The 138,885-nt window shown below is 41.1% G+C and overlaps 1 protein-coding gene across 4 annotated transcripts; it reads right to left on the reverse strand.

Annotated features, from left to right (window-relative positions):
- Nucleotides 1–14,361: 14,361 nt before the first annotated feature.
- Nucleotides 14,362–113,494, reverse strand: ARNT2 (aryl hydrocarbon receptor nuclear translocator 2). 4 transcript variants are annotated; one of them, XM_051628067.1, is made up of 20 exons: nucleotides 113,387–113,494; nucleotides 90,355–90,466; nucleotides 85,039–85,086; nucleotides 81,934–81,978; nucleotides 79,200–79,413; nucleotides 76,768–76,981; nucleotides 58,747–58,849; nucleotides 56,671–56,736; nucleotides 56,128–56,213; nucleotides 46,666–46,742; nucleotides 44,845–44,979; nucleotides 43,968–44,042; nucleotides 39,775–39,926; nucleotides 32,719–32,791; nucleotides 32,438–32,561; nucleotides 28,320–28,419; nucleotides 26,086–26,224; nucleotides 23,895–24,060; nucleotides 21,382–21,518; nucleotides 14,362–19,037 (listed from the first exon to the last, which is right to left on the reverse strand). In XM_051628067.1, the coding sequence occupies exons 1-20, from the start codon at nucleotides 113,415–113,417 to the stop codon at nucleotides 18,939–18,941; spliced, it is 2,196 nt and encodes a 731-aa protein (XP_051484027.1). In that variant the 5' UTR covers nucleotides 113,418–113,494; the 3' UTR covers nucleotides 14,362–18,938. The 4 variants fall into 4 exon arrangements, with proteins under 4 accessions (XP_051484027.1, XP_051484029.1, XP_051484028.1 ...); XM_051628069.1 differs by lacking the exon at nucleotides 113,387–113,494 and adding an exon at nucleotides 106,720–106,744; XM_051628068.1 differs by lacking the exon at nucleotides 113,387–113,494 and adding an exon at nucleotides 95,743–95,887.
- Nucleotides 113,495–138,885: the final 25,391 nt, after the last annotated feature.

The following is a 138,885-nucleotide window of genomic DNA, read 5'->3' on the forward strand; positions in this document are numbered from 1 at the left end:
CTGAGTTGAGAATGGGTTAATACAATCTGTTGAGTAAGAAATAGAGCTGCTTTATTTGACAAGTGTCTGATGTTGACCATGTGCCTGTTGACTGCCAAGGGCTAGTGCTTCAGGCTAGCACTTGATTCCAGGTGTTACTGCACATCATGCAGTGCTGAGGGTCCTGGCAAACATCAGCACCATCAAGCTTGCTTTGTGCATGGTCCCAACATACCCTGTGTGGTTTCCTGCCCTATTCACTGGGTCAATGAGCACACCTTTCCAAGTGTTCTTTTCTCCCACCACTGGTTTTATGGCATTATATTTAGGGAGGGTAACTGGCTAAATAATGCAGTGAGATAAGCCTCTCTAGAGCTGAGGTAACTGTACTGACTCTGACTTTCAGGTTAATTACACCAATGCTCAACCAAGAGCAATAGCTCCTCTCATGCCAACTGCATGATGTACAAATAATAACTCTGGATGTTTTCTTTCTCCTCCACTGAGGAACTATGTGTAGAACATTCTGGACACCAAGTACTACAAGATGTGTCACAAACAAACAAAAATGGCCACAAGATGAATCCAGGACTCATTGATGTCAGTGGAAGTTTTTCTGTTTGTTCCACCACGACTGGTGGTTCTCCTGTCCCCAGTCCACATGCAAGATAGGACAGAGTGTGCCTTTTTGAGTGGCGTGACTTCTCCTTCAAGGTGGTTAACTGCTGTTTATTCTCAAAACCAGAGCATCTCTTAGTTGTCAATGCATGCTGCTCTCTGTGTGTGCTTAGTTTTGAGACTGGCAGCCCTTTTCTTTTTTTTTGTTATAATTAGGCTCTAATCTTTAGCAAATTAGCTAGATTGCAGATAGCCACTTTTATTAGCCAAAGATCTAACTAACATATTGTACTTAAAGCTTTCTGGCCAAAACTAAAACTAAAAATAAAAATGATCCAGACTCCCCACTGCTTCACACCAGGCTCCCTCAGACCAACAGCATTTACTAACACACGAGCTTTGGGGGCTATTGCCAGCTTTGCCCTACAGCCACTGCAGTGCAAGGGCATGTAGCTGACTGAACTGGAAACCACTGCCAGAACAGCCCATTTTGATGTGTAAACCAGAGGAAAGGTCAGCATGCTGCAGAGCAGACAGGCACTGACACCAGTGACGTGTGTGGGAGCTGGAAAAAACAACTTCTGTGGGTGAATATGATGACAAGGCAGTCTGGTGCTTGGCTGCTCTGGCAGGTCTCCTCCTTCACCCTCTACACTGCTCTGGGCTCCCCATTAAGGACACCCATTCCTACGAGCAAAGAGCAGCTCTGGCAGGAGAGTAGGGGTTGTCAACCTCTGTTTTTTGTTTTTACGCTTTTTTAAAAGTAGCTGTTTCATGGAAAGAAAGGAAAGAAATAAACAAAGAAAGAATCCTCAACTCAAACCCTAAAACACTGTTTTGAAGCTTTGAGAAAAATGCTGTTTTCTTCCCACCCCCCCAGGAAATGACTCAGTACTCAGTAGAGAAACATCAAAAAAATAAATATATCAGCTTAATATAAAAAATAATTAAAAAAACCCCAAATCCACACCATGAGGTCTGCAGCTGGCTTGGCTTATGAGTGTCCTATCAGTGGTCTTCCCTTGTCTTGCCTCTTCTCCTTTAGCCTCCTACCCCACAGCTGTGTCTGCTCCACTCCCTCTCCTTCCAACTGCTACTTCTTCAAACAAATCAGTGCTATTAAAAAGTCACAAAAAGGCCAAGCTCCAGCTCCTTCCCCTCATCTCCTGGTGTCAGAAGCTCCTGCAGAGCTGCCTCTTGGAGCTCGCCTCCTCTTTCCTCAGCCATGGCCCCTGGGATCAGAGCCATGGTCATCCTGGTCCTGCAGAAATTCAGGACAGAGCCAGGGCTGCTTTCAGCAGACCTGCAGGAAACAGGATCTTCTCCCCTCTTTGCCCTGAGGCCATGATTTGGTTGTTTCAGCAGCAGGCTCTCTTAAGTTACTACTTTCTGGTTGTACTCTGAGGATATATCCTTTAAACCCCTTGACCTTCCATGTCCTGACCAAGAATGCAAATATTTGCTGTGATCACTACCCACCCAACGTTTTCAGCCTTGGCCATCCATCAGCCACCACACAAGCCCAGGATGGATCACGATGCTTGGACACTGTGCCATGGCTGGCCATGCAGGGAGACTTCGGAGTTACTCCTTTAGCCACCCCGGCTCAGCACAGGGCCCTGGGAAAAGGGCTGCATCACGCTTGAGAGAGAGCTTTGGGAATGGGCTGGAGCCTGGTCAAGCTTAGCAACTCCCCCAGCAGCTGTAGCTGCACACCAGGGCAGAGCATGGTCAGGGGTAAGGAGCTCTTAGCAAAGCATGAGTGTGCATCTGGAGTGGATCGCAGGCCTGACTTCATTTCCTTCCTCCTGGCTCCCTTGCTGGCTCTGCCTGGCCACTTCGCTCAGGTCAGGCTGTTATCCAGTTAGTACCTAGTTTCCTCAGGGCAGAGACACAGATAGCACCGGCTTTCCAAGGGGTGGGATAGCTAGTAATCACTCCAAGGAGCCTTTACAGGCTCCTCACTCTCAGGAGCCACCAGGTCTCCCCAGCGTCATCTGGAGAAAGTGCAGAGCTGATGAAGCAGCAAACTGGCACTTCCCTGTTATACCTCCCTGAACTGGAGACCACAACCAGTGAAACAGAGAAGATGATTTCCATTCTCTTGGCCCATGAGGCTCTCTTAAAAGCTGGAGACAGGAAACATAATCTGTTAAGGACTGATCAGTATTGGTGCTGCAGCAGCTCTGGAGGCTCCCACTGACATCCTGCTCCTGTTATTCTGGGCACAGTCACCAGATTGAAAACAGTCCTGGCCACAAAGACTTTGCAATTGAACCCACCTACGTGAATAAATAGGAACTGTCCCCTGAGGGACTTGGCTCTTCCCATTTAGCCAGGGCCAACAAGGCTCACTGTACCTGTGCAGTCTGCCCAGCCACGTCCAACATACCCATCCCTGCCCACCTGGAAAGAGAGCAGCAAAGCTGGAGGAAAATCAGCCACTTTCAGCCCTCCTTTCCCTTCCCAATAATTCCTAATTTTATTTATGGTTTTGGTGCTTAACCTCACCTTCTTTAGTAATTCCCACAGACAACAAAGCTAGACAGACACCAGAGCAGGGTGAGAGAGAAGAAGGACCTTACCTCATGGTCACATGGGGCAGGTCCACAGCACAGCCCAGGGCTGAAGCCAGGTCATCTGAAACTCAGACCTGTGCTCAGTCAGCTGAGCAACACCACTTCTGTTTTACCAGCCTGCAAGTTTTTACTTATGTATTTAGGAAATGGTTCACTTGATTTTTCAGTAAATACCTGTTGCTGATAGCGATGGAATTGCAGAGTTATTTGACTGTAGCTGTGCTCCTGGCAGCTTCTTGAATAAAGGCTTAAAAAAATGCCTCATTAAAACCAGGCATCTGCTCTGGTGACTCTCCTGGTAAGATACAAGGCAAATAAAGGAGTTTTTATTTAGATTCTACCAGATCTTCCCCCTCTTAATCACATCTTGCATGCCTCTTAAAACCTTTACCAGGGTACACAAGACAGTGTTTGTTTTCCAGGACAGGTTTAGCTGCATTTCAGCTGTCCATATAAAACAACACCTTAAGTCGCTAATTCATTTGTGATTTGTGACAAAAATGTCAAAAAACTAGATATGCAGAAAAGCTTTGTCAGATTCCATAGATACCATCAATAACCAGTCCCACTTTTATTTCATTTCAATTCATTTGCTTGGCTTGGATGACACCAGGCTTGTGTTTGTTGTACTTTGGAGGGACACGGAGGAAGAAAATAATAGAGGAGATAAAATAACCATTTATGGAACATTCCTGAATTAGGTCTTTTTGTGTGTTTAAATGAAAGGAAAATTGTTTTGTTGAAGTCATTTTCTGGGGTTTTCAAGCTGGAATAAGAAGCTCCCAAACCCTGCAGGCCTATCTATCTGTGAATGTACTGCTTCTTCTTGTGGAATGAGAGAGACTGAGTTAATTGCCAGGAAGTGGAAACTGTGCTATAATATCTTGGCCAAAGTGTATATGATGAAGAGCTGCTTGCTCGGCTGGACTTGCAGTGCTAATAACATACATGTGTTACCACGTGCTATTTAGAAGTCACCTGTAACTGGAGGACCTGCATGGTGTTGGTGTAGATCAATCATTAATCAAAATCTGGCAGCTGAGCCCAGGATGGTGCAGTGAGGGGAGTGAGCTAGGGCAGGCAGGGGAGTGTGCAGAGGTCCTCCCCATGCCAAGTGCTGCCTGTGCTGATCCACCCCTGGAGGCAGCATTAGCATGAACCAGATCCAGAGCACACAGAGACTTGTGGCTGCCTGGACCTGGCATCCTTCTCTGGTCTGAACCAAGACACCAGAGCAGAAATATCTGACCTCAGGATCAGCCAAGCACGTGCACTAAGTGGCATTAAGTGCTTATCAGCCTCTCGTTACTGAAGATGATTCTCCAATGTCTGCACACACTTGCAAAACCCGGAACTGCCTGGGTTTGTTCCTCCCAGAAGGTATATGTGCAGTCAGCACTATTTAACCATTCCCAGGAAGAGATGAGCTTTCCTGACAGGAAATCAGTGTTTCATCCCCACCCAGAAAAATCAGCAGGACTGGATGAAATCCACAGCCTGAAGTCTGTATGTGAGCCCAGGGGCATGGCTAGTGAGCCTGGCCTGTATAAGCCCTTTTGGTCCAAATGAAGCATTCATGAAAAAAGACTTAAGCTTCAGAATTTCTGTACTTTCAGTGTGAAACAGGAAGCCCAGCCTAGTTTAGCTCCCCCCAGCCTCTTTCTTTCCCTTTGGCTTCCTGCCATTGTCTGGCAGAGGTGGGGTGGCTGCAGGAGCCCAGGAAAAAGGGAAAACTTTCTCTTCCTGCCCAACATACCGATTATTTGTAGCCCTTTCAGGTATTTTCCAGCCCATATATGTTTTGCTTGGATATCTATACACAGACACATGTATGCACTTACATATGCACACACCCCTACTTTAGATGTGTATTCCTGCACCCACACACACTCATATGGTGACCTTGACCCTTCAGGAAGCGTGTCAGACTCATTTCTGTCAACGAACACACAACTCCCACCTCTTTTCCTGCAAAATGACAATGCAGAAGGGTAGAATGGACACGTCATGGGAGCCTAGCCTGGTGCTGTGCTACAGACTGACACCACAACATGAAAGCAGGGGGCAAGGGGCGGCCAAACTGGGCTTGTCTTTGACAGTCATATAACACAGCTCATCACAGCTCAGCTTCTAATTGCTGTCTCCATCCAGGAAGGACCTGAAACACCTTTTTGCAACAGCAGGCCCTCAGGCCAGGCTCTCAGCCCATCAGGGCTTTGCTTAGTGCACCAGAGCCCTGGGTGCCCTGAAGCAGCTTTCAACATCCTGCCTCCCCTCTGGGCAAATCCTGGAAGCAATCCAGATACTGGAAGCTGCTTAATTTTGTGTCAGCAGTACTGGTCCCCTGTGCTGCCTGCGCGTACCGTGTTTTAGTGTCTCAAACACACGCCCTTCCTGGACTCCTCTATTGCTTGGGAGACCCTGGGTCCAGCAGTAGGTTCCTGTAACTGTAGAATTTCAGCTGCTTAGGTTGGCTCTTCTTCCCTTTCCTGTTCCTGGGACAGGCCAAGGCATCTGGCTTTCATTAGTTTTCAGTGCCCTACTCTAGGAAGCAAATTTTAGTTTGAGAAGGGCCTTTTGCTTTTCACATCTTCCTTTGAAGAAACTACTGTTTAACACAAAAAAATATCTTCTCATCCAATGTCATCAGTGGTAATGTTGAAAGGCTGCTTTCAGCCTGTTGGAAACTGGCCTCGGGGAGACCTCAACACCTGCTAATGTCCTGCCTTGGGCTGAGGCCTCAAGAAAAACCCTCCAGCGTAGTCCCTGTCAGCAAAATTAGGAGCCAGTCCATGGCCTCAGACAGCTTACAAGGCAGCTGGGTGCTCCTCCAGCCTCATGGTAACAGAGAGCAGAGAGGCCTCACGTGAGAAGCCCAGGTCTGACAGACCCCCCAGCAGTGTCACACAGCTGCCAACAGCCACCTGGTTGGGACGCGGCTGGTGAAGCACATGGCATCTCCTGGTGGAGCCAGCACTGCTTCCAGCCCACCTGACACACTGTGCAGGGCTTCCTGCCCTGGTAAAGCACATCTTGATTTGTGGTGTAACACACAGCAAAGGGCCCAAACCTGCCCTCCTGAGTGAACTGAACGACTCAACCAACCTCCTAAGGCCAAGGAAGAGGTTTCATCCACTGCATCGCTAATGCTGGGGCCCAGCACAGCCCCAGTGAAATCCAGAGACAAATCCAGACCAGAAGGGCCTGGAGATGAGAAAGGGGAAGGCAAGGAAGATGAGAAAAATCATGAAAGAAATTATCCCAGTAGAAAATCCAGGTAAGAAATAAACCATGAAATCTCCCTACCCACGATTTGCTCTGTGAGAAGTATCTGCTCTCAGCCTTGCCAACATGGACATTTTCTTTAGCATCCAACTCTCAAACTTCCTTGCTGCCCACACTAGGCATTGCTGCTGAATTAACGCTCCATCCATTTCTGAACCATCTTTCATTTCCTTCACTGGGACAGAGATTGCCTTTTTATTTTTACTCTCCACTGCCTAACATGATAGCATGAGTGGAGTTTGCAGGCTCCAGCACAATCTCACTGAACAAAGAAAATAATACATTATCAATAATCAGAGCTATAACCCAAACTGAGCTGTCCCATTGTGCCTTTTTGCAGTGCTTGGTTCATTACTTACTGCTGTCTTTCAGACTCCAGACCAAGAAGACTTCTGTGGACCTTGAAGGCAGTGTGGGATAAGCTTGCTGCCAGTGACACAGAAGGTGAAGGTTCCTCTTTCACGTTGTCTCCCTGCAGTCAGGAGCACAGGAACAGTGTGATGGATCTCCAGCCCTGCACAGGTAGAGCTCCCTGGGGAACCCAGCTCGGGATGTAACTGCTGGAGAGGAACAGAGAAAATCCCACTGACAAATGCTGCAGAAACAACACGATACCTGCCTAAGAGCAAAGCTGAGAGCTGAAATGTGCTGTCACATTCTGCTCCTGTGGATAAAGCTTTCCACTGCTCCAGAGCAGGGTACAGAGTTGTGAGAGCAGGGAAATGCTGTCACTTGGCAACGGCATTAACACCAGCACCTGACCCAAACCATTCAGAAAGGAAAAATATCACTATTTTTTGCTGCAGCTGTGCCCACATGCTGGAGCAAACAGAGGTGATTTGAGTCCTGAAATGTCTGTGCCACTTACGCAGCTGAGATGGGCCCCTGACAGTGAGCTATGAAACAGGTACCACAGTGACTTTTCTTTTATGACATACATGAGTCCCACTGAAGACTGAAAAATTCTATCAGAGAGGAATCAGCTCAAGCTGGGGCACTTTACTTACACAAAACTACTGCTTTTGATCCTCTTGGAGTAGGAATCAACAGCAACCCATCCTCTGTAAAAAACAGCAAATATTCATTGTATCAGCTGTCACTACAACTGCGTTCAGGAGAATGGGTCACATTGGTGTTAAATACATCACTTGTTCTTCTGTACCCTGCAATGTACAGGCAGAAAAGGGCGATTTTATAAAAGAATAAAGATCTCTTGTTAGGTGCTTGAATGGGCAAAGTTTTGTCTTCCCATAATGCAGGCAAAATGAGAAAAACTAGAATACTGAACATTGAAAGTGCTCAGACCTCATTGCTATTCAGGAGTTTCTGGACTCATTAATTGGTAATTTTGATTCTTGCAGCAATGTCTTTTCAAGCAGGAGAGAGGCTGTTGTTCAGTGGCTGAGGAAACCTCTTAAGGTAAAAAGAAGAAGTGCCTTCCCCATCTGCCCCATCAGCATCAGCCCATCTGTCCCTGAAACTAGCTCTCAAACAAGAAGCCAGGTTGGAAAGTAGGGTCTGGGGGAAGAGTCTCACTGTTCAAGGGGAAATGAGCTTGATCATGTTATAGCCTCAGATACTGAAATTATATGGAATTATTTTTTGTTTTCCTTATTTCCCTTTTTTTTGTTTGTTTGTTTGTGAAAATAGAATTTTAGAGGGATTTAGGATTTGTACTTACAAATAAAACAGACTATAACTTTCTTAATGGAAGCAGTTCAGTTTTACATGGCTGTTTACACAGCTGGTCAGATACCATTAAAACATATTTTCTCAGAAGGCAGCGTGGTCTGGTGGAATGAGCACGGGCCTAGGAGTCAAGAACTCCCACGTTGTAATTTTGGCTCACCAGTGATTTGCCTTGGTGCACGGGCAGAGTCATTTCACTCCTGTGTATGTTAGTGTCCCAAAAAGACACCTTCTCATCAACAGCTTGATCCATGTGTTAATCCTGGGTGAGGACTAGGTCCTGATGTGGTATCCAGGGTTGAAAACATGCAAAGGAAGACAGGAGAGGGTTGTGTTGGCTCTAACTTTCTTCTGTCTTGGCCTCCTGTGCTTTTGGGTTAGCCAGTCTCTGAATCAGAAATGATGCATCTGACGTGGCCCTGTGCAAGGCTTTCTGCTCCACATTGAGATCATCCATAGGCAGGCTGCAGGAGTTTGTCACTTTTCCTAGCAGTAAAGGAACACAGGCCTTCTTGGCAAGCAGGGCTTAGCAGATGGTTAGTGAAACGAAGAAGTGACCAAGCAGCAGTGCTCACTTTCAGCCCAGGAAAATGAAGGATTAAAAAGCATCAATTTGCAAAAAGCTTATGAACATACCAAATCTTCCATCTGAACAGGAGCTTGCATAGTGATGGGACTGTAAGCACCATGAAATGACTGGCTCTAGCTCAGCTAAAAAATCAAATAAAACCTAAACTGATATTGAACTGTGACACCAGTTGAAATTGCAGCCTTCCTTCTTAAGATTCCTTTGATTCAGGATACTTTTGCCATAGCATCCAAATTACTGAGCAGACTTCACATTTAACCTACAGACTCCATGCACACCAATCCACATCACTTCTGGGTGATGAAGGAAATAATCCTACAGGAAGATACTGTAGCTGTTAGCTGAACTGTGATCTTACCCATTAAATATCCCTGCTGTTTGCTTCCCCCACTGCCGTTACGTCTGGTAACTGCCACGTTTGTGGTTCATTCTGCTGTTAATAAGGGTTTTATTTGATGGAATATTGGAGATCATCCAGTAAAAAACGTTCCAAATCAGGCAATAGCTATTCTGTTGCTTCACTCTGGTTCCCTTCTTTGCTCTCTGTTTCTCTGGGCCTGTAATAAAAAGGAAAATTGCTTACAAAACTCAGGACTGGCCTTGCTGGTAGACTCTATCTCTGGGGTTTTGTCAGCTGCTTGAGGGGATTTTTGTCAACAACTTGAGTCATTTTAGAGAACTGGTCTGCTCTTTGTAAAGTGACTTTCTGCACAGGAGACTGGGTGTGGGAACAGCCAGGAGCCATAACATCTGATGGGCTGTGTGGTACAAAGCACTTTCTCAGGGCTTCTGGATATGGGGAAAGGATGTGTCAAGGCGTGAAGGAGACAGAGGAGGAGGTGGCCACAGCCTGAGAAAGTCTTGTGGCTGTGTATCTTCAGTTCTGTGGCTGCTCTGACATGCTGAGGAGGCCAGCCAGATTTCTTAACTGACTCAGGGTCAGTGACCACAAGAGGGTCTTGGTGCCTTCTCTGACTCTGTGCTTGTGCTAAGGGCTGGAGCTGAATCTGAGGAACCTGGAGGTACAGGTTCCCACAGACTCACCTCTTCCACCTCCTGGGGCAGTGGGGCTCTTCCCAGTTTGGCGCCTGATCAACCAAGGCTCTGCCCAGCCACGGATGGAGACAGCAGGACTCCCGGGCAGCCTGTTCACTGCACAAGTTCTCTGAGCAGAGTTTTTCCAGATGTCCAAACTGACCCTCCAGAGCTGCAGGCTGTGGCTGCAAAGGCCCACCATGACCTGTGGCTCACGAGTCAGACCTTCTCCTCTGTTACTGCTGAGGTAACACAGCATTTAGTGCATGTTTTCTCCATGAGAAACAACTGGGAAAAAAAGCCTTTTTTTTTTTTTCAAGAGAGAGACTGTTCTCTTCTGGATGGCAGACTTTAACAAGTTTGAGCCTTCAGGGTATCTTTAACCCAATTTTAGAACCTCCTGGAAGTAGGAGTTATTAATGGACTTGTTGCTAGTAGCTCAGTTCCAGTGTTTTAAATGGCTGTGAAACATACTCTTGATGGGAGAACAAGCAGAAAAACAAGAGAAAACCAGGGATCTGTTATCTGATATTCCCACCTCTGATAATAAAACTCTCTTTTCAGTGCTGAAGTGTTGGTTGGCTTTAAAACGGTCTTGTAAAATTGCCTTGACACCTTATTAACATCAGTACAAAATCCACTCACTCAACCTTTACTGACACAGTGGTACAAGGGATAAAATGGGAATTTTACAAACCTGTCAAAGGAAATCTGTTGCCTGAGCTCCACGTGGGTGCACAGTCTGTGATGAAGTGTCATATGTACCTACAGTCATCTATAAATATCAAATATTACCATTTACTGAATTAAGGCTTTTGCCTTTTAGTAGCCTTCTTTATATAACTGACACTTGTTTGAGTGGGTTTGCTTCAGTATTTCATTACCAGATAATGTATCCAGGTCAGCCTTGGTAGGTTAGTGCAGAACCCCACTCCCTCAGCAGGCTCTGAAAATTTAGGTCAATTCACATAACTTTGATGAAGCTTTAGAAGAAAAATGATTAAAGTGACAACTTCTATTGACTCCCTGCTGAGGTTTCTGACCTTAAATCATGGAGGTCACAAAAAATATGTTAAGAATCCAAATAGCCTCCAATTCAGAACCCCTTCAGATTAAGCATCTCTATGCAGTGGGGGCATCAGTATCACTTAATCACACCACTTGATCAGTTTCTCAATAATTAAAACTTTTCACAGACATCTCACAAATGTCAGTATATACTTTTTTTTTCCTCAACCCCACTACATTTTTTTTTTTTCAAAGACATCGGAAAAGATAAGCACTTCAAGATAACAAAGCATCAGTTCTGTAAATTCTTCATGAAACTCTAACTGTCTAGGTTCACAGCTGCACAGAATAAAATCAAGACATTTTTCAGTTAAAGGGTCTGACATTTTTCCACGCCACATCAGGGCAGATCCAAGAATTCAGTGTTTCTCTATGGGTACAATGACAAATGACCCCTTCCTACACCAGGGAATAAATCATCAGGCAAGAACTTTTCCTGACTACACAAGACAACCACGATGACACACATGCTTGGTATTAAAGGAAGAGGCCATGATTAGTTGGTGCTGTGTCAAACCAATGTCCAAACCCAGACTTTCTTTTACTATAGCATAATTTGTTCCATTCTGAAGAGCCTTGCAGGAGATCTGGGGGCTTCAGAAGTCACATACCAGAAAGCACTGGGAGACAGGGAGTACTGTGAGTCCATCAGTGTAAGCTGGTGCCAAAGGGACACTGCAAGGAGGGTCAGGAGTGTTTTTTTCTGTCTCTCTGCAGAAAGGACGGTGCATGCAAATTCATGCTTCCCACAGCAGACTATGCCAGGGCAAACAGACTGCATCTTTCCCTCATACCACCACCAGATTACCTCAAGCAGCCCTGAATTTTCACACCCAGTACTCTGCTCTCTTGGTGGCCAGAGAAGGAGGAGCAGGTCAGAGGAAGGATGTGACAAAAAAAGTAATATACTTCTTCCATCACCAGCCTTCTGCTGTGTTGCCTCCCCATGTCTTTTGTTCAGAATAACATGAACGAGGAACAAAGTCATGACGTTTGTTTGACAAAGTGTGATTTACATGAAGGAAGGAATCCCACAGCATTTACACCTCCTCTGTGAGTCATGTTTTGGTATCCCTTCACATACATTTGGCCCAGGACACACTGAAATTGCATGCAACGAGGGAAATCAAAGGAGAGGAGGGCTGCTATTGAGATAAATCCCACAGTACACATTCCTTCACTGAGTGGAAAGTTTTACTATCCAGTCTTTGCCTCTTGCTACACGCACTGAAGAGAAGATAGTAACCAGGGCTGGGCAGCGTCTGAGGGGAGGCCCTCTGAACCATCCAAAACATGTTTAGGATGACAGGGTGCACCAAAGTAGTTCAACCTTGCACTGCTTCTATACTCAAGTCATGTTTTGAAAAGCATTTGAAGTATTTAAAACCTCACGTTTTTAGCTAAGAGAAGGAACTTGCTATTGCTAAGAAGCAGCAGCAGACCAAAGCCTTGGGTGTTTTAGTCTTCTCTAACAGGTGCCTGCACTGGGGCTGCCTTCTGTTCCTCAGAGTTGTGTCTGTGTATTTGTAATTACAGTAATGTATGTACTGCTGGTATATAGTTGTCTGCAAAGCCATGGTAATTGCACTTCAGCATTGCTGCATCTTCCATGTGTGAGCCTTGGGTTGACATTTTTTTCAGCTGGGTCCCAAATGGCACATTTTGTATATTAGTATTTAGTGCCAGTCTATAATTAGACGATAATTTTTTCCAGAGCTAATGAAAAGATGCCCTAGCAACCTCTGGATCTGATCCCAAATCCATTAATACAGTTCAAGTGATTCCATTTTATTATACGTGGGCCAGACCAAGAAGTTTGAAGGAAGATGCTGCCAAGTATTTCCAACCAGGAATATGCTGAAACTTGGTGAAAAAGGATGGAAGAATTCATCCAGTATCTGTTCCTCTAACATCCAACTTGGAGAGAAACTGGGAAAATTAAATGAGTAATACTTCCTGAACTATGATGGTGTATTGATGGAAATGTGGTTAAGAATTACCACCCATGGAAAAATTAAGAAAAATATATTTCTATCATCCTAATGAAGACTTAAAATTGTTGCTATTAGTCATTAGTGCCAGCTTACAGAGCCAAAGATGTAGGGATAGAGTGAGGGTCAATTGCTTTTCTTTCCTGTGCACCAGCCTTTGTGTGTGAATTTCTACCATGCTGAGCTGCAGCAACATTTTATCACCAAACATTTGACTCCATCTCACATCCAAACCCAGGCTCCAGGCAGAAAAATAAATACTTCCCAGCACTTCCCCACCCAGTTGTCACCCTGGTGTCCAGAAGTACACTTGGCTTAGCACAAGAGAACACAAGTTAATGATGATCAATTTAAAAGGAGTGCTTGGAGGGATCTTAAAACAGCCCAACCACACCATACGCTGTTTGGTGTGGGTGCACCACCCACTGTGTGTGCATCTTCCTGTTTGGATAATGTTCTTCAAAAGCAACAGGCCTATTAAAATGCACCAAAAGCCCACCAAGCAGCTGCCATGATGAAGGTACACTGCATTTCCAAATGGGGCTCATGGTCTGGGGCATATCCATTCACCAAAGATTTTCACAAGCATGTAGGGAAATGCCAAAATAACATCACTTTGTTAAAACCTCCAGTTTTCACAGCAAAACAGCACAAATGGAACCTTTTCACTCACCAACCGTTCTCTTTGGGATGAGCAGAGTGTGAGAGAGCAGGTGGGGCTGATGGCTGTATCTGATAAAGCACATGCCAGGGCTCTGCTGTGACCACGGGTTTCCCACCGGAACCCCATCAAAGCCCACGTCTGCTCTCCACAGGCAAAGCCCTGAGAGGGGAGCATGAGCCCTGAAAACACCTACCCTGCACCAGGAATGCGTGTCCTACACCGTGACATCTTCATCTCCTGCTGTTGTCCAGTCATCAGCTTTTTGGGTTTATTAGCAAGGTAAATCCTGCTCACAAACTGTCAAGCTGACAAAGAACTACAGTAGAAATACAATAGAAGAACCACAGTGAAAGGCAAATACACTTTACATAAGAAAGTCTGAAAAGGTCACCAGAATGTTTGTGGCAAGGATACAAGGATTTTTTAACTTTGAACAAAGAGACCAAAAGGTGGAAGAAGGAAACCCCTGTGTTACCATCCTAGGGAATGAATAAAAACTGCCACAGACTATGAATTAATTCCAAATCAATTGTGCTCTAATGAGACCCTCTATGATACAGATACCAATTCTCATACCTCAGTGCCACCAGCAGAACAAGGCTCTTAATACATGTTTTTCTGGAACTTCTATTAAAAGCTGAGATCTCAAACTATCATTCCTTCCCCAGTCCCTCTGGACAGCCTTTAGACAAGACAGATAAAAGGAGAACTTCCCATCCACGACCACACAGCATAGGAGGAACTTTCAAAGGCAAATATCAATGCTTAATCTTCTGATTTTTGGCACAAATCTTATAATTCAGGCTTGTTTCCTACCTGGCAATTCCCAACAGCATATCTTGCTTATTTACAAAAAGACAGGAATTAACAACAGCTCATGACATTTTTATTTTAATGAAATTTAAAAAGGCAGTTATTAGTTATACATACACACAACTGATTCTGTACTTGTTAGTCATAAATATAGAACATTCAGAAGTACAAAATACACTTTATCCACAGCACAATTTCACATCAATCTGAAGAGTTTAAACAGATAAGTAACCAAGTGCCTAACAATGACAGAAACCCATTTTTGGAGTTGTTTAATTTTCCTTTTTTATTTTTTTAAGACCATTACTCTACACAAAGTAATCAGTGCCCACAGCCATCAGCTTCATGAAATGCACTCCGGTTTGGAGTAGGAAAAGACTGACCTTTTAAAGACAATTAGATGCCATCACCTTTTCTTTGCTCCATTAACAAAAACAAGCCCACATCCTCCTTCACTCACAGCCAACAACTGTGAAAAATGGGACTCTGGCAAAAATTACCTGAAGCCAAACTTGAGCACTGCCAGGAAAAGTGAAAATATCTGAACTAGAAATTAGTCCACTCGATACCTTGCAAACAAAGAGCAACAGCAGTATGACACTAATAAGGCATTAATGACAAAATGGCTGTATTATTCTCGAAAAAAGAGTACACCTATGTATAAAAATATATGTCATAGCAATTGGGTAAATCCAACACTATTTAACACTGTGCCAAAAGTAATTAAGAGTTAAAAAGGCAGCACTGCAAGAAGTATTTACAGTTTCATACTGTACTTCAAAAGAAAAAAAACCCAAAGAGCCAACAAAGCTACAAATGGAACTATCTGGTTAAAGCATCACTGTAGATACTGCCAGTAGCACTTTTAACACGGGATGTGATGGAGTCCCTCTTGTTAAACTTGTCTGCATAAATGATGTAAATACTTTAGTGTCTAAAATCTCAGTCTACGTGACCGCTCATTGAAATAACTCACCCAGACCATTACTATTTGGCATTTCTTGCTCCATCAGTTTAAAAACCAAAAGATTCAATTTCAAGAAACACGGTGTTCGCAGCACAGTTTGATCAGAAATCACAGCTTTACTTCCAGCTTAAAAACCACAACAGAAATAAAAACCCACCACCTGTGAAATAGTGGAAACTGGCAGCCAAAGGGCCAGCAAAGCTACACCAAGGGCACCTAATAAAAACGTTAGCATTCCAAATGCACTTGATAACTTCAGCTATAGAATAAGTAAGTTGCCTTTAGTAACGAAACACGTGACAAAAAGATACAGCACAGCCAATGCTACGCAGCTTTGTTTGGCCACAAGACCTGGGAGGAGGTTGTTTAAGAGGAGAAGCCACTGACAGGACGGCAGCAGAGGGCCAGGGCAGAGCAGGGTGCCCAGCAGCAGCAGCAGCAGCAAACGCTGAACGTGCTCGTTGGCTTGGTCAGAAGCACAAAGTTGCCAGACTTCAGGCTCATGAAGTGCTCCCTCCTCACTGGTTTGGGAACTGAGACCCAACGCCTCCCGCTTGGGCATGGGGAAGTGCCACAGAGATGGGATGGCTGGGAATGGGAAGGGAGGTAAGGAAGGGTGGAAATGCCAAGAAAGCAAAGGCTCGGGGTGGCAGAACAGAAACAGCAGATGACAATGGCTCACAGGGAAACCCCAAACCTGGCACTATCCAGACTGCCCCTGAAGACAGAGTAGTTACCTCCTTTCACAACCAGAAAGGCAGGAGTGGTCTACAAAGGGAGCAGCAGTCCATGCTCTGATGCCTCAGACATATTGGCTTAAAAAACATAATACCCTATTTCAAAAAGGAACAACAAAAAAAGAGAGATGTGCTTGAAATTCTGCTAACAGTGCTCTTCTAACGGCACAGCCAAATTCTGTACACAAGAAGCCTCCTACAGTAGTATAAAAACCATGACACGCTGAGGAAGTTGCCATCACTGAGATTAGGAGAAAGAAAATTACTTTGAGGAATTTACTTTTTGATTGAATTTGGGAACAGAGGTTAATTATAAATTTACTTTGAGCAGTTTGTTGGGTAAAATAAAACAGAGGAACAGCATTTTTTTTTCTCTTTACAGATAAACATTTTAAAAAACATTTTAGAAGAACTGATGTTTATCATGTCAAGGAGAGATGTAAACTAAACTGCTCATCTACTGCTCTCTCTGGTGTGGTCAGCCCCTTTGAAAGCACATCCCACTGTGCAGACATCAACCACCTCCCTCCAGCCAGCGCAGAATTCAGGCACCTTTCACAGACATCAATGAATTTCACTCTGGGACAGCAGAGCTTTGCTTATCTAATTCAATGAGCAGCCACTCAGCTGAGCAGCCCGAGTGGAAAGGGAGAAGGCTCCAAGAGAATAAACACCCATGTATTTAAAAGAACAGTGTGTAAGCACATGGCTTGCTCACCTAAGAAGGTATTTTCCCAATCCCTGGGAAAAGATAGAAGAGATATGAGGTTGTTTTTTTTGTTCTTAGTGTGATTTTGCTGAGGCAAGTACAGACCAGGCTACCTGAGGCCTTTCCTGCACTGCATCTAGAGATATAAAAAAAAAAACAACCCTAAAAAGAGAGTCCCTAGCCCCACTTGCATGCAGGGTAAGAGATTGGTCCCAGATTTAGTGAGAGAAACAGTAGGAAGGACTCTTCCTGGATACTGAAAACTACATGCTGTTCTCAAAAAAGGCCAGGAAAGCAAAGTCAGATGGGAACATCACCATGTGGGTAAGTCTTAAAGCTGGGTCCCCAGGCGGTGTTGGCTGCAGACCAGCTGCATGAGACCTGTGTGGCCAGAGCAGAATGCAAGACAGGGGCCTGCCTGCTAGTCTAGACATTATCCTGACAAGACGGACTGCGGTGATGTGCACAGTGCACCCCATCAGAGGCACCCCAGCATTCCAGAAGAGCTACAAGAAGGGAGACCTTGGGTCTAAGAACTGTTGCAGACACTGAGATCTTCTAGATGGGGGCTATGCCCTGGGGTTGCTGTTTCAAGCTCCATGATGGCCCCTGAACACACAAAGGCTGAAGGAAGCTGCCCCCTTCCTCCTCTGCAAAGGTTGGCCACCACCATCCAGCCTGAAAGGTTATGAGCAACCTGCATGAAGAACTCGGGGTCCTTGTCCCTTGAGAGTGATTCTTTCCCCTCCCATCCCCGAAGAAATCATCCAGATAAAAACACAGACCTGCCAACCAAACCTCTGTAACTCTTCATGCATATGAAATCCTGAATCAAAAACATCCTACCGCTTTTCTGATGAAGACATATGGTAGGTGACTTGCCCAGGAGCAAGGTGATTAACTTACCTCTCTGGAAAAGCATATAGCATTCAGATTAGGCAAGAGTCCTCAACATACTTGGTAAGCTGAAAATCCCATATTTAACAGAATAGGGTTAATGGGGTTTAACAGAAGTGATTGCTTGGGAATCCAAGCAGAAATTCAAGTTATCACTGTGTACGCAGTGGACAACAGTCCAATTGATATCTAATACCAACTCTCTCTAAAAAAATTATGCACTACAAAACCATCTCACTGCTTGCAGCAAATGAGCTTGAACGATTTCCTAGTACTAGGCCACCACCTTGCACTGTTAAAATGTGAGGTTTCACAGTATAAAAAAGTACTTCACAGAAAGAAAACGTAGCTTATATAGAAAATGCAACCTTGATGTGTTTACAGTCATTTCTTTACGAGGCAATATTTTTGGGAAAGCAAGAACGATAGAAATTAAAGCAGCCAGTGAGAAATGTATAGAGTTATAGGCCTCAGTTCAGTGCAAAAACATACAAGTAGCTTATGTGAGCAAATGTTTGTTCTGGATAGAGAACAACCTGAATTAAAAGTAAGAACACCTATGTGAAGTGATGAAGACTCCCACGGTATCTAAATCCTTCACATATATTGTCAACCTTTCCAGTACACTCCAGAATGGACCCTCTGTAAAAGCAAAAGAAACCAGTACCTCAGGAAATCACTTCATACAGCACAAGATATACATAAAGTACCAAAATGTACACACATTCAAGTTTAAGTTAGAAAAGGCGGAGCTGAATCTTCTGGTGAGAGAGGCCTACATTATGTTGCTTATTCTCACATTTAAAGTGACCTAAAACCTACAAGAATCAAAGAAAACAGAATATTGTGTCTGTTTCCAGAAACTTAAGCTTAAAGCAAGGCATCGAAATTGAGTGGTAGACACTGTAACAAGACACTGCCTTACCTTTTTTCTGTTAGTCTTTGTTACTTTGTTATCTATTGAAAAATTACCATTCAAAGGAAATATTAGGCATCATTCACATTCAAATATGTAAGACTCAGAGATTATTATTTGTTTTTAATCAAGAAAAGTTTTTCATCTCTGAGGTAGATGACAATAAAACAAAAAACAGAAGAAAATAAATGGAGCTGTCAATGAACACTCACAAGTGCTGGGGCTCCTCTGTTGGCACTGAAGCAGCCCAAGGAGGAGAGAGCAAGCCCTACACCACTACCTGGAACATGAGAAATGTGTCTTCTGGTTTAGTAGCTTCTACAGAAATGCAACACAGAAAAAGCAGAGCCAAAATTACACTGAAATGGCCTTGGAGAACAACTTCCATTCCTGCTTCACAGGCTACTCAGAAAACGGTGGAAACATGCCCAGGTCAGCAAAATCTTCAATGTTGTAATTGCCAGTACCCTGCGTCGGATCCCCAGGCATGGGCAGCATGTCCTGCATGATAAGGAAAAATCAAAGTCAAGTGTCACTTGCTAACAAGTTATCCAGACACAAACTGTTTCCTGCTCATCTTTTCAGTGTAAAGCCAGAAAAGGGTTAGATAAAGAAGGTGAAAACCAGACCTGTGCTGGGGGTTTACATGCCGCTTGTGTTTTGCTGGAATGTTTCTGAAGGGGAGCTGGGACTCTAAGAGGGCAGAAGTTTTGGATTGCTCCTCTGCATAAGGCACATACGAGTTGTCCCATACTGGGTTTTTTACATGGGAAGTAGTTCACACCCCACACACTCCTGCACACAACAGAAAGGAGCTCCTGCTGTAAAAGCATGGGTTTGGGGAGGGTCTCACTGCCTCATCAGCACTCTAAGCAAAGGTATTACTGTTCTTTAACCCCTGAGGAACACTAAAGCCTGGACATCCACCCCAGCTAACAAGATGCCCAAGGCATGTACAAAGGCAGAGGAAACAGCAGGAACTTCTCAGAAAAAATGGGATTTCGTGGTAATTGCTCCCACGTGTCTTGAGCCACATGAGGTCCCTGTGGGAGGCTTCAAAAAATACTCAGCACTTCTCAGCTGGACACCAAAGCCACAGGGAAAAGATATCCCTTACTGAATAAAACAGAGTTTGCACTTGCTTTTCCTATGAGTCCCTGCAATAATAAGCTCTTATTGCAAAGCCAAGTCTTGCCAAGAATGGCTCATTATCCTTACAATAAAACAAAGCCTAAAGAGCAAATAAGAAAGCTCACAGCATCTGTTCTGTGAAGGAATAACTACTGTGAGTTGCTGTGTGCTGAGAAGTTACCCCAAAATCTTTCTGAGATCTCTGTAGCAGCCCTGTTGATGGTGGTGAAAGAAGCTGTGAACACAGCTGGCAATTTCTCAGCTTCCAGAGTCAGCTTCAGTTTCTGACCAAAACTCACACGTGTTTTGTTTTCCCACATTCCTCTCCAGCCAAGAGGAAGTTGTAGCTGCCCCCACCTGTTTACATTTCCATCTCTGAAGGCAATTCTGGTGCTGGGGTCTACTGAGGCAAGGTGCCCTCAGGTACAGACCTGGCAGGGTAGCTCCCACCTCTCAAGTCTGCCTCTCTCCTCATGTCCAGCTAACCCAGGACTGGCTTCAGGAACAAACAGTCTGAGCAGCTTCTTGGAGGCCTTTGAAATGAGCTCATCCAAGCTTCTCATCACATCCAGCTATTATCCTAATTCTCTCCAAAGGCACAGTCACCTCCAAGAGCTCTCTAGGTGAGCCCAGTTCCCCTTGGGCCTCCTCCTTCCCAGTAATTTCACTAGACGGTTGGTGGGACACAGCACTTGCCTGAGACACCAGCAAGATGCTGCTTGGAGCCCCAGGTCCCTCTGGGCCATCAAACCACACTCCCATTGGCTCCACCAGCATGACCCTGAATATGCTTTTGGGCAAAGCATGTGCAAAGTGATTAACCTCTGCTAACAGAGCGAGATGCAACAGGTAAATCATGCCTGGGCCGTGGAGTAAGAGCATGCAGACAGGTTGTTATTCCAGATGCTATTTGCTCCTGTGTGAAGCAACCATTTGTTCCCACAAGAACAGGAATATTTTCAGGCTAAAGTCTCTTCTGCAGTGCTCCTGTGAGCAACTGAGCACGAGCCTGGTCTTGCAGGTGAATGTACTTTCTGAAAGATAATGAGATGCCCACTTCTACACCTTGCTTGAACTGTCCCTTTGCATCTGAGTTGCAAACTGTCTTCTTGATCCAATTTACAACCAAATTTATAAGAAAAAACTATTTCTACAAGAAAATAGAGCTTATTAGTTAACTTATAAAGTCCCACTCCAACTGTAGTGAAGGCCCAAAATTCTGTTTAATATTACAAAACTAGGTAGTTGAAGAGGACTGTTTACCAGCTACCTGTTACCTGACTGGGTTTAACCTTAAAAAATCATTGGCCTCTATATTTCTATGCAGTATCAGACTCCTTTCCTGCTTAACTATTGAAGAGAGTTACACTGATGTCTAATTGGACTTAACTGGGATTTTAGAGGCAGAGGAAGAGAAAAACACTCCATTTGGGTTTATTTCATGGCTTCCCTGAAAACACAGAAGCCTTAAGTACACGGTGCAAAAAGCAGGGAAAATGGTATTTTAAATTAACAAAGATGCTCCTCTTTGGCAGGAAACAAAACCATCTCAGCTGCAGCTAATGCCAACTAATAGCAGTGCAAACCTATGGCAGCACACAGCAAGAGGGACTTGCTCCAAGCCCTGCATCACTCTGGTCATCAAGGACATGGATTTCCAACTCTGCTGTGAGAAGCTGTCAGAGGGACTTTGGGCTCAGTGAACTCTCCTCACCTGGAACACCTCGGTCTGACTGGGCTGTGGGTGTGAATGCTGGTCACTGCTTTGCTGGTTGTGGTGTTGGCTCTGCCACTGGGACCAGACTTCAGAAGGTCTCCCCTGGAACTGGCTGCTGCTCTGGCCACCTTCAGCTAGATGGGGGAGAAAGGGCAGAAGTCAGAGAGCAGCTCCTTGAAAACACCTGCCTGCTTTTGAGGCTTCATCCCTCCACCCCCGCATGTGCAAATGACTCTTAGAAAGAAGACCCTGGTGACACCCAGACCCTGGGGGCTGGAAGCCAAAGGGAGGTTCAGCCCTGAGTGCAGGGTGGGGGCCCAGCCCAGAGCAAAGCTGGTTGCTGCAGCTGCACAGACAGGGCAGGTGAAATGCTCACAGCAAAACACACAGTGACACCACAGCCAGGCACTGCGAGACAGTTTTCAAGCATCGCCCACCCTTTAATTCCTTACCACTAATAAGAAATATTTGCCATTTCACTTGAAAACCAAATCGCATCATCTGAATGCTCTTTCTCTTTAAAAGACTAATTCTTGCAGAGCAGTGGGTGCACAGTTACCTACTCACCTAAGAAGCACACTTTCTGATTTTGTAAGTAGATATAGAACCAGTAAGATCAACAGACAACAAGCAGCTTTGCTGTATTAAATGCAGTGTTGTTTGCTAGACTATCTCCTTCTCCAATATTACAGCTGAAAAGTTATTTATTTAACTTGCAGCTTATAGCAAAATTATTATCTTGTTCATAAAGTGATGGTTTCTTAGAAGTCTGAGGCCATTTAAATTCCACAGAGAGTAATGTGAACAGCAAGGTTTTGGGGTAAATACACTTTAAATGGTAATTCAGGGAGATAGATTTCTTCTAAATAGTCTACCAGAAAAACACATTATGCCATACAAATTTATTTGGTCACCTATTACACACAGACTTTCCATGAGTGCAGTCACAAGTCACACTTAAGCTGGACTAATTATATCCTGTATTTCTAATAACTGGTCCCAGATGTAAACAATCTGAAAATAATTGAAGGAAAATTATTCAAAAAGTCTCCTTCTAAGAATGAGAATTTAAAAAACCTTGCCACCAGGCTTATGCTTTTCCTCCAAGCATTTTTCTTCTTTTTTTCCCCTTTTTTCTTTCTAACTACTCCCAGTGTTTTTGCCTGTTCTCCCCTCACTGCAGAGAACCAAGCTGGGTAGATCTGGTTCTCCCCAGGTATCAGCACCTTCTGCCAAGGGTGCCCAATTTCCTGTGCCAAGCTTCCACACACGTGTTATGTCAGGTCTCCAATAACCAGAGTGGGTCATGTCAAATCAGTCACTACTCATAGTCACAGCTTCAAAACACCAGCCAAGCCATGCAAAACAGATAAAGTGCAGATTTTACAGGACAGTAAACAGGCTGCAGTGACTTATTTCCATCACATCTAAAGTAGATAATTACAGCTCTTCCCTTTCTGACATTACCACAACCCATAATTCAGCTGACTCAGAAGTCCTGCAGCCATTTTATGGGCCAAAACAAAATTCATCTAAGTTATCCTTTAAAAGAAAGCTGCAAGTTTGTTTGTTTGGTTTTTTTTCTCAGAACAATACATTGGCATTCACCCCGTGAGGCAAATGATGCCTCTTTTCAGCAACATGGTTAGTGCCAGCCAGAGGTTCAAGACATTCATTCTCCCCTGTGAAGGCTGTTATTAATAGTATCCAAGCTGATGCAGGTCAGAAAATGTTTCTCATTAGGTGAAAGGGCTCTTGCCAAGTAGCTTAGGCCTGATATGTAAGGCTGTCTCATAAACAAATGTACAAAGCCTAGTGAAAATGGAAACAGAAGCATGAATAAGCTCTGTGGGAAGAGCTCTGTTTGAATGCATTTTTCTGAGCAAGGCAGCATAGGTCTGTGCTCCATGAGGCTGATCCACAACAGATCTGGGGGGTCACCCACTGGGTCATGGTCTGAAAGCCAGTAAATTAGCAGGTAGTAGGAAAAGAAAACAATTTCAAAACCTGGCACCTGCTCTGATGAGGTTAGTAGCAGTGTGGGTAGAAAAATACCTGTCTCCAGCCAAACTCCAACAAGCCATCTCTGGGCAAGAGGACACAGCCATGTAGTCAGGGAAGTTGAAAAGAATGTAAATTTGTGCTATTTAAGTGTTCTCCTGAGAAACAAAAAGAAACTGAACTTGCTAACCACAATTTGAGAAGTTATGTACTGGTGGTGTAACAACTTTTGCATCTTTCACTGCACTATTTACTGAACAAAAAAGAAGTTCCCTCGTATTGCAAAACACCACAATATTCTCAAGTGTGTTGGATGTGGAGAAGATGCAGCACGGAGGGATCAGGAAATTTCTGTTCATTGTCCTCAACAGGAGAAAGGAAAACCCTTTCATCACCCCAGCTTCCCAACTGACCCATCAAGAGAACACACTGGAGGATTTTTAATGAAGTTAATGCCAGAGAGTTTTAATTTTTATGTGCATCCCAGTGTTGTGTCATTTCAAACTCACCAAACCCTGCACTTCGGTTTGCTAGGCTGGAGTAGGCATTCCCACTTGGAGAAGAGGTGGCTGGGCTGGAAAGGGGACTGTAGGATGATGGATCAGCTGGGTAGGTATGACTTGTTCCAATCCCAAAGGGAGATGACTGAGCCTTGCCAGACTGAGACGGAATTTGCTGAGGAATAAGGTGTAGAAGAAAGGAAGGAGTTTTATTGTAGAGGAACAGCACAGAAGACTCACTTTTTAACCAACGTAAAGACTAAAAATAATCTCTGCAGATGTGAACAGGCACGCTATTCCTGTCTCAGCTGTACTTCATTTCTGTCAAATCCAACTTATTGCTGCATAAGGAGCAGAAAAGACCACACAGCTCTGCTGTTGATGAACTCACATGTACTCCATATTGGAACTGTTTGGAAAAACATTATTTTATTCACCTCTATTACTGGAATTAATCTCTAGCTGAACAGGTATTAAGAATTAACTTTAATTTGCCAGTTATTGTTTTTATTTGCAGTGGCACAGTAAAATCAGAGTTATCTGAATGTCTTGTCTGTGCAGTTCTCACACGATCAGAGTCTCCAGTGCCTGGGGGTAAATGGCCAAAGAAGTTTCAAAGCTAATGAGCTGCTTTCTCTTCCTGCCTAAGAATTACAGGCAGCAGTTACTTTGCCTTGTAAAAGGCTTGGGAGGGAGTGGGAGCGTGAATCATCAGCCTTGGGAGGAAGGAAGAAACAGTCTGACTGCTTTAACTGGGCAGGTGAGGCAATTGAGGGGTATTAAAAACCACCTTGCTGTTAATGTCATCTACATAATGGCTTTGTCATAGGATCTTCAATAATGTTACACAAATGATTAAACACTGCAAGACTGCTTTGAGATCTGTACAACAGGTACACTGAGAGGAAGGCAGGTGCAGTGTCTCACCCAAAGTCACAGGCTACAGACAGAATCCACTTATAAACCACTTCCTGCGTTATGAACAAATCCAGCAGTTTCAAATCCTCAAATAGAAATTAAAGGTGATTACATCTCTGGATGCTCCTAAATGTTCACTGTTATTGCCAATCAGTGCACTCCAGTGAAGCTATTCTCTTGGACAAATGCAGGAGGGCTGTGGGAGTAAAACAGACCCCAACAGGCACATAACAAGAAGAATATGCCATTAGGTCTTCTGCTCCATTCCAAGATAAGAAATCCTACATTTCTAAAGGCTTACACAATGATAGCTGAGAGCATGATGTGCCACTCATGCAAGGCTTAGCTCTGTTTTACTTCATGATGGATGAATGAATATCAATTTTCTTACACCCACATCTGAACTCTGTTGACTTGGATAGAATTTGGACAATAAGAAGGATCAGTCATTTCGGGGTTTTCTTTTGTAATTTTTAGCATCTTCCATATAATTTACCAAAAAAAGCTAATGTTATGACCAGACTTCACTGAACAGGTGTGACAAAATAACTGTGGCACACTGAGGGGTGGGAAGCATCAGTGATTAATGCAGAAACAATTCAGCTACTGAAAAATTCTTTAGTGCCTGTGCCAACATGCCATTCTAGCCTACTGAACAATAGAAAGTCAAGAGTGATTAAGAGCAGCATTAATTATAGATCAAACATTATTCTTTCATTTTATTTGTCTTTAACAGAGTTGCAAACCATTTTTTTAATTGTACAGAACAAGAGGTGATTTCTGGGCTACCACTGTGAAGCACAGGGCATCTGATGGAGGGATGTGCTGCTTCCTCCAGCACACGGTGTGAGCTACACTGAGCAGTGCTAATGGAGAGGTAAGGGGCTAAGGAGCCCCTGCCCTGAACTCCTGCCTGGATTTTTATGTGCCCTTTTCTGACAACTCTGCTGAGTGTGGGTAACACTGCTGGGTGCAAGCTCTTGGTCCAAGAAAGATTTAATGCACAGGCTCAGTACTAAAGCATAACAGTGGTCCTCTTCCACTTCATTCAGTGTAAGTAAAAAAGTAAGTGCAGGACTGAAAACTTCCACTGGGATTTATGTCAGTGCAGCAGCTGCCACTGTTGTGCACACTATTACAAACTACCTGCCAAGGAACAGACGTGGAGGAACTGATTTCTCTCCAACCACAAATGGGGTTTACTGATTGTTTACTTCTTTTTAAAAGCACAGAGATTGCAAATTTTTCCTGACCATGAAAATAAATCACCTTTAATCCATACCTGTCCTGGAAACGGTGGGCGATTTCCTGTCCAGGCAACCTGACTCTGGTTTAGCTGGCGAGATATCTGTGTCAGATTCTGGCCTGTTGATGAAGAAGACTGGATGTCGTTCACACCAGGGACGTGTACCACAGATGAACTGAAGGAACAGAAAGAGTGGCTCATTTGTAGGATTCAATCTCAATGCTCAGGAATTATTCCAGATATGCAATTTCTGATAACGAGATTAAAAATAAGCGTGATCTGCCTTAATAAAAACTGACCTAAAACCATCACAAAACTAGGAAACATATTGGCATTCTAAAATGTCAGTTCAAACAGAGAGGGCAAAATTATTTTGAATTAGACTCCTATATTCTCTTTAAAAGGAGTTGCAAGAATAAAATCAGTCTAACACAGGGTGCATAAATGCTTCGCTCCATAAGAGTTTATTACGTAATACATTACAAAACCTGCTTGCAGAGAGTACTCAAGCAGGTACTTAATACATTTTTTTCTTAAAGTCAACAGTATTTAAACATTTGCTTAAATGCCATCCTAAATGAAGATGCTAAAGAAGCTGATACTTATGAGTACTTTCTTTCTTTCCTCCCTGGGAAATGACAGTGTTTGTTACATATGAAAAATTTGAGCTTTTAATTCCAGTTTTCACCAACTGAGGCTAAAAAAGAGCACAGAGTTATATACCCAGGCAAAAGAATAATCAAGACAAAAACTCAAGCTAATGTACTAGCTTTGGAATCAAAGAAAAAAAAAAAAGGTATTTCCAAAGGAACTTGTTTATAAGTTACCTGTTTCCTAACTTCTGAATTTCACTACTGAGAATTTTCCCAGGAATTCCTAATTAAAAGGAAAATTTTAAGCAGGACTGCTCCACTCTTTGCTTTTATTCTTACAGAAATCGTGAACGCCTAGATCTGTACAACCACACATTGCCAACATGCTTTTATATGTATTTATATATTAAAAATATTTATAATTTTGCATGTCATATATAAATGACTATAAATGAAGACACAACATAAAAAAATGCTTTTGTGCCCCGATGGAAAAAGCCTGCTCTTTTCTCCAGTCCCTTCCCTATTGTCTACTTTCACACGCATTTTACAAAGAAAGAAGAGAACAGATTGGGAAAAGAAGTAAACAAGGCTGAGCACAGAGGAAGCAGGAATCTGAATCCTCTGAGAAGACTGACAAAATCCCTCCCAGAGTGGTAAGCAAAACGTGGCAGGCATTTGAATTTGGGAGTTGTTGTTCTGTCTTTCATAAGTTGCCTGAAAGCAAAGTGTGTGTTTAGAAATTCTTTGTAGAGTTTGTTTTTTATTACTTTTATTTATTTATAATTTTTACTACCAGAGCCTCCAAAGAGGGAAACATGAATCAGAAAGTCCATGAAAATCTGGCTGAGCTCAGAAGGACACAACAGCTGCTGGGGAGGGGCAGCCCTACTGCCAACACCTTCCCAGCCCATTATCTAAGGGGCTTGGGCTGCATCTAGAATAAATACTTTGAAACCAGGAGTCTACAAAATGGGCCTAAAGGCTGCCCAGGCTCAGTGACCAAATGTACCAGCCTGAAGAGCATTCCAGGACAACAGTTAATAGAGGATGGGATGCTGGCAGATTTTCATTACTTGACGTAACAGAACAGCAGCAGGAAAAAAGCTATAGTTAAACATCAGGAATTAACAAAACCCATGCCAAACTCCAAGATGGCAAGTCAACCATCCAGTAATATACCATATCCAATTAAAAGACATGTTAATTTACTGTCATATCTCCTGCAAGTTATTATTTGTTTTAATTTGACAGAACACTCACAGAGGGATTTCATTTCTCCCTACTGAGATTATCAGCCACTATAACTTCTAGAACATGGATGAAGGATCCCTCTGTTCCCTTTAATAAGGTGTCCACTGATGCCCTTTAAGCAGTCTGTAGAAGTACTGACAGCTCTAAATGCAAAACAAATCTTTGCACCTTCCTAGCTTGGCTAAATACTCCTCAGATCTCTGAGCCTGCCCCATCACCTCTAAGAGATTCAACTCATCTCAGTTTGTAAGCCCAGCTCATGGTCTAAGGCATCATGGAGGACTAAAGTGCAGGTAAAGCAAAGTTTATTCATTTAAATAAAGCCCTTGCACCTTAGACCAGTTTTGTTTCCACTAGATCAGAGATGAAACAGCCCCCATGGTCAGACAGAAGCTGGTAAGTTCAGGATCTCGACTACAATACCTGAAAGTCTTTCCTGAATGTCCGGGCTGAAATGGGCTTCCCTGTGAGTAAAGTTGCTGGTTTCCTGCTGTGGATGCTGAGGCCATCATTTTTTTATCTGCTACAAATGAAAAACAAATCACAGAGAGAAGTTGAGGGGATTAGAAAACGAAGGCAAAATTACTTAATGGAAATCACAACATATGTATACACAGCAAGGACTGGTCTTCCCCTCTTAAAGCTTTACGGAAAAGCCCTGTGGAACATTTGAAGAACAACACAAAAGGGCTATGTGACAATTCAGTCTGAAACTAGAGGCACAGCTGGTTTGTGTCTAGTTCATACACTCTTCCCAGGATGTACTTCCTCCACGCTATTGTTTGCACAGAACTATCACTGCTACGTGTCCTTGGCCATGCAGCCCACACCTCCCTGGGCCTGCTGGAAGCTGCTCCCAACCATGCAGACAGGAGGGGGAACAGGAAACAGGGAGCACCTCTAGTCAAGGTGGGCAGTGATGGGTGCCAGCTATGGACTGGGCAGAGGAGCAAAGGTTTTCTGGATGACAGAGTCTGCCCAGGGGAATGGAGGAAAGCCACGTGGAACAAGCCTGGTCTGATGCATGTGATCCTCTGTGGCCTACCTGGGGATGGCCTTGGGTAAGGGTATGTTTCTGGCTCCAGAAGCTGCCCTTCAAGGTTGCTGCTGTTACTGCAGCCTCTTTGCACTGAGGAAGCAGCCCACTGGGTTAAACATCCCAAGGAATGGTGTAAAACTGCCCCTGTCCTAACCAGCTGACAGCCTGCTTCCCTCCAGGGCAGCCCGAGAGGAGTACCCAACTGTCCCCAGCAGCTTGGTGGCACACCTGCAGATCTCAGGGGGACCACCTGCAAACCTGGGTGATCCTGCAGCCTCACCTGTGTTTCAACCTGACAGGTGGCTGGAGGCACTTTGCTTCCAAGCATCTGCAAGATATACACACCTGAGCTGTGGCAAGGCAGGACACCAGTCTATTGTGAAATTTGCTGTCCTGTATGTGGATTGAGGGACCCATGAAACCAGATGCAAGCATCCCAGTAGGGTGTAAGACAGACTAGCTTAGTGAACAACATGCACATGGAGATGCCATTAACTTTTATAGTCTTCTCTTACAGTGGCAACTGGAGACCAATCTCTAATTGAATGAAATTAGATTGGTTGAACAATGCCATTTGGTCCCTTAGTTTACTTTTCTGGCACTGGATTATTCTAAAAGAAACTTCACTACTACTCTTCACTACCCTACACAAAGAAAATTCACTACACTCTTCTTAAAATAATGTAAAGGTCTGCTCCACCACCCTTTACTCACTTTTCCCATCCTCCCTTCCCACTTCCAAGTGCAAAACACCCCACAACTCACTGATGACTTTACAACCATCTGTTGCTATACACCTCTTTCAGATTCCCACTCATTTCACAAGCTCCTCTCCTAGACACATGGCCCACTCAATTCCCAGGTAACACAAGTATTTTAGTTTTTCCTGGTTTCCAGTGACCTTGTGAGCAGGACTCACCAGAGGCCTCCAACACATACTAGCTCCTCTCTGCCACGTAAGTTCTTGTTATCTTGTGTTCCTAACAAGAATCTAAGCTCACTGTCCCAAAGGAAAAAGTCACCTCAAATTTCCTTCCAGGAGCCTCAGAGGAGCACGTATGCCACTGAGACAAGCTGTCATTGCTTTTCCTCTGTCATGTAGGAATTTGTAGATATTCTTCTGTGCCCAATCCAGACACCAAGTCTGGATTGTAAATCTATATTCTCATATAAAAAACACCAAGGAGAAACAGAGACAGGGTCTAAAGGAGGTTGTATATGTTGTAGGAAGAATTGAGAAAGGGTTGGGATTTCTCTGAGAAGAACAACAGATGAATTTGCCTTTTTTTCCCTGTAGTTTCATTCTTGCACGAGATCTCTGATTTTCTAAGGCCACTCTTTACAGGGATACAAAGCTCTCAGGGTTGGAAGAGACTGAGCCAAAATCCTGCAGGTACTTTAGATACTAGAGAACAACTCACCAGTGAAACTGAGTGTCCTAAATGAACTGGAATTCCTCAAGTGGAGCAGAGTTGCCATGGCAGCTATGGGATCTGTGCTGCAGGATGAGGCCAAGGCAAAGGAAACTGCTAAACTAATCACAAGCAGCTAAATTGGTTTCACATTTCTTTCCTGAGTTACATCAAATGCTCTTCAGCCTCTGAATCTGCCCCACAGCTCTCCCAGCTGTTCCCACTCGGGACTTCAAGCACTACTTCTCTCTTCTCACCTTTGGTACAGCACTGAAAACTTATTTTGTTTTGGTGATTTAACTGCACCCTTTAGACCTGTTTCTGCTGCCCATCACTGCCCTTCTCCCAGCAGGGCCAGTGCTCCTGCCTGTAGAATGAAGACCTCTGTAAGAACCGCATCATTCTGTGCTTCAAGGCACTTGCATGACTGTGTGAAGCCAGGCTTCCTCTCCCCACTTTTGGTTTCTAATTGTGTGGCCACTGCAACGATTATGGCAACAATTTCCGTGTGTCAAACCTCTATTTTTACTGAATGTAGCAGAGAATGAGATCGGGTATCAACGTAATGCAAATGTCTTGGAGGCAGCCTGCAGGTTTGTCAATATTGGTTTTGGATGGCATTTCTCATCTCAAGCTGTGAACCACCTCTTTTTATCATTCAGAGGAGATCTTGATCACAGCTCTCATGAGAAATTCAGACAGGGTGAGTGTCCCAAAAAAAGCACAGCCTGTAAATTGATGAGAATGAAGAGAGAAATGGCATTTCCAAGAACATAACCTCCCAGCTACCTCACAGCTTGCTAGACCCTTAACCCCAACCCCTACCCACAAACAGTTGAGAGCTGCCTGAAAAAGAGCCAATAAGGCAGCCAAAAAGCAAGATGTTCTTGCTTGGAAAAACATATTTCCGTGTTTAGGGTTGGAGTTTTGCTACTCTCCACTCTCATCCCTTTTATGGCCTCCGCTGTTGACTTCACTGTTAGAGAAGACAGACAAGGAAGAACAGGAGTAAGAGAGAACTCTCAGCAACAGGAGGACAGGGTCCGTCCTGCAGTTACAGTGCTCTCTCCATTTGAAAAGACCAAGCCAGACATGAAAAGAATGCAGAGATGTCACCTCTCAGCACCCCTGGAGTCAAAGCCTGTGGGTTGTTTCCCTCGTGCACTGTGTGACACTTACACGTTGATTTATTTATAACAATTGTAAAAACTTACCTTTTTCAGTGAGGACAGTTAAAAAAAATAAACAACTACTGAATTCGTCCACGAGTAGTGGAATTAATGACCCTGGCTTCCTGCAGGTGTATTTTGGATGATCCCTTCAGCTGTCAGTCTTCTCAATGACTTCTGCCTGTTAGGGCAACAGGCAGCATAGACTGAGGCTGGTTGGAATCAACTACACATGCCTGACTGGCAAGTTGGCTGCTACCCCTTGGAACAGGGCTGGGAAGCCCTTCAGTGAGGGCACTCAGTAAAGGGCTCTGTCCTCACAGAAATTTTCACAAAATATAGAAGAAAATACTATTTCTGAGACTCTTACCACTCTGACAAGAACTTGGCAACAAGTTCAAAAGTTGTGAGAAAAAGAACAAGGACTCAGTGACAGGTAACATGGCTGGAGATGTCTCAGCTGACCAGAAAACAAGTGTATTATTACACTTCAAGACAGCACGTGCCTCTGGAAGCATCAATGCAGAGGCTGCTGATTTGATAAAAGACTGCTGGCCTATTTTAAGACTATGTGGTAACTTTCTTAATCCATGTCTCTGTAGAAAGATTAACTCATATCCACTGTTTAAGGAAGAAAATACATATTCAGAAAGAGCAAGCTCTGTGAAATGAAAAAAGAATCAAAAATAGGTGGGTCTGGTGACACGAAAGCTGTCCTTCCCTCCTTGAATTTAATCCTCATCACATTTAGGGGAAATACAGACTAAAAGCAAATTCTGGGAAATGTTCTGAAGACTGATGTTGCTTGGAAATTTCCCTGCCACACTGTAGTTCCTCTTCATTCTCTTGAAGCTGTGCTCCACATGGTGTAACCAAGTTAACACAGTATTAAAAATTAAAACATCAGAGACATTCACTTACAAGCAGTTATTCCAGCAAACATCTCAGCAAATCTAGGATCTCTCTCTTGGGAGAAAATAGCATCAGGCTTTTCCACAGACTTTCCACCCTCATGAACATTAGCTGGTATACTTGGAACAGGCACCTGTTGAGATACATAGAGGAAGGTAACTCACTCTGTCATAGCTGATGAAAAGCCATTCAGGGACAGTCATGATGTATTTTTAATTTTGCTGAAATCTACCACTGCTTTACGTGTTAAAAGGTCAGAGGCACAAAAATAAACATTTGCGAAACTTCACCTGAGATAAGTCATAGGAGGACAGCCCATCTCTCTGATGTACTTCAAGTTCTGCTTGCTGCTGCTGAAGTTGTCTGCAAAGGAAACAAAATTACAGTGATACAAAACCCAATTACAATACAAAATGGAACAACGATAGTCTCCTCTTTCAAACTCCAAGTGAAATATCTCTCAGGTGACTCTGTAAATCCTTTCCTGTGAAGATAGCCCTGTTTTTAAAGCTTTCTCATTAAGAAAGCTTGCACCACAGGAATGTAACAGGGCACAGAAAGAGTTTTGGTGTAATAGCACAGCAAGGTCAGTAGGTAAGAAATGGAGGATGGAACTCAACCTCCTTATAAAAGAGTTAAGAATTCACTATTAAGACCCCAAGAATGTCTTCCTCTTGTTAATGATGAACCTACCACTCCCCTTCACTGATCCTACTGAAGTAAACAGGAAACCTCCAGTAATATTAACACACAATTATGCCGGGCAATAAGAAAAAGTCATCAAAAAATCTGTCTGAAACACATCCAAATGGAGCAACCTGTTGAGCTAGAAAGAACTGCATATAAATTTTGCTTTGCAATAAAACCTGATCTCCTCAGGATCCAAGTACAGATTCTATTAAATTTCTGAAAGCTTTTAAGGCAGTGAATGTCCAGAAATAAACTGCTTCTGATACTATATGAAATCAAGGTATTACATAAAATCACTTTGTGTTGACGAATGCTACAAAAAACATGTCTCCTTTTTATGCTAATCAGAACTGAACAAAAAATATCTGCTGTTTAAATGAGATAAAAATCACTGGAAGTAATATCCTTAATCCAATTACATGAATTCAGGAAGAAATAAATGTGCAGAAACAACGGAAAAGTAATGAAAGGGAACTGCCAGCCAGAGCCAATAAACTTTAGGGGCTGTATGTCACCATGAGGAACTTTAGTGTTGAAAACTCTGCAGATCCTTGCAATGCCTTTGATTTGTGCCTAGTGTCAGGAGCTGTTACTTAACTACCACAATTAGCCAGTATCAACAGATGACATCACTGAAAGTCGTAAGAATTAACTGACAAGTGACCTGTAGGATGGCAGGCAAGTGGTAGTTAAGTCCCACACATTCACATTCTACATGTGCAAATACTGTTACTTATAAACACGTACAGATCCTTTATATAGTTGTAATATATCTAGCACAGTGACCTTTGAATCTATTCCTTCACTTGTTTTTTTAATTTTTAAAGGACACAAATGCAAAGCTCCTAATTTAACAACAAAAATCAGAGACAGTTCATTTAATTGTTACTATTGGAAATTTTGAAGTCACTGTAACAAAACAACTACAGAGAAATCCACTGTGCAGTACAGTTTCTCAGAAATAAAACCCAGTCCTTTTGAAATGAAAGGCTAAAGTGCTATTGATGCACTAGGACTATTATTCTATTATTCTATTATTCTACTATTACAATGTGAAGTTTCTTACTTGGACTTACACCATCCCCACACTGGGTCATCAGGAACCTCACTTGTCTGAGGTTTGTGTGACACAGGTTTGTGTGGCTGTTTGCAGCCAAACCCAGCTTTGTCCCAGCCTCAAGCTGGGATGGCAGAGCAGGAGAGCCACAGGATCTTGCCAGCACAGCCCTGGTTTAAGCTGTACCCAGGCTGTGAACAGCACAGCCACAGCACCACCTTCACAACTTTGTGATGAAAGCAGCTTGCAGCCAACAGGCCAGCTGATATGAAGGCACAACAACTTGAGATTTCCCTGTAAACAGGAAAGGCTCTGCCACAGCCCTTGTCTGAAGAAGCATCACTGCCATGGAGAAGGCACAGTCCCTTGCTCTGGCACAGGTCAACACCACAAAGGGCACTGACCCAGTCTCAGTGGTGAAGCTGGGGGCTGGCTGCCATTGCACTGTCTCAAGGAAGACTGCCTGTGTAATGACAAAAAACACCCCGAGAAATTACCAAAATGTTTTGCACCTTCCATTACCAGTTGCTTTCTGTCACTTAGTCACAGTTAGCAAGATTACTTCTGGCCTGAGGATGCACAGCCAGCACGCTGACTCTGGGAGGCTCCTGGCTCAGTGAGCAAAGAAGAGAGAATCAATAACGTGACAGGCAGTAATAGATGAGATTTTACAAAATAGCAAGATCAGGGATTTGAAACTCTGAAAAACTAGGATATATTTTTGGCCGCAGGACGGAATTTTAGATTTTTATCCAAATCTTCTTCTAAATTATGAGCTAGATACATTCAAAAGTCAAAGGACTGAGAGACAAACTTGCAAAGTCAAACGACAAATTAGGCACAAACTGATGGAATGTGAGGGACCATTCAAACAAGCTACTGAAGTGACAGATTTTTCTATCCCTTCATGTTTTTCCATGAGACACTTTGGTCAGACACCAGTTACTGGGCTCCATGGCAAACTGGACAAAAATCTGTGATCTGCAACAAACAGAAGCTCAGAGTAGATGGCCAAAAATATTCTGCTAGCCTTACGGTGTATGAACACATTAATATACAAAATCACTTTTGTGCTATGATTAACATGCAAAAAAAATAAAATAATTCATCCTCCAGGTCATTAGAGCACCACAGCTTTTCCACATTATTTTAGCCAACAGAAAATTCCTAAAAATTACCTCTGGTACGCAGAGAAATTCTTTGTTCACAAGCATAAAATGCATACTTTTCCAACAGAACTATGGGAGGTAATTTAATTATGGCAAATCTATGGGGAAGTTTTTCTAAATACCACCCTGTGGACAATAAACACCCATTAAATCCTGTTGTTAAAGTGAAAGCTAATTACACTGTTTCATTTGTTTTTATTACCAACAACTTGGCGCGTGGGTCAATAAACAGCACATTAGGTCTCTTCTGTTCTGTATAAAGTATGTTTTCTTGATTCAGCCATATACATACAAATGAGCCAAACAAAACAGGAGACTTGCTAGTTATTTGTTTTCAGGCACATCTAACTTAGTGCTCCTTTGCCCTTCTCTACCTTTCATCCCTAATCGTTAAGCTGCAGTACAATATAAATACCACATTGTGTTAGCAGCACTGAACCTCCCAAACCCATGTCCTGTGAAAAGCTAATACTTCAAGTGCACCTTCACTGAGCTCAGTGCAAGCTCTGCTGCACTTTAGATTGAAACCTAAAGCCAGGTTAGCATCTTCTGCTGTAAGTAACATAAATAGTATAAACAGTTCAAACGATGCTTGAAACCTGAAAGAAACTGGGGCAGTTGAGCAGGGAGAATTGAGCACTGCTGAGGTGGTTGCTTCAGACCTTGCCATCTAACCAGCCCTTTCGACTGAATCGACATGCAGGTCCCTTCAGTTACCTCATTGCTTGATTGTGCTCGATTGTTTTTGTCAAGATGATACAGAACAAGAGCTGAAATCTACCCCTGCAACTTTTGGGCAAAACTCAAACTGCCTTCAGATTTTGTAACCAAAACCCAAGCTATCCTTGGTTTCAATTTCAGTTTCACAGCTTCAAAGAGTAAAGGTGAAAGCCCTTGGCTTGAACAAGGATTGGTTCAGCAAATAGTTACTTCAATAGTTACTTGATAGTTGCTTCAAATTTACTTCAGTAAGTGTAGTTGGAGGAAACCAGCAGATTCTGTGAAAGTTCCTATAATATTGTAGAGGATTTCAGCCAAATTAGTCTCTCTCTATGAATACTGAGGTCACCTGTTCCTTTTCCAGGCATCAGAGTAACCAAAAAAGGATTTGAACTTTAAAATTAGCAGTCTCTTTGGTGACAGAAAAACAATACTACTGTATTCCTCCCAAGCTATTTTTATGTAACACAGGCTCACGTGCCTCCTCTGTCTGGTTTGGACAAAAAGGGACTAATAGAAGCCTTGGGGCTGCTGTTGTAAAATCCTCTTTCAAAACTCTCAAAATCTCTCTCTTTCAGCCTACGGTTTCCAAGTCATCCCTGCGAAAGGGTCTGTCTTACACTGGTCTTGAGAAATCAGAGAGATCCTGAGAAACTGAGTCTTCAGCACCACCACCATCGACCAGAATTTTACCAGGATAGCTGATCTCTTTAGTATTTTGACCCAAGAGAATCCAAAACAGAAAGTATGTCTCCCACAAGCAACAGGCTGATTCATCTGACAGGCTGCTTCCAGCAGTGACCTGTGCCAGCGCACTCCGAGACAAGAATCCTGAGACTCAGGACAACTGTAGGATTCATAAATTCACACAGTGCAACATAAGACTTTGGTGTTTACATGAATGAAACACCAAAATTTCCACTGAGGTAAGAAAAATATCTTTCTTCTATGTATATAAAGACTTTTATATAGATTTATCTATCACCAAGACAGATTATTTTATTCAAACGCTGCTCTATGCATGTGTTAAATAAACACTGATCACAATAATGATTTCTTTCTGGAAACCAAACAGTTCCAACTGCACAGGCAGATGTGGTCAAACAAGGGACTCTTCCTTTCAGCCAAACCCAGCATAAATGCTGAACGTTAAATGCTTCGATTCTCCAGGAAGTTTCTCTTGGACGACCATACCCAAGTGAAACAGAGAAGTTTTCTTTTCTTTTTTTGCAAGGAACTAAGTGAACATTTGAACCTAATGTTTCACTGTCCTGCACCAAAAGCAAGTTTGGAAAGTTAAGTGTTTGAAGATCCAAAGGAGTATCTTTAAAAAAGAAAAAAAAACCAACAAGAAACAAACCAACACAAAGATTAAAAAAAATAATCAATTAATCCTTTCACAACTGGAACCACCACTGCCCTCTACAGTCTCTTGGGTAAACACTGTTCACTGACCAACATGAGAGCTATTCTGTTGACAGACACACAGATGTACATACTGTGGCTTTAAACTATCCTACCTTAAAAACTGATTTAAACCTAGAACTTTTGGTTACTTTGTCGTTATCATCTCATGATAGTTTTTTTAACTGTCTCACAGCTCTATTTTATGGAGCTGGCTAAGTTATCCCAGCAACAAATAAAAATTTGTCTCTGTGCAGAACTGCCTACAACTGTGCAGTGGAAGGGACCTTTCTTGGTGTCCATGTGAAGCATTTTTCTGGACCCAGAGCATCTGATTCTTTGACACAAAGTTGGCCACACTCACTGGGGTCAGTACAGAGCATCTAGCCCCAGCAGGAGATGAGGGAGGAGGTGGAAATCAACATTCATCATGATGTACAACTCCCCAAGGCATCTAGAAAATTGGAAATCAGAACACGACCCCAAATGTGAAAAAAAAATAATAATTAAAAAAAAAAATCCAGCAATTGGCAGGAAGGGCAGCACATTACAGTAAGTCCTCTTTGGAAATCTCTCTGAGAAGTGGGAGGGAACAGGGGCAAAAACAGAAAACAGTTTGGATAATGCACTCTTTCTGCTATTCAAAAGCAGACGTATAATGGGTTGTATCTTGCCACAAGACTACAGCATTTTCTACATGACAGGAAAGAGGGAACATCCTCTGTCAAAGTAGCAGCAGGCAGCTTCCATATTAGGTCAACATTTCTGGTTGTTATTCAAACCTAGCAAGAGCCAGAAGCTGGCACAGTCCTAGTCACCACAGTAAGTGCTGGGATGCCAAGCTGAACAGTATAGTGAATGCTCAGAGAAAAACATTCCCAGAGTCAACACAACGTAAGTCTACAGCCCCTCTTTTTGATCTGTAGACTCCTGGGAACAAAGCACAATTAAGCCAGCCTGGAACCCATCTCAGAAGTTGCTTTTTTATTTTGCAGGCCTGTTTTTGCATACACAGATTATTTGGAAAAGAAATACGGGACAGCAGAAATGTGGAAATATCTCTTGTGATGCACAGTGCAGACAGGAGATATTTAGCTGTCTGATTTCAAGACACATTTGCTTGTTTTCAATTAGCTTAACTATTCAGTCGTTTAAGCCTAATTTTTGGGGGTATGCAAAAGAAACCAAGCAAAACAATTGTGATGCTGGGTTTCAAAGCAAGTGAAAGCACAGCCCTAGTCCACGTATGTGCCATGTCCAAAGGAGCAAGTCAAGGAACACCATGAGACACTGACCAGCTTTCTAAGTTCAAATGCCAAAGCCCCAGGGATTTGGTTTTGCAAGTGGAGCTCTCAGTATGAATCTCCACTACTGGACTGTTCATTCAGCATTCCCATGATACAGTCTTAACAGGCTGAGGTCTTAAAAACAATCATTTCCTCCTAGCTAAAAACTTGGCAAAAAATCTTTTGGTCAGACCAGAGGCAGATTTTGTGTTAGAAATAGATTAAGTTTATATTGGAAAGCAAAAATACGTATTAAAAAACCCCACACTATAAAGCAATGTCATTACCAAGGCCAGATTAACTTCTGCAGTTACTGGCTCGAAACTCAGGAGGCTCCAAAAGCATCTCTGCTCAATTGCACAGTGATGAACCTTCACTCCTAGGATGACCTCCTCCTAAGAGGTCCCACGGCAGATTTTTGAAAGTATTAATTCAAAGACAGGATTATTTAATTTCCTTTTTAAGAGAAGGGGTTGGATCTGTCCCCATACCTGGGAATATTCCACCAGATCTTAACTCAGGAACCCTTCCCACTTGTGCCTACCAAATTTTGCCAGCTTTCATAGGCCGTAAGAGCAGACAAGCTCAAGAAGAAGATGCCCAGGACTACAGAAGAGTATGATCACAATGAACACAGACACGTAATTCTCTCTTTGGCTCAGGAATCAGGCCAACCTTCATTCAATATCAGGCCAGCTGGTCTGCTGCTAGAAACTCTGTGCTAGTTTAAGGCAGCTCTGGACTGAGATCAATGGGCTTGTCTAATGACATAACAGATAAGTGACGTTTCTCCCCCAGCACAGCCAGACCCTGGAAGCATCACAGGATAATGACACAGAGAAACAGCTACACTGGAAGATCTCAACAATGCAGAAAAACCCTATTTCGGACTCTTACTGTTGTAGAGAAACAAATGCAGCTAGAAACACGCTACCAAAAACATGGAATGTGCTTTACAGCAAGAAGCAATGCTTGAATTCTTTCAAAATAACGTAAGTGAGCAACTAGAAAGGCACATACTTGACATTAGTGTTGGTGCAGATGATGTATTCAATCTCATCAGAGTAAGGATTCTGAAATGTGAAGCTGCTGGTTCTGATCAGCATCCACTCCCGGTTTTTGGTACGAAAACGATACATCACAGACAGGACCTGACCTTTCAGTTTCACAACCTGCAAAACCATTTGGAAAAGTTAATAAAAGGAGATAGGTACCTGCTGTGCAAATGAATAGAAAGCAGCAGTAATTGGTGTATTTTAATCTTGAATTAGCAAAAGCTATGGACATTTGAAGAGAATAAGCAAAATCTGATTCACGTTTGCAGCTATTTCCTTCAGAATGCATCCCTGAATGCTTGGTTGTATATAAGAGTTCAGATTCAGGACAACTAACAGGTTGTGCTGTTATCCCAACAGGGAAGCCTGAAGAAGGTTTTAATGTGGAAAGCTTATTGAGAGATTGGCAGAAATCAACCTGAGGACCTTTCACATGATCTTTTAAACCACAAACCAAACTCTGCTGCTAAAATAGAAGCCCAGAAGAAAAAGAAAAACATCTTTAGATTGGCTATCTACTTTTTTGCTTGAATACGTAGTGACACAATTCATAATGTGGTACACCAAATCACACAGCAGCATCAAAAATGGAGGATAATACTTAGAAAATATGGCTTTTTTTTTTTTTTTTTAGAAACCATATGTGGTTGCTTCGGTTTGTTTTTTTCCCCAGACCATAGACGATGGCAAAGTGCTAACAAGAAACACTTGCTTCTGGTTTTCAAGATGAGAGCCAGCATTTGCATGGAGAGAATACCATGAAACCCCTGTCCATTTTAATAGTATTAACGAAAATGGAGAGGAAATCCTTGGCTTGGACAGCCTATTTGTTTATGACTAAGAATTCAGATGCCTGGAAATGCTCAGGTCAGATTCAGTCTTCAGTAGCTGAAGTTTTGCTGAAGTCAACAGTTGGGCACTCAGTGAGAAGGAAGAAGCAGCCAGCTGAAGGAGCAGGCTCATGAGACCTCTACACTGGCACTGTTACTGCCCTTAGTGTCATCTAATGGTCTTGGCTTAAGGCAGAAGAAAACTTACACGGCTTCAAGTCATTCAGCTGGCACTTACTTGGGCTATCTATGTTTATTTTTTATTGCTTTTCCACTAAGCGATCTCAGAGGTGACTCAGGGAAGGCCTACTGCAAATAAATGCCACATCTCTGTGGATTCTTATTCCTCATCCACTGGAATGTATTTTCTATTAGCTCTCTGCAGCCTGTACTCCCTAGAAGTAGAAAACCCAGTATTTACCCTCTGTCTTTATTGACAAGCAATTGAGTAAGGAAAAACGTTCCAATCCTGTTTTTGCCAAAGGTCTGTGTTTTCAATTGATTAATTGGATGCAGGATTACACTGAAAGAATGCAAATAGAAGCCAAAAAGCTAAAGCAATGTCCAGAAAAGTTCAAAATAATACTGAGGTAAATGCCTTTTGTTTTTTTTTTCTAAAATGCTTTTGTAGTTTGAGTTTAGGGAGCAACAATCTTTTATCAGCAATTTTCTACTCTCACACCCAGGGTAAAACACACAGAGCTTGTGTAAAAGTGTCCAATCTGTACAGCATCCTACTGGATATCAAAAAGCTGTATTCTGGATCCTTTGATACTAAGCTCTATTTGTTGATCTTGGCCTTGAGACTATCTTACTCTGGCCTGATCTTCCCACCCTGATGAATGAATTTATCTTCCCAAGGAAGTAAAAGCTTTGTGGTGGATGCTGGCAATTGACCAAAAACTGCAAAACCCTCCCTCCCTCCTCTGTTATGTGCCAACCTGGTTCTGATGCTGTCAGCAAACTAGAAATGTCAAGTTTTCAGAGGGTTGTAGGAAAAAAAAGAAGAGTTTATAGGAAATCACAGTTAACATTTTTAATGAAAAGACTTCTAAGGCCAATCTAACAATAATAAAACAAACTGCAGTGATCTGTTGTCCTGAAGTCTGAATTAAGCAACCACTAATTCTGTAATAATATATAAAGCATAGAGAGCTCTGGTGGGAATATCCTGAACTGTCTTAAAACAGTGCACGCAAACAAGATAGCACAAAAAAATCTTCAAATTTTAACCTTGACTTTCCTACATTCTTTGGTAATAAAAACCACCTGGTGCATAGCCTGTTTACTTCAGTCTTGTACTGCATGATTGCAGTAACAGCCCCAGTCCCCCTGCTACTGTACTGAACAAAAATATACTGAAAAAGGGGTTGCATACTAAAGAAACAGCACAATATCTTCATGGATTGGACACAGGTCAAGTGAACAGGAGCTTTCACTTCTAGTCTGCATTTTTTTCCTGCTTTATGTCAGACCTTAAGCAAATCATGTAGGTCCCTCATCCAGTGAATCATTTATGGACATGCCTAACAGTGAGTTGTGACAGTGAAGTCCCCAGCAACTGAGTTCAGGGACACACCAGCAGGTCCCATGGCCTGATCTCACTTCTCAGTGAACACAGTGAGGACCAAGTCATTAACTTCAACGTTATTTAGTCAGTCTTTCAGAGCCCCAGGCAATCACTTCAGCAAGGGATGTTTGCCATGTTTTTATCCAACAGCTCTCTGTCAATGTCTCTTGGATAAATTAGTGGAATCAATCACTTGGGCATTAGTGAAAACCAGTATGTGTGTTCTCACCATTCTTCTTGTGCCACTGATGTGATCAGGCACAAGTTCAGGGAACTGAACCAGCCAAAAGTTAGTTCCATGCAAAACCCATTAGTCCCTTAGGTAACCATTTGGCAAGTCCAGCAGTGCTAGCAGCAGTATAGTAGGAAGGGTGGGGAGGAGGCCAGGGAGGAGAGAAGAGGGGTAGCAGGACCTGACTGCTGGTGACAGGTACCCATCAGGTAGCTGCAGCATCACCCTCCCAATCAGGGTAGGGCAGAGATGACTGGGTGTGGTGACGTCTTTCAAGCATTTAACTCTCACAGGCCTCTGCCTGTGAATCAACATCTTGAATTTAAATGGTCTGTGGCTGCTTTTTGAACTCAGTCCGTTCAAGGGATGTGAAGAGGATGCAGAGAGTTCACAGAGTCTTCTTGCTAGCTCAGCAGTGGGTTAGTAGCCTCCGTCTGAGGGAGGGGTGGTGGGAAATAGTTCAGGAGTCTTGATATCTCCCACTATCTCTAACACTTCTGTAGAAACCATAACCTCAGCTTCACAATCTATTCTACAGATACAGAACAGCATTTAGTTGTTATCCCCAGAGAGGTTTTTCAAGCTCTGGTTTTGCATGCCATGCCTGAAAAAATAGTTGGCTATACAAAGTTATTTTAGAAGTCACTTCATATCCATGCTTTACAGCTGAAAACATATTTCAGCAAACAACGCAAGAAGGTTGAGCTACAGACTGCTGTCAGAAAATCTGGAACCACTTAGATCATATAGAACGCAGCCATCTATTAAACATCCCACACCACACTTCCTAGTGCAGCAGGGAAGGCACTGAAAAGACCAGGAACCAGCAGGCTTGATAAAAACACTCCTACTGTATTGTATGTCCCAGACCAATCTGAAACAATAAGCTCTACAACAGAAAAAGTGCCTTTGATATAGCTGATGCAAATGTGGTCCTCTGTAAAAACTAACCCAGATCAGTAACTCTTTCCATATGTTTTATTTGTTACTTCTGTCTTCATTTCAAGTCCTAATAGGGAGAAGAGCCAAATACTCCATTGATGTAAAGTAGTGTAACTCCATTAAGGCATGAAGCACATCACCTGTGCTAGCAGAGAATGTAGATAATAAACAATCCAGCATTACAGTAGGGTGTAACTACTTTCAAATCAACAGTCCATTTTGGAAAGTAAATACTCTTGGTTACCACTTAACACAGTGGGATGTATACAGGCATCTCCAAAGCAGCTCTAACAGTGCAGTGAACACTCATTTAGTTTTTTTGTAAAAAGAAAATAATATGTATAACTAAGCAACTTATTTCTAAAAACACAGCAAACAAATGCTGTAGTTTAAACCACCATTTATGGAGCTTAACTGATTAGTAACTCATCAACAAATTGTTTTATGTCTTTCCAGACCTTATCCTTGCATACCAGCATATAAAACCTTGAAAATAAAAATACAAGCTACTTCTCTGGAAAACAAAACAAAACCAAAGAAAACTAATAAATAAATGGCAGAAGAAAAGGAGCAGGACACAGTACCTGTTGGAAACTCTCCCTCAAATGGCTTTGATCTTCAGGATGGCAGAATTCTAAAATATCTTTCCCCAGAAGATCCTAGAATAAAACATAGAGCTGTCTAAAACACCCAGATCACAAAGCAAATCCACGTGCAGATCTGCAAGTAATCCTGCACTCACTAGATCTACCAGCCTGAATGGGACTAACTGGGGATGAATCATAATACAAATGGTTTGTTGGCATCATGTTCCACCTATGTATTTACAAAGAAATTCTAAGTGTGTTTGTTTTTTTTAATACCTGTGAAACGGTGTCTTGAAGAGACTGACAGCTCATTTTATAGCACTCAATTTTGTAAAAACAGTTACTATAAACCCACCTAAAATCAAAATAAATGGGAAAATGTAATGAGCAAGAAATTATTTTGGCCTGTAAACTGCCAATTTTGAGAGTTATCTAAGGGAGGACTGTGGTAGTCAGGAGTTCATTTACTATTGTATCATTTCTGTGACCAGCTATTCAGGGAAGCAGATGGAAGCTTAAGTGAAAATAGATGCCATAAGTGATGCTTGCTTACTGTTCTACAGGCTGACATAAGTAAAGATCTATAGGACTAAATTTCTCTCCAAGCACTGTCAGCTTTCTATCATAGAAGTATCTTTAGTGGAAAGCTGTGCAAGGTTTAAAACATCTTGCTGTGACAAGTCTAATTGGATCTCAAAGACATTAAAAGATATCTCACATAAAAAAGGGGAAAACTAGAAATTTTACAGACGTTTAGACACTAAAAAAAACTGCACTTAGTGTGTGACATGAATTATTACCTACAAATATTTCATGTTCTGCTGCACTTGTTTTTCTAATGTGCTCTAATCAGTCTCTGCAGCTTCTCACTGACCTGGGGCTGGTAGCCAATGACACTGATGCACCTTGGGTCGACAAAGGTGATGACTCCATCAGAATTGTGCCTAGACAAGAACTCAGTTGGGACCGACATGCCATTCATGTCCATGCAAACTGGAGAGCTGGTTACCTAGGACCAAAGTTCACAGCATTTAGCCCACAGAACAGTCACCTCGAGTCAAAGTTGATCATGCAGCTAAAGAATAAAATCTGTTGGCAGACTGTTAACTACTGAAGGAAGTCATAAATAAAACAGCAGGAATAAATGACACAGAACAGCCTTTAGTCTGGTTTGCAGTGCAAATATCTCGTCCCATGGCACGTATTTAGGCTTCACAGCACAGCAAGAAAGCAAGTACACCAGAAGTTCCCAACATGGAATGTAAGGATGCATGTATGGCTGGATTCATCCCACTCTTTGGGACCACATTAAAGTTTGGCATCTTGGTTCCTGCCCGTGTGACCCAAGAATGAGAAATTTCCAAAGGACAATTTAATCCACCCTCTTTCGGAAGGGCAGGTCAGTCCTGCTGTCACGACACAGATCAGCCAGTTAACTGTATGCAAGATTTTAAGTTGCTGTTAGAGAGCAGAGTTTACAGTTTGTGCACCTTGACTCCTGTGTGATCAAACCTATCCCCAGAGCCTCCTCTTGCCCTCTCTGACATACCCTGCTGGCTCTTCTAACTTAACAGATGTTTTGACACTCCATGTCACTAATGTGATTTTCTCAGTAATCATCTTTCTTTGGCAGCTGTAATGTATGAATCCTTTCTCTCTCTCCATCAGTGGAATATATTATCCCTTGATTATAAAAGCATGAATAACCTAAAAAACATCATGCAATATTACTTTTGTAGCTCTGCCATCACAATGGAGACACATTCTGCAGAAGTGCCAACACTTGCAGCACTGGGCAGACTGCTCACCTCAAGTAAGATGGGTTTGGCTCCTGTGCTCTGATGGAAGGGTCATTCTACCTCATAAGAAGGAGCAATGTCATCCTAGCAGATGGCAATGAGTGCAGGCCAACAGGAGATCCTGCAGGAGCCTCAAACATGTTCACCCATGGCAGAATTCCCAGACAGGGAACATAAAAATTAGCCTCCCTGCTGTGGTGAAGTAGATTCACTGTGACTGGTCTAGCTCCTGCTCAGAATCCTTGTCAGCCATGGACAAAGGAAGAAAATGTACATCAATTGCAACTGTCTGGACAAAAAGGAAGTAGAATTTTATTCTCACACCTCCCTTGGCTGAGATCACATCTGACTGCACACTGCAATGCACTGAGAATAAAGCTGGTCTTTGTGAAGTGCCTCCTGACTGCCTTGTCTTTACAGTGTCCAGCATAAGTCCTGCAATCAGTTTTTCAAGTAGTTGACTGGCTAGAACAAAAGAAAGAATAGCAGGGAACACTGCACTGCCTTTGGGAGCCACTTTAACCTACCACCTGCAACACCCATACTCCCACGTTTCTCACAATCTACAACATCCCAGCCCTATGCAGGGAGCATATCTGCTGCTGCTGCTGCTGGATTAAATACACTTAAGCACCAAAATCACATTTTATTTTGCTCTGTTGACATGTTCTAAACAACTCCTGCTCATGGCAAGGCAGTTAGACCTCGATGATCTTTAAGGTCCCTTCCAACCCAAACCATTCTATGATTCTATAAATCACTGGCTGCAGGCAAACATCAAGGCACTTAGTAATTTGGAGGTATGTTAGAAATTACAGTTTAGTTCAAGAACTTTGTGCAAATCCCTTACAACTAAAGCACAATAATGATTATGTTTTCAGAAGTAGTTGCATTACCTGCAGCCTTCCTATTGCCACGAGGCAATACTTGCTACCTTGTCCCACATCAGCATCTTCCTCTGGTATAGTCATTCCTGGAGTAAAAGAGAGCAAATACTGTTATAATTAGGAAATCTGGATGAACAGAGGTGCCACTGGCCTGGTTGTTTACTATTCTAGATGCTCTAAATCATACAAAATAACCTTATTGTCTTTTCCAGAATTCAGGCATTATCTTTGGCTTCAGAAGATGATATTTTTCAGTCGTGCTGGATCCTATATACCTCACATGCATATGCAGTACCCAGGGCAGCAATTTTGGCTGCCAAGGACAAAGAAGATACAAAAAAATCCATTATACACTGAGCTGAACTTACATTTCCATGAGTAGTGCTCTGCAGCACGTTACTAGAACCATGTGGTCACTGAATGTGGTCAGTGAATGCACACAATGTTAAAGTTTTCTTGGTGAATAATACATTATAACAAGCCTTAAAAACAAGGCACCACTTAGATTCCTCATTAACTCCGCGCTTGTATTGAACAGCTGGTTTTATTTTTTTCTGTAATTTTCTACAAATCTGGGTCATTACGTTGAAAGACTGAAAAAACCTGGATGCTTTGCTAACAGTGATTGTTTCAGTTGAGTAAGAGTAACTATTCTAAACACAGGAATCATTTCAAAACATCCCTGCCTACAGTTTTCCATTGCAGTGTTTCACAAACAGGAATATTCAGATCTGCTCTGTTTACTTGCTAGCTGGCTAAGCCTTTAGTGAAGGCTATTTCCCAACTCCAGTTTTGAGATAGCCATTCCCTATGAAGCACTTGAAAAAACAGATTCCAAGAGTGACACTGCTGACTTATTTTAAGTGATCTGTAAACTCTTTCACAACGCTTTTCAAGGAATTCAGTCACAACAGGCAGAGAATACTTTAAGAGGCATTTAAAAGCATTAATGACATTAATCACAAAGCAGCCACCAATTATGAAACAACTCTAGGAAGTAACTTTTTTCCCAAAAATTATAATTCCCAAGGTAAGGCAATTTTTGGACTGTGGAAAAGATGACAGAACACAACCTTCTTAAATGACGACTCTGAAAAATGACTATGAATCCTGCTGAATGAACTGAAGTAGTCTCTAAAGGAAGTGATTTTGTATCAAAATAATTGAATCTCATCTGACAACCAGTTTCTGAATAGCACCCTACAGGTATTTTTCAGTTCCCATTGACTGAGCTATGTAAGAAAATAAAATATATGAAGTATGAAAGAAAAGCCCCTGTATTTTTTGATAATATGTTCAAACTGTATTTGCATCCCCCAACTGATAACTAGATTTTATCAGGGGATCTCAAGAACTTCACACAGGAGGAGCATAATTGCTCCTTCTAACAAGTGGGATATTGAGGTGCAGCATAAATTTCAGTGTCACACGCTAGAAGAGCTGGGCAAAACCTTCTTGGCTGCTACACAGTGATCTTGCCATCAAGGATACAAACCTGGCCCTAAAAACTCCTTAGCTTCTGAACCTACATGACATGCCTCTCCAAATGCCAAGATACTCCTTTGAAATGATTCCTTAGAAGCTGTATGGGAAGATCAGGGTGGCAGTATGTGACCTTAGGAATACATTTTCAGAAATCAGTCATTAAATATGTAAGTTAAAAAACACTGGGTGAAATAAATACACGTTATTTTGCCATTAAACATTATTTTGTGGTTCTGATAAAGGTCCCTCTGTGGGTTACTACAGACTCAAACTTTCACCCAAGATCCTTCACCTGATTTAGAACATCCTTGAAATGAAGAGAACCTGAATTTATCCCCTCTACGGGACTGTTCTGCACTGCTTGCAGTTGTTTATCCTTTAAGCAGTTGAAGTTCAAAGCATTGTTTTGATATTTCACGCCCCACTATTCCTGTCTCTTTTCTGCTCCACACTAGGCAAACAAACCACAAACAAGATCCCAAACACAAAGAAGTCTGAGACACCAGCATGCCACAAAGAGCAGAAACCGCTGACATGAAACTACAGTTACAAGATTCATATTACATCAGTGTTTTTTTTTCCTTCCTTGCTGTGTTTACACAGTTATTTCTTCAACATAAAACTCAGTAATTAGCTAATGACAGCTCCAATAGGCAAAGGAACCAAATCTGGCTGCCTCCTGAGAAGAGAAAATTACCCTGAGAAAGCAGCAGCAAACACACCTACCAAAAATTATGTCCACTTAAGAAAAAACTTTGGCAGGCACATGGTTGCTTGACTACATGTGGGGTGCAGGGAAGGTCGAGGTCCTCAAACTAAACCTAGACTCCTCCACAAAACCAATGTGAATTTTAAATAGATAGAAAACGGTTAACTGAAAAAAAATGTGTGCAGTTGGCAGGGGATGAGAAGTGGAATCCAGGAGTTTTACCTGACAAAATGGTGACACACACAAAAAGAAGCACAGGAAGAAAGAAAGCACCAGAGCAACTGAGGAGTTGACCAAACACTTATTCTGGAAGATGGCAGCAAGGACTGTATCCCTTCAGGAGATGGATGAGGAGTTTCTCACTACTCACTCTTCAACTCCAGACCTGAACTCCGAAACCTACAAGTTCAACTGTCAGCTGGAAGAACAAACATTTTAGAAGCTGGTACCAGAAGGAATCACAGCTATGTTCAGGCAGCTTGGTACAGGCAGTCTGATTTCAAAGATGGTGAGTGATTCTAGGTCCTACCACCTTCAGAAGATGCTCTTGGTGGATGCCTGACATTTCTGAGAATTAGGCCACTTAATCACAGGGGCCTAAGTGCTGTTTTAAGGAAATAATTCCAGGCATTCTAGTTGAATAACCTTAACCAAAAGATCCCTTTAAAATGGAGTTTTCTATTGGAAACAGACAAATGTAAAGTATTGTCACTTGACTTCAAAATGTTTTCAATCATTTCCCCAGTGGCTCAGCATCTTGCAAGGACAGCAAAGGTACCCAGCTGGATGGCTTCCACTTTGCAGCATCTTTTTTCTGCAGCTTTCAACAACACTTTCCTTTCTGGGGACTTGGTTCCTGCTTGCTACTGCCCAAATAAACTCAAAGCAACATAAACAATCTCCAAAATTAAACCTAGCTAAGAAAAAAATGCTTCTGTTGTCACACTTTTAGCAAGCGAGGCTGCTGCTCTAATTCTCACCTTTTTCTTTTTTTTCAAGATAGATTACATTTGGTTTGTAGAACACACTGGAAAATGTATTAGTTGGTTTATGCCACAAGACATCCTATGAATAAAAAGCAACCTGCTTGGAATTGATAAATACATGATCCAATGAATCACTAACCCTTCCCCAAAAGTGCTGATAGTTGGAAGGATTCAACTGCTAGTGTGCTTATACATCATAGAATCATAGAACCATTAAGGTCGGAAGGGACCTTAAAGATCATCAAGTTCCATCCCCCCTGCCATGAGCAGGGAACTCTACCACTAGATCAGCTTGCACAAAATCTCATCCAACCTGGCCTTAAAAACCTCCAGGTTTTTTTGATGGGGCAGCAACAACTTCCCTGGGCAACCCATTCCAGTTCCTCACCACCCTTATAGTGAAGAATTTCTTCCTAATATCTAACCTAAATCTCCTGTCTCTCAGTTTAAAACCATTACCCTTTGGGTGTCAACCACACCACACAGCTTGGTATCATCAGCAAACTTGCTGAGGATACACTCAATCCCACTGCCGAGGATACACTCAATCCCACTGCCGAGGATACACTCAATCCCACTGCCCATGTCTCCAACAAAGATGTTAAACAGCACTGGTCCCAGTACTGACCCCTGAGGGGCACCACTTGTCACCTGCCTCCATTTGGACATTGAGCCATTGACCACAACTCTCTGGGTTGCATATGAGGATGCATTTGTAGAGGAGATTTACTTTTGCTTTAGCATCCACCTGTTGCACATATTAGAGTACAAAAAGGTAATACTGGTGTGTCCAGCTCTTGACATAATGTAATATTGCTCCTTAAAGTCCTTTGGTACCATCAGTATCTCCAGAAAGAAGCTGTAAAAAGTCTCGAGGAAAGCAGCCATGAAACTGATCTTTAGGGAGCATCAACAAAATAAACATACATTAATTACTCACATTCTTTACGTGTAACCCTGTGAAAGGCTTTATTTCTCAACACCAAATATATACTCCTCTTGAATAATAAATACAGTGCTAGGCTTGCTCAAGTTAATATCAACAATTTGCAAAGCTAAGGCTCCAACTGAGCATCACAAATAGAATACTGTGCTGTCACAGGTTGTATTTAATATCCAAGCGTCCTTTATGCCAGCAGTTTCCCACAGGGTAATGGCATGTGTTTGTGTGGACAAAAGGAACTTTTTAGTTTTCCCAATGAGCTTCCAGTTGACTCTAACAACAGAACAGCTTCATTTTCTGCCTTCCTTCTTGATCCTTCTGCCTCATATTTTCTGCGAGACACAGAACAGTGTTAGTGAATTCATACTTTTACTTCACTACACTCAAAAATAAATTATAAGTCTTTAGAAGGGCATAATTCAAGTTCCCAGTGGTCACTAGCAATGCCCTGTTAATGCCTTTCTCCATCAGAGCCATTACTGGTAGTTCCACACCTGTGCATGAAAATGTACTGTGAGACTTTATCTCCCATACACAACAATGGAAAAAGGCTCTCACAAAAACCCACTGTGGATGTTTATAGCATACCAAGGAAAAATCTTGTGAAAAACCCCAAGAAAAACTAAAGTATTTTCTTTTTGGTTTTGTTTTCTTAACAAAAACAAAACAAAACAAACACACACACACACAAAAAAAAAAAACCACCCAACCTTAAAAGTGACAGCACTGCAAAGAATATTCAAGGAGCTATTTTGTTTTGTATTGGAGGAGGGAGTACTTTGCACAAATTCTGTCCAAAACTTTAAAATAACCTAACAGCTTTGGCATGCTGTGGTTAAGACATTACCGTAAGTCTTGACTTGGAAGACTAAAATGTTTCTTTTTTAAGATAAAAAACGAAGGAGAAAAAAATAGATTTCAACACTATTTGAATTCGACATTATTCTGGGACTTTTTATTTGAAGTTTTTTTAAATAAGTATTTATCTAAGCCTCTTCTTCACTATGTGTTTTTCTGCAGGTCCTGGCTTTGATTTACAGAGAATTAAGAACACTCGGACAGACTTAATTAATTGTTATAGCATGAAAAAAAAACAACAAAACTATCAGGAAAATACCATATAGACCACATAAGATTTATTTCCTTCCAGGAATGAGATGCTCAGAGGGGTAAAAAAAAAAAAAAAAAAAGAAAAGCAAACACTTGCTGAAGTTGAAAACGAAATGATCAGCAGGTCAGCATTTCTGTTTTGTAAGTGGTTAAGAACTTGAAGCATTGTCTAGGCTGAGGTTCACAGGCTGCTTCACCAAGAACAGAGGGACAAAGGCTGGAATTGGTGCTCAGCCAATTTCAAACAAGGGGTCTTTTTAACTCATCAAAAATGATCCAAAATAGCCCTGTCATTATTTAATCTAACACACTTCACATGAGAAGTGAAAAACATAACTGCTTGGAATGTTTATCTGGAATATCTGACTCCTATTCTCTAACTTGCACACAAAGTTTATCCTAATGCAAGGAGTTCACTTTAACCTGATGTATAATTTCTGGGGATACAAGCATGTCTGTAGCACTCGGTGGGGTTGGCACATGAGCTCAGCTTTACCTTTCTCTTGCAGGCACAATGGAGGAAAATGAATGGACCGTTAACAAACCCAGCCTGGATGGACCTGCTCCTCAGAGCAGCTCTGTCTCCTCTCCACAGCTCACTCACCCAGAGACAAACACATTGTATTAAGGGAAATTCCAAACAGCTCCTTTTCCAGGAGAGCACGGAGAGCCCAGGCTGCAGCATTCTTGGGTCTGCCTGGTTCGGAAACACAGGAGAGGCAGGTGCTGCCCACGGATGCTTCACACTCCAAGCTCAGTTCTGTGCTGAAAACGAGCCATGATGTTCCCTGTGCTTTCTCTCCAGTTTCTCAGTGAAGAAGGGGCTACAGGCAGTTTGTCAATACATGCACCTTGCTGCTCCATTAAGACAAAAAACCTGACACTTTAGGCTAGATGTACAAAAGTGTTTTCATGCTGACCACAGAACTGACCCACAACAGAATTTGCTTTCTACTTTAGATCTCTAGACAAAACCCTCAGTCCTTAAAATATGCCACCATACTGATGTCACTTGTCATTTTTTTCAACTAAATTACTTAAGAGATTTAGCATAGACTACTGACAGCAGCACTGTTGTCAAACCTGATAGTCTATCACACTAATAATGGCCACAGAGGAGTTGTCTTGATCTTCCTCTACCAATACCTACCGTGTGGGCCTAAAAAAAATGGATGCACTGGCCACAGACAATGCAACACGATCCAGAAAGAGATTACCAGGTGCTAAACAATTAGATTAAGTATAGATTAAGTGCATTTGCTAAATACGGGTTATTTTGTTTATGAATTTATATTTTATACATTGTCTATTAGTCATATAATGCATGTGCCATGTTGCATGCTCTGAAAGAAAAGGATAAGGAGTTTGTATTAGAGCATCCACCTGGCAACTGAAAAACACAGGAAAATTATCCTTTCCATTGCTGAATTTTTAAACAGCTGCAATTTACCACAATCCCATTTATTCCTAAGAATCCAGGGAGGATGCAACAGCCAGGAGCTTGCTACTCTCTAACTGATTTGAAAAAATGTAATTAGATCACAAAGTAGAAAAGCCTGAGCAAATTCAATTACTGCTGCAGTTATTTCATCTGCTTTGCAGATTATGGTTTAATTACCATTGGAAATGAGAACCAATGCAGTGATGTTGCCACTTATTTACCCAAATGTACTGAGGACCAATTCAGCCCATGGATATTCCCATTCAACTCCAAAAGCCAACGGATACAACACATAGTGGGCAAGACTGGAAGGGCAAATAAATACTCATGAAAGAGGTCCCAGTTCAGTGCTATAGGCCCTGAAAAAGATACTCAGGCAAGACTATTATGAGTAACAATTTGGATGGTAACGTGAAATACCACTGAAATTCCACATAAGGCTGTCAAAACCAAAAAAACATCCCTTAGGGATTGTGCTAGTTTGGAAGCATTGGCATTGTGGAGGAGCACTGGGATATCATGAGGGAGCACCGTGTGATTTTGAGGAGTGGAGTAATAGAAATGGGATGAAATTCAACATTACTAAACACATAAGCATGTACTTCGGGACTAATAACTGCCATAAATTACAGCAACAGAAACGAGATGAAACTATGTATTACTAATTGAAAGATCACACAATTCAAAGCTGTATTTGCTATGAACTGGAAGATCTTGAGTTGACAGCTGAGAAAGAGGCAGCCTGGTGCACACGTCAGATGGTTCAAGATGCCAGCAGGATGCCCCACACAAAAGAAGTGCACTGTATCATATACTGCCAGTCAAGATTGAAAAGATCATTATCATTATACATCATTGCAATCTCATCTGGAAGAACTGTGCCTAGTGCCAGTGACCCCCATTTTGAAAAGATAGTGAAAACATGACCAAGTGCAGAGAAAACACAGAAGGGTAAAGAAAAGAAATCACTGTGAGAATGGAGATGAGAAGTGGGCTGACGTAACTGCGCCAAGTCAAGGCTGATTTGGGTGGTGAGACACTGCAACAGGTTGCCCAGGGAAGCTGTGGATGCCCCATCCCTGAAGAGTTCAAGGACAGGTCAGATGGGGCTTGGAGCAACGTGGTCTAGTGGAAGGTGTCCCTGCTCATGCAGGAGGGCTAAAACAGTATGATCTTTAAAGTGCCTTCCAACTCAAACCACTCTATGATTCTACGACATGATCCCCTGGAAATGCACCAGAACACTGGAGAGAGACAGGAACACAAGGCAGGAAAACTCCTGATGGTCTTCAGTGAAATACAGTCCAAGAATACACTGGCATGAACTTCCCATAAACTAATGAGTTTTGGAAACTGGAGAGATTGTTGAAGATGAAAAAGCAATAAGGATTAGAAAGAGCAGAAGATGGGGAACATGTGTCACTAATGTACACTGGAATTTTCAGTGTGATACCTGGCAACTGGGCACTCAAATTCAGAAGATCCTTTTCATCCCATGCTCCTGGACTGCAGCACCTGCTCCCCTGCAGAAATGGTGGCTGGAAGTCATACAGTGTTGACATTGTAACCTAGTGCTGACATCAGCTCATGTGTTTGCAGCTCTGCATTAGCAACGTGCACCCCTACAGGGTTAGGTCTCTAAACATCCCGTAACATGCAGCTGAGCAAGGAGCTAAGAGAAACCTCATTTGACCTGCCTCTTCCTAAAGAGACATCCCATATATCAAGGCTGAATTAAATTCTGTTTGGAATTACGGATAGGAAAATTGATCTCTATGGAAGAAAAAAACCCAACAAAGTCTTTAATTTTAATGGTGCCATTTAAACACACTGTGTCTCACTCCTTTGAGACAAAAATGAAACTGAAGTATTTTGACTCCTACAACACACTGAAGTATATTAAATCCTATCACCAGCAAGAGCTGAAGTTTTCCTCCTCTTCTAAAACTGCAATTCAGTGGGGAATCAAACAGAAGTTTATGTCCACATGCTGTTATCTGCACAGCACTGCATAGACTCAGTGCAAACCCCTTCTTAGCATTCATAATCCCTGGAGAAATGTAATTTATGCTTGTGGAATACAACTGCAAAAGGGCAGGACAACTCATGGTTTGATTCATGCCAGCAGGCACTGTCATTTTGCAAACAGCCTCTTCAACTACTGCAAAAGCCAAGGTCAGTTAACCCAGGTCCTGATGATGTCTGGATGAGCTCCACTGTCTCCAAGTTTTTCAAAGGTAAATATTCCCATATGTAATACTGAGTTACAGCAGGTACATGTTTTTGTCTGCAGTTCAAAGCAGTATGCCAAGACTTGTTTCCCAGAAAAAACAGCCTCAAAACAGAACTTATCAAAACCACTGAAAGTTCTCCACCAGCACCACCACTGCGGATCCCCATGCCTCTAGATGGAAATTACACATTTTCATCCATAGGTGCTTGCAACTCAGTACTTAAATACAAAAGCACTAGTTGGGTGTTTATTCTAGAGGTACAAATGCTCTGTGTTTACCTTCTAAAAATCAGGCCATTTTATGTTGGTTTATCAGCTGCTGTAATCCCACGTTACTGACAGCTCCTGCAGCTCTCTTGCCAACGGAACTGAGAAGGGCTTCACGTGGAAAAACAGAGAGTCCCTGACTGAGCAACAACAGCTGATATCTTGATATCTAAAACTTCTCAAGATGCGACTGAATGGGTTATCCCCCTGAAATTCAGCCTGGTTTTATACCAGCAAACGGGATCCCAAGCCAGGTTTCAACTGTCTTGCAGATAGTTCCATGAGGTAAGTACACACCTGCTGGTGGCCAAGCCTTGATATAGCCAGTGCAATGGACAACAGCATACTGGGCTTCACCTTCTTTTACTGGGCCAAGGCCATTCCTAAATGGAAAGGAAACACAAAAATATCACATTGACTGACATGCAGAATAGCTATATGGTTTTCAACTACTAGTAGTGATTTACTGACATTTGCAAGTTAGAAACAACCAACTGCCAACCCAGAGTTCCGTACAATGTCAACTTCATAACAAATCTATTCAAGCTTTACTTGTTTTCCACAATACTTCTTGGAGAAAGGAATTGAAGCTCATAACAGAGGTGGAGGCGGTTAAGATCAAGAAGTTGAGTGACTTGCACAAGGCTTGCAAAAAGGTCCCGTGATTCTGCCACAGTTAATTTTAGTGCAGAGTTTTCCTCTCCCAAGACCCAGTGCTGTTTTACACTGTGTACTAATGTAGGTATTTGTCCAGGTCATGCTCCTTGATTGAGCATTAGCCCAGTGGAAAATGAGAGTGCTTATGGAAACTAACTGTTGTGGTAAATTAAGTATTAGTACCTGAATCTTTTTCTCATGGTGGTTATTCTGTTCAGGGGTAAATGATCCAGAGGAGCATTTCCACACCTAAAAGTAAATTAATATTTGAAAGGCTTCAACAAGGAATAGAAATACGCAAGATGAAAAAGCATTCTACAATCTTTATTAGTATGCACCAGTAGACAATAATGGATATTTACTTCTGACAGAGAGTCGTAGATTCGTGTCTTCTTAGAACTTGCTGCTTCCCCCACAGGCTGAGCTTTTTGAGGGTGCTACAAATACTTATTTTGTTTTATAAAGAAAAACTAGAAGAGGCTACAAGAAGGGTCCCTCCTGTCCCCCACAAATCTAAAGGCTATTTGAAATAGATATTCCAAAGGCAACTAAAGAATAGATACACTTCAAAATACTACAAAACAAGGGTGAAAATTAGAGAAGAATGTAAGTCAGGTCCCCAAATATCCATACAAAATGATCTCAGTGTTCCAGTAGCTTCCCTGGCATTTTGACTGTCATACACCAGCTACAATGTTTGTAGATCTTAATCTAATGTTTGCAGGAACAGACTATTTACACTGTCAAGTACCTTTATTTAACACTTGCCCATGTACATTTTGTGATATTTCTAACTATGCCTAACTGTATAATTTTAACAATCTGTTTGAAGCTAAGTAAATAGTTTGAAGGGTAAAATCAGTTCATTTTGAACAGAAAAAAGAACAATAACAATGAAAGAAGTAATCACAAGGAAAGTTCACAGTAATTGAGGCTCATTCTGCCCAAAAGTTTTTAATAATTATTATTTTTTCATATTTTTTTTTTCATACTAGTCACTGCCAAGGAAAAGGAATGAACAATTAAAGTAAGATTTAAAATTGAAAAAACAATAGGGCTACTGGCACACATAAAACAACTCTCATGCACTGGAGTTCACAGAATTAGGGTGCCTGAAAGTAATTGCAAACTGAAATGTTGTTTTATAAGCTAGGGAACAATAGTAAACTGGATATCAGGCCTGGTTTTCTTTCCACAGAAAAAGTCTTCCTCACATGACCACTATGAGAAGCTTGGAGGAAGAGAAAGCAAAGTTCCAAGTGTATCTCTGACAGGCTGTATTTCTTTTCCCCCAGTGAACAGGGGAAAAAGGAGCTACAGCTTTCAAGTCTAATTTTGCAGGTATGAAGCATAAAAACCTCCTACAAAGGTGCCCAAGAGCCATATATTCAGCTTCCTTACATGACTGGAAGAATTCCACCACATAACCAAACTACAGGGATCTGTTTTGATGTGTCAAATATTTTGCTTTGCATGTTTCATTCCATAACAAATGTTGCATCACCTCTTTTCAACACACATATTGGATATAGGCTGCAGATGCAATTATGTACTTTCCCCTGATAACCACACAGAAAGAAATTTATTGCAATAGCAACACGCACTTTCTCCCATTAGCACTACAACAGAAGTGCCCACAAGTCCCAGTTAGAAGCCCTGAGCAGGCAGATGTGTTTAAAGAAGCTCAAGCAATGCAGGAGAAGATGGGAAATTGCAAAATAAAAACCCTCTAACAATTACTCATTTATCGAGCATCAACCAGCTGACATTTGGTTAATTCATACCAGGCTTAGGTTAATTCCTACATAGCTGGCAAGTTTGCAACTGAATTCTTGTTTGTCTTCAAGATTCTTTTAACATTATTGGTTTGCTGAAAAAATACACAGAGTTGGGCTTTCATTACACTTGCAAAAGCTTTGTTCCTCAAGTATTGATTTGAATAATTTGACTAGAAGAGACAATGGCTTACATTCCAAGGGTGAAGCTGTCATGAAGTTCTCTGGGGAAAGCATCCTACACCCCACACTGATAAAATAACTGCCACACACAAATGGGGTGCAGCTTTGTCATTAATCATAAGAGAAGACAGATTTCAGATTTACTTCAGTTCCAAAAGCAAGCATTCTGGAAATACTTAATGGAAACGTGTCACTACAGCTTTGTTTTTTAAGCGAGGTCAAATTAGTGCAACAAACTGTCTGAAGTCTACTCTGAGAGGGGTCTGGAACCATCACAGGAATACAAGGTAAATGCATATACCTCATCCTGCAAATGAAGGAACGCCTTGATCCCATGCACATTCTCATTGAGGACTGCTGACCCTCTTTCTTTACTGTTCCAGTCTTCAAGTCGAGGATTCGTCCTAGAAAAGCCAAGGAGAGCAAGTGTTGTTCAGTACATTAAATTAATTCCATTTACTACAAACTAAGATAACAGTAAGCCATTAGCCCAGTTAGGGGAAAAAATGCCAACAAAAAAATCCTGATCCTGGTCTCACACTGGTTATGTGCTGGCTTAACTCATAATTTCAGCAAGGCTGACTCTGAGTCACAACAGTAATGGCTCTTTACTTGGTTGGCCCAAGACCAACTTCCAAGGCAGGGTCAAGAGTCTGGAGGCAGAGAAGACAGTAACAGCAAACATAACTTTTTGACTTGATCTGCTTGCTCCACTCTTTACCAGAAGAGCAGAAGAAGCAACATGCATCACTTCCCTGACAGCTGTCCCTCCTTCCCTGTGCTCTCGTGTCTATCCAGAACACTTTCACCATAACACCACATCACACATTCAAGGCTGCTCAGACAGCAACACATAAGAGCAAGCTTTTCTCCTTGGTGATGAGATACAGGGATGTCACAGCAGCACTTGTGCTGAGGCTCTTTCAGAGCTGATCAACACCTGACATGTCAATATATTTTTAAAGGTAATTTTCAGCCAGATCAGTGAGATAATCTGACTCAGCCACAGTGACATGAGTCTATGTAAGGTCCATGGCTGGAACCTGCTGATCAGCATAAGCTGACTACAAACCTCAGAATCTCACCTCACAGACACAGCATTGAAAAGGGATGACAGCAACCAAGTCACCCTCATAAGGGAGATGTTCCACTCCCTTAATCATCTTTGTGACTCTGCGCTGGACTCTTTCAAGTTCCTCCTGAACTAAGGGGCCCAGAACTGGATAAAATATCCCAGATGAGGCCTCACCAGGGCTAAGTAGAGGGGGAGAAGAACCTCTCTCAACCTATTCACCACACCACTTCTAAGACACTCCAGGATTGTGAATGGTTGGCTGAGCAGCCCTTACAGCAAATACCTGGGTAGTTAAAATCCCCCATGAGAGCCAGGGCCTGTAATTGCAAGGCTGCTTTCAGCTGCCTGTAGAAAGCCTCATCAACTTCCTCATCCTGATCAGGAGGCCTGTAACAGACACCCACAACAGTATCACCCATGCCAGCCTGCCCCTTAATTTGGACCCACAAACTCTCAGCTTGCTCCTCATTTGCCCCTTCCTCCATCTACTTACCTCCATACATGAATGGGAGTAAAATAACTACAAAACCATTTAAAGATAATTATTTTAGTTATGGAACTAGGAAGTAGCATTCTAGTCCTAAGGTATGGTAGATAACTACTTCTGGGGGAAAGCCATCTGTGATGACAGAAGGTCAGACTGTGTCATTTGGTGTATCTCCAAGGTATATTTCAGATGGTTAATAAGTTAGGAAGCTTGGGAGTAATTCCTGCAGATGACACAATTCAGAGCACTGGGCTATATATGATTATAGATGTATGCTTCAGGTGTGAGCTGGGGAAAATCATACCACCACATTTCCCGGCTCAGCTACACTAACCTATGACATAGGATGGATCTGAGGTTCAAACATACTTCCCTTCCCTGCATCAGAGAGTCTGTCTCTCTACCTCATTTTCTAAACCCAAAGCCACAGTCCATTTCCCCAACCCCTCAAGTAATCACACAATCTAGAGGAATAAAATACCATTAGGCAGGAAGCAAACTAACTCACAAACAAAGGCAAGACATAATGAAGCAAATAAAGCCTGAATATACATGCAGGACCCAATAGCTGTCCAGATGAAAATGCAAGCCAAATAAAACCATTAAAAGCATTTATTTCTTCTGACACAATAACTCTGTCATACACATGAACAAAAGAAGAGTTTCTGTGCACTTTTGTTTTTCCATTCCAACACAAATTCTTGGAGTGACACCAATAATCAAAAAGCAGTGACAGTAAACATAACTCAAACAGCTAACGGAAATGTTTCTGCTTTTATCATCCAAGAGCATCTGTAAAGCAAAGTGTACTTCACAATTACATGGTCACTAAGCCTAAAATTGCTGACACATGTTCCTTTGGCATGTCTGGAACACCCAACAACAAAAGTAATCGCTTTTAAATTTAGCTTTTTGTTTGGCAATGTTTTAGAAATACATACCAGATAAGAAATAGTAGTCTTAATCTTGCCCTGACTTACAAAACCACTGCAGGGGGTTTGTGGAGTTATGAGTCAGAGGAATGTTTGGTACACAGATATTACAACAAAGCTCTCCCAGCAGCTTGTTTCAATCGTCCATCGTGCGTGTGTTAACCTTGTAGAGCTCTAACAATACAGTGGAGGTTTTGATAAACAGCAAGCACTTTGTGTCTCATATATTATTAGAAGCTTGTGATTAAATGATATTCAAAAGAGGAAGAATGATAGTTGAACAGACTAAGGACAAAGCTTTCAATACAGCTCAGGCAAGCCCGTCAGTGTAATCTCTGGAATAAGAGGGATCTCCTAAGACATGGCATATCAGGGCTCATAGCTGTGTTGGAGCTTTAAAGTTAATATTGGTGGTGCCAGGAGAGTAGAACTTATCTGGGAGAGTCCACTGGGAAACAACCCACTGTGAGATCCGTATGCAACTGATGTGGGCATGCAGCACAAGCAGAAGCCAGCTTTGGAGAAAGGAATGGTGTAATACCCCAAAGTGCTTGCACCCCTGTCTGCCCGCAGCACAGCACACACACCACCAAGAGCTTTCTGTTTGCAGAGCTCTCCTGTTTAATGATGGCCATCTGGGTACAGCATCACCCCTTTTAATTTTCATGCTAACTGCTCAAAAAGTCATCAATTCTAGACATAGACTTAGCATTTAGCTTTGACCAGATAATCCTAAAGAAGTGCAGAGAGATGGAAAACAGCAAAGTCAGGACAAGGGGAAGTTGTACCACAGCATCTGCCATGACCTGCTACTGCTGCAACAACCTGCAACTGCAACAGTTGTTGTATCTACCAGTATCTACTGCCTGTTCTCAAGACAAAACTCACAGCCGTTTCTCCCCAGACTTCTCGCCACTCCTCACCAGACTCTTGAGCAGGGAACAGACCCACATCACCACACTTCTGCCAGCATAGAACTGCAAAATCATCTTCTATCTCCTTTATAATATCATCTACACTCGTTGCAGCTGCTCATGTGATGGACCTTGGCAGGTCACACATTTCAGAAAAGCAAACTGGTATAAATTGCAACCTGGAGTCTCACAGACAGCTCAGCTCAAGGAGGTTGGCTCTGTCACAGAACCATGAAACACATCTCTGTGCATTCCTGCAACTCTTACACTGGTGCTGCCACCTTGGTGAGAAATGCTCATTTAGGTTTCTCCACGGGCAATACACACAAAGTGCATTTGACGTAAAAGCTGGCAGTTATATTCTTATTAATAAATATTCTAGAATGCTTCAACAACTTCTGCGAGCTGAACAGGGCAAATGTACATTTTCTTCTTTTTTTTTTTTTTAACTCTTCTTCTAGTTTTTTCAGTTTTAACAACCCAGTGCCATTGCCAGCTGGATCCTTTATGGGCTTCCCCATAAACTGGTAATTGCATGTAGTTCATTTTCATGTTAAACTTTTCCCCTCTCCAGCTCCAGACATAACCCTCAAATACAGCAAGTGTGGGACGTGTCTCCATCACAGCCCTACTAGGAGTGACACTGCTGCTTTATTACCATTGACAGCAGCTGCACAACTCACCAGAAACCAGAGTTTACTCTGTTGCAAAACAGAAAGCAAATAAATGAGCACAATGCTTATTAAAGCCAGCACATAAATCTCTCTGGTTCGTCTGGGTATAATTGACGATTTGTTAAAATCTACCCACTACAGCCCCCATTCAGAAGGTGGCACTGCTTGAATCTGGAATAAACCAGTTGTCCTCTGAGCAGGAATCCACCACACAACCAAGGAACCTGATTGTCAGCTGTCATTACAGGAAAGGGGTCTCAAGGGAACCACAGAGGTGAGGACAATGTGCATGAAATGAATTATTTGGGTAAAATTGGAGAAACCATATAAAGCTCTTCCCACTAAAGAGATTAGTTGGTAACCTATTCAAGTACTGAGGATACATGCCTGAAACATTCCCTTTGTGTTATGCTGCAGAGTGTTTTCAAAGATGCTCTAAAAACATCACCATCATCAAGGGGATAACTGTTCATATTGGCACTGATACGACCCTTGTGTGTGCAAATAGTGAACAGATTATTCATGAACCTTCCCCTTTTGGATCTGCAATAACTACTGTGAATGTTCCAATATCTTTTCTGAGCTTGCAATGTTTGAGATGAACCTAAGCCAAGGACTGGCCTGGGCCTACTGAAGTTCATGGGGTTTCAAATCTGAAAGTTTGGCTCAAATCCATCTTTGCACAATAGCACCAGCCTGTTAGAAAACTTGTTCCTCCATGTTTAAGCACTGCATGCTAAGGTTTATAGCCTGGTAATCAAACACAGTCTGTTCTTTGTTCCTTTTTTTGGTTTGTTGAGGGTTTTTTTTTTTTCCTTTTTTCTTTTTGGTGGATTCAAAACTCTGGAAGGTTCAACATCTAATTCTACCACACATGCTCTCTCTGCTGGATTTCAAGTTCCTAAGAATCCTACAGTTTGTAATTAGAAAGAAGGGTTGTTGTGTGAGGAGGGCATTATTCTACAAAAATTTCAGTGCAAGTTGAAATGGCTGGCTCCAAAAACAATGACACAAATATTCACATCCAGTTTGCAGCATGGAAATACCCCTCTTTTGCAACAAAAGACCTGTTTACAAAGATCTGAATAAATTTGTTTTGGTCTGAGGCACACAAAAATACTGTTTTTAAAGCACATGTTACAATTTTACACTTCCCTCTAACTCATCAGTAGAGGGATTGCTGTCTTGCATAGAATCTTGGACCTGATATGGAAACAGTCTGAATTAAAAATATGGAGTCTCATCTAAACCTCAGTACCTTCAGCAACCCAGCAAGCTTTGTGCTGTAGTTGATACTGTCTTGTTGTACAAAGAACCAGCTAGATATTCCATAATTATTCTCAGCCACCAGATTGTCTACATATTTCTTTTCAGGCAAAACAAAATAAAGGATACGTTTGGTTTGGACAAGATAACAAAAGATTACTGTGTGCTCATCAAAAATACTCCACAGGCTACTCAAGGAAGACAAACAGGACACAGGAATACTGCACCTAAAAAACCCTTATGAAAACCAAAAACATCTTTATCTTGCTATTGAAACGGAAAAAGCAAGATATACCCTCTCAGTGTTTTCTGGTGTTTACTGTTGACACAAAGGTGATGTTCATAAAAGCACAGACGTCTCTATCATCAACATTACACAGAGTCCACAGTCTGTCTGAAAGCCCAGGACCCTGCCCTGTAAATCACAAGGTATCTGCTGTAGGGTTGGTGAGACTGGGAGCCATAGCACAGAAACAAGCTGCTTGGTCATACAAGTATCCTCCAGGAACAGATCACCCCTTCAGTATCACACCACCAAAGACAGGGACTAGGAGAAGTCAACACACCCAACAATAATCCTAATAAAACTGAACCCACAAAAAATGCATCTAGGCAAACATATGAGCAATAAGAACAGCCTTGACACTCAAAACAGAAGCGGCCTTAAGACTAACTTCAAATTACAAACTAAGGGCAGAACCACACAACTGACACCAGTTACACCACGTACCCAGAACTAACCCTGACTTTACAGCACACCCCTCACTCATACCAGAGGTTACAGAGCAGCTCTCCCAGGTAGCACCCACTCACCTGTTGTCTATTTTAACACTACATCATATTCACCAAATATATGTTTCTTTAAGTTAATGGTCTGTTAAATCTACAGCAAAAAAGACACCAACTCTCGATAGTATTTAAAACAGACTGAGAGGCCACAAAGAATGCACAGGTCTAGAAACTAGGAGCCTGACGAGGTTGCTTTCACAAAACAAATCTGCTAACTCATGATGCTTAATTCATTCACCAAAACTCCCTGCTCATTCACAAGATCATGATCCTATCAAACTTTTCAAGGAGCAGGTCAGTAAGACTTTGTGGGAGGCAGCACTGGGGGTGGGAACAAGGTCTCCCCATGCATGCTTCCCACCTTTGCTTCCCAGCTGCCCTGACCATACAGAGGGGATGTCCACACAGGAGGCTGCAACCTGCCAGCAAGCCAACATTTATATCCCTGTCCTCTGCTGTACAGCACCTTGTGCCTTGGCCCAACATCTCCAGAAGAACAAAGCCACGGGGATGGTGATACACCAGTATCACTTGACAACTGGAAAATCAGCCAGTTTCACACAGCCTGGAACAAAATCAGGGACCACACAAGACTTCCCAGCTGCTATTACACTGCACAGAAATCAACCAAGAAGCTCGCAGGATGGCAAGGCTAAAATGCAGTTGTTCTTGCTCCAAAGCTGTCAGTGCCTTCCACCCAAATGTTAGGATCCTGCTTTAGCTCTCACAGGCTGGGCCTTCACTGCTCTCATCTGGTTTATCCTGCTGGAGGAAGCAGCATCGTACCCTCACTCCATTGCACAGACCAGTACAGTACAAAGCATCCCTAACACCATGGTAAACAAATGTATCAGTATACAAAACTAATAGCTGGCTGTAAGCATGTACTTGTTGTTGGCAGAGTTTTAAAAGCAACTTTTTAAAAGCAACCTTTTAGAGGAGATCCACAATCCACAACTTTACTCCTGTTTTAAAGATTAGGACACGGAAGCTCAAAGGAACAATTTCTCTTGCTTGCAGTCAGCCAGCAGAGGAGGTGCAGCTATTATCAGGGCCCAAGCTCATGCAAGCAGTATGAGTTCTCAAGACAGTGTAGCTGTAGATGAAAATTCTCAATAACATAATCCACAGCAATTCTCAGAAAGTCAATAAAAATCTCATGACAACCAAATGCTTATCATGGAACAATCAGCTTAAATGAGAAATAAACATGATTATGCTTCCAAAAGAAGACTGCAGGCTGGGCAGCAGATTTATCTTTCTCTATATCCTGTAATAATCTATTGATACATAAATGTAGAACCTAAAATGAAGTAGTCCAAATAAGGAGAAGAAATTTCACTTGACTTGAATGCACCACTTCCACAATGTTACTTAGAACCAGGACATGCTCTCTATTGCTCATTTTTCCCTCTGCACTCATGAAAAAATTCCTGAACTACCTATCCCGTAACGATGGATAATATTCCACTTATAAATATAAACCATCAAAGCTCATTCTCCTCGTTGGCCTAGCTTCTCAGGGGGACTATTTGAACCTCTCTAAATATGTTAAGGTTTACATCATCTAATTGCAAAAGGCGTTGTATAAGCATTAGGAGTCAAGTTATGACATTCTTACAATAGAATGAAGAGTTGATCCAATCAAAAGCAAAGTTAAAAAAAAATTAAAAGAAGTAATGCAATTGAAATGCAGCTATTTTTAAATATCTGTCTGTCCCTTACTTACCAACTGGAGACACTGACCCGCAAAGGGGGAATTGAAAAGCCTTCTCACCCCCTCTTGTTTTTCAATAAGAACCCCCTCATGTTACACAGCTGTTTGCTTAATACAACTTGTTCTTATAAAAGCTTATGAGGCCAAAAGGTCTCTGCTGTGCCTCCCTTCACGTTTGACTAACCAGTCTGCATCATGCAGTTCTCCACAGTGTTGGGCAAATATGCATCATTTTAATTAAATTAGAAAGGAAACTGTGGGCTTTGGAGCCTTGCTGTTGAGTTAATTTTAAGGGACTATCTGAAGGATCGGTTACAGATCACATGGAAGTTTCTCCCCTGACGGACATCGAAACACTGGACAAAAAACTCCCAAGCAAATAATTCAAAGCATGTGTTGAAATAACATTAAAAACAAAACAAAAAATGTAAGGACTAACTGTATTCTAAACTCTCAGTGATGGTTATTTTATGTATGGGAAATATTCAGCATGCTAAATAACACAGCTTGTAGAAGGACGTACAGATGTGTAAGTTCTCTCTAGACATAAATACAACAGCATCTTTTTCCCTCTTTAGTTTCCTATCTGTAAAGTGGGACAATGAGCCTCTCTTTTTCCATCCATGCACTGCCCATTTAAACTTTAGCAGCAGCAGCAGATTTATCTTGCCATAGATTCACTTAAGTCTCAACACAGCTACATTCTGATCTCTGCAGGTACTTTCAGGCTCACTCACTAAGCAAATAAATACCACCAAGTTGATGGTTCCATGAGCTGGGCAGTTTGGGGCAGCACTTCTGCTGAAATGATCAGATGTATTTGAAGGAAAGCCTGAGCTGGAGAAAATGAGCACACTAAGGCCTGATAGTGACCCAAGATACAAGGAGTTCCTCAAAAGCCAGAGCAGACTTTCTACAACTACAAAAAACAGAAAACCCCAGAAACAGTTACTCCAAAGCACCATCAGCAGAGACTCCCATGACAGTCCAGCTATCCAAAATAACTCTATAAAATGTAATTTATTCTTTTACCATTCACATCTGCATAATAAATCAATACCTAAAGGTTGCAAGTAGCTTTTCAATTAACCTATTTGTTTCACTTGAATGCTCCACAGGAAGCTTTACTAAAAAACACTTCTGCCAAAACAACTTCAGCTCCTGACATTCTGTATTACTTGCACTTCATTGTCAAACTCAACTAATCGGGATATATGCTTTATTACTAAATAGTAGTATCATCTGCTTCTGAAATTTGGCCGCAGCCTGTCCCACACGAGCCAGTGACATGCCATGGAACAGTCCATTAGAGGAAATAAATGATAGCTGTTAGATGATTTTGTGAGATGTTTTGCTGGGGACAGAATTAAATTTAAACACAAGAGGAGTGAGAGAGAAGAGAGAAAACAGAAAGCCCAAGGATGCTGTCTGGTTGTTTTTATAGGCTACTCCTTTAGTTCATTTAAAATAAGGTGTGTGGGGCAAGTCATCATCATAGGTTTTAATTCTCTTTTTGAAGACTCAAGACACAAATGACATGCAAAAGTCTCCATACCATGAAAACAGAAGAATGCCTCATGGTATAGGTTCAGACCTCAGGCACTACAACAAAACAGATCAAACCACATAAAATGGACAGTGGGCCCTGTTTTTCACTCTGGTTTTGTGCTGCTCTATGGGAGGCATTTCCCACCATACAGCTCTGTCCAGGACTCCAGCCAGGAGCAAGTGGGTGCCATGTTCCCAGCAAGCTGGTGGGAAGCCAGGGAAAGGACAAAGACCATGGAAGTCCTGCCTCTGCTGTCTCAGTCTTATAAAATAGGAGAGCTTCTGCTAAGGAGAGAGAGAGATGATAGCAGCGAGGGATAGCTAAGTCAGCCATTCCCCTTGGAAGCAAACAGACACTCAGTGTGGATTCCTGCCACTGCAAGGTACCACTCCTCCCTCTGCTTCCCTAGTCTGTTGCCCAACTCATCATGTAATACTAAAATATTTCAGTGCATTGTATTAACTTCATTGAGACAACATCTAAATTAGGCTAAAACAAAAGCCACTTCTCTTACAGGGAAGATGCTACGGCTAATACTGCACCCTCCCAGCACCTGTGGAGCTTCCATTGAAGCAGTGAAGCATCAGAGATTTACAGAGGGCTGCATACAGGGCCAGTGCCAAAAGGTTCTGAGACACATTCAGAATGCTTTAGTGGCAATGTGTTAACCAAAAGAGTTGGTTAAGTACTTGTGAAACTACTAATTTTTTTTAAAGAGTGGTGAAATCCCTAACTCCATGTATTTCATCATGTTTTACAAAATAGAGCAGGTTGAATAAATATTGAACCTTAAAAAACTCACCACCCTTGAAACCCAGCAACTGAAAATGATCCAGCCAAACATCTGTGATAACAGACCTAAGTACAAGGCAGTTTCCAAGTGAGAAACTCACGGTGAAGTCTGAAAAGAAATAACAACCACAGAACCCACTTGCATATGCATGCCCTAACACCTGAAAACCCACCCTAAAACCATTCCCTAATGCTAATCAGGTGTAATAAGTCTGACTCAGAGTACTAGGCTAAAGCTGCTTCCTTATTTTGATAAAAACATTTATTGACCTTATTAAACCACCATTATAATTACCAAAGTAATTTTAAAAAATACAACTTATTATCACTAGTTTTCCTTGCAAAACTATCCAGCCAGAGTGTCTCAGCAGCAGGGAGCCCACGGGACCACCATGTGTAGGAGCTGCTTAATGAACTGTTTCATGCATTGCTGGATTCTCCCAATATTTGGGATTTTTTTCCCCTCAGAAACAGCCCTAGGGACCAAAGCAAAACAAAATTCCCTTCGAATATGTTAAGAGACATTATATGTATCATACATTTAAAATAAGATCATCTGAAAGTACCTATTTTTCGAGAACAGACTGAGTTTCTTATTTCTGTGGTATTGTCTAGTGTGTCCAAGAGCAGGAATGGCCCTCTATGACCCTGGAGTTCTCTTTCTCACATAAACAACACAAAAAGCCAAATTCCACCTTCTACATTACTCTTGTAAGATCATGGGATCACAGTCCCTGGTCACACAGCCACAAATGAATGAAGGATTTGTTTAATTTACTTCAACTGAAAAACAGGGCAATCCAATTGCAAAGGAAACATGAAATTTAATGCACAGAATATTTAAAACTTCAGAGCCCAGCACACTCTCAGACTGGGATGACTCTCACTCACTCACACGTTTTTAGATTGTTCCAGAGTTGGCAAACTGTGCTTGATCAAGCCAAACAATGACAGAATGGAACCTGAAGACACAGAGGATTTGGTCATCACTTCTAAGCACACACTAGTGGGACAGCCAAGAGGCAGATGCCACCCATGCACAGCTTCCTTCTTTCCTGCTCCTGAGCACCTACTGCAGTAATTAATTTCCTTGCAATCAGAATGGACATGAGGCAGAACATTCATTTCATCCATCCTACATGTACAAACTCCACCAGCTAAACAGACTGAAGTTGGAACCCCACAAATTCCTATTCTTGGCACTGTCCAAGTTCACAGGCCATCTCTGGATGGCAATGTGACCTTCTTGCTATAAGAACAAACAGTTCACAAAAATAGGAGTACATTTTTTCTCTGGAACAACGGCGTGGCAATGGGCTGGTGTGGATGGAAAGTCTTACATCTGAAACACCCTCTTCACTCTCCACAATGCCGGTGGGACCACATAACTCTGCTGAAAAATAGGTATCACATGGTGATTTGGTAGTTGTCAGCAACGAGCCAAATATCTCCCAAGATTTCACACTTAAAAGAGAAAAAGATGCCTTGCCAATATTTCCTGCTTCTACAGTAAAACCAAACTTAAACCTGAAATACTCTATTCACAATAATCACTCATGTATATTCCTTGCATGGCAGGATGTTTCAAGAATTTATATCCCGAAAAAGACGGGAAAACCTCAGTGCTAGAGCTTCTGTTTTCAAAAATCTCCCTCTCCTTCCATTGCAGGTGCAATAATCCTGGCACAGCTGCCTCCAGCCTCAACCCTCCTAAGTGGGGGGGGGGGGGTGGGGGTGGAAAAATCTCATCAAGTATTAAGAGTCAAGTTTCAGACAGTCCTGTGGAGATGTACAAGATTTGAGGACACCTCATTTCACATATATGGAAACTTTCTCTCCTCTCCATCCTGCCTGCCTGGCTCTATGTTATTTATTGAATGCCTGCTTAATTTCACCCTACAAGTTGCTATGTTTCATGGACACTCAGTGAAAATAGCTGATAATGAACCACTGTTTTATCCTGGGATAAAAGGCACAAGTAGCTATTAACTCAATAAACAAAAAATTACAGAACTCATTCCCTACCTGCCCAGAGGCCAACGGTCTTACTAAGTCAGTCATCCCGTGTTAAGATGTTAAGATCTGAAATACTGAGATCTGGTTTTAATTCTCTGTACTCTGACTTCCTAAGCTGCTGGGCTGGGCATGTCTCAGAGACAGATGGTTCTTGAGGGTTCATGCACTTTAAGAGTTTACAGACAAAAGTAAAAAAAACCCTACAGAAATCAAGTGCTGTCAGCTGAAACAGCTCCTTACACACAGAGCACCTTTCCAGTGCATACAGCTCTGATAAATGTGCTCTTCAGAACGAAAGGATAGAAAGCAAAGTCCCAAAGGAGCTTTACTACAGCTCCTTGTTTTGTCAACTGTGTCAGAAAGAACACACTTCTCTGAATAAAAATGGGGGGTTTTAATTTTTTTATTTTTTTTTTCCCAAGGAGAGTTAAGAGCTCTTTATAGAATATCATCCATCTTTGGCAAGTATCTTAGTTTCTACAAGAGACAAAGGGAAGCCAGAGAATCTGACAACGTTATTTTGTATATAATTTTTGGCACTAATACCTAAAAATAGACTTTTTTACCCTTTTATTTTTAATAAATAGGCTGATCCAATTTTCAACTGGATGAGGAGAAGCTTGCTGGTTTGATAATATAGTACAGAAGTCATTACTTGTTTTGATAATATATTACTTTTTCAGTAGACATAAATTTGACTGTTATTATGTAATTTAGGGCATAAAAGATTATAGTTGCCAGGGCTGAGTTTCTGGGCATGCCTCAAGTTAGTCTTCAAATTTCTTCAGAGAATTTTGTTGCTGAAGTCAAATAGGAGTCTGATCCAGCTCTTCCCCATATCAGTTGGAGACTCTCCTAAATTCATTCACTGAAGTCAGAGTTCAAAACAGTGAACACAAGTAGGAGCCACATTTGTATCCACTGGCTGGCTGTGTGTATGCAAAGAATTCCCTTTCTTCTAAGAAGGGTCATGCAGAAAACAGAGTTGGAAAATTGACATGGGAGATTAAGACAGCTCACAGCTCAGAAAAAACCTGCACTGATTTTCAGAAAGAACATCTGTTCTAGACAGAAGTTATTCCTAACACGGTTATTTACCATTTGTTGAGCACTTCCCACCAGTTCAGTGCTGTGGGAAGCTTGACTTGGCTTCTTTACTGTCTCTGGTACTACCCTCTTTTGAGTTTAACACTATTTTTTTCATTTTTACAGACAACTTGATTCTATCTTCAGGATCTGGGTTTTGTAGCTGTGCCTACAAACTGGGCTTGGTAACAGAAAGCTTTGCAGTTGGACGGAAAACAGCATATGCTGAAGTCATCATTGCAAGACAACATATCATTTGAAGGTTCTGTCAGACAGGTTCCCCTACTCAAATCTCTGCTCATATAACATGAAGTAATGCTTCCATAATACTCAGGAACCACAGTGAATTGTCACACAAGGGTCTTTAGCTATCACCTCAACTTTTGCTGTGGTCAGTGACCAGTTCCATTTTAAAGTTCTACTTCTTTGTACTTCCAAAATATGGCCATAAACTATCATGCCAAGATTAAACTTGGCATACGAGTTGTGTCCAGAAGTAACCTCCATAAATCTTTTTCAGCTAGAAATTACATTGACTTAGTCATTTTTAAACCGCTTGAAAATCAAAGCTGTAGAGGTTCTGGTTCTCATAATTTTTTTGCAGTCACAGGTCTGCAGTTTCAGCACCCCTTAACCACTCAGCCAAAGCAGTTTCCAAGGACTCCTGATCCAGATTGTTCTGAGGAGGCTCTGTGCCATGGACAGGATTACATATGCTGCTCCCTGCCTCATCAGAGCTACAGAGAGTGAGGCTGAAGGAAAATGTTGTAGTTGGATTACTATGTGCCATGCTTCTTGGAGCTCAGAACTGAATATAATAAACTTGGGTGTTTCCTGCCAGTTGCAGGAACATGCACCTCCACAGCCTTGACAAGCATATCTCAGACACATCATGGAATCAGCTGGAGTATTTCCAGGCAATTATACAGAGATACCTATATTCTCCATTCTGCTCTCTCATGAACTGCTTATGGAGAATCAGATGGGCAGAAATCAACCTGGCAAACTGTTCTGGAATACTATATTTTAATGGATGGACAGTCTACTGAAATACTTTCTCAGCCATTTTTTGGCAAGTAAATATAGAGGAGGTATTCCTCAAAAGTTCTTCTTTGCACTTAAATCCAAGCTCTGTCTGTTCTCTGTGCCATCAGAGATTTGCTGTCTGCAGCTGGTTAGAGGCTGTTGCTTACATTAGGATTCCACCACACTGGTTGTCATTCAGCCCTTCAAAACTTGCAACCCTGAACCTGCATCTGAACCCAACATCAATCAAGTTTCATCAGTGCATCCTAAGGACAAAGAGATCTTTGCTAATGGATCCTACTGTGGGACCTGATCTTCATCTATATTTAAATGTATTTGTTTTCCCCTCTGCAGATTTCCAAGAACAAGGAGGGAAAAGAAATCATTACTCTGAATATCTGCCCCATTCTGATTCATCATGCTCATTACGTATGTAATGACTTCTTGGGAGCACTGCTTGACATTATCATAACATCTTAGCTGCTGCCTTTTCTAGATCATTTCCAACTGTACATACATATTTCCCAGTTCAGCTTTCCTGTTACTACAATGTGTTAGCAAATAATGTACAATAAACAAGCAGACAATTGTTCCATTTCCAGGGAATAAAATCTCCAAGGATATAAAATGGAACAGAAACTATCCATCCTTCCCCATATCCTGTGAGTTAAAAATAGAGCAAGCAATGAACTTCCCAAATGCACTATATGGTTTAGGCCATACTTGAACAGCCATTTCAACTTGGCACAGGCTTTTACTGCTCCTGAAGTCCTGTCCTCTCCTCACCCTTAACTACTCAGTCCCCACTTCTCCTCATTGTTAGAACAGGAGTTCAAGCAACCCTATGATAAGAGCCACCCCTACCAAAACTAAGGGTTTTTTGCTTAGCTGAGCTCTGGGCTGGGCCAGCCCCGTTGATGTGACTCACTGTACCACTCAAGTGCCAAAGGAGGAGGGGGTGAGATGAGGTGAGGATTGCATAAGCTGCTGTGGCTGCCAAAGAAATGCTCACACAACCACAGTCCCAGTCTTATTCCTGGGGGCAGAAATGTGAGAGGGAGCCTGCTTCCTTCACTGACTTGTTCTCTGTCACTCCACTTTGGCTGTGGCAGCCTCCCAAGTCCTTAAGGTCTGAAACAGCTTCTCAGGATAAGCAGGATTGCTAAGAGGTGCCGGGAAAACCCCAGCAATGCATCACTAACCATCAGTGCTAGTAACAGGACAAACCAACACAACCAAAGGACATTGCTCTGATCTGATGCAAGGCAGGTGAAGTTTCTCCCTTGTCAAGATGCTGTCATTGATTCCCCAGATCAAGGGCTGAAGGAGAAGGTTACAGGGTTGAGGAAATGGACCCTGAGAAGATGAGGAAGAGAGTAAAATTAAAAATAAAAACATGTAACACTTTCACTTCCAGTCTCCTCTTTTCCCTAAGCAGCTCCTGTACTCGACAGCCAGATCTTCCTCACTAGAAGATGAGGATTTTCCTACTGTCTGCAGTGTTGGCTGGTTTGCAGTGTGCATCTCTTTCAAGCTCTGCGTTGTCCTTTGCACTGCATGAAATACAACTCTGGAAAAGCCAAGACAGAGTTGGGGGCTGCCCAGATTCTTCGACATACACTGAATTAAAAGAAACGCATGTGCCTACTTGACTTATGTTAAAATGTCACTAAGGTACCCATTATTTCTGTATTTCTGATCACTGCAATATTGTTTTCCTTCTACCTGTTAGAAAGCTGCTACTCTAAATACGGCTGGTGTTACAGGAAGGAAAATGTAACTGATTGAACTGGCTCAAGAATCACCTTGCTCCCAAAAAAGTATCTCAAAGGAATGAGAGTGAGGCTCACAGACTCCTGCAGCATGCTGTCTGTAAAAGAATTGATGTAGGACTGACAGTCCTTACAAAAGACTGCTTCTCTCATTTAATAGTATCTTACAAAGTCAAGGAAATGCAAATCTAGAGCTTTCTGTTTATATGCCTGCCCCTTAGACTGACAAAACTACTACTACTCTAAATGTACTTCCAACAGTCAGAACTTTCAAAGCTACTCAAAAAGCAGGACTACACTATGATGTCGTTTGCTTTACACTAATTTTATTAAACAGCTAGAAAGATGCAGCAGACACCTTAAAAATCCATTCTCATGTAAGATCCCCATAGACGAGGTACACGTAACTATGTCTATGCTCGATTCAGCAGAAGACTGATGATTGTGCTTATGGCTTGTGAGGTGTTCAGCTGGCCAAAAACAATGCACTGTACATGTAACCACAGTAACTTTGTCAAGGAAAACTCACACAATGTGCCCCATTTAGTTACGACCAATTATGCACTGTTCTTACTGGCACTTGCTTGGAACAGTTGTAACTACATACTTTCCAGCCCTAAAAAGCACCTTTCTACATCCACCCTGCCTCTGCACCTTAAGAAGTGTAGCTGCCCTGGCTCTAAACAGGCTGCTGTTTTGCTTACACTGCTAAAATGTTCAGCAGTCCACATACTGCAGATTTACAAGCCTTCAGTATCACACTGACAACTCCAAATGACCCAGGCAGGGAAAAGATTTAGCTTCGTAAATACTGCAATTTGAGCTTCTCTTCCCACTGGCTACAGACACATTCAGTGTAAAAGAAAGCCCATAGTTAAAGCTGGAAAAAATACAGAGTTGGGTTTTCAGAAGTGCTCTGCGTTTGTCTAGTCCTATTCTGGTTTGAGCAGGTTAAGCCCCAGAACTGAGCACTTTTGGAATTCGAATCACGACTCCTCACTGAGGCTCTGGAGTAATTGCTTCTTGGAGCAGGATTGTACGTATGTTAAAATGTATTACATGCTACATATTAAAACAGAGGCTGTCCTCTTTTGCAGGTCTCATGGTATGAGACTCAGCTGTTTTGCTCTGCCCAGGTTCCCCTAACTGTTCACTTGGTTTTGATCCATCTGGATTTTTACCACAGAATTTTGCTTTGAGTTTCTAATTTGAATGCAGGAAAGCTCTGCCAAAACCACATCACATTCAAACCACAGGAAATCATGACTTTGGCACTGTTTTGACATGGAAGCTGTAAACAGTGTGCAGGTTCACTCAAAACTGGAACGCTGTCCTTTGAGTTATGAAACACACCAAAACTTCCAGCAAACCAAGTCAAAATTTTGAATTACTGAAGCAAGAGAAATTAATTATGTGACTTTTGAATGGACGGGGATTTTAAATATTATTAAGCCTTTTTCCTTTTTCCTTCGGCTATAAATGTTCTTTGTGGAAGAATAAAAAGAGAAGCTGGGTTTCCTCCTTTCCAAGTTTGAGTTAAAACAGGATTTAGTTAATCCTCATAGCTGTAACACACACATACAGTGATAAAGACAAGAGCAGCTTCCTACTGGCAGTCTTGAGCATGAATAACTGTAAATGCCAGAGTTATACTGAAGATATGAATACGGTTTAGTTTTATGTGCAAAATGATAGGTATTCAACTTAGAACTAACTTACACCACTGCTACAGGAGCAAGCCTCTTGTTTAAAATCCACAGGATTTTCTGCTGCCAAACACCGGATTTTTACCCCAGGATTCCCGTTAGCAAACCACGAGAAATTTTTACTGAAATGGAAAAGTATGATTTTTGCCTTCAAAATACACACTGCCCTGAAGAAACGCACAGTTGTAAACAAGTCACAAGTTCATTGAAGATGAAAGGAAAACAATCTAGATTTCCAGACCAAGCCTGAGAACAATCCACACTCCAAACCTACCCAAGGCAGAAGTTTGAATGCCAAGCAACATGAAGGTGGTTTGACTGAAGTCAAACAAAAAGGAAGAAAAATATAGTCAGACAAAACAATATTTATATTACTGCACTGGCTGCAAGAAAAAGGCAGTTTAATCTTGCTGATTTTTTTATTTTTTTTTTTAACAGATTTTTCAACCAGGCATTTTGAATGTCAGAAAAACTCCACAGGAATCCATAGCACACGGAATCATGTATCAGACATATCTGACCTGTCATAGAGTTCTCAGATGTACACAGTTGCTCTCGCAGCTTTTCCACATCATCTGGATGAACCTGTTCATACAAAGTGCTGCCAAACCATTCAGATTGGGGCTGGTTCAGCACAGGAGTCACAGAGTCTGATACGTAGATCACTCTTCCCGTCTCTGCTGCAACTACAAACAGGAACCCATCTGCAGCCTCCAGGATAAGATGTTTCAGTTCCTTCCAAAGAAAGGATTTTATCAGAATGCCAGCAAGAAAAGGCAATTAAATCACACATCCGCCACTGCCAAAGAATATTGCTTTCTTGTGATCTTAGTAACTGATCACAAGCAAGGCAGAAATTTTCACTGTAGTATTGATGTAACAACACAACCAACCTTGCAGCAAGCCGTAAATTGCTGATCTTAATAGCAAAGAAAACTTTGTTTTCCTTTATTGCCTTTCATCTGGTGATCTCAAGGCACTTTAGGAAAATTAGAGTAACTAAAACTTACTGCATTACAAAATGATAGGTATCTAACATTAAAAAAATAAAAAGTTATTTAAGAGTACAAACAAAGGAAATGAAGAGTTATAACTCATATGGCAAACTCATTCCTTAATTAAAAAACGTCCTGAATATTTTCATTAGAAAGAAACCAACAAGTATTTCTGGATTGTTGTCTTTTTTCTTTTTGCCCTCAGGATGAGCTCTGCTTGTAAATTAAACACTCATTGGATAAAAAGCAGAAAGTGTAATGGGAACAGGGACAGGAATCCCCAGCCTCCCCTCCCATTAGGGGGCCTGAGCCACTACACAAGAAGACTGGGTCTCTACTTGATTTTCTTTTCCAGCCTGTGAATATTAAGGCTCAGAGTCTCAAAGAGTCTGGAACACCCCATTGCTGTTTGCATGTATCTCGCATAAAAACTACCTTTGCTTAACAGAGCTTGAAAACCCCTCATGGGAAAAAAAGGACAACTACCACTCCAATTCCTGGGAACAGCCTTTGCTTGGTGGCTCCAGTGACCACTAGAGCTTTTTAAGATACTAATCTAGAACTCAGACAGAGAGCTTTGGAAAATCTGAGTCCCATTCCAGGTTAGAAAGCTCAGCACAGTTAGTGTGCAAGTGGCCAGATACTAGCTGATAAGGTAAGGATCATAGTCTGGTAAATTTTGCTAAGGAACTGGATAACTCATCTCAAGAAACTCATCACTGATCATCAGCTTCTGACATTTTATTTTAGAACAAGCACACCAATTCTGAACCACTTACTAAATCATAGAATTACAAAACTGTTAGGAGTTGGAAGAAACTTTAAATATCATCTAGTTGCAACCTGCCCTGCATTGGCAGGGACACCTCCCACTAGACCAGGTTGTTCAGAGCCCCATCCAGCCTGGCCTTGAACACTTCCAGGGATGGAGCTTCCACAACTTCCCTGGGCAACCTGTGCCAGTGTTTCACCACCCTCACACTAAAGAATGTCTTCCTAATGTCTAACCTAAATCTCCCCTCTTCCAGCTTTAATCCAGTACCCCTTGTCCTCTCACTACAAGCCCATGTAAAAAGTAAAAATAGAAGTAAAAATAAAAATAGCTAGCTGCAGTATGCAGAGGACAATGAGAGCTGTTTTGCATACACTGTTAACAAAGATGAAGACTGTAATTCTGCTAGGTTCAAAGAAACCAAAAAGTTGCAGTGAGAAGTGACAATCACCAGCTGAATGGCTCAGTCCCTCCAGAAATGCACTTCAGGAAAGCCAGAGTAATCAGAGATGTGAACACTGAGAGGTCAGCAGCAGCTGCTGCTGCCTCTAGCCATAACTTACACATGTAAGTGCTTAAATTGTTCAGATGACAAAAATGCACATTACACCCATAGGACTTCAGAAACAATGAAGGTCATAGGAATTTCCAGTGTGCTCAGTTAAACGGTTTTTCCTTCAAGCACTGGGTGCATCTTCCTTCTTCCATCAAAAATACAACCAAGGAAGCACCTCAGCCAGTACAGATGGGATTAATTTCTGCCCAGTTCAGCTGCTAAGAATTTAGGCATTGAGACTAAACAATGTTTTCAACATTCCTCTAAACCTAGGAGGGAGAGGCAGGTCTTTCCAGAATAATTTCTACCTATTTTAGAGAATCTTTGTTAGGACAGAAAGAACCCAGTTCTGGAGGTGAAAATTCCTTTCAAATTATGAGAGCTGGCAAGCAGCTTGCTTTTCAGATGGACAGATCTCAATGATAAGAATGCCCATCTTGCTGTTTCAGAGAGGGGGATTTGTCATATAGTTAAGCTCAAGTCCCAACAGTCACATAAAATTGTCTCTATTCACATCCTGGACACGTAACTTGTACCAGTTACCACACAACAGCCCTTCCTCCTCTCAGCATCTTCTCACATCACTTAAGACCACTAACGAGAGATATAAGGTATTTCCAAAAAATCTACCTGTTCTGTAAGAAATGAAGGCTTGTAAGCTCCATCAGTAGATTTGTTCCCAGTGCCCCTCATGGATTTCATGTGTGAAACCGCCATCCGAAGAATCGTCAGCTTGTCGGGCTTCCGAGCCAAGGCGCTACAAGTGGGCACCATGTCAGACAGCTCAGTGATGTACTGTGTCATCTTATTTCTCCTGCGTCTCTCAATTTCACTGTGATTCTCCCTGAACATTGAAAAGAAATACCAAATCAACAGAAAAGCATAGGTGATCAGAGCTAAGTACGGAGGTAACAAATTGTAACACTTCGCGCTTCTGCTGTTTTCGCTGCAGGGCAATAAACTGCTTCACAAAGCTAAGTACTATTATCCCTCAGTTTATAGACAGAAAGTCCAGGCCACAGAGGATAAATATGGTTTGTCCATAGCTCTGAAAAGAACCTGTATTTCTAGCTATTGGCTTCTGGCCTTCATCTCTTAACCAGTTTGATCTCCTTTGGTTTAAGGACCAAAAAAATGAAGCATGAAGATGAGAGGAACTGACAACTGCCAACTCCAGCCAAAGTCCCAGATTATCAAGAGCATCCAAGGGATGGATTTGCTTATAAAAGGGCTCTTTAAGCAGAAACCTCTTACTAACAGCTGGATGAGGTCAGTAGTAAGCATCAGTACCAACTTACAAAAAAGCCCAAAGACAACACAGATCTCCCATCCTGCAATGCTGTGTGGAACGTCCCACATTCCTGTTGGGAGTCACTACATGCCTAAAAGCTGCAGGACTGGGACTATATATGGTGTAACAGCACATACAAAACCCCAGTAAATAAACAAAAGGAGTACAAAAGACAGCAAGTAAACATCTGGTTTGTCAGACATCAGAATTTTTGTTTGAGAACAATCTAGCACAGCAGGGAAACAACAATGACAGTATTTGATGCTACTCCACTTCGAGCCAAGCTCCAATGTTCCTTTTCTTTATAGCAAACATATGACTGAGGTGGTGAATCAACTTCCAGAATTCTCAAAATGGTCAACCACCAAAATCTTTCAGAACTTAAGATCTGGGTGTTCAGCTTTTCCATACTGCAAATCACCCTTGCTTGATTACTATTAAGGAATTACACCAATATGTACATCTGAGGTGGTTCAGATGGACCTAGAATACTACAGTGCCTAGTATTTATTTTTCCCATACTGTACCTGTCAAGTGGCAGCTAAATACAAGTACACAACAGGTATGTGATGCTTCAGATGTCAAAGCAGCATCTTCCACTGATTTCAATGAACTGTGCATGGCAGTTTCTTGTGGGATCGCTGGCTGATCCAACAAGATGTGAAAGGTGATCACGAGGAGAGTCCACCAGCACTGACCGGTACAATAACACAACATTAGAAGCAACTGCTACAATTTTGGGGGCTGACTGTTATGAACAGTGACCATGAATGTAGAAGCTAGGCTTGGCATGCTTTTTGGCTACTCTGAATAATGGAGCTTTTTCTAAAAACACAGGAAAGAATGCACGTACAGGGGGTATATGCACGAGGCTTTGTCTCCAGAAATGCCACTTGTTAGGGCTAGTTGCAGAGTTATTATTCCTACTGATGCCTATGCTTACCATCTGACAATCAGGAACTCCAGCTGTGGGTCCCTGCAATGACAGCCCACGGTCCTTCAGCAAATTGCAGCCAGTCCCTTGGTTAAGGTCACTACCTACTTAACTATCTATTACCATACCAATGAGCCTCCCCATTCCAAATGGCTGATAAACAGCCTTTGTGTGGGTCCACAGAGAGGCAGGAGAGAACAGTGCCTGTGGGAGCTGGATCCTACACACATATACAAGCAGAACAGCCTGTATGACACTGCACACATATATAAGAGCATTCATGTGCACGTCAGCATTTACATGGAGACAAATATGGACAAGGGGAAGAAAACCACATTTTTGCATCATGAAAGCTTCAGCATTTTCACAGAAATGGTGATCAAGAGAAAGACAAAGAACACACATATTCAACATCTATTTTACGTTTTTAAACAACATATTCCATTGCCTGCCAAGGAAGTATTTTAATATCCCTGAACATTAAAAATAACCATCACAAAGGGTAAACAAAGAGACTGCAAAACTTCCCAAGAAGAAAGAAAAGGATATCCAACAGTCCCTTTCATTTATGATAACAAAAGCTAAAATGTAATAGTATTTTAATCAACTGGCCATGAAAACATTCAAGCACACAAAAGTCTGAAAACTTTCCTGAAACTAGTACAAATTTAAGCTCTTGGAAGAAAAAGAAGGGCTGTGATACTCCTCCAAAAGTGTTTGCCCTAGGAACCCTGACATTTAAAAACATGTATAGAGAATGATGTCCTAATTCTGTAATTTATAACTTTTTATATGGAAATTTTGGAGGGAAGTTTTTTTGGGAGACTGTGGAAGCTGATCCAAGTTCATTTAGGTCCAGTGTCAGTATTTCTGATTTCAGGTGTTTTTGGATCAGACAACTCTTCTGACTTTTGATCAGTCAGAATGGCACTATATAATATAAAAATGGGGGCAAACCATATTTGATTTTCCCTTTTTCCTACCTGGCCATCCTTCCTGTATCAGCAGTACTTTGATCATGGTCCCACCTAGAAGCAAAATAACCAGCTCTCTAAGCTAAGGCACACGTACTGAGACTTTTTGGACACGACCATCACCCTCTTTTCTCTCAGCAGAAGAGCTCTATAGAACACGCCTACCTTGCAAACTTTTCCTTATCACCAGAGATTTGATCACCATCATACCTAGAAACCAAAGATGAAATGTTAATTCACCAGGGTTATGCATTACATGACAGTCAACACACAGCAGAAAGCAAAGAGGTTCACAACTGCCAACTACTACAAATAACAGCAAGAAAAATGAGGGTGTGAGAACAATTAAGCAAAGAAAACGTAGAGTCTGATGGAACTTCCAAGCCATGCTGATTCAAAAGCTTCATTTGTGTATTTAAAAAAGTTGGAGACACATTTCAGGGGATTTGTGCAAACACTTTGACATACACTCACTGCTTGGGAAACTTAGCGACCAGCACCATTACAGAAAACACCACTGAGCTTTTATGGACAGCAGCCCATGAGATACTCCTTGCTATGCTGGAAGTGAAAGAGCTGTATCTTTGCCAGATTGCACTCACAACTCACTCCATTCAGCAGAGGGCACTGATGGTCTACAGATAACACGGGAGGGCAGGGACACAGGCTTAAGTGCAATGCATCATGTACAGAGCCTTCAGAAAAAAGCTCTGGTAGGTGCAGAGACTGAACTGTTTGTGGGGAGACTGGCAGAGTCAGGCAGGCAGAGGAAACTGCTGGGTAAATAAGGGAAATTAAAACGGGCTTCAATCCCTAGAACTAAACAGGTATCTCATTCCTACTCAAGAGAAGTTAGTCGCCCAAACAGCTACGTGCAGCAACTGCATGGAGAAAATCCTGATCCATGGGACTTTTGCCTCATGGGATTAAAGTTTCACTCTTCCTGAATACTGTCCTAGAGACAGGCAGCAACGTGACATTTCACTAAAAAAAAATTATATTATGCTCTTCCTTTCCCTTTCCTAAAATCATACTAATCCTTTGAAACTAGATTTTGCTAGAATAGCTACCAAAAGACACGTTTTGAAAAAGATCTTACTGTTGGAGAAATCAAACTGCTTGCTCCACAACAGAAATGTAGGTTTTCAACAATATCCAAAGCTAATGGCTTTTCTAGATTTGAATATTATTACTGTTCAAGGATAGTCAGGTGATATTTTATATTAGAAGGAGCTTTTTCAAATGGATGCAATTTATTACAACAGAGTTTATGAAACGTGAAGGTATCATCTAGCAAGGTACTGCAGCCTCATTAAACATCCTTTTTCTTCCAAAAAACTAATAATTAAATTTTTCTTTATTTCTTCTCAAACTAATTAAAACTGATTTTAAGTATGCAAACAATGCAAGTCCCTCTAGGAGGCTCTGTATTTTCCTTCCCCAGTAAAATTCATTCAAGCTCTGAAGAGAAAGCTTAAGTGAGACTTAAGCTGTATTTCTTTCTACTCTGCTTTAAACACCAGTACCCTCTGAACATTCAAGTGAAAATGCCACTTTCTTCCACTTGACCCTGCCCAGAGAACAGACCGAACCCAGAAAAATTTAAACAAAAGACAGATTGAATGAGGAATGGCAACATGCTGTTGTGTGAGCAGTACATGCATACACCTCCATGGGATGGTGAGGTGCCATGCAGAGATACCTGAGCTGGCTTGGAAGCCCCTGAGAAGCAAGGTGTGTTACCTCATGGAGTACCATACTAACACCAATATCCCCTGTGCTCCTGCTACTTTGGGACTTGTCTACTCACTCTTCTCTGGTTGGACAGGCTGAAGATGTTATTGCCTTCAGCTTCTCTTTTCCCCCTTCCAGTCTCCCAGCTGACCCCTCTGCATGCTTACTTCCTTAGGCACTTCAGTCAAAGCCAGCTGGGTTAGCTTAAACTTTTGAACTAACCAAATAGTCTTGACCAAGACAAGCTAGGAATCAGTCACATGGGCAATATGGAGAAGGGAAAAGCCCTAAAAGGAGGGCACAACTAGAAGATGATATCTGAACATGGCTCTTGGCATCTCTGTGCTGTTTTCCTGTACTCTCTAAAAGCAGAACAATCTGGGGGTTTTACAGCATTAAGGATTTAAATATCAAATTTTGATCTGACATCTAAAATTAACTGATCCTAAGCACAGAACAGCATACTCCTCCAATAAAAATAATACAACTATTTGCTCTCCCCACAATCAAACTTTGGAAGGCTGAAGCCAGGATGAAGACAGACCAACACGTGCACCACTGTGCCTCGAATCCCTGACACTTAAGCAGGCACAGGTTGGGTCACATGGATCACAAATTTTGCTCCCTTAACATGTTATCTTCTAGCAAACATTGGGACTAGCCCTCAGATCTGACAACCCCAACCTGGAATATCATGTCTGTAAAAGACATCAGCTAATCAGGGGTGCTGCTGGTCTTGTCCAGTAGGTTATGATATGGTGTTACAACACATCTTCAGCATCTTTATCTTGCAGGCTGACTGGGAAGATCTTGTTAAAACCCTATGTTTGAACACGGCTGCTGCTACACAGCTACAGCTGCAATTTGGGTACTCAGCAGTTTTTGGTAGGCCTCAAAGTGTCCACCCTGCACTGCAGCTGCTTGGTTTCTAACGAAAAAATGCAAACAGTGTGACCAGAAAAAAAAGGAAAAGTGAAAAATGGTAATGATGCTTTAATGTTTGCTTTTATTTCTAGCCTAGAATATTCCATGTTAATTAACATTTATTTTGGCAATTTTTACTTTTTGGTTACACCTAATAGTACATGATAAGCTCTAATCTTTAAAAAACAATCCACACCTCAATGATCTGTCATATTATCTTAACAAGCAGTTAACATCTGAAACAAATTAAAAATATATTCATTTTCAGTGGCAGAAAGACAACTTCAGCAATGTCAAGTAACCAAAGCTCATCTACAGCAGTTGAAATAATAAGCTAAAAATCACAATTTTTCTCATTTGACATAACTGCAGATTGAAATGATGACACACACCCTTGCCAGCTTTGTAAGCCAATAACCACATTAGGCAGACTTCTGCCAGGATGTCTAATTTGCAGAGGAAGCTGATAAAAACACTAACTAGAATTTAGGTCAAGCTGTTGGCAAGATCTTCAGTCATATTCATATTGACTTTAAAACATCAGTAGTGAGACAGCTGTCTTTCTCCACTGAAAGAAGTCAGTGATTTGACCAAGTCTTTGTAAATGCTCACCTTGAAAATTTGCTGGGTCCCTCTCCATCTTCATCATCAAAGTCCATTCTGTAAAAGCAAGATTCCTGAATCAGTAATCATGATGTTGGCAACGGTGATATGAACAGTCAAGCCATTGGTTCTCAACCTTGTTTGATTTATGTTTTGACTAGAGGTGTTTACAACTGTAGATTCCAGGCTTGCTCAGAATCTCCAGATCCCCTAAAAGTAACTCATCAGCTGCCAGGAATAAAAAGAATACAAGGTTTTAACAAAATAAAGTAATACAATAAAATAAACCACTGCCCTTCTCCACAGAAATCAGCAGTGTTAAAATTAACAAATAAAGGAAATATTAAACAAATACAGTTGCTGTGAGATAGTCAAAAGTAATTATCTCGTAGGCCTGGTAGAAGTTTACAGAAATCAGTGGGGACTCTATGCTGGATGACTGAAATTAAGGCTAAAGCAAATCAAGTTCTGAAGCTGTACACATAATAAACATCAGGCCACTGTTTTTGCCCCCATCTAAAAAAAGCACATTAGAAATCAAGCAGAATAAATTCCCAGTTTCCCTGCTAAGAGGATTATCTGTCTCACTGCTACAGGTTGTAATCGTGGGACATTCTTCAGACCTGCCCCATATTACCAATCACTTCACATAAATTACCAGCCAGTCTGTGGATGGCAACTGCTTTGTGGTATTGCTGTGATCAGTACTAAAATGACATATAGGTCTGCTGTGCACCTAACTTACCTGGTGTCTGACACAGGCCTGCTTCTTAATTTGACAGAAGAGACGAGCTCTTCCTTAGGCCAAACTCCAGCCCTTCAGTTTGGCTCCTCCTGGGAGCCCCAAAAAGCAGGAACCTCCTTCTTCACTTCTTACACAGAGAAACAAGGAAGATTAACTTCCTGAATTAGCCACCTAGAGGTGGACAAATATATAACCCAATTATAAGAGGGTGACTGCCACTAAAGCAGATTAGGAACCAAACTGATTTAAAATTACCATATACAATTATTGTATTAGTTTATTAATTTTAATAAAAATGCAGTAGTATGATAAACAGACCCTAAGCAATCACCTAAATGGAATTTGTGTAGACAGAAATCATGTTTTGTTTTGCAAACAGTTTTGTTGTGTTCTCTTTAACACTAACCTTCCTAACAGTTCAGTACAATAAAACTTCATACAATTGCAGATTCCATGTCTCTAACACTCTTTATATCAGTAACAGATATAAGCCATATTAAAGGCAAAACCCCTGCAAAGCAACAATAGTATTTATCTCAGTATTAAAAGAAATCCCTACCAATTAAAAATTAAGATTTGTATTTTCAGAGTGTGGGAACCACGATACAAAGTCCATCTGAGGTACTCTGAAGTACATCAGCATAGAGAAGTGTGAGAGCCAGTCAGGCAATACTACCTGGCTTCTTAACTGACAACCAAGACAGGCTGGTCAGTAACAGACATGTTTGAGTCACAGCTACAACCAAGACAAGGGCAGTGAATAAGCACAGGAATTGGGAACAGTATTAGAAAAGTCACAATAATATTTTCCAGATTATTCATAGTGATTATTCATTTCCAGAGGAAACAGAGAGAAAACCATTTTCCTCAGAGTCTTAAGAAAAGATGTGTATTTAATTTGGTGAAGTTTGATGTAATTGCCATTTCCACTATAAATTACATTTCTGCTCACCCAATTAACCCCAAACCTGGCTTTGAAGCCAGCAACCCCTCAGCTGCCTGGCTTGTCCTTCTCTGGTTTCACTGGCAACTGAAACACAACTGAGAGAACCCTCCAGTTTCAAACCTGGGGTATAAGGGCTGCAGAAAATATATCCACCTGTGGAGAAAAGCCTTTTCAGGGGGGCTTTAGTAAGACACTTTTTTCACGTGGGTGCAATACCAGACTGTAGTAAACTAAATCTTTAAATAACGTCTTTGCTTTGTTAAACTAAAAATACTAACTTTATTCCAAATACTAGATAAAAAAAATAAGAAATTGAACATAAAGTTCATTTTTATGTCAATACTTGAAAAAATGCAACAGTAAACATCTATCTCTCCCATCTTTGTTAATAAACATGTTTCCTAATTTCACATTTCACTGTGCAGAATGAAAAAAACTCTTTCAAAACCTGAAAAATAAATCTCAAGTATAAAGTCATTGATCCCACTGTCCTGCCTGAATCACTGCATCTGCTTTACAGCCAGGCAGACTGAAAGACAGGGTAACCAGCTGTAACCTTTAGCAGAATGCATAAAAATAATATTCCAGCAAACTCCTCATACCCTGACAGGTAAGATCTCTGTTCTGATAGAATAGATACACACTAGCAAAACAGTATAAGCAGCCTCCAAAAAGAATAATGACATGATTTCAGAGGTTTCAGAAAAAGAATCTTCACCTTCATTAAAAATTCCCCTTAAAAAGAGACTTTGAAAAAGAGCTGCACTCTGCTCTTTTGTTTTGAAGAGAGAGCATAAATCTTGTTTTCCTCTCTCATACTATTCATGTCAATCGAGAAAAGGCCTGATGTATGAGGTACTTACTACAACATATTTTCCTCCAAAGATGTGTGTGTACCATGAATACTGTGATGAAACTATTTTTAAAAATATATTTATTTTAAATTAGAAATGTTTTCATACAATAAAAACCTCCCACAAGGTGGTCCTGCACAAGTTAAAAAACTGAGATGGGAGAGGATTTGAACATTGCAACAAAATGATTGTGTAAAAATCCCAAGAAATGTCAAAAGATGGCTTGCCATGATTCCAGAGCATGGGAAGGGGGCAGGCAGGAATGCTCAGGAGCAGATGCAGCAGAGAGGCAGATGGGGATCTGCTCTACAGCCCTTTGTTCAGAGGGCTGCACCCAGGCAGGAAGGCTGGGAGGCTGTGGTCTCTTCCTCCCCACATCTTACAGTTCTGTCTTGGAGAAAAGACAAGACCATAGAGGCCCAAGAACAAAACAAAACCAATGCACCTGTAAACCAACCAACCACCCCACCAACTCTCCCTCTCCAAGTACACATAACCTAGGAAGGTAAAAAAGCTCATATCCTCTAATACAGCAAAGCCTAAAGAAAAAACACACTAAATAAAGAATTGACATTACATCAATGGAAGGCAGTCACTGACACTGCAATGTGTTACATTTTGCACTACTAGGCTGGCACTTTTTTTCTATAGACTACTTGGTATAATTTATGGAAAGGAAAAATATTTTTCCAAGCTGTCAATGAAGCTGAATGCCTGCACCACAGAAACATCTTCTGGATAGCAAATGAGTTTAACCTGATCTACATTCAAGTCCATGTAGCAATTATTCTGCCAACTTGGCTCAGCAATTACAAGAAAAGAAACAATTTTCAGAGATAACTGAAGCTGGAAAAGATGACTCTGTTCACTAGCTCCATTCCTTTATGTTTGACACAAAGCAGTCATTTCTAAAATGCCCAAGGATTTAGGTATACAAAGTTCTATCACCAGGACACTAATGAAAGGACCAAGTGTTAGTTGCTACTTTGTTCAAAGAGATGCTAGGAGGAATTAGACACAGCAGGCATTCTTTCCCTCAAGGTCTGAATAGATACACACTGGGAAAAAATACAAAAATGCACCCTCAGCTCAGGCTTGGAGAAGGGCTGTTAGTTTTAAGCTATGGTGCACAGATAAAATACCACCATCTCAGAGTAACAGCTTACTAACTAAATCTGCATATTAAATACATTTTAAAAAATACAATTTTACATTCCTCCCACCACTCCTCCCTTCCACTTTCTTGCAAATAGATGATGATACTTCAAATGCCATGGTTAAAGTGTATTTTTCAATTAATATCAAGTCAGTATTTAATATAGTCAGAAGATTTCACAGTCAGCGGCATCAAACCTTGGTAACAGTAAATTGCAAACTGGTATTCATTGTTGACATGGTTTATAATCAATTATCCCACAACTCAAAACTACAAAAGGTTATATATGTTATGTAGCAATAAAAAAAATGTTAATGCTTTGTTTTTATCATTTGAGGGCAAGTTTGAAGAGGTTTTTCATTGAACAGTTTCAAAATAAAAATGTGATACCTATTAAAGCCTTCAGGAGTTTCTCAGACCAGTTTTATATTGTTAGCTCAGCACAGAGAAGCAGTCAGTGGGGAAGAATCTCCAAAAAGTCCTGTTCAAAGGAAAAACCTCAAAACAACCATCCTTAGCATTCATGTCACACCAACTTAACTCCATGTCCAAGATCCACCTTCCTCCTTCTTAATTCATTCCATGAATAAAACACCACCACTGCTGCTTGAGCAGACACCTAACGTGGGGAACACACCCTGGTGAACAATCCCTAGAGCAGCTCTCACAAGGAATAATGTCTTCTCCCTAAGTGTCTGTCAGTGAAGATTTTAATCACACTCTTGACCCTGTTAAGCTCTACCATTGGCATATTTAGGGCTAAATATAAGATTAATCAAACTCTATTGCAAGCACTCTCAAACCAGATATATCTGAGAAAGGATCACCTAGATACTGTTGTAATCAACCTCTGATAAAAACAAGTATTTATTGTTAATACTAGTCTTCTGCCCTTCTGTAGCTCTTGCTACACTTTTTTTTTCTAACACCGAGGATTATTATGAATAATCAGATGTGAAGAAACTACCCCTACACATCAGCCTCCACAGTTGGATAAAATAATTTTTGTTCTTTAGCAGACCCCACAAGCTATTTTATTCTTAGCCCACAAGCTAGTGCAAGGGCTGAACTTGATTCAGGCCCTCTGTCCCAGAACCGAAGAAACTACACTGCATTTCCAGCAAGAGCCAGAATATTGTAGACCACAATCTCTGAAGAGTGGCTGCCTGTGCTATTTCTGTATCTGGGACTACAAAAAAACCCCACATTTTAAAAAGAAGGCCTCCATTTGAGAGATTTCAAGTAGAAACTTCAGATGAAGTTGGGTAAGTCTGCTTGTGCAAGTAAGGACACATCTTGCTACCTTTATTCACGTGATAAATCCTTTTGAGATTAAACCGATTTAGGCAACACACATTCATTACAAGTACAACAGTCATGGGTTCCAAACTGTTTCAGGATGCTTTGCCAAACCTGAAAGTCTTTTGAAGAGTGCAAAACAACAAACAATACACTTATCAGCAAGTTTGATCTCGCAGGAGGAGCAGATACACTGAAGAGAAAAACATAACATCAGTGACTAATGCCATAATGCAGTTTACACACATTCACGTACAGGTACATTTTCAGATTCTCAGTACCAGCTGTCTCCAGTTTCAGACCTGAAAATAAAGAAACACCTTACCCAGAGCGACGCTTCCCTCCTCGTGAAGGCATGGATCCTGCCATCCTCACTTGTCCACTCGCCATCGGTGCCACCGGCAAGGCCACCGAGCCAGGAATATCTGACGCCATTTCTGTAATACAGAGGGAGGGAGAGAGAAGAGGGGAAAGAAGTGTCCTTTAATCCATTACCTTCAAGGAGAAACCTGTTGTGACAACATTAGAGAAAGGTCCTTTCAAAACTAAGCAGTGAAAGCTTTTCCTTTATTTTTAAGGAAAAGTAAAGCCCTCCAGCCAAAGACCAGTAGATTCACAGCTCCCTCAAAAGAAGCCCAGTTCTGTCAATAGCCATTACGAGTGCCTCAGAAGACAGAGAGGACAGCAGGTAGGTACATCTGTATTTCAATTTATCTAATGGTTCTAATTTTATTTACTCAGAGGAGCTGTCAGATGAAGCCCAACAACTTTAACAATAGTTTAAATGCCCTGTAGAGAACCACAGAGCTGAATCACCAAAGCAAATGAAGCTGTAGATCATGGCACCGGCTACCAAGAAAAATAAAACTTAAAAAAACTTCTCAGTTTGCCAGTGAGGTCAAAAGTTAGAGCTGGGATGAATTATCAGGTGATGATGATTTTTATGATTTATATTCCGGAGACACTCAGAGGACCAGACTGAACTGAGTAGAGCTCCGAGGCTTCCTATATGCCTGAATGGTGCCTTGCAGAGCAGAACCGAGCCCAAATATCCAGACTGATACTCCTCTCTCTGCCAATGCTCTGGGTATACCCAGAAGTTAACAAGATAATCAAACCTCAAATCATTGATCTGAGGAACAGCAAGAGCCCACCTTATGCAATGGTCTTCAGACTACTAATGACAGTTATTTTTTTACAACCTATTAATAACAGTTCATTACACTTCAAAAAGAAAAGTGGAATATAAATTATTCATACCCTTTTCTTCTGTCCCAGGAATTAAGAACATTTTGCCTCTGTGCAACTCTTGTAAACTATGTAACCAAATAAAACTTTTTAAATGCAGGTAACACTTCACTCAGTCTGGAGGTAAAATCTACAGTCACAACATTTAATTATCTTGAAAGGAAATGCATCCTCCTTCCAACTTTTCTCTTTTTCAGAAGTTGGCTGTGTACCTGGAGCTACAGATAACTATATTTACTAATGGAAAGCAAATCTGTTTAAAAATCTTGCTATTTTTTCCCAACAGTTAAGTACTAAAGAACTTCAATTATAGAAACAGGAATCCACGTTCTTTCATTACATCTGATGAGCACGTTGCCCTTCCATGCTTTACATAAATCCATCATGCAACATTATGCATTTCAAATAATCACATTTTATCTGTTCACTGATTTAATTAATTCCTTCTACTACATTTACTTTTATTAACTCCTTTTCAACTAAATAGCAACAGGGCAAAGTACTCAACCAGTATTTTTCAGGAAAGTGTGCAAGGAAAAACAGTGAGACCTCTGCCTCTCCACACCATCGAAAGTCCTGCTGTGCCTAAAGCTGCTGCTATATGGAAAGACTATATGGCTATATATTAGCATATTTCCATATAAATAAAAGCATAAGCATCCAAACAATCAATAAATCACTATTTCCAGAATAAGCACCCTTACTTGTCTAATGCCAATAATTCACTTGGAACATTCAAACTCATACTTCACGGATAGAACTGAAGTTCATTTTTAAATGCTCCACTCATTTATTAAAGCAGATAGTAAAACCATAACAAAACTACCTGCAAAGTGTCCCAGTCACTCAGAAACATTTCAGTATAGATCATCAAGGAGATGAGATTTTTTTACAGTAGTAATTGTAAAATTTCAGATCAACTCTGAGCATTTTAAGTGAGCAAAAACAATACTGTAATTGGAATTGTGATAAGAAATTCTTGTAACCTCATCTTCCTCAATAATACAAAGATGAAAAAGCAGACCATGGGTTGGATTAATCTACGTTTAGAAGTCTAAAAGCCAAAGCTAATTATTTAAGTAACTTTATAGATCACTTAAAGGGAAGCAAAGCACCACCCTTGTACTGCTATGCTTCTGTGCTCAGAGGTGCATCCAAAACGGGCTGAGTAAACCTCTTTCTGTAGGTCCCTCGCTCTCACACCAACACCTCAGGGAGACCTAACACAGATAGTTCTGATAGCTGAAAAGATACTGCATAGATATCTTCAATCTCTAGAAATGCACATCAAAACCAGAACAATGAAGAAAGTAACTTCTTACACAAAATAACCTTTAACTATGTCTTCACAGTCCTGGGAGAACAAAATCAAGCTCATTGAGCTGACCACTCTAGAACAATGTCTTCAAAAATTTCCATTTCCAAGATACAAGCACAAGAGGAAAAAATAAATAAATCTGGGGATCCACACACATAAATCCACATGAAAGCTCAACTAAAAAGTCAGGCACTGCAAATCAGAAGACTTCCCATTATGCAAGAATACTGTACAGAAATTAAAACACTAGAATGTGGCTGTAAAAACTCTACTCATAAATGGAGCAACTCCCTGCTGCAGGAACTTCTGGGGAGATGGTGGAATGTACCTGAACTGCTTCCCAAATTACTTCCATCCTCATCCACAAGCATCTAAAAGGATCAGATCTTCGATGGTGTTTTTACATTTATTTAAAAAATGGCTGGTCAAAAAAGTAGAAACATGGCATCTCAAAAAATCAGAGCAAATCTGGAAAGGCCAAGCCAGCAGAAAAACCTGATGGAACAGTCAGGTCTTTTTCTGACTAAGCACCTGAGAAATTGTGTCTGTGCATGCTCTGGGAAGAAAACAAGAGACAGAGGAAAAAAGACATCCATAGACTGGAATCTCAGATAAAAATATTGTGGTAGAGAGATACTGCAGGGAGTCCATCTATTATCGTTTAAAAACAACAAAAAAATCCCAAACAAACAAAAAAGGAGCATGCATCAAACACAGACCTGGAGAAAAAAAAATTAAAATATCAGAAGGGGAACCTGCAATTATGTGAAGTTACATCAACATAAACTTAGGGTAACCCCTTGAGAGTAAACAAAGCTGTTCTGCTGTACCATAATCTAGTAAGAAAACTCAGGACTGCAGAAGCAGGTGTCAAGTTGGTTTTATGTATTTTTTTTAAAAAAAAAAGCCATGCTGGGTCAACAATAATAAAGATCACATTTCCAGTCACATCTACACCCACATCCAGACAGATGTTAACACTGATGTTCACAGAAGTGTTTAAGCAGCAATGAACATTAGGAAACAAGCTGTTCTCTTCCTGAGATCTGACCTGAGAGTGGACTTTCCTTCTGCCAACAGAAATAAAACCAGTGTTGCTTACTTTACTTGAATTAAAGCATGAGCAAAAGGGTATAATGTTCAGAAAGTAAAACAAGGTCAGGCTGAAAATTCATTAAAATAATCTATAATGATCAAGGCAATGTTCTGAAAAAAAATATTTAAAAGAAGTTCCTTAGTGTCAAAGGGAAATCACTTCTCTGCTAAAAAACTACAGGCAGTATTTAACATGGAAGTTAGAAAGCTACCTAGAGATCTGCCAAAGAACACAGAAACACCATTAAAATAAAACCCAGCACAATGCTCACAATCTTTCTTGGATATTCTTCCTTTTAGATGACACGTAGCAGCTCTTGTCTTACCACTATCATCCTACCACTAACACTCCTGGGCATCCCTGAGGAGCTACACTAGTCCAGGGACAATGTCAGTGCTCAATGTAAAAGCAGCATAATTAGTCCTTCCATTTCTGTCCAGAATGAATTTCCTGCTGGATATTCCAAGCTTGGATATTCCATTTGCCTCCAGAGCCACATACAAGTCACTCCCCAAATATTCAGGGAAATAAAAGACAATCTGCAAATCTAAATTACAAATACAGAGATAAAATACAGGGATTTATATGCAATAAATTCCATGTTCATCTCAAACTTTGCTATAGACATCTGTACAAAAACCAGCTACTGTGCACTGCACAAAGCAAACACAAAAAGCAAGCTAAATGCTGCATGAGGAAGCTGTGAAAGCACACGTGAACCACAGGCACAGGAAGAACTACTACTGGGCAGTGCAACACACCAGGATGAACCTGGACTTCCCTTTTTAATCAGGGTACTCACATCTCTCAAGCCCAAATTTTCAAACTCAAGCCCCCCCTCAGATCCACTGCCTGAAACGCAGCTCTGATTTGTCTCTGAAAAGAATTTGTGACTTGCTGCAACATCCCCTGGAGAAGCACAGCTCTCTGCCCAGGTGTCTTCAGAGCCTGCATCTCCACACAGCTCCAGAGATGGCCCTTCCCACTCTGCTCCTCTCCAGAAACCACAGCTGTACATCTCACTGAGAAGCTGTGAAATACAACCAGATGCTGTGCATGATGAGACTTTGTAAGGTCATCTTACAAAAGGTCTTATTAACCACATGATTTTCAGCCACTTGGGCATCCCAGGCTATGCACCAGACACAGAGAGGGCCAGATTTAAACCTCATGCCTACAGGAGAAACCAACTTCAATGGAATCCCCATTGAATCCCCAGGAGTCACTTTTACGACCAGTTCCAGGTTTGCTATTACATGTCAGGTACCACTGAGCATGCCCTCCACAGGGCTCTTTTATCCTTCTGTACCTAGTATAAGAAAGGGGATTAAAGTCAGACACCAGCATCTGATTAAATGAATGAGGTTCTACTTCTATCAATACAAATGCAACAGACTTCCAGCCACTAATCCACAGAACGACTGAGATGTCAATCACCTCCAAGAAAATGTGGATTGAGGGCTAAATACAGAATTAAAAATGTGCCATCTCCTGTGAACAGCATCAGACACAGATATTTGAAACACTCTAAGAAAACAGATTTCAAGAACTTCTTTGGAAACTGTATTTTTCCACGCCCTGAAGTTATAGGGGAGTCAAGATGCTTCTCAGCAAAAAGGCTTTGGGTGCAGGGAATTGCAAAGGGGATTTTCTGCCCAGCACAGAGACATTTAAGAATAAACTACATCGTGTCTCTTACTTTAGAATATGCCAATGAGAAATGAAGCCATCATGAAGCTCAATATATTTCACAGAACCATCTAGGCTAAAATCTAGCTGTATATACAGTCGGTGTTTTTCACATGTTAACTACAGAGATTATAAAACAGAACAGCTCACTCTCAGAGAACATAAAAAAATAAAATATTTCATTCTTTCTGATAACTGTTAATATTGTTTTGCTTGCATTCTGTTGCCAGATACTTTAAATAGACTCCCCATCAGAAAGATCTACTGTACAGAGAGGACATGCAGAAAAGCAAAGACATTCCTTTCCATGCTCCTAACACAATTACAACAACAAATGAATCAGGAAATATAACAAATCCCACCTTTAAGGAAGACTCTTACGAAGATGCTGTTTCTTTCCTGTAAACAAAAGCTTCTTGGAGAGAAATTTTATCCGCATATAAGAAGTGTCAGAAACCTCTGGGAAGAAATGTAGCAGCATTGGTATTCTGCTCAGAAAATGTCATCACAGATCTGTTTACCTTAACTGTGGACCATGATTCAGCCGGTGACAACCGTCTTGCATACTGATCAATTTATTTGCAGCAAAATTACTAACATTTTCTACTTTAACCATTTAGGTTCTGGAAACAGCTGCTAAGACAGGGAGGGCTTTTACAAATAATATATAAATCCTACAATTCAGATACTTCCCTGCCACCACGATGCTCTGTACTTTGGGGTCGGGGGGGGGTCCTCCATAATCTTGAAGAAAAATCAGAGCATACTGGAAGCAGTTACCAGAGAAACACTCCCTTTTTTAAAATTAAAATCAGGGCTTTATCATCCGTCTGCATCACAGGTGCATGTTAAGTATGCATGGAAGGTGGGGGGAGATGATGTGATTAAGCTGCTCCTTTTGGGGGGTGGGAGGGGACTGGCTGTTCAGCAGAGATGAACAAACCGTTTAAGAGAGTGGTCCAACTGGTGGTCCAGAGGCCAAATCCAGCTGCTCATTGCTGTTTCAGCAGTTGGTTTGGACAAGATGCCAAAGTCAGTGCAACATAACAAATGTAAGAGGTATCTACCACGTGCCCCAACAGTAGAGTGGAAGAGATAAAGAGGTGAAATCCTCTACAGTGCCTACACACATCATTGTTGTGTCCACACAACCCTTTTGTGGAGTCCTGAAATCTCAGTACAAACCATACTTTTTGTGTGCCCTTTAGTTCGACAACACCACAGGAATGTGGAAAAAAAAGGTGGGATGCAGACACAATTAGAAGTAGACCTTGACAAGGAGAGTGTTGGTCTACTTTAGGGGAATTCCTGATTTAAGTGCTCAGCCTGTGGGACAATGTGAGGCAGATCCCTGCAGGATAAGCATTTAATTCTGAAAATCAGGAGGATCCTCTGAAGCATCCAAAACTGGGCATGCAGAAAGCATGGCATCCAAAACTGGATGGTGGAAACATCAATCTTATGATTTGTACATTCCAAAATTATTCCATACAATACGTGTGATTTGGAATGCTATTTTGACAAGACTTCTCTTTTTATAATTCATATTTTCATGCTAATCACCTTGTGTATTCCAGTCATGCCTGGTGGTTCCATTCATCCACATCTACCCGGTGGTCAAGGCACAAGAATTTCCACAAATTCCACACACACATTAGAAGAGAAGAACTTCTTGGATCCCACATCAGGAGCGCACCAAATAAGTGAGCTACGAGGGACCAGCCCTGCGTTAAAAAACAACCTGAGCCTCCAAGGCTTGGCAAGTCCCTCAGATATAAATAGCCACAAGTGGGAAAATGTGCATGCAAATTAGGCAGAGAAGCAGGGCAGCCACTGTAAAAGGATGGTTTGCAGAGAGGGTGAAAATCTGGCTTTGAAAGGCTGTTTCAGGATTCATAGAACCTTTATTACAAGAAGAGAAGCAGGTCCTTAGCTCACATGAAGGGTGAAACTGCAACCAACAGCAGCAGGATCATTTACGGTGCCTGAAGGTGACCCTACCTGGTCTTAGGCCATTTTATACATGATCATGCACTGTCACAACATAATTCTTCACTTAACTGTTTTCTGCCTTAATTTGCCCTGGTTTTATTGATACTATTTTGACTTAATATTAGTGACATGTGGTAAAAGTAATGAAGAAATAAAAAAAATAAACTAAGCTCCCCAAATGAGTTTTCAATTCCATTTGAAATGAATGGTGATCCTCCCTCCTCCTCCTCTCTCCTGACATTTTGTACTTGCCAAAAATAACTGCATAATTATGAGTTGTGTGCAAGAAACAGAAGATAAAATTCAAAGATATTTTCCTTAATTTTTACTTAGTGTCAGAACTAGCAAATACCACATATGGCTGTTCTGTCGTGCAGAAGTGGCCAAAGCTGACCCATTAATGAACTTACAAAAACTGAAAAAACCACACACCAAGCCTGGGCAAACAAACACAATGAAAAAAATAACAAAGTGTAATAATTTTCCTTCAAATTTCTCAGAGAAAGATCCTGCTCAGTCAATTAACTCTTCATTTAAGAAGCCTGTTTCATTTAGCTTGTTTTGGTTGGCATTCAATTAGATATTCATATACAGAACTTTTTTTTTTAAGTATTTTGAACAGAACTTTTCATTTACTTCATACAGTAAAACTCCAGGAAGTAAAGTGGGAGCTGCAAGACAAGCTAAAGTTACATTAAAGCCCAACATAATAACACTAAATTAAATAAAACATCTGCTTGTGACCCTGCCCAAAAGATTATCACTAATTGTTTGTTAAAAGGGCTTGGTAAGATTTGTTGCTCCATAGAAAAGCAAAGAGCCAACTGGGCAGCTCTCAGTTTGCTCCAGTGCAAGTTAAAAAAGCCAGCCCACACCACCACACCATTAGCTCCACTGTGACTCCAGTTATGTCCAAGTTGTTTCACATTCTGCCTCCGCATTGCTCAAACTTGCTGAGATTGGACTTTTGTCTACACAGAAAGAAAAACTCTCTCAGCTAACTCATTTCCTTGCCCTGCATGACATCATATCCCTTGCTGGCTGTCCGCATGACTACACATATAAAACAGAAGAGCTAAACCCAGATTCCTTCTCCAGTTGGATTGCTTGTCCTCTCTTAGGAGACACCCGTAGACTGTCCATGCCACGAGGACAATGCAAAACTTTCAGCTTCCATAAGACTACAACTTCCTCCTTTTCACCTCTTTTATCTTCTCACATCCTTACTACTTTTGTCAGGCCTTCCTGACCAGTCACAACCACTGCTGGATGCCTTCAACTCCCTGCAACGGGAAGCTGTGGATGTGAGAATTTGATATGGGCTTTAGCACAGCCTGGGCAATATCATGGAAAAGAAATCCTTTGAGCGCTACAAAATACAAATGTCATGCCTGGCTCAAGGAGCCTCTGAGTCACACATGGCTGGAGGGTGGGAAGGTACCCAGGGGAAGCATCATACATACTTGCTCTGATTTTATACTCCAAGCACCTGCTTTTGGCCAGTGCTGGAAAAGTCATGCTGGGCTTGAAACATCTTTATTTTAGGACAGGATAGCCAACTTTTATACCATCATCATGGGACACAACATTTCTCAAGTGTGTTTCTTCTATAAAAGTAGGAGATCAGCCAACTACCACTATTAACTTATTTCATTAAAAAATCAAATCAAGCACTTTCCATAGTATGCCCTTGCTTTAGATCACTGATTACTAGTTTTATATCATCACTGCTATTTGCCCTTCCCCAAACTCCTAATCTTGCCTCATTTCCCTGTTCTGACAAATAACTGTCCAAAGATGATTACAAGCTACTGTCCTTTCATAAACTCCTATGCAATTGCTTTATGATAAATAAATATTAACAATGAGTGGAGATAAACTATCAAGACTTCACTTTTATTCAATCATCTTCCAATTACTTATTTTAGCATAATACTTTTATTATCTTCTATGAAGAGGTCTAGCAATTTTTTCAAGCAATAGAAGGTGGTTTAGATTTCGTCATAATATCAGCGCTTGATTGCAAAATCTATTTTGTTCATGTCAGTTTAAAACTGCTACTAAAACAGTTACAATGATATACACAAGAAAAACCCCACTGAGATCAATACGGTGGTTCTCCAGAGTTTACATCATAACAAGATGACATTGCTCTAAACTCTTATCAGTTAAATGCAACATACTGAATAGCTGTAAATATGCAATGAAATAAAGGTAATGGGTAACAAATTTGCCTCCAACATTGACCAAAACTGATCCTAACCAAATGCAGATCAGGGGTAGCCTAGCTTTCCTAGGAATCTGAAGCCAACTCAACTATGTTAATTTTCCTCTCTATCCAGAACTGCAGAGAATTCACACAAAAGTAGTTTTATGTGACTTGAGACCCAACATCACTTGATTCTTGACCATATTTTCTGCTAACAAAAATAAAGTCAGGTATCAGATCTCACAAGCATGCAAGGCAGTACTTATGACTATAACTTCTGGGTTAACTTGGAAGAACTTTATCAAGGTATTTCTTAAACAATGAGCAGAGATGTTTTTACGAATTAACTCATTCCTGGTCCCATCTTACAATTATTTCACATAAGTATCTTTTCACTGACGTGGACAAGCAGAGTAAGCCTTGCCTAAGTTCTGATGTGCAAGTATTTATAAAATTTATCCTAAATTAAAAAATTTGAAAATCCAAGGAGCCAGAGAGAGACTGAAATAGTATCTTGCACCTGACCTGCCTACTACAACAGAGCACTGCGAGAAACCATCTCTGGTAGTCATCTCACTGAGCCAAATCATGGAAGAGCTGGTAAGAAGACCCTGAAAGATCTGCACAAAGCATTTCTGAGGAAGTGGTGTCTGTCAAACTACATCAGCCTAAACCAGCCACTGCTGCTGTGGTGGTGGCCCATGAGCTGTCCTGCAAGCCACTGACCACGCTACTGACAAAGACCTGAGACTTTTGTGATGCACCCACACACACAGAGACACCCACTCCTCAACAGCAGCAGGAAGCTCAGGAACAATATAGTCCAGCTCCAAAGACGTGAAAATTAGGCCACTCTGATTTAAAGTATTAACTGAAAATTACTTACAGCCTTCAAATGCCTTTTTTATTTATGACGAAGATGTTTTTAAAGTGTGCCCTCAGAAGGGTGTGTTCAATCTAAATTTCATTCAGAATAGCAACTCGCATTACCAAATACTTAATTATCAGTATATTTGCAGTGTCCTTGGGCACTGATGGGAAATCAGAATGTTATTGTTTTCATTAAACAGTATTTCACTGATAGCACTAATGACTTCAGTTCTGCTTGATCAATCAGCAAATGATGCTTATTTGATGTAACGATAACTAATTGGCCTTTCAGGTCTTTCTACTTCCCAATTCATTACTAAGAATAAGAATATTTATGTGAAACATCCCAAAAAGAATACCAATATGCATCACAAACCATGTCAGGTGTGGTTTCGTACTTCTCCCTTTCCTCACAATTTCTAATGCAACATCCTCTGTCTAAAAATTGAAAACCCAACCTGAGCCTTCCATATTAAACATTCAGTTCATTTTGCCCCTTACTGAACTTCCAGTAAGTCAAAGGAGATTTTCTGATTACCATTTCTTTCATTTTTTTTCTTTAGAGATGGGAGAAAACAGCTAACCTCACTTTCCCATTGCAGCAAAAAGGATCAAAAACTTCCTATGACTCAAATGAGATGTACAAGATAACAGACTGCTTGTGTCATCTATTACTCCAAACCATTACTCTCCCAAACTCCAGCCTTCAGGCCACAGAAATCAGCAGTGGATAAAAAAAATTCCCAGTTTCAAACTGACCTGGACCTTGATAAGCCACCTGAAGAGAGTACACCAGTCTTCTCACATTTAGCTGGCACCTACCAGAGATCTGGATGTGTCTTCCAGCAGAGGACAACCTTCAGAACACCTTCTGAACTCTTAATACTCTGACATACCAACCCATATTTGCAGCTACCCCATGTCTTTGAAAATGAGTTTCTCTAAATATGAATTATTCTGCAAGCAAAAAAAGTTATAAATCAAGTTCTTCATGATTTTTCTACTCTTCACTGCCCCAGGATCATTAATTACACTGTGTAGAACATTCTGCTTTTAGGTAATTTCCCATATTACACCTTTCATGTCTGAAAATAACAAAAAATAAATAAAAATAAAACCCCACAGGCTTTTTGAAGTTCAAAGGTGCATTTTTTTTGCTTTAGCTTCTAGAATTTTGTCTAGAAGCTTCTAGAAATTTGTATACCCACAAATGCTCCAAATAGAACACTTCATAAGGTGGCATAAGGGAAACCTCCACAGGCATTTAGTAAATACAAAATATTGCTACACTGCTGCAGAAGATTCCTTACTGGTACTTTAAGTTGACTACAGACCCAAGAATTTGTCATTAACTTTGTAACCCTTTTTTTCTGCTTAACTTCTTCACGGAGCTACTTCCTGAAGAGCGTTTATAATACTGAATCTCATATTTTGCTTTTTTAAAATTATGGATTTTAATATCAGAAAGAAAATTATGTCTCCAGGTAAACTCTGCTAGGCTATCTAGAAGTGATGAGCTGTAATGGCCATGCTCTTACTGCTTTTATGGAATGACAGAATACAAGAATTCACTGGATGTTCTACCAGGGAACTACCAAACAAATGAAAACATTAAACAACAAAATATTATTTTTTCCATGTCCCCATATTCATATTAAACACGATTAGACATCCATTACAAGCCACTTGCTCCCAAAAGTATACAGACAGTTCTGTGGATATATTAAAACCAGAAGTGAAAAATGATACTGAAAAAAACCTCACTATAAACAAACGGCATGTTTGTCAAAACACAAGCTGAGTACTTGTCTGTAAATATTGACCAAACTAGGTTTTTTTTCCTTTGATATTTGCTGACTTAAGAGCAGCACAGACAAGTGCAAAGGACATATAAAATTACTCTGAATGCCAAACTTGGTGATCAGGCTCCAGCTAGCACAGGGACTCTATGCAACAGAGCAAACAACTGGTGGCAGCCAAATGCACTTACCAAGAAATCACCATAGATACTTTATGAATACATTTTAACATTAGGAAGAATAATTATTTCATTTCTGAAAATGTACTTCATTGCAGGGACAGCTCATGGACTTAATTTAGAGAGCAGTTTGAGTTATACTAACCAAATATCCCCATATAATACATCTTCCTAGTTTTTAAATTCAACTCTCAAACACACAATAAACACTTGAGAAGTAACTCATACTTTTTTGATCTGTGTAACTGTATTTTTCATATAGCTTGATAATTTAATTTGTGTATGAAGCAATGAATATTTTGCTCTCAGTCTTAATTCAAGCTGTAACTGGCTGAGAACAAACTAATATGTTTTCAAAGGCCAATTAAGTGACAAAAAGCCACCATAAGTCAAGACAGCAAGAAATAAGTTGTAAAGCCTGTATTAAGACTCTACAAGCTAGGTGGGTCATTGGCAGTTCAGCACTGAGACAGGTATCAACTTATGCTTATACCTATATTTTCCCAATTCACTTAAAAAGCACATTATCCCAACATTACTGTAAAATGAAAATACAGATTAATGGCTATTCATGTGCCTGGAATAAATAATATCTGCTGTTTTCGAGGAGAAAGAAGCTGTAAATTCTGCTTTTTTATCTCCTCTGCTTTCCAAAGGGAGAAAAAAATCTTTGCACATCCAAAATCAATGTGGTTGCAATGAAAGTTGGCTATTGAAACATTATCTATTAGTACATCACAATAAAAAAATTGCTCCAGGACAGGCTCTCCATACTCCCCTACAAATATGCCATTTTATATGCATATGATACATATGAGAAAAGCATCCCTGAATGCAGAGTCTTATAAGCAGGACATGCAAATTGGAAGCAAGAGAAATGGAAACAAAAATTAGATTACTTAACTGTGGCATGAGAACATTACTTGTCAGAGGTTAAGGAGGAAGTCTGTAGTAAATTTGAACCCTGTCCACTGCCTGTACCACAAGACTGTCTTCTTCCCTGGTCAGTTCTCAGACATGAGATATCCAGACACCAATAAAAGTAAAAAATGCAAAGAGCTTGTAACAGCCAAGACTTTCCTGCAAAGTGAGAATTTATTGGTCTCTGAAGTTCTTACTCATAATTACCATACTAATTTTAAATTTAGCAATGATGAAAGAACATTTTGTCCTTAAGACCATCTTGAAAAACCAATGCCAACAAAGGGGTTTAGGTGGAGACACGATGAGTTCTGGGTCTGAACTCAGAGACAATGTTATTAATCTCCACACATAACAGCCTAAGAGATGGAGCCACGACTCTCTGTACCCTGAAGCATTTACCACATGTTTGCCCTTCCTAGAGCAAAGTGAGGACTGGCGTGCTGCCCATGTCTTAATCAGTTCTGCCAAGGGCAGAAAGGCTTTTGCGCATCATCAGGAGATGAGACAGAACCAATTCCTTACTGTCATATCAACCTTTTCATCAAAGTAGTCAGATACTACTTTAGAGAAGGAATAAAAAGGCATGTGCCAACTATGAGACTAATGAATAGTTTTCCTCAAGCAAAACATAATTCCGCATGAACTTGATGTTAATGTTCCTTCCACCCACTCACACATCTCCAATTGATTCTACTCAACCAAAATGCCAACATGTAAAACCACCCATCTGCACCACAGCATAACGATTTTGTTTCACAGTGCCATCCTACAGCTGCCTCACCTCAAACAGCACTTACAGATTTACGTGGCCTCTTTGTTGGAAGCGTGCATGAAACCTGGAGGGAGAAACACAAGGAACAAAAGGGCAAAGCTTGAGAAAGTAAAAGATATTCAGACTTGCAGAGTTCACTAAAATGTTAAAAACCATCATAAGCCTCAGTTTTGTTTGCAGTTCAAAACCAAAGGGCTGAAGGAGCAGGAGCACGTAATTTAAAAAATAAGATTAAGATTTAAAGTCAGGAAATAACTTGGAAACATATAATGTTATCTTGTTGGAAGGATGAAAGAGTATCATGATACATTAACCAGAAGAATACTACATCTCAGAGAGGCGTGCCTTCATTTGTTGTTTCAGGAAGACATCACAAAGTACAGCAAGTACAGAAACACTTGGTTGAATTTAGAAGAAATAAGATCAACAGTTGTGATAATTTGAGAATCAAGTCTCAAGCCTGAGCAAACTACAAAGAGCCACAAAGACTGGTATAAACCTAAGCACTTCATAACTCCCATCACAAACAGAGGAAGAAAACTCTCTATTGCTGTCTTATTCTGTAAGTATCTGTAATGGGAATTTTATACTTTATTCTAAAATATCTTTGACAAGCTACTTCTGGATAGGGGTTCCATGTAGCACAAGTCTGATCTAGCAATTTTGTTCTTAGTTCCAGTTCTCCGAATCCAGTTCAGTCCCACCTACCTCACTAGAGAAACTTGGCTCAACCTTAATTCATGGATCCAGAGAATTTCCAACAGAGAATCTACAAAGACATTACACATTTTTTATGGATTTATGCAGGAACAGTGAAATTTGGATTCTGCAGGCCTCAACATGTGACATTTTGTTATGCTCATGCAAGATGTTCTTGCTTCCAGCAGTCCAGTGTTTGCTTTATTGGAGATCACCATAATGAGAGAGCCAGGAGAACAGAAATCCTCAGCATCTCAACTGCTACTGGCTACCACTCAGAGATGCAGCTCAAATCCACCCCATTAGCCTCTAACCTACACCAGAGCTGTGGGGAAGCAGAGGTGGAGCACAGACCCTGGTGCCCTTTCAGCACCATGGATGGTGACCTCCAAGAAGGCAGGCAGCAGGTCCTGATCACCCCAGGAAGGATGGGGTCCTCCTGCACTGCAGAAAGACACCTCTATAAAGATACTTCATAGTCAGTGAAGTTCTGTATACCCCCAGAGATATCCTGACAGAAAGCTGGGTCTGATAAGATATCTGCAAGAAAGGAGCTGACGAATAACTAGCAGAACTTCAGCCAGCCTTTTAAATGCGCCTGTGCATTCAGAAAGTATTCTTATCTCCCAGTTCTCTTTGCAAAAGAGTTTGAAAATGCTCCTGTATTTTTCTTAATGATGGCTCCCTTACTTTAATTCCAACAATGAAAATGCATCCTTACAACCTCCACTGGTAAGCAGAAATACAACACAGCTAAGATGCAAACAAACCCAACTGCACAGCAAAGTAATCTTTTGTCTCTTTTTTTTTTTTACATAAACCTGAAAAACTTTCTGTTTTACAGTAAACCATCAACAAAGCAAATCAGCAGAGAAACACTGTCCCAGAAACACAGAAACCTTTACATAGCTCAAATAACTTGCCATTTTATTCCTAAGGCCACTGAAAATCTCATAAAAATAAGGGGAAGTTTTCATTATACAGTCTTGTTTTGTACAACAAACAACTGGTCAAATCACTACTCACTGCAGAAAGCATAGGGTGACGGAACTACACATAGAAGGCCAGCCAACCTCCTAAAGATGCTTTAAAAAGAAATGAATTAGATCTGAGGAAGCCATTGGTGTCCCCATATACGATGACATACACATGACTCACAGAAGCAGTCATCACACTGACCTCTACTTTCCCAAAGTCTCTCCCAGGGCCAGCCTCTGCAGACTGCTCTGCATGAGCTGCCTCTCAGCAGATGGGACCACAGAATTTAGCATTTCAAAACCAAGCTTTTCTAGCAGTACTTAAAATCTTTAAAGTTGAACTCAAAATAGAGCTAGCAACTTTGTCTGATGGACACGAAACCATGGAAATCCAGCTTGCCCATGCCCATTCTGGCTCTGCAGTACCAACAGCAATAATATTTTTTGTCAATAAACAGAACAAAAATGACTCAGAGGGCAGTGACACACAGTAGCTAGTACCATTTTATAGCTAATTTTATGACCATAATCCATTTCCCACAGCTACTGTTACAAACAGCACCCTATTTCAGGGGATGAGGGTCACTGTGTGTTGGGCAGATTAACCGTTTTCCATGCAACTGAAGCTTAGCAAATTAAAATACTAGCCTCATACTGACATGTTGGTCAGCCACACACCTTTACCAGTCTGTCCCTGTCCAAGGCATTAATTACTGTACGACACAGTCTGTTTTTCCTTATTGCAGGAGTATCTGAAGATTGGGAATGCGCTCCGCAAAGCACCATCCAAATAACAGAAGGCAATCTGCATTCTCAAAAGAATTAAACTGTAAGTTAAATGAGATCAGAGAGTACCTACGTGACCTATGCATAAGAAGTTACTTTAACTCTCATTGTATTCAAAATAATCAGTTTTACCTGGAGTTTTAAAGCATTTCCAGTTCAGTTTGATTTTCCATCCAGATATTACAGGCAACACAGTTTTAAAAATCCATGCTTTGCAAGGGCATTTAACAGCACCTAGATATCCACCTGCCTTTACTAACAGAAAGAGTCAGCAGTAGAAAGTCCCTAAAATTATCTGCTTCCATGAAATTATGTTCTTGATTATTACTGGGAAAGTAGTGGTGACTGTTTTTCAAAATCACGCCTGCATATTCCAAAGAAATGGGTTTTGCTTTTACCTCAGAGGAATACAAATATGCAGTGTTTTTGTTCTTTGCAGCTCAGTGATTTACTGGCATGCCTCTACCCATAAAATATTTGCATATATCTGAGAGTCAAACTGTTCTGATACATTCGGTGTTTGCCAGGAAGTGAAGGCTCCAGTTCAGTGTAACCGAACATTTAAACAAGGACAGGCACCAGGACAAATGGTAGTGTAATTAACATACCAATGAAGAGGCAGTTGTTAATTACTATCCATTTCAGGCATTTCGTATGAGCAACTTACCTGAAAAGCCTTCCGATCTGCATGCTGACAAAGCCACCAAATAAACAATTCAACATCCCTTTTGCTTGATTAGAGGAAAAATTAGAATAATTTTATATTATTCTATTTGTCACATGCAGTTGTCACTTGGATGAGAGAAAAAGGCAGCAGCCCAAATCTAAACATTTGAAAGGAATGTTACCAGCTGTCCTTGAACAAAAAAAACCACAACAGGTATATATCTGGGGCAGAAGGAAGAAAACAGAGGCTTCTGATATGAGCCAAGAGTTTATACCTTACAGTACCTGGGGGGTTACACAGAACACAGCACAGTTCCTACTTTTAAGATTGAAAAGTACCACTTGTCATTAAGGAGGACTTCAGATGCTACCTATAGAATGGAGTCTGAATTTATAAGCTGTTGAAAGACTTGGGAGTAGGACTAGTACAAAGCCAGGATCCATTTAAATTTAAACAGCAGCAACTGAGAAGTCAATACACAGCTCAGCACAGCACCTCGGCTAAAACACGGTAGTTACCGGAGTTGAAAGAAAGGTAGAGGCACCGAAGTGGAAAGCAGGTTTGAAACCCTAGGACAGAAATCCTAGATAGGCAAGATGGAAAAAAAAAAAAAGCTGAAAAAAGAAAAAAAAAAAAAAAAGAGGAAGCAGACAGTTTAGAAACATTCATCAATATGTAGAGTATCCAAAACAAAGGATTTCTCTTTCTCCTTGTGCAGATGGCTTTGCCCAAGGAACACCAGCGTGCTTGGGGTACAAAAAAGGAAATTACATCTATCCAGAAAACAGCTTCTAATTCATTACCCATTGCCTGACTACGGCCACTAATCCCTGTAAATAATAACACCAAGATCCATTTGAAATTTTGACTATCCAAAATTAAGTTTGAATCAGCTCTTGTTAAAAAAAAAAAAAAAAAAAAAAAAAAAGGCATTTTTTTATTGGTACCAAAGTTTCAAACCATGTAACTTACGCAGTTTAAAGGCCAGATTTTGCTGAACTCTTGTAAGATCTTGTAACAAAGCAGTTTTTTCTGGAATAGTCATAAGGTGGGTATTTGATTCATGTGGGCTTATTCAGTAAATTAAATTTCATTTGGATTTTTATTTTAAACCATGAAACATGATGAATTTTTGTGGCTTGTTGAAGGTTATTTTTCTTTCTAACAATGTGCATCTATCTTATCTGGATTATAAGCAGAAGCTAACTAAAATGTACAAATGCAGCCTTATAAAAATTGTCTTTTCCTCATCTGACAGAATGTTTAATACAGATGGGGTGACAGGAAATGCTTTACATCCAAACAAAGGAAATACTGTTAGCAAGAAGTAAACTACCAATTGTTTAGACAGCAAGCATCCATTCAAGATTTCTGAAATTTCAGATAGATTTTTCCCTGTATCATCCACAAAACCTCATGTTTTTGCACAAATTATCTTCCAGAATGGGTGAAGGAGCACCTCTTTCTTTGCAGATTTCTTTCCTGCACAGCCTTGATTGAGCACAGTCTTACAGTCAAGAAAAGAACGCAGCTTGGATTGGCATCTGCTCACTTTTGCACCCAAGGCAGCGTCTCCACTTCACAGTGCTGGCTGGACAGAACAGCTCATCCACAGCTGATTCATCTCTCTCTAAATACTCCTGGCCACCCAAAGACACTTTGCTATAGACAGACTGCAAATTCTGGCTGAGATCTGTAACACCACCTGAGATCTAAATCCCCTTGTCTTAAACTCAAGACCTTTCTCTCCTTTTTCTATTGCAAATTTTAATAACATTGTGCTTTCTGCAGGAAGCACTGAACTAAGACATTTTCCATTCCTACTTGTCAGTTATGAAGCAGTAAACACCCCAAAAATTACCCTAAATTACACTCATATCTGATCTTCACAAGCCATTTAAGCATAATCTCCAAATACATCTTCATAATGACAGCCCCATTTTTGTCCTCTTAATAACAATAATCAACAGTGTTATTTTGCCTTGACTGCTTTGAAAAGGCTATTTTTTTTTCCTTTGCTACCTAATCTCTATAGCAATTTTTCTTACTCGTAAGAAAAATCAGCAATACCATCTGATATTACAGAAATCAGCAATACCTCTTTGGCTTTGCATTTTTATTAAGAGGCATGGGGAAACATTAATCTATTTAAAAATATATTTGGAACTAACCACAAGCTACATGTGCACATTAAAAAAAAATAAATAAATTGTGTGATAGAAGAGATATCCTGAAATGAAATCTTTTGTATGCCCAACATCTTGAATGCAAGTTACTGTTTGGTACACAATCCTGAAGGACAAAATATCATCACAGAACAATTCAAGAGGCACTATCATCTCATACCACAGTTTGACTGAAATTCTGCAGTCAGAAAGATGTAAAAACAGAAGACAAAGACCTGCAATTTAAACTTCGCATAAGCTAATGAGTGTTACATTTTTGAGACCTTTGTTGTAACATTACCTTAGAAAGAAGATGAATTTTTGCATCCCAGAAACATCAGAGTTCATTATAACCTCCATCACTAGAACACTCCATTTACTCCCCAGGAAGCTGTTAAATTTATTTTGGAGTATACTGGACAGTCTATATTGTGATGTTACTACTGTACCAATAAAACACAACAACTTTTGGGCTCTGAGTTGAACAGACAATTTTAAAATCTAAAACACTGAAGTAGAAGATTTTTTTTTTTTGATCACCCATTCAAAGCTGCACGAAAACTGAAGAAAAAGAGTGGCCAGATCATCAGGATGATCCTGATGATAACCTGTTCGTTTGACATCACCTGATCACAGCAGAAAATTGCTGCTCTGGGACTATCTCTCAGACTGAGCCAGACTGGAACTCATCACCCAACACCAAGCAATGTCTCAAGAAAAGAAAATGCTGAATTCATTCAAAGATTGATGTTTTCATCCCAGCTTGGCTAACACAAGAACCACCACGTCATGTACTGCACTGCAAGTTAAGCAAAATTTGACCCCAAAGTATCAATAGTTATGGAAGCATTTGCCTTTCAAAAATACATACATTTACAACAGACATGGCACTGCTACTTGGCTGCAAGCAGTCATTTATGAAATGCTTGTTACACCTCCGCAATTTTTTTGTTCTTAAGTCCCATTTAATATGCCAATCTTGTTTCAGGAGGAAATAAATTAATTCTGAAGCTTTGTGCCAATGCAGATGAGCTTCCCACACACCTGTATTGTGTTTCACAGTTCAGTTAGTCATCCAGATTACAACAAATGAACAAAGTACTTCCAACCAGATTCCAATCCCAAGGTTAAGCATGTGGGAAGAGAAAGAAAGAGCAGCCCCTCAGTTTTGTCAGTGCAATGTCTAGTTGCAGCTATGGACAAATACCTTCACCAGAGGTAGGTTACCCCCATCAGGATTCAGTCCCCAATACTGCAATTCCTGTGAGTCCTAGCCAGGATATGCTGCAAACTGCTCCCACTCCCATGAATGTTCATAACTCATATTCTTCATTAAAAAAAAGATCAGTAGAAAAATGAAAAAATCCGCTTCTAAGGTGAGAGAAAAGATGATGCTGCAGAGCAGTGAGTTGTTCTGTAACAGGAGAACCCACACTAAAAGAGTTTCACATGCAGAATTACAGAACATCCAGATTTTCTGCCTCCACTGATCCCTTTTCCACTATCTAGAATCTTACTAAAATTGCAAGTATTTGTATTGTGGTAGCTGCAAGTTAATGTCCTCCCTAAATTAGCAACTGTTATTAGAGCCCCAGACAACTGCTTAATAAAAATTTAATCATATTGTAATTTCTAATCATCATTAAAGATGCTTAACAAGTTAATCTCTCTATTGTGCTCCCCTAACATCATGGATCAAAAAATCAACCAGCATAAGGCAGCACAGCTTCTCCAGTACTAACTGGGCTACTTTCATGTTACTCCAGCCAGGATCTGGCCCCAAGAGAAAAACAGCAGTATTAAAATCCTCTTGCTACAACTTTTGACTGTTTCTCTGCATTGCCTCACATTTAATCCAAAAAAATACCAAAAGCAACAGATGATGACTTTAAAAACCTGCAGGATAAATGGAGGTATTCTGTGCAGCTCTTGTCTTCTGCTGTCCATGGTAGAGCAAACACAGCACTGCAATTCAGATGAGAGGTCTCCTCACCTCTTCACAGCCCAAAAAACTCATTTTGAGTTCGTCCACATACAGCTACATTTATTTGCCTGACAGCAACATGCACACACAGAAACCATAGGGGGATCATTAACAGCCAGTGAATTTGTTTTTTAGCCCAGATCTGTTCCAACTGCCTAGAGGAATGAGACGATGCTCTGTAATCTCAGCCTTGTAGAAGCAGGTATTGGTTCACTTCAGCACTTCTGGGTTTAAGAGATCTCGAGGACAACAAGGCAAGTCAACTTCAACTGTGTCAGATCACTGCACAGAGGTTCACGCAGCCAATGTGCTCTTGTTGCCCCCATGGGTTTTTTTGTTTGTTTCTTCAATAATCCCATAAAACTCTCTGAATTCACACAGTGAGCGTTCCCTGGCTCGCAGGAGAACAACTCTGAAGCCCTACTCTGAGGCTGCTCTGTGCTGCACGCTCACCGTACCTCCTGCAACCACATCTTCTCGTGGCGTCAGCAACAGGCAGGGGAGAAGAGAAAGTGGAAATGGTGGGTACAAAAGGGCTCTACTATAATTCAGTGGTTTCAGCAAAGACCACAAAGCAGTCAGGGCTGATCCTTCTGTGGAAGGGCCAACAGAAGAATGGCAAACCAGACCTAAGTCAAAAAAGGCCGTTTGTATCCTACTTTGTCCATGAAGCAGCTCACTGTTATCATGCATGACATGATATCCAGGAGGCTAAATAATATTCATTTAATAATCTTCCATTAAATATTGATTTTCATTTAGTATGTAGAATCCTGATATTAAAACTTAATCTGATTGGCAAAGATCTGTTCCCGCTTACTTTACTGACGCTCACTGAACCAAATCAATTGTTTATATCATAATATTTACTTTCAGTATGACAACCACATGACCAACCACAGCAGGATTTAATCTGAAGAAGGGTCTGTAAACATTAGTTGGCATTTACTCAAGAAAGTCCTTCACTGTCAGGACTCCACCCAACTCTATAAAAAATGACCAAAATGTGACCACACACTAAAACACGTAAACCTAGAATGCACTTTTGGTAACAATAGTCTTCATGAGCCCAGTGCAAGGTCCATTGTCCAACTTATTTTGCTGATCTGAAACTGTTGCTCTGATTACATCTCCAAAAAATGTACTACAGCTTTTCATCCAAACTCATTTTACTCCATCACACACTCAGAAAAATCAACGTTGTACCTCACAGACACATGACACAACGTCAAGGAATGTCCTCCCTCACGAAAAAATTCAAAGAGGAGATTTTAGTAAGTTTCTTCCCTCAATGTAGCATTAACAGGAAGTATTTGTTGCATTCTTTGGCAAGAAAACAAACACAAAGACCCTGCACACACTGAGGTGCCCTCGGTCAGTTTCGACGCCCTGCTTCGGTTCCAAGCAATCCTTCACAAGCCGGTCTTGCTTCCAAAAAATAAACCTGGCAACGCACAGGATGGAAAAAACACATCTTCCTGCCGATGCCCAGGGGAGACACAGGTCTGCCCAGCGCAGCCGAAACCCACCGCCCCATCACCGCCCTCCTCGGCGGGGCAACCAAGGCGTCCTGGCTCGTTTCCCTGCCCCAGGACCGCGTGTGCTTATGCAAAACTTCATCTCTGCAGCGCCCACACGCAACGGCAGCGACCCGGGGGCAGCGGGACTCCCGCAGCCCCAGACAGCCGCCCAGGGCTGCCGGCGGGACGCGGTCCCAGGGCGGGGGGCGGCTCCCGGCCCCGGGCGGCCCGGCTCGCTCTCCCCGCCCCGGCCCGCAGCCAGCGGCCCCCGCCGAGCCGCGGGACGAGCCCGTGGGCACCGGGGCTGCCCGCCCTCGTGGCTGCGGGGAGCGCGCCGGAGCCGGGCGTGTGACTGCGGCGGGGCACGGGACGTGTGGTGCGGCGGGGCCACCGGGGGCGAGGCGGACGCCCTGCAGGGCAGGGCAGGGCAGGGCAGGGGGCGACGGCAGCAGCAGCTACTCACCGGGAGGGTTTACCGCCGCCGGCGTTGCCATCTTGTCTCTGAGCGGAATTAAGACAAACGCAAGAGGGGAGGAGGGATGCTCTGAGCAGCCCCGGGGGAGGAGGGGGAGGGGAGGGCAGCCGGAGCCGGCGCGGGCGGGCGGGCCGGGAGGCGCGGGGGCGGTGGGAGCTGCTCCCGCCCCGGGGCCCGGCGGCGGCGCTGCCCGCTCCGTGCGGGGCAGCCCAAGATGTCCGATGGACCCCGCGCCGCGTCTGCTCATGCGCTGCGCGCAATGAGCATGTGCCGGGCGGCCGCACATGTGCGCTGGGCCCGCGTCCGCCGGGGACCGGGCGGGACCCCCGCCCGTTTCGCCCCGCGAAGACCGGGAGGAACGGGCCTTTCGCCCCGGTGCTGAACCAGCCGCCCCGCTCGGGGCTCGAACCGGCGGCCCCAGCGGCCGCGGCTCCTCACAGGGCGCCAACTCCCCTGAGGGAGAGAGAGGGCTCTGGTGGAGGCGAGAGGGGCAGGGGGTGGTGGTTGAGGTGCTGCCCCCCTAAAACTGAGGGGCGGTGGTTGAGTTGCTGCCCCCCTAAAACTGAGGGGCGGTGGTTGAGGTGCTGCCACCGCCCCTAAAAGTGAGGGTGGTGGTCGTGGCGCAGCTTACCACCACCCAAAAGTGAAGGTCCCACTGAGGGCGCAGAGGAGGGGAACAATTGGGCAACACCGTCCCTGTTGACCCCAGACAATGACATCCCGTCTACCTTGAGGCAGGGATGTCCTCTAGGAGATGGAAGTGGGATGGAGCCTCATAAATCCATAGCACCTCCGACGCCTCCTCAGCTCAGGGTTCAGCAGTGCCGTTTCCGTGGGTCCTTGATACCAACACACATGCTGACATGGGGCTGGTGTTCAGTCAAGTGTGAAGTGAATCCTTTTTGGGGAAAAAGAGGAGTGATAGTGTCGTCTTGGCATTACAAATACACTGAGCATACATCTGACTGTAAGATGGAGGACCTGGTGCTTCAAATGGGTAGAGCTGTATAGAAACATCTAATCCTTCATTAATAACACTAATTTCCTGGAGTTGAAAAAGAAAATGTAGTAACGCTTGGAGTTCTTTAATAAAATATACAAGAATTCAGAAGCAGGTCATTCTGCACTCCTCTGGGTGTAGTACAAGAGTTGTATAATACCCCTCTAAAAACAGTGGTTTACCTCACACCATGCTCACGTTCAAGTAGTGCAGCTGAACAACTGATCCTTTGTAACTCTCTCATGCTCTCCATTACAAACACAAGGACTAAAAAATAGACTTTCAATGGAATCTGGAATTTTTCTCATAGCTCAGGTCTTTAAGATAAAAAAAAAAAACAACCCTACAACCCAGTGTCACAGAACTAAGAAACCCCAAGATTTGTGGGAAGCCACTGGTTTAGTAACTGCAGCAGTCACATGTACGTATGTAATACTGAAAAAAAAAAAAATAAAAAAAAAATTTGATGGCTTTTTCACACCCCTGGAATGCTGCAAAGTCCTGTTAATCTTTAAATGCCTCCCCGTGGCTGTGCTCAGTTGCCCTGAACAGCTCTGCAGAAGTTAATGGCAGCACTCAAAACGAAAAGTTGCAAATCAATCCCTTGCTTTGCTCAATAAGTAACCTGAAACAATTTTAGCCATTAACATGGAAATTGGCAGAAAGATAGAAAAGGCATGGAGGCTGTGTTTACTCATATTCTGTAGATTAGTTTAATCAGAGTAGCATTAAACACTCCTGCTTATCTAGAAAGTTTACTCTATCTTTGATTTATTGTGCTTTTGCCTATCAGATGTTGAGCAGGTTTTCTGAGCATCTCACTGCTTGAGTGCCTCCTTATGCTGTGGAGTTTTGGATGCTTAGCAGGTAATATTAATTCTTATCTTAAGCCATTTACCCTGCTAATACTAGAAGACTGTGTTAATATCAGCAATTTTGCAAATACAGCTAAATTCCTGTCAGGTAAAACGTTCTTGTGATTTGAGAGAAACTTGATCACAGTGTTTCTAGATTCTTACCTTTAATGAGGAAAGCAACATTTGGAGTAGCTTACCCTGCTGCAGGCAACAGGGCGTAACTCGGTCGCTTCAGGTTTCAATAAATTCTCACGTCCAAATTGCTCAGGTAATGCCACTCATGAAAGCTTTTCCATGAGCCTCCATTATGTCAAGTTACATACATGCATAAAGGCTAAAAGGTCAAATTCCTAATAATATAATGTTAGCAAAGTACCTTATAAAACCATAATTTATAACACTAGGCACTTCTGAAGTGTCCTCTGAAGGCATTCACAACTAATCATGGGTTAAGCCTTATCCCTCTCTTACCAGAATCAAGATAAGGAACCCACCCTGGAAGAAACTAACCCAGAGAGATCTGACTGGGCTGTCAGAGGTTTCGACAGACGTATGGAATAAGCCAAATGACAACTGAACATAAACCAATGAAACCATTCAACTGTGTGCTCCACCTAAATAAGACTTCAGGGCTTAGAATGGAACACGTTCAGTCAAATCTACAGTGACTCAAGCACAAGTATGCAAATAAAGCTTCTTTTCTTTGTTTGGTGTGAGCTTTGTTGACTCGCTGCATTCAGTTCCACACACAGTTCTGTGTTCACTTAAATAGACTGAGAAATGAAATTGATTTTCTCTCCTCCCCCTCTTCTCTATTGTAATAGGCAGTATTAGCAGGGTCTTTGAGAATCCTTGGAAAAATCCATAACTGAATGGAACTATTCTCTGTTTATCTGTAAAAAACTACTTCCTTGCTAACTCCTCTTGAGCCTTTCCGTATCTGTGGTGAGATCTGCAACATTGGTGGATAAAGAAAGGAACCATCACTGCTTTTAAGTTTGTTCTAGTAGTGGTGGAATGGTGGTCTGAAACCTAGAACCTAGAGTTCTGCAATAAAATTTTCTTTTCTGGGGGCACGAAGAAGCTAAGTGATGTTTCAGACATTTTGATCCAGTATAATCAAAACCAGGGACATTTTAATAAAATCTCCTGCCTTAATAAGACCTCCCAGCTACATTATTTGATCTATGTTTCCATTGTAATTGATTTAATATATTGCACTCAATTCATCCAAAAGTCTTGGATAGTTTGGAACAAGTATGATGTATGTATATTAAGCAGCCCCATCCACCCATGTATTCAGAACTGGAATGTTACATGGCCTTTTAAAATTTGTTCTGTCACGTATGGATGACCACACTTGCCTAAATAAGCTATAGAGAAAATGATGACATTTGAAATGTGAACTCTCACAGGAAGGTCCTAAAAGCATTTGTTAAGGAAATTACAATCTTGTTCTTTAAACTCTCCCATATAATTTAAAAGAAAATTGTATTCTTCCTATAAAATGCAATAAAATACCTTGATAAGAATGTGGAAGTTGTGCTAATCTCCATTCAGTCCTGGAGGTATAGAAATGTAATTTCTATGATGTTCTCTATAGTTACTGCTGTTCAATTCTGTAGTGCCTCTCCTTTGAGGAAAATTACATTGAATGTTAAAGAAACCTTTTTAAAGGTGAAGTGTCTGTGGCAGAAGTGCTCTTACCTAAGAAATATGCCTGAGATGAGACAAGTATTCCTATGCTAGTAAAATTATGGACTAGGAACTGAACGCATGGGCATCTTTTGTCTCTTAATTTCAGCTCTAATATTTCAAGCTTCTTCTACATTTGTATAAATTTAACCACATATTAACAACCAAAATTTAAGCAATGAAACTTGATTATCAAGCCTCAGAAAGGAATAGCTGGTGCAAACCCATTCACACATAACTTGTTTTCTCTACAATATTTATTAAGCAGATTTCATTTTATTTCCTCATATAGCATCACTCCCTGGAAGAGGCAAATAACATGATGAAACTGACAGAGGATGTGGTGGTTCCCTTGGGCAGAAATGAGCACATAGCATGTGGGAATATAATTTTCACAGTGCATACCTAGTTATATCCCTGAAACCATTCTGTGAAGCAACTGGGTAAAAAACCAAAAAGCTATAAACGATGCTAGTGTACCTAGCAAAACCCCAAAAAGACATGAACAAAAAGATGGATCCTGGAAGTAGCACTGGGACCCAAATCAGGAAACTAACATGGAAATCAGAACTACGTGAGGAAATCCTTTCCCTCCAACATGCCATGTTTTTAATTTTCAAATAAAATAAAAACTTATTAATTTAAAGGGATGTGTTTCTGATACATTATCATCAGGATATTATGATTTAATGCATGAGATGTGTGAGACCTGTCAAGTTGGAGGCATAGAAATGGAGTTCCAAGTCACTAGATGATCCTGAACATCTTTATCCCTTTCCAGCTTCAGGAATAAGGGCCTGAGCTAAATTCTGCAGAAACAAATATACACCTTACTATTAGCTCCAGCAAGGGGAAGGCTTCCTTTATCAGTTCTACCAGTGTGTGACATCCCCCCAGCTCACTAGTGCTGTAACTCTAGCTGGGGTGAAAAATAATTCAGTTCAATAAAAATAAACAGTAAAATCGGAGCTGGCCTTTTGCATGGAAAAAGGGTTTTCTTCACTTCCTGTTCAGGGTGTGGCCAAACTGCTGCTTTCCCAGATTCTTGCTGCTCCATCTGATCTACTACAAAGTCTGTGAGTGCAATAAAAGATAAAGATTCAAGTAATGTAACATCCACATATCTTGACAGAAGTATTTCATTTCTTGGTTTGTGATTTCTAGGTTGACAATGATATTTCTGGAGTGGATCTGTCTGTAACCCAGGAGGGACTGGTATTTTCTGACACACAATAAAACTAACAGTAGGACTAAAACACGTTTACATTTATGGCAAAGCCGGTGGAAAAATGTACTTTAAGGACATAAAATATTAGAAAAATACTGCTGCAAACTTGGTGCAGGCCTTTGCCTTGTTTGAAATGAGACTTCACTAAGAGTGTTTTGGTAAGTTTTATAAACAGCCTTTTATCCTCTTTACAGTTTTATCTCAACAGAGAGATTTACTGAGGATTATAAGCTGCAAAAAGATTATAATTGCAGAAAATCTCTCACAGTTAATTGCAACAAAATCAACTGAGTCCCGTGAGACACAGAAGGCAATCTGTATCCTAAGGAAAAGAAGAAATTCTGAGCAATCTGAGGCATGCTCTGCTATTTCAGTTGAGCACAAGACAGCTCAAAAAAGGAAATATGTGAAGGAAGTGGCTGTCTGATATTTGCCCTCTACTCTAATGTGCTCTTCCTCTGATTTCTTTAGCCCTTCTTTCTCCAGCTATGCAAGATAACAATTTCCAAGAACCATAAAAGAGAACAGAAACATACATCTAATTGTCTTATAAATTGAATTATTATTTATGACAGGTTTTACATTTTGCAAGTATAATATTATGCACATTCTCAGCAGACCCTTTCATTTAAGAGCTTGTGTGAAATATTTTTGGTAGCTTCCCACTTGATTTTATTTCCGACATAGACAACCTAAACACATGTACCTGTGTCTCACAGACCAGACAGTACATCCTTAATTATGTTCAAAAATCTAATCCCTGAATTATGGAGTAGAGCATAATTCATTTCTACATTAGCAAAAGTGTGCTTTAAAAGTGATGGAGCATCCCTTACCATATGCTTTATGGTTCTTGCATTTGCATTTACAAGGAAGGAACAACCATCTTGAATATTTTAATAGCTGGATACATCATTTTTCTTTCTTATTCATCCTATCAGATCATCTCAAATATGATCAAATTCTTTTACTGTATCTGCTACCATATAAAAATAAGTGTATACTTATCTTCAACACAGTTTCCAATATAAAAGAACTAATCATATGATCCACATGGCCAGTATTTTGTTTCTGACAATCTCCACGAACTATTCGATGCTTAAGAAAGGAGGATAAAGACAAACACTGAGTTATACTTCCCTCTGCTGTACTCTTGCAGCTTCCAGCAAACTGTGTCTAAGGGAATTCGTGAAGTAGGAGGTTTCATCTGCATAATGAAAATCCCTCATAGCATTAGCCTGGTGTTCTGAATTAGTTGTAAAATGTCACATCAATTAATTTCTATCCAGCTGAGCTGGATCACATATTGATCCCCTCAAATACAAGGCTCAGTGTCAGGATTTTAAACAGTGGAGTGACAGCTGGCACAGAGATTCCTGTTTTGTAGCTGCATCTGGTGGATAAGAAAAAAAAATATGGAATAGCAATTCCTAAGGTGTGTGCTTCAAACTGGATTAAGTATTAGGGAAATATATTGCAGAATATCCTGGGTATCGAGAGTCTGAAATGCATTTTACTGTGTTCATCTCATCTGTATTCTCTATGCCTGAGGGTTTGGCATCCACAGAGTTTTGTTGAAGATAAGGCTCCTGGGCAATATTAGGGTGTTTGGAAGATAAGCATCTTCCTTTACCCACTCATCTTTGATTAAAAAAAAAAAAAAGATAAAGTAGTTATCTGTTCCACAGCTCCATCAGCATATTGCAAAACACAATGGTGGCAAGGATGGTACTTGGGGTTTTCCCGTTTGGCAATCAGACCAATTCACACTTCTGGAAGAACCACTTACTCCCACTCTAGAGCAACATTTTTCCCTGAGCGTGCATGAAATTCACTCTAGGGCAGCATGTTCACAACAAACTGGGAAAGTTTTACAGCTTCGTTTTGGGACACTTGTTTCCCACTGCCTCTTTCATGATGTATTTTATCCTGTTCATCGGTGTGAGGCAGAAGGACAGATAAAGACAGAGGCCAGAGGAGGAAAGACGTGATGTTTACAGGTTTTGTCAGGGATTTCCTATTCTAAGCACATTGTGCTTCACCTCAGAGTTACCATCTATCAATTAGAGTATTGAACAGTGATGGAAGGCAAAATCAGAGAACCGGATTTTCGAGAAATGCCCTTGGTGCCCTGGAGCTATAGATGATCCCAGGGATTATGCTAATTCTCAAACCCCAGTAGGGAAGATGTTAAGGCTATGCAGCTGTATCTGTCTGGACAGGGCTACAGGTTTTCCTTCATGCTGCAGTTACATGGCCAGCATCTGTGGCAGAGACTGTACCTGATGGAGACAGACCAGAGCTCTGAGCAAGTGGTTAGGCAGAGCCTAAGTACCAAAAAGGAATCAAAAAAAAGCATTCCCCCCAAAGCTTCCTGCAATGGTGCTGGACACAGCTGAGCCTTTTCTAAATTTGCCTTTAATCATATTCAGCATCAGTCTAATGTTTCCTCTGCTGCTCCTGCTGCCTGAAACAGATGATTTTCATAAAGAATAGCAAGGGTTCCTAGTGGTGATCAGGCTGCCTGGAAGCTGCTGAACCTTAGAGAGTCACGTGGGTAGACTCACCTCGTGAATGGTCAATGAGAAACATGTACACGGTTTGACACTGTCCAATGACAAAATAAGGACTAAGTTCTGCATCTCTCTTTTTACCCTCAGCTGCCTCACTGAATTAGGATCTCCAAAAGGCCTGAGGAAACCAGGCTTTCAATAATCTCATCCTGAAAAGAAAGATGGTAATTAAAAATAGGATTGAGTACTCTGCATTTTCCCAATGAAGAACATTCTCCTCATTCCCAATAAACACATTCTGCAGTGCATGTTTAGGGTATTTGTTGTACTTCTCACTGTCCTATCCCAGGAGCACAGGTGACCAAGGAGTAGGAACGTGTCCTGAAGACTAGCATCTGCAAAACTTTTCTTGCAATATTTTTCATGGAAAAAAATATTGGCACAGTATTTTAATACCATCATGACTAACATCAAATGCTGTTCTCAGACATTATTAAAATTGTTTTAAAAAAAACTAAAGTGAACTTCTATTAATACCATATGGAATCAAATCAGCCCTGTTGCTAAAATACTCACGAAGAAGGCAAATCCTTCCATCTTCTGTTCAAAGCAATAGCAAAATAGACAGAAGCTGTGTGATTACCAGTTTGGAGGTGATAGAATTCAAGGTGATGCTGAATTACTGATCATCCAACCATCACTTGGCACCACGTAGCCACACGTGCAAAGCTCACTCCACTGGGTTGTGTTACACCAGAATAGTGGTAATGAGGAAAAAATCAGTTTCTTAAAATACCAATTATTTTTCTGGAGCTCCCACTGTATTTGCTGTATAATTTTAAGTACAGGTTGACTCTATATTTTCTGGCTTTCTTTACTGTGTGTTCAGAATCAAGACTCTGCCACAGTCAAACTAAGGTTTGATTATCCACAATTAAATGGTGTGATTCAGTGGTTTCAAATTCCCAAGTGTGATGCTGTGAGGCACATCTCAGGATTAAAATAGAGAACTCCTCAGCAGTAACTGCTCATTTATTCCTGTTGTCACTGTCAGGCAGAAGAAATAATACTCAGTAAATTCAAGGCTTTCCCTCACCACTGGATCACATGGGGTTGGAGTTTCACTCCCAAATCATCTGACATCCATTGCATAGCTCATCAGCACCATCTTTGTGTGGTGCAGAGGAGCATGAGAACATGTTCTCTGGCCAGCTGGGCCTTCTCTTAGTACTTGGGGCTGTTACTGTGTAAGATAAATGAACCCTCTTCTCTTCTACCAGGATTTAGAAGTTAGACATGCACCTCTTGTTTATAGGAAGGGTTTTAAGGGACATCTGTAGCACACAGTCCTGCGCAGAACTGCCCTGGTTTTATCACTTTGCAGGCATCCATGTCCACAAAAGGGAGTAAGAATCTGAATGCAAATTAACAGCTAATATCAAGTATTTGGCTTGATGCCACACACATCCTACGCTTCTGGTGTTTTCCCAAATTAATTTCCCTTTAAAAAAATGTATCTCCAGTCCTTGATTGCATGAGGGGAAGAAGGGGAACTGTTAGATTTGGTATTTATTGAATTGCCTGAATGAGCCCCAAGACAGACATCACTGACATTTCCTGAGCAGAACAGTTTTTTTACAGAATTTGCAGTTTCATCAAAGTGTTCCTTTGGAACATGTTGTTGTTTGGTTTTTTTTTTGCACAGAAACCCCACATAATAATTTGGAAAAAAAGCTGGAAACATTATTTACTTACTAATTTTATTTCAGTCATATCAAACCTATTCATTTCAGCTGGAAAAAAACATTTTGTTTTATCCACTGTATGTATCTGGCTTGGCCTTTGACATACATTCTAATGTATATATAAAAGTCAAAATAGGATAAATTTCAAGTCACCAGGATAGGATAAAGCAAGTCACCACAGCTTTCCAGACTTGAATGCATTTTTGCCACATCAGCCCCCCCTAAAAGTTCAGGGTTTAAAAGTGATAATGAAGAAAGTCCTTGACATACTAGAATTTCCTAAGGAATTGTAATTTTCTTTTATGACCAGCTTTTGTTTAAAAAAAACCCAAACATTAAAATATTGGCTAGACTTCTAAATACCTGTGCTTAGTGTTGATAATGTTATTGGATTGCTGATGACATTAACATTTTTAATTAGTGCCATTAGGTTTCAGAGTAAACAATTAAATTGCTGTTATTTTCTACAAGTCTACCTGGCTGCTCTGCTTATCTTATGGTCCCATGTGCCTTCCAACTCTAATTGCAAAAAACAGCCACACCTAAGAAAACAGCCAAATATTCTGCTGAAGTTCTCAATATGAAAACCTGCAAAATAATAAAATACTTGGATTGTGACTATAACATTAAAAAACAAAATAAAAGCAGAATTAAAGTAAATGCAAGTGCTACATACATACTGCATCATTCATCTGCAGTCACTAAGAGTCTCAGTTTTAAATATATATTAAGCTGCTACTCAATTCCCATTTTACCAGAGCAGATTGCGAAAGAACATCGAAATTCTTCTGCAAAATTGATGTTTCATTCTGCTGCAGAGCACAAAGAGCTTTAATGCACAGCACACAAATTGTCATGGTCTTATCTGGGGAACAGTCTTGAAATCATTAGTCAGTTTGCCAGCATAAGGAACATACCATATGCATCTCACAGATTCTGTGTTAACAACCTGAAGTCTTATGACCAATCTGTTTTTTTTATAACAGTTTGTGAATACCTTTAAACTAAATGAGATCTGTTCATCTATCTCTGATTTTGAATGGGTTTTCATCTCGTTTCAATCCTTTCATTGCAGATTTGGATGTTTTCTGTTTTAAATGTATGTGGTGTGATTAGAATACCAGACTAGGCAAGGATCATTTCAAAAACATTTATCATCTTAAACTGTGAGTGTTGGTTTTGGAACATATCTGGTCCTTTTAATGCATTCTCCTTAAAGAGAAATAAATTACTTCATTTTCCTAGGAAAGTCCAATCTTGCTTTAAAGCTGCCTATCTACTTGGTTTTCATACTGCTTTTTCTTCTTGTATTTTGTTTTGCTAGTGTCCATCTTCAGGAAGGCAAATTTGCCAGTGTCACAGGACTGGCACGTGGCATTCTGCAGGGAAATCAACACCTTGTCAGAAAGGTTCAGTCCCACAAGAAAGATTGTTTGTCTAAAAGTTTGCAGCACAGCTTTCATTTGCTCTGATTAAAGCATATATGTCATTGTTCTAAGGTTCTCTACATTAAATTTATTAAGCTATATGCCACATTTTGGAATGCAATTAATGTGTGCCTAAGCTTTCCATTTCCTTTACTGTCACAGGGGATGTATTTGATAGTGTTATTTAATATTTTAACAGAAGCTACAGAAACTGAGATTAGACAAGTTTGTTCTAAATTAAAAACCACACAGAGCTCAGTGACTCAACTTTTTTTTTTTTTTTCTGCCAAGAGTAATTTCTTCTACATGTTAAATTCCTTCTCTATGTAACTTACATTTTTAAATTGTGCTCCCTTACATCAAGGTTTTATGCACAGTTCACTTGGTTTATGGGCAAGATAATTTTTGTCTGCTATTACGTGAACAATAACATCCACACAAGCGTCATGGGAGCTTAATTAAATTCTTAAATGTCATACAAATTTGGCTTTCATTGTGCAGGTTGGACTGTGTATTGTGTCTATCAGCTGAGCCACTGGAACCAGGGACACTGCTCTGAATGTAAAAGTTTAACTGCCTAAGTAGAAGCATCAGGTCCCAGAAAATCTCTGGGGTTTTTCATTTTAAGGGGATAACTAAGCAGACTCCTAGACAAGCTTTATAGAAGGTTAATGCAACTGGTTGCAGGAGACCATGTCTTTTAACATTTTTATGAAAAATAAAATGCAGATGAAATGCTGAGTTGTAGCATTACAGGCTGGGGGACGTGTCTCAGTTGACACTCACCTCTGGACAGCAGCAGGATGGAAAAAGTCAGTAGCCAGGAGTGCTGGTCTCCAAGTCCCTCCCCTATATGATTGACTAAATCTGCAGGATCAATCCCTTTGGACCTCCAGGAGTTTTGAGGAAACCAAGTTGTCTCACAAATAATTTGGCATCAATTTCTTTCTGTCAGCACAGTGCTCCATGAGTAGCAAAGCTTTAAACTAAAAGAGGAAGCAAGGAACAGGCAAGGTGTGAGACCAATGCACCATGTGAAAAGCCCTGCCTTGGAAGCTTGCTTTTATTAAAAAAGGTAGGTGTACAATGAGGAGAATTTCACATTATGGTTCTTAATGTATCTTCTCTGTTTCACGTTAGTATTAAATGAAATCCTGCAGTTCTTCCCTAACGAGCAAGTGCTCAGTAGCATAAGTGCTTTAAAGCAGCACACAGATGCCAGACCTCTCACTCAAAGGCAGAAACAGTAATGAACAGTAACATCAGACTCGGGTACTGAAGGTAATGTAAATCTCCAAGAGAGCAGCTCTGGATAGTGTGCAAGACTTTTTGCTGTATGGGCTGCAGAAAAAAAAGCATCTTATGTAACTATTAAGGACTCTTGCTGATTTGATTCAATATTTTTTGCATCCCTGTTCCCACACTGTAAACACAGACAGTGTGTTTGGCTGGTGACTGTGAGGCATTGAGGTGTTCTAGCTGTCAAAACTTATGTCTCTCATTCTTCAGTTCCATTAAGGACATCCCTTGCAGCTGGGAGGATATTTGGGCTTGAAAGTCTGGCTCATACAAATAACTCTTAGTTCCACAGAGAGTCTAGATCATAGGGACAGAAGTAGCTGAGAAAGATGGAGTGAGTTGCCCATTTTACCTGTAAGTTAATGAAGGAATAGTATGTCTGGCAACGTAGGTGCAGTGCTAAGGACAATGTAGTGAATTTTTTTTCTGATTCTGCTCCAGTGATGAGTAAAAGATTGGTATATATGTCAGAAATAATAAAAAATATATATGACATACATAGACAATAACTTTTCAATAGATTCAGTCAATTAATCCAGTTTCCCTGAGAACATGACATTATTTACTACCATGTAGATAAATAAGCATTTTAACTGCAGACCTACAGAAGAGCTAAAAACAGTTCATACAAAAGAAACCATCATTTGTATGGAAATGAAAAATCTGAGATGTTGAGGCAAATACACCCCCCAGTGCAAAGGATGAATACAAGGTGAATAAAAGATCTAAGATGCGAAGGTAAATACAGTCTCAGTGCAAAGATTCCTGACTAATTATTAATTCATGTTTGTAATGAAAAAGAGTTTAGGATCCACAAAACTAAATTCTGGCGTTGGTTATGTCATCTCTGAGATGCTCTGAGACACAAATAACAGTTAGTTACTTAGAGCTTGCTAAGCCAATCATCTCTAAATCTCTCTGTGAGCAACGCAGAGACAGTGGGATTGTTGTATTACTGCCTTATCTGGCAAAAATTAGAAACAAGATCTACCCAGACATGAATTTGGCTTTGACAAAGAACAGCATAAAATAAAAAAAATATTTCTTTCAGTTCAGTGGAATTACATCTGACCAGCATTTCCAGAAATGTATTTTTAAAATCCCCTCATAAACTCAGTGGGTTATGAAGTAATACTGGATAGCAGACACAGGAGCAAGAAGCAATAATATGTGGTGTGGGTTTTATTCACTTATGACACAAGATTGCTGCTGGAAGAAGAAAATTAATGGACAGATACAGAGAAGTGGCATTTCTATCCTATGGATCACATTAGAACAATTTTGGAAAAAAATTGGAGCGAGATTATCAAAATGGTGTAAGTGAAGGAAACTCATTTTTTCCATGTAGTTCCTTCTTTGAGAATGGGTGTCAGAAGACAGAGCAAATGCATTTTTACCTTGTTATTCAGTGAGTGTTAGTACTATCAGCTGCATAAAAAGCTATTTTGCAAAGTCACTGGAGCTAGGTCAGCCATCCTTCTATCCAACAGTAAAAATTATAGATCAAAATTAAGATTTTTTTTTTTCATACAGATCAAGGTGTTACGTTCAGTGAGGTACCGCGAAAGAAACAAATATAGACCCTCCCAATCCTAGTAATGTACTGTCTCCTGGTAATAGGCAATAAATTGTTCCTGTTCTCAAATAGAAAATGAAATTTCCAAGTGGACTGAGAGTCTTCAATACCCTGAGGAAGCTGTTTTTAGAGTTCTTAAGCACCCATCCTACCTGTTGAAGCATAGCACCATTAATTCGTCTATTCAGACGCCTTCTCTGTGTCTCCCATGTTCTATGTCACTTCTGAAGATAGCACAGATTTTTTTAAAACAGTACATTTCACCCCAAGACATATCTGCCTGTCCTTTAGCCAGCTATAAATGACATGATGTCAATGGGAAGACTCCAAATGGCATCAGAGATGCTCAGTGCTTTTGATCACTTTTTTTTTTTTCATTATTAATTGGTAACATTTTTTTTTCCCAAGGAAAAAGGTTTTTTCGTTGGGAGTTCAAACAGTTCATTAAATTTGAAAACCTAACACGCTGCTCGGTCCTGTTACATTGAATTAGAGTAGAAAAAAAAGCAGGACAATCCACGGGAAAGGGTCAAGAGCTGCAGGTGGAGCCAAAGCAAAAATGTATCAGAAGTCCTGAACATCACTATTGATGGAACACAATGAACTTCCCTGAAACCAAATGTGCTGCTTCCAGTTCCCACTGGGATCTCAGGGCACAGTACCCCTGCCCTGACATCCACTGGTGCTGCAGAAGACATTGTTCCTGTGTTTGTAGCCCCCACACAAACATCTCTGAACACAGCACATTTATTTATTGTTTTCTTGCCAGACCAGAAGTCTTCACATGGAACCATCACTGAGGGATGTGGCCGGTCCAGGGCATTTGAGTATTAGAACACGATGCTCACAACTGACTCTCCAGTCCTACCCACTCACTGAACACCCCTGACAGGGTGTCAGAGTAGGATCTCTCTGAGTACTGTGCAGAGCCAGAACCATTCATGTTTTGCTTTGCTTTTTTTATTCCAATCACTCTTCAAAACTCACTTTTTCCAGCTCCACTTTTCTTCCAGCAAGGATGTCTAGCCTTCCCATGGATTTCTCAAGGCTGTCCATGACTTCTTTGTGATGGCAGTTTCTTGGGAGTGGTCCTGAGCCTTCCTTTTCCCTGCCTTGGGCTGCAAACATGGTTGGCCCTCAGCTGAGTTGCAGAGACTTGCTTAGATGGATGTTAATTATGAAGAGGCAGATGAACAAGGATAATACATCTCTCTGAAAACTCCCTGGCAACAGTATTTCTGATAGACTTCATAACCCTCTGCTGTATGACCTAACATAGTTTTTTCCTCAATGGAACCATTAAACTAGTTCTCTACAGAAGAAAAAAAAAAAAAGAAGAGCTGTTGCACTGCTCAATACTCCATGCTAACATTAATCTTTGGGTGGCCCTGGACATCTGAGCCCACACTGGCACAAACTTGGCCAGATATGTGCCTATAACACAACTGTCACACATTTGTTTTACTAGGGAGAGACTCAGCTACACCATAAAGGTCAGTTAGTAACTGCCCAGCAAACTGAGTTATAGTTAAGGTCCCCTGGGACAATTTTAAGCACTCATTAAGATGCAATATTTATTCCAATAACTATTAAAGATACAATCCAAAATTATGATAATTTGCCACAACTTAGAAGCATTTTTAGGACTTTGTTTTCCAGCTGCACAGACCTGGAAGTCACTATTGAATCACCTCTCTTCTGCTGTGGGCTGTAGCTTTCATACTGCAGAGTAATTTCCTCTCAGAAAGTTTAGTATTTTCCTGAAGATTTGGACAAGAAATTCCAAATTCAAAAGCAATAATTCAATGCTTAAGTGAATTCCACTGGAATGGGCTCTTATTATTATTTCATAGCGAATATGTACGTAGCCAACTCCTTGAGACATGAGGATTGTGACAATCCCTGCTCCACAGAGCCCGTGGCTCAACTGGTGAGCAGACAAACAAGACAAATCTGTAGGACGGTGTGGGAGGCAGGCATGATGGCATTCCAAAAAAATCCCAAACAAACCCCAGTCAGGGAATCAGCTTCCAAAATATTTATGATGGTTTTCAAGGTTTCAAAGATAAAAGAGTCATTCCAAACATAAACTCTCATCCCACACAGACAATGCTTGTACTCAACACACTGTTGTCTCAGCAAGCATTTACTTGCAGTAGAAAACCTTATTGCACTGGAATATAGTTGCCAGGAATTGACAGTTGTGATGACTGCAGAGAAGTGCTGCATGTGGATGACCACAATTAATTTACCAAAGGCCTGAGTATCATTTGTCTTAGTCAGTATGGCTGAGGATCCTCAGTAAAACAAAGATGGAAAAGAGGAAAAAGGGAAGGGAAATGGAAATGTCACAATCATGTTCAAACAGTGTTTTCCAAAGGAGCTCAGCCTAAAAATATTTACTTTTCAGATAATTCCAATGCTATATATTCTTTTACTAAAAGTTTAAATGAGCCTTGAAGACTTCTCTTTTACCACCAGCCAATATGGACACAAACACCAATAGTTCCTACAGCTCAACAAATATGAGGCAGCTTGATAAACATCAAGGATGAACAAAGGTATTAGCATGTTACAGATCCTTTTAAATAAAGCTGATAAGAAATTTCACCATTGCATAGAAAGAGCAGTCTGACTAATTCAGGGAAATATTAGCACACACGTACATAGAGCTGAATTCCAAACTACGAGGGAATTTCAGCTCCAAAATCCAGCTTTGGAGTTTGCCCTCTTCCTTGTCCACTGAAAACCAAACCCCATCAAAACCCTGGGTATCAGTACAAGTCCTCATGGTAAGGAGACATTTCTAGCTGCTGTATGCCCAGGTGCACTAGTATTTACTTCCACCTGCTGCTGAAATAAGCACTGTGCAGCAGGGAGTTTCAGCCCATACATTCCCAGTCTATTCAGTTTTCTCCATCTTTGAGCTGAGCTGAATTCCCTTCCTTTTTCAGACTTTTCCTATCATCCCCAGGCAGCTGCTCACAACCCACTCCTTCCTTTCTTGTTCCAACTAAGCCCTTTTAAGATTCATATTCTTTTTGATCTCTGGGCTCTCAGACTTGGCAAGCCAGCTGTGTAAATGCCCAGGGCCTGAAAAATAGTGTTTTCCCAATGGATTATTGAGTTATTGTTATTTTGTCTCCCTTGAAGTTGTTTACCCCAAGTATCCTGTCTTGATCACTGTTTTGTAGCCATTGGTTTCCATTTTCTCCTAGACTAAACCATTTTCTTGGACTGAGCTTTATAAATAACCTTCACATGCACAGGCTAAAATATATAAACTCTTCATGAAAGCAGTATACTTAACTACCCTGGTCCTCCAAACCACAGTAGTTAAGATCAACCATCTAGAATACCAACAATTCCCATATTTATAGGTTAGATCATTGGTGGCAGAGACTTCAGTGCTGCAGGGTCTCTGACTCTTGAATTTACTTTCCTTTGTAGAAGTTCTCAGCTCTCTTCTATTCACACGAGTAGAGCAGTGGTGGGGAGGAAAGTCATCACCCAAGGTAGTGTAGAAGCAGTTGCCTTATTAAAAAAAAAATCCCAGCAACCAGAGCTTTTCTGCTTTGTAAATTCTCTTGCTAAAATTTCCAGCATAGCCTGAGGTTTCTTACTTTTTTTGATAACTTTTTAGAAGTGAGGAGAATTAAACACTTCCAGCATAGAATGGAAAATATTTCCCAAGACTTCTTAAAAGACACTGTGGTTAGAAAACCCTGCATCCTATTTCTTTGCCCAATTCCCCACTTCTGCTACATACAACTAAAATGATATACACTGAAAACCTAAGGACATAGATAAGCACAAATACCCAGAAGTGGAAAAATAAATTAGAAATCCATTTCCAGTTTTCGGGAAAAACTGAGCTTAAATCAGCAAGTATGTCAGATTTAGCAGCTGATGCAAACAGCTACATTATATGGTGAGCACCTCTGACCTGAGGCTACAAAAAGCTGCAGTGGGAACAAAAGAGGAGCTGGAGCCGGCACAACTGCTGTCACTAACTCCATCCTGTCTGGGTCTATGTAACACTCTATTAAAATATTTTTTCTCATTTGATACCTTGAATATGGTTGTGTCCCCAGTCACTGCTAGCAAGGTGACATGCAAAAGAAAGCCTTCCTAAAGAAGCCTGGATCAGTCTGGAGTTAACTTCTCTTATCAACACCGAGTGCTCTCTTCACACTTGGTGCAAGGCTGAACAGTTTTCTGCTAATTCTTCATCAAGAGGGAACTGCAAAGGCAGGAGCTTTGTGGTCCTTTGTAAGAAACTGCTGGAGCCATTGCAAAACCCACCCAGACAAGAGATCCAACTGTTGCATAAAATGCAGTATCTCATTGCAGAATTAGGAAATGTTCTTTTGCAATGCAGGAAAATTATTCAGCGTGCTGGCATTTATAAATAGCCACACATCACAGTCATGAGGATCTGAAGAACACATTATTTCCAGGAAGAATGTAAGTCCACTAAAAATTGAGTGGTTCAGTGTGAGAGGTGGTGGAAACATGCGAGGTGAGGGGTGCAGTGGGGCTGGTGGAGCTGCAGGGGCAGGGCAGGGCCACCTGCCAGGGCTTGCTCACCTCCTGCCCTCTGTGAAGCCCAGCAGCTGGATCCTCCAACCCTTGGGCACCCGTGCAGTTGAAAGCCTTGTGCATCTAATGAACTACACTACCTTCCTACAAAGGAGATAGATTAGAACTGCACCACAGAAAGAACAGCTCCAGGACCATATCTGTGCACTGATGCTATGGCAGGAAAAGTCCTTTTCCAGCCTTTCAAGACTTTCTGTGGAGCCACTTTTGGGGTAGGATGTGGGAACAGATTTTGAGATGCCCTTGAGGAAAACTGTCCTATGTCTTCAGATTTTCCTAACAATGGGACTCACTGATAGGAATTAATTCTCTTTTCCCTGGCACATGATGAAAAAAATCCATCCATGTGGTCTGAGTAGCAGAAAGTTATTATTGATGTGCAAAGCTTCTCAGAAAAGGACAGAACAAACTCCAATTCCCTTCTTAGCTGTAAGTCTGCAAAGGGGCTCCCAGGAAGACTTCCATCAGTCACCCTGGGATTGTTTCTCTGGTGCAATCAGAATCACACTCAACTGAGACAGGACTCAGATTTTTTTTCCCCTACATTTTCATTATACTAAAATATCTATCAGCACTACATAAATAGCAAACCTCACTTAATTTTTCAAACGTGAAAAGAAGTTGCAGGTCATTAAAAAAATCAAAAGCTTAAAAATAAAAAAGAAACACCATTCTATTAAAATAATAAGGCTGAGGTATAGAGGGACTTTTTTTTTTGGTCTTTCAGTTTGTGGCAGGGATTTTAAAACCATTTTAGTAAAGGACAAATAATCCTAATATGAACAAAAATTAAAAGAAATTAGTTCAGCAATGAACCATTCACAGACACTTGGTCATAAAACAACAAACAACTCGTCATTCTTAATGTTATTCTTCTCCAGGGAAATAAGCTTTTTGTTTGCTGTGATGAACTGTTATAATTGAGTTCAACTTTACTGGAGTAGTAAAGCAGCTTAAGAAGCTGAGATTTATTCTGATCTTAAAAGATGCTTGCAGCAGAAAAAATATCCTTGTGATATAACCAGGTCCTCCTAGGTACTTTAAAAGAATTGTAATCTGTTATTTTTCTTGTCAATTTTATTTTTCAAGGAAAGGCATGTAATTTTCATTGCCAATATACACTGGGCACAGAAGATCGGATGGCAGATATTATAATGAAGTGTTCTTTGTTTACTGAAAAAAACCCCACGTTCATTATTTTTTAGTAATGTTTGACAGTCTCATCACAAATGGAGGTCTCAACTGTAACTGTGGTTCTTCATATGCCTGAGGTTGATTTATTTTGTCACCAAGCTGAGCTGATTTTATTGGAAGGAGTAACAGAAACTTTTCTTTCATCTTTTGCTGTGAGAGTGCAATGGATGAAACCCTGATGCACCAGCTGTATCTCTCAGCAAACTCCTAATTACCTGAATGCAGGCTGCCCTCCATTGCTTGTTAATTTTTAAGACTAACGTGTTTTATAAGGAGTTACATGTAGCAGGTAAATCAAGATGTAGGGGTGTCTCTGCTCTTCCCTCTACATCTGCAGCTCTGATCAGAGCTGATCATTTGTGCCACATCAAGCACTGACTTCACAGAACAGAAAAATATATAATAGATATGAGTGAAATAAAAGTCCTTTTCATGCAACTTGATCTCAGGACCATAGTGAGGTTTGTGGTGTGACTAGGTAATAAGCCCACAGGTACAATTTAAATACCATTTTACCAAGCACATCAAATAGAAAACCTCAGAGATAATAGTTCTTTTCTAAATTGGGCCTGGCAGGCTGTTTTACAACACCCTGGGAAATCGCAGAGGATCAGGCTGGAAAATTATTTCATCTAATGAAAAATATTGGGAGCATATAAATGCTGCCTTTCACATGGCCAAAATATGCTTTACAGAAGGAAAAGAACCATGACAGCAAACCAGAGACGTATCCCACACAAAGCAATCACTTATCTGCTCACTAACTAAAGGCCAGTTCTGAGCTTATTTGTGCTTCCAGAGGAACATCAGCCCATTGAAGTGCACTGCAAAAAAACTCAGTGCAATTGAGGCTTATCATGTCTCCACTGGAACCCTAGGTATGCTTTTGACATCAGCAAAGGAAACCTGGGGACTTGAGGGTTGATTATATATCCAGTGGTTTGCTTCTAAGCACAAATCAAAACCTCAGGAGGGAACTGAGGGCAGGTGGGACTGTCTTCTACCTTGTGCTAAAGGCCAGGTGTGTAAAAGCCCAGGCATTTTGCCACTGAACACGATTCTTTTTTGAATCTAAGTTTGGATGGATACAGAAGAACACTTTCCAATATACATCAATTTATATGACAATTTCATATTTTCACCACTGCTTAAACAGTATGAGGTTCTCTTTGTAGAAAAGAGAATCGTAACTTCTCTCAGACATTTCCAACCTTTTCTTAACCCACATCCTAACAAATAATATTTTCTCTCTTGTTTCATGTTAAGCTAAAAAGAAGAGCAGTCTGACTTTCAGGGTTGTTTTTTTTTAAATGCCTTCAGAGCATTTTTCAACTCAATGTGCCTATATATATTCCTTTTGGCAGTGGAACATACTGGAAGGTTTGTTCTTTTAAGATAATTCTGCTGCCGTTCTCTGAACAACAACAACAAGATGCCTGCTCCTTGCACAGAAACCCCAGAGCATCCATGGCAGGAAGGCATGATTTGCTCTCTAGAAAAAAAAAAATAAATTAAAAAATCCTTCCATTTGGCATGAGGAACCATTTTCAGTTCCAAGCCCATATTTTCATTTTGGTTCCTCCAGTCATAAATGTCTTGTGATACTGAGTAACAACAACATAAGCTGAAAATTATGCACAGATGAATGAGATCGTTCATAGCTGTTACTCCTCATCTGTGACTTACACATTCAACAGATGATGCTTTTTTTACCTGCAGCCTGTTCCAAGGGACATGTGCCATACACCCTGGTAAATATTTGAAGGGAGCCTGGTGTAATGTATGACCCCATTACCCACAGGCCTTGTGATCCATCCCAGCTATTAACTACTTGATGTATCCAGACATGAGCTAATAAGTTAAAATTCATGTGTTGAAACAAATTCTTGTAGTCTGGGTCTGCCCTCAGAGGCCATCTGAAATGAACTGAAGAGTCTTTCCCATCACTGTTACTTCAAGTAAGTCCCAGGTCACCAACCTCCCAGAGCAGGAACCAGTCATTTTGACTTGGCTCCACTGGGAGATCAAGCACATCAGTTTCAGCAACACCATCTCTCTGCTTTCATGAGGGCTCATTAGCACTCTGCTCAGCTCTGCCCCCTCACACAAAACTCTACAGATGGGGAGCAATCCAGTTCTTTACTGGAGAAATTCAGGTCAGAGAGTTATGGGCCCTCAGACCCAAATTTCTCTCTCATCCCAACTCCTCGAGATTAAGTCAGAAGAACATTAACGGACAGCGTGGGCACTGCACTTGCCTTTCTCTTTGTAGAAACTGGCTGCATAAAAGGCCCATTTTACTAAACCCATCATTTGCAGCCAGATTGCTTTCTCTGCTCTTGCACTTCTTTTGACCCAGCCTTGTGAGTGTTTGACTTCAGCTCTGAAGAGAATAAGAATAAATACGCACAGATAAAGAGTTCATCAGATCATACATTTTCCCAAAGAGACAGGAAAAAGGGAAGAAAATATTTTTCAGAAGAGCTCATTCAATGTTTTGCTCTCTTGAAGGCTTTTGAGTGCTTGCTGCATAAAAATAATTTGTTTTATACCTCTAAAATTTCAATACCAAAGGAAGTTTGATAGGTAGAATTAACTCCCTTCAAACAGGAAAGGAGCTTCTTACCTCTCACTGCTGTGCAATAAATAATAACTGCCACAAAAGAGCAGGAAGACACTGGTATCTGTCCTAACTTCACCCCATGACCTGTACCTGAGTTGTGAGTTTCCAGCCCCTGTCCTGGCTGTGGGCTACTCACAGCCTCCAGGTCTCACTGTCCTTTTTTTCTTCAGCACATCCAAGAGGCAGCTAAAATGCTTCCTTCTGCAACATCACAGCACTCTCCTCAGCTGCTGTTCAGGACTCCCAGCAGCTCCTGGCTCTTGCCACAACCACCTCAAGTTCTCCTCCCTGTGTTGGCAAAATCAAAACTGCACCAATGAAACTGTCCTTCAGCCTATGATTGTCTCTGATCAAGCCAAAGCTATCTCCAAAATGAACACACAAGCCTTCAGATTTTAATATCAATCAGTTTTCCAGAGAAGCCGGTGGCAAAATCCAAATGCAAAATATGTTTGGAGAAAAAACATTCTCTGATTTCATGGACAATCAGGGCTGTCTGCATACCTTTCAGTTCACATCATCTGCTTTTCTCAGTAACACTCAGCTCATCTTTCCCTCCTGCTGAAATACAAAACCAGAGCTTCCCACAGCTCCACAGTGCATCCCCTCTGAGCATGTCGCTTGGCCAAACAGAAGGATTTTTAGGGCTGAGTCTGCCTTTTCCTCCTCTGTGAAGGGCTGAATGCATTTTTGGGCACAGGGACTACAATTTTTTAAGGTGATCTTTAATATTCTGTCAGACCAAGTTCAAGATCCATGACCCTACTTACAGTTTTACTGGGGACATACTCAGATTTCTCCAAGTGACAGGAACATTTCCCCTCATTCCTCACTTGAGAGGGAATGATCATATAGGAACGGTAAGAAAATTAAACTTGGATTAATGGCTTTACATGGAAAACATTATGGATTAAAAGTTGTGGATTAAACAACACATTTTACTTGTAGCAAGTCAGCAAGAGTAACAACACTAGGAGTAACAAAAGACGAAAAGCTGAAACAGTACAGAAGAGCCTGAAATCTGCTAATGTAAGAGAAAAATATAAGATAATTAAGATATCGATCCCGAAAGATAATTGTGCCATTAAATTGGAAAGTGTGCCTCTCATTCAAATAAGACACTTTGCTGACTAGTCAGTTCTCTTGCTCCTCAACTCCAGAAGCTGTAGTTTCTCAAACAGAATAGGATGAAACCAGTTTAAGAAAAATTCTGGGATGCCCCCCTCCCCAGAGGGGACAGGCATGAGTCCTGTGCATTCTATTCTACAGGATCTGCCTATTTAGGCATATGCAGGAAAATTCACCTGAAGTAAGTCAAAATGTGCATTTAAAGCAGATTCCTAAAAACTCCATTCCTGTTCAGTTTGTAGTTGTATGTTTATGTTGAAAACTAAGTTGACTGCCATTCAACTCGGATTAAATTGTTCATTATTATTAACAACATCCAATCAGCATTATAGTTCTGAATGGATGCCCATCCCATGCATTAAACACAGTTTAACTGTTTCATTCAGTGTGAATGTAAATCTGACCTCACTGATCAACCAAAGTTATCAGTGTCCTAACTCTTAATGTGCAAATATCTAATTTTTATAATAACTTTTTCTTCTAAGGCAGAGTATCAGGCAGATTTTCCATTATTTATTGTCACAAGATTATGTGTACTAAGGAAGTATTTTTTTAAGTGCTTGATTTCTATGGGTCACAGTGAGCTGAAAGATGATGAAATGAGAGAATATTTAAAATATTGATTACATACATTATTTAAATATCTAAGGAAAAAGGATGATCTTTTCCTAACTCTTTGGAAGGAGGTACAGAACTCCCTCATTGGCTTTTTGTAACCTGAAGTTGAGCTCTCTCAATTCTCTGAAGATTCTGAGTGACTTGTGCAGGCTTTGCTCTGTCCCTTCCTCCCCATTTTTCTGTCCCCCACCTGCAGCAGGAGTGACAAGGTGGTCCTCCTGCAGACACTGGCCTCCAGCTTAGCTGCCCACTGTGCAGGCCAAGCTCTTCACCTTGCTGTACAAGACCTGCCACAAGTTTTCCCAGGCTATTGCTAGAGCTGTTAAATGCAGCCACAATAAACCTGCCTGTGTTGTAACACTGAGTAATCTGATAAAGTTATATCCAGGCGGCTCCCAAATTCTTTTAAGTTTGTGGAATCTGTTCTTTACACAACTATATTTCTACTAGATAGAACTTTATATATTTATCACCAAAAAAATAAATTAGGGCAAACAAGAATTCATATGTGAACCAGTTTACTTTTCTCCTGCATGAACACTCTTTGGCTTTCTTCAATATTACACAACCAGAGTCAATTATAAGCCCTTTATGTTTCCCTAGCAGGAAGGTTAAAATTCAATTCTCTTTTATTGCAGTTTGCAAACATAATATACTCTCCAGCTGGCTTGGAAAAGCTCTTCAATTAAATCATCTTGTGCAGTACTGCTTCTTAGTGGCTGGTACCTCCGTGCTCAACAACAAACTGACAAGCCCACAATTCCATGGTATTTATTGGTCCATTCCTTTAATGTGATAGTTATTTTATAAGATAATTCTTTTTCATCCAAATGACCAAATAGACAGTTTTGGGCTTCTGAGTGGGGACAAACTACCCCTTTAAATTCAAAATGTCTCCTAAAAGCTTTGAGGCAACGCTGCCGTCCTTTGTGCCTCTCCCCAGTAAATCAGTTGCTTGGTTCTGTTTGTTTGCAGGGTTTCAAATACTGCTACTAGCAGAAAGTAAAATGATTTGTTCGCATAGAGTTTGCTCTGTTATTGACCTAAGGCAAGAAGCCTGAAAAACTGGAGGGAAATGATCTATTGAAATCTATAATCCTTCCCTCTGCCCTCACCTCACCTCCAGAACATGAGCTTAGGATGCTTGTTAGAATAACTACTTATCTACCCATGACCAGGGGCTGCCCTCCACTGGAATGTTAAAAAGGACCACACCTAAATACTGTGCTGACTCCATTATTTTTGTCCAACTCCAACATCAAAGAAATCCATTACAGTTTATCCCCCAACCAAAGAAAGTAAATGGACTTACTGGAAGGATCAGTATGCTCCAAAAGGGTGACAGAGGAATAAAGAGGAGAATCCAAGTGCCTTTCTGTAGGGCCCTGTAAAAGCTGGGATCCTTCAGCATGAGTTAATAATTTCTCCTACCAACACTACAGCTCCTAAATCCAGCCAGCTTTCAGACATGTTTTCCTGCTCTTCTTGCCACATGGATATCACCTGGCAACCCTGCTTGTTACACACCTGTATTGTGTTGTCTGATTTTCACTGGATACTCTTGGGGTCAGAGACTGGATCTTTTCTGCCTTTTAAGAGTTAAGACACTTACACCTAAGACATAATTACTATACACAACAAGCTTAAAATTCAAGGCACCTTTGTTGGCCCTTACTTTCTATGACTCAACAAATTTGTTACCTTGAGGTGCTAAACACAGCTGTGAGCACAAGAGAGAGAGAAAATGAAGGTCAATTTTTCTACTACAGGAGTGTCTTCTAATTTCATAGAAACCCACTGATGCTGACACCAACATACTGTGCTGGTTTCCCTTTCCTCTGAGGTGTTGTTTTTGTGAAAGTGCAAACCAGCACCTTTCCAGCCACATCTGTCTGCCAAGAAGACTGAGAATCTTTGGCATTTTCACCAGCAGAAATTACAGCACTGAAAGCAAAAGGTACAGTACCAGTGATGCTGAGGGG

The sequence above is a fragment of the Apus apus genome, chromosome 10, assembly GCF_020740795.1.
Source record: "Apus apus isolate bApuApu2 chromosome 10, bApuApu2.pri.cur, whole genome shotgun sequence".
Lineage (NCBI taxonomy): Eukaryota > Metazoa > Chordata > Aves > Apodiformes > Apodidae > Apus > Apus apus.

Bases quoted from the DNA above. Each gene is read 5' to 3' on its own strand.
- ARNT2 (XM_051628067.1), bottom strand. From the start codon at position 113,417: ATGGCAACGCCGGCGGCGGTAAACCCTCCCG. The intron at 85,087-90,354 runs GTAAGGTGTTTC...TTGCTTTTACAG, and splicing joins GGAGGGAAGCGTCGCTCTGG to AATGGACTTTGATGATGAAG. The intron at 56,214-56,670 runs GTACTAATACTT...CTTTCCATTTAG, and splicing joins ACCATGAGAAAAAGATTCAG to GAATGGCCTTGGCCCAGTAA.